General features: G+C 40.4%; 3 protein-coding genes and 1 non-coding gene across 11 annotated transcripts; 2 read left to right on the plus strand and 2 right to left on the minus strand.

Moving 5' to 3' along the window:
* Positions 1 to 1,168: 1,168 nt before the first annotated feature.
* Positions 1,169 to 57,423, minus strand: KNL1 (kinetochore scaffold 1). Of its 4 annotated transcripts, XM_044765141.2 has the most exons (27): positions 57,029 to 57,209; positions 52,803 to 52,928; positions 51,480 to 51,533; positions 50,509 to 50,548; positions 49,486 to 49,545; positions 46,678 to 46,739; positions 34,882 to 34,934; positions 34,594 to 34,627; positions 32,937 to 32,974; positions 30,821 to 30,873; positions 24,892 to 29,997; positions 22,741 to 22,879; positions 22,262 to 22,329; positions 21,765 to 21,863; positions 16,406 to 16,521; positions 14,773 to 14,863; positions 14,061 to 14,177; positions 12,908 to 12,995; positions 9,671 to 9,748; positions 9,463 to 9,502; positions 8,568 to 8,669; positions 8,019 to 8,119; positions 5,692 to 5,760; positions 5,034 to 5,143; positions 4,713 to 4,831; positions 3,882 to 4,004; positions 1,169 to 2,807 (listed from the first exon to the last, which is right to left on the minus strand). In XM_044765141.2, the coding sequence occupies exons 3-27, from the start codon at positions 51,512 to 51,514 to the stop codon at positions 2,693 to 2,695; spliced, it is 7,056 nt and encodes a 2,351-aa protein (XP_044621076.2). In that variant the 5' UTR covers positions 51,515 to 51,533; positions 52,803 to 52,928; positions 57,029 to 57,209; the 3' UTR covers positions 1,169 to 2,692. The 4 variants fall into 4 exon arrangements, with proteins under 4 accessions (XP_044621076.2, XP_044621075.2, XP_014696229.3 ...); XM_044765140.2 differs by lacking the exon at positions 52,803 to 52,928 and having other exon boundaries at positions 57,029 to 57,423; XM_014840743.3 differs by lacking the exon at positions 52,803 to 52,928 and having other exon boundaries at positions 57,074 to 57,209.
* A 121-nt stretch (positions 57,424 to 57,544) lies between these two features.
* Positions 57,545 to 57,626, plus strand: TRNAS-GCU (transfer RNA serine (anticodon GCU)). Its single transcript has one exon. It is a non-coding gene; the product is annotated as a tRNA-Ser (tRNA).
* Positions 57,627 to 69,040: 11,414 nt separating this feature from the next.
* RPUSD2 (RNA pseudouridine synthase domain containing 2) lies at positions 69,041 to 73,189 on the minus strand. Its single transcript, XM_014840745.3, has 3 exons — positions 72,526 to 73,189; positions 71,025 to 71,321; positions 69,041 to 70,348 (listed from the first exon to the last, which is right to left on the minus strand). Exons 1-3 carry the CDS (start codon positions 73,171 to 73,173, stop codon positions 69,614 to 69,616), a joined length of 1,680 nt encoding a protein of 559 aa, XP_014696231.3. The 5' UTR covers positions 73,174 to 73,189; the 3' UTR covers positions 69,041 to 69,613.
* A 3,147-nt stretch (positions 73,190 to 76,336) lies between these two features.
* On the plus strand, positions 76,337 to 84,582 carry CCDC32 (coiled-coil domain containing 32). 5 transcript variants are annotated; one of them, XM_014840746.3, is made up of 4 exons: positions 76,337 to 76,476; positions 77,972 to 78,224; positions 81,039 to 81,195; positions 83,925 to 84,582. In XM_014840746.3, the coding sequence occupies exons 2-4, from the start codon at positions 77,984 to 77,986 to the stop codon at positions 84,061 to 84,063; spliced, it is 537 nt and encodes a 178-aa protein (XP_014696232.1). In that variant the 5' UTR covers positions 76,337 to 76,476; positions 77,972 to 77,983; the 3' UTR covers positions 84,064 to 84,582. The 5 variants fall into 5 exon arrangements, with proteins under 5 accessions (XP_014696232.1, XP_014696234.1, XP_014696233.1 ...); XM_014840748.3 differs by having other exon boundaries at positions 76,368 to 76,480; XM_014840747.3 differs by having other exon boundaries at positions 76,406 to 76,476; positions 77,977 to 78,224.
* Positions 84,583 to 144,179: the final 59,597 nt, after the last annotated feature.

Here is a 144,179-nt window from a genome sequence, read left to right on the forward strand (position 1 = left end):
ACGACCTAGATGCAGCTGTTATTGACTTCCTGCTAGTAATCACAATTTTGGCACTTGTAGAGTGCGATTTTCCTTGTCCTCCTTGGGGCAAAGCATGTTGTTACATATCTGGTAGAACTGAATACCCATGAAGCCAGGCTTATAGGTCCTGTCTGATTCCATAGCAACACCTATGGGTTTTAAAAAGGTTTTGGTAAAATACACATAAAATTTGATATCTTAACCATTTTTAAGTATACTGTTCAGCAGTGTTAAGGACATCCACACTGCTGTGCAAACAATCTCTAGCACTTCTTTTCATCTTGCAGAAGTGAAACTCTATGCCTTTTAAACAAGTCATTTCCCTCCTCCCCTCCCCTCTACTTTCTGTCTCTGTGAATTTGACTGCTCTAGGTATCTCATATAAGTGGAATCACACAGTATTTATCTTTTTGTAACTGGCTTATCTCACTTTGCATGTCTTCAGGGTTCATCTATGTTGTAGCAAGTGTCAGCAGTTCTTTTTTCTTTTTTTAAAGATTTTAGTTTTCCTTCTTCTCCCCAAAGCCCCCCGGTACATAGTTGTATATTTTTAGTTGTGGATCCTTCTAATTGTGGCATGTGGGATCTTGCTTCAGCATGGCTTAATGAGTGATGCCATGCTCGCACCCAGGATCTGAACCAGCGAAACCCTGGCACACCAAAGCAGAGCGTGCCAACTTAACCACTTGGCCATGGGGCCGGCCCCTAGAATTTCTTTCCTCCTTAAGGCTGAGTGATATTCTATTGTATGTAGGGGGTCCCCATTCCTAGCATTTCTGATTTAGCAGGTTTGGGGTGAGGCTGATGCTGCTAGTCTAGGGACTATACTTTGAGAATCACTCCATTAACTCATAGAAACAATAGTTTCCTGAGGAACTTCAAAGTAGTTTTCTTTCACCGTCCTTCAGAGACACAGGGATAACTGTGGTTTGTACATGGTTCTTACATCCAGGTCCTGACATATTTTAATCTTATCTCAGTTTTCAAATAGGTGGGTGTTTCCAGAGGAAGCTTTCTTTGGTATGTCTTCAAAGGTCTATTGGATACATGGTAAAAACACTCTTCACTTCATAAAGAGACACTGCTTAAAAAAGATTGCATATAATAAACTTATTTTAATAGTGCAAAAAATAATCTGCTTCCAATAAGCGAAAGAAAAACTTCCAAAAATGTTTAATAAAAACAGCCAATACTTTGAACAAATACAAATAACTAGGTAAATAATACAATTATGTACTCCAAACCCAAGAAAGCAGAGACCATCTTTACAAGCCAAATCATTCTTGGAGCTGGTCATTCTAGGTTACCAAAATGCAGAAAACAAAACTTCTACTTTTTAGGCTTACAGAAAAGAAAGAAAACAACTCTAGCAAGAAAAGTAAATTTCACCAGAAACAGCCCATATTGATAACTTTAAAAGTTTTTCAAGGCGTTCATAGAAACAGGGAGCATTTACATCTTTATTTTTATGGCAAATGACTTCTGTGTTCATTTTTGAAGTTTAAAAGACCATGTGATCTTTTGACTAATAGCTCAGAAGTAAAAGCCAATCAAGAGGGAAGATAACATTCATGGGACCCAGAGGACTTTAACCTGATCTTAAAATATAAAGCAAAATTTTAAGATGAATTAGTTTAAAAATCCAAATACATTGTAGTTTAGAATTAAACACAAAAGAAACAAAAATTACCATGATTAGGATTTGAATGAAGTTTGGGTAAAAGTTTTTTCATATTTATCTATCTCACAGATAATACTGATCATTCAATATCAATGAATATGTTCATTTTTGTGTATGCAAAAGGTATGGCTTCAGAAACCAATACTCATATTAAGTTCATTACTGCTGCAGGAACTTGACAGAACTGGCATTTTGAATGTGGCATATAATTATTTAAGAAAAGGAGCTTGAGAATTTTGCTGTAAGGCATACTTCAGAAAGACAGAAACTTCCCAGGCAGAAGGGTATCTCTCTATACATCTCTGTGCATTTCTATATATCTCCTTACTACATCACAAATACAAAAACAATATTAATATATTTACATGTATGAGTTGGACTAAAATGAATTAAATTTCCTACAAAATTATACTTATTAAGAAAACACTAATAGACACTATATAATAAAAGGAGGCAAGGCCCTCAAGAATAGATCACTCCAAAGGTTGAGTGCTATTGCTTTCTCTTAATATTTCTTGAATGGAGAAAAAAGAGGATGAGTAGTTTGTAGACAGACCTGTGTCTACTCTAGAAATATCTGCTAGACAGAAGCCAGGCAACCTAAAAATCATAGCTCTACATATGGGGAAATGGCTAATATTTTTGTCAGTGGTGACACCTTCTCTTATATTTAAAAGTTACTCCTTCAGGTTTGTACTAAAGCAGAAAGCACCACTTTGGTTAGGAGAAACTTTCCCTAAGTGTTCTATTACTTAGACTTTTGGTAGAAAGATGATCAAGTTGATTAGCAGGTTATTTGAGGCCTTTCATCATTCCTGACTGTAGAGATTTAAAAACTAACCATACAAATTAACTATAACATCATCAGAAGGAATTTTACTAGGCTTCTCTCCATGACATAAAGACAAAGATTAAACAGCAGTGGAGATTCTGACATAACGTCATTATTAAGTATACTGTGCTTGGTTGTTACAGCTGTGGTCCATCGTTCTAGTGGGAGAAATGGCAGTCCTGAAGAAGATCTCGGTAAACTTGCTTGACTACATTCTTTAGGTAGTTGTCCTCCAGTGGCACTTTAGATAGAATGGTAGTGATTTCATTTTGGCTGGAAAGAACAAAATGTTAATTAATTTTTCTGGAAACTTACACTTATCTCCATTTCAGTGGAATTCATGTTTTTGGGTACCTTCTCTGAGTCTCCTAGGAAGCACAAATAGGATTTCCAGAAATAATTAGACTGTCCAGTTTGAACTTAGATTCCAAAGCAAGGCCTAAGAACCAATTCTTATGTAAGTGTGAGGTATCTTGACCTAATTGTTTTCCCTGGCTATAAAAATCTAAACTGTTGGTGTTTCCTGATGGATTTGAGGTGAGCATATTTTAAGCTCTGCCATCTTACAATCTGTCAGCAATGTGTCTAAAGGGTCACAAAATATATACTAGATATGAAATATTTTTAGTTCTGGTTCCACAGACTAATTGAGAAAAGCATTATGACTGCACAGATTTTTAAGTGATTATTCTGTTGTTAAGGCCATAAAAGTTATTCACATATGATCTGGGCTAAGCTTATGCAAGACTTTTTTCCCTTCTTGATTCCTGTTTTATGTAGGAGTGTTCAAAAAGTAGAACAAGTATAGAGCCAGGCCATGTGCTCACTTCGGCAGCACATATACTAAAATAGAGCCAGCCCTGATGGCTTAGCAGTTAAAGTTCGGCGTGTTCTCCTTCAGTGGCCCAGGTCCCGTTCCTGGGCACAGAACAACACCAACTTGTCTGTCAGTAGCCATGCTGTGGTGGCAGCTGACACAGAAGAACCAGAAGAACTTATAAGTATAACCAACTATGTACTGGGGCTTTAGGGGGGAAAAAGAAAGAAAAAAGGAGGAAGATTGGCAACAGATGTTAGCTTAGGGCAAATCTTCCCTTGCAAAAAACCCACAAAAAACAAAAAGTGGAGCAAGTTTAAAAAAAAAGACCAATGGTCTCCAGCAGCCACTGGAGATAGCAAAGTTCACTGACTTTAAAAGAACAAATTCTTCAGAATGAAGTCAGAGAGAAGCGACATTTGGCTCTCAGTATGGTCTATCCATTTGCGGACCACTTTGAGGGATCTTTCAAATTATAATGTAAAGTAAAAAAGTAGTTGGGAGCCCCACCCTGCTGGCCTTTTACTCACCCAATGTTTCCAATGTGATTTTGAATGGAAAAAGTTAACGGGACAGATGGATAATGGGCTGAGAGAGACAAAGTTATCTCAAACTTTGAAAATGCTGCAGAGCTGGAGAATAAAAGCCTCAATCTGTAAAAGACAAGATCCTCAATTAAAAATACAAAACAAAAACAGAATGAAACACAAATACATTTTTTTTTACACTGGCGTGTGCAACTTAGGTGTACATTATTTCTTGTCCTTATCAAATGGACAAAAGGTAAAAACATCTAGGACAAAGTAGTATTATGGTTGTTTTTTTCATTGTTAGTCATAAAACTCATTAACAAATTATTTTAACAAGTTTTTGACTAATTACTTATTGTTATGGGTTGAAATGTGTATCCCCTCAAAATTTATATGTTGAAGTCCTAATCCCCAGTACCTCAGAATGTGACCTTATTTGGAAATACAGTCATTGAAGATTTTAATTAGTTAAGATGAGGTCCTACAGGTGTAGGGTGGGCCCCTAATCCAAAATGACTGGTGTCCTTATGAAAAGGGGACATTTGGACACAGACATGCACACAGGAAGAATGTCACATGAAGATGAACGCAGATATTGGGGTTATGTATTTATAAGCCAAGGAACATCAAAGATTGCTAGTAAATTACTGCAAGTTAGGACAAAGGCATGAAACAGATTCTCTTTCACAGCCCTCAGAAGGAACCAATCCTGCTGACACCTTGATCTCAGATTTCTAGCCTCCAGACCTGTGAGACAATAAATTTCTGTTGTTTAAGCCTCCCAGTTTGTAGTACTTTGTTATGGCAGCCCTAGGGAACTAATACACTTACTCAGTATTATTTACATCTATGTTCATTAAGTTATAATTTGGTCCCCATCTCTTTAAAAACTCAATCTCTTCTCCAAGGAGTCTGCAGTGGCTCACTACCAGTGAGATTTCTTGAAGCATCTGGGAAAACGAGGCAAAAAAAAAAAAGATGAAATTATGAAAACATTTCAGTGTTTATGGGTTTTTTAGAAAGAATGCCCCAAAGTTAAATAATTTAATATATTTATGATTTCAGGATCCACTATTACATATGTAAAATTTCAAGTCTGCTTTTTGGAACAGATAACATAAATTTCCTTTAAATACTTCAATCAGAATTTACCTTGGGTACCTGATGCTGTGTTGTACATTTCTTTTTCCAGGATTCTTGTTCCTCAATGTACTGGAAAATAAGCTTATGAACTAAAAGGGAGGAAGGAGGAGCTTTGTCCTCTGAGGAGGAAAAAAAGGAAATGAAAAGCAGTGTATTACTTATTCATATAGTATATATACAAAAGCTATAAATATTATATAAACTAGAAATACCTTCAAATTACTAGTATCTAAATACCTTCTCTGTTTTATTTTCAAACACCATAAATCAACATATATGGTGAATATAAGACATTCTTATAAAAACTCAGCCTTTATCACATACAAAATAGAACTTGGTTAAGAGCATGGGATTAAATGTTAACATAAACCTGAGTTTAAATCTTAGCTCTCCTTAATAGCAGAGTGATCCTAAGCACAACACTTCTTTTGAGCTGTAGTTCCCTAATTTGTAAAACATAGAATAATACCTACTTCACAGTGTAGAGGTAACACACATGTCTGATACAGAATAAGTACTCATAATGGTAATTTTTATATTATGGAAATAGCTATTATTAATCATTGCTCAAGATCTAGTAATAATTAAAAAGAAAAAAACATTTCTTTTAAAACCCACCTAATATTTGGAACATTACCTAGCAGTTTTTTAAATGTGTTGAACTTACCATCTAATAAAAATTGAAAATTCAGGTCAACAATCTTCCTATGAGCATTGCCCAGGAAAGAGAGACCAACTAGGAACAAACAAAATAAGGACAGTATTTCTTTTTATTATGTGATTTTAAGCCACATAAAATTCAGTACTTTAGAATCCTATTCTTTCTGGGTAGCAGGGTTTTTTCATAGGCATTTGAAGGTTTATCCTTGAATCATATTATTCTCTGTCCATGGCAAAGGCTCCCCTGAGACGGCTGGACTACACTGATTGGCAGCCCTTTGAAGGAAATTGAAGGTGTAGTATATTTGCAGTAAATTTATCAAGCCTCCACCTTTGACCCCTAGCTTCTGTGCAAAGATATTATTTTCATGAACCATATAAGGAAAATGGCTATGACCTCTTACACCTGCTGTCTTTGCACAAATACAATAAAAATAATTTGTGCTTTTAGTATTATAGTAATGAGTTTTAGGTAGCCAGGATAGTTGCTTGTTCCTCCACACTCTAGAGTTATCTCCTGTCTCTCAAATTCTAATTTTTTTCACCTTGTTGAATATTTTCTATATGTTAGGCATTGTGGATACAATAGTGAGACAAACAGACATGATCAACCTATGCTCTCAAGAAGCTTACAGCTCAGGAGGACTCACAGATAATTGCACTAATAAACACACCAAGAACTACAAACTCTGATAAGTGCTATTAAGGAAAACTGCAGGAAGCAATGAGAGCAAATAACAGGAGGGCAAGCAACAGAGGGAGTAGGTAAAAGGAGAGTCACGGAAAACTTTCCTGAGAAAGTGATAGCTGAGCTGAGCTCTTAAGGATTATTAGTAGAAATTTATTTAGTGAAGAGGGGGTGCTATGGTCTGAATGTTTGTGTCCCCCTCAAATTCATATGTTGAAATCCTAATGCCCAATGTCTTGGTTTTAGGAAGTGGGATCTTTGGAAGGTGCTAAGGTCATGAGGGTGGAGCCATTTTAAGTGGGATTAGTGCTCTTATGAAAGAGACCCTGGAGAGCTAGCTCAGCCTTCCATCATGTGAAGATACAATGAGAAGTCTGCAACCTGGAAGAGGGCCTCACCTGACCATGTCAGCATCCTAATCTCAGATTTCCAGCCTGTGGAACTGTGAGAAATAAATTTCTGTTGTTTATAAGCTATCCAACTTATGGTAATTTTGTTATAGCAGCTTACACGGACTAAGACAGGGGAAAGAGCTTCCAGGCATAAGAAACATCAGTATGAAGGTTCCTGAGGTAGGATGGAATATGACTGAGCATGAAAGGCTATGACCTTTTAAGGAAATGAAAGAAATTCATTGTGGCCAACGTGCAGAGAACAGTATAAGATGAGGCAGGAAAAATTCAATTCATGCAGGACTTTACAGGCTATATTAAATCTTTTGATAATTAGTCTAAGAGTAGTAGGTACATGATCAGATTTTCAACAACGACTGTAGTTTCAGGAAGGAGAATGAATTGGAGAGGAAAAGGAGAAGATCCAGAAAGACCAGCTGGAATGTTACTGTAGTCATCTAGGTTAGAGACGACTACTGACAGAAGAGATGAAGAAAAGTGGTTGAATATTAGGAAATTAAAATCTATGTCTTATTGATGATTTAGATATGCCTAGTGATGGAGAAAGAGTATAGAATGATTCCTAAGTTTTAATTTTGGACCCAATGGAAGTTGATGGTATTCTTTGAGAAAAGGAACTTTTAAGGAGAATCAGGTTTGGGGGCTGGAAGATTGTGAAGATTCTCAGTTCCAATTTGGCCATGTTTAATCATGGTTGGCCATGCTGAAGCTAAGTGTTTCAAGAGAAAAGACCTAAACATACTGACAGGAAACTCCAACAAAACAGCTAGGACTCTGTCTAGTCACCATATGGTGATGTCTACCTACTGTGATAAGCCCACCAATAAACAGAGAACTTCCAATTAACCTTTTAGGTTAATTTAAGTAAAAAAACCAGTCAAGAGTCACCAGCCATTAGAGTAAATCCTCTATCACAAAAGACAGATGGAAAAAAGGAACTCAGAGTAAATAATGTGAAGAGCATGTTGATCCATTGTTTGGATAGGCAAAATTTCTACAGTCTAATGTAATTCAACAAAGGGCAACATTCACTAGCTGAATTTTCATTTTACTTTTTATCTAACAAAATAAAATACTATAATCACTAATTAAAGTGATTGCCTCTTCTAAGAATTTCAGCAGTGCTTTCATTATGTCAATAGTTATTATTGCATTAAAACAAAGATTTGAATCTTTAGTGAGTTTAAGCCATACATTTTTCTACAGAAGAATTATCTTACTTTTGCTACTCACCTACTGGCTCTCCAAATGTGATGGTGAGTTCTATTGTGTCATAAAGAAAGGTGAATACAGCTTGATCATCACTCCACTCAATGACATCCCACTCAGACAAGCTGGAAAGAGATAAACAAGACAACCATTTTTGGGGGATAAAAGAAGAGAGTTAACTTCTGATACCACCCAAACAGTATCAGCAGCAGCTGCTGGAGTTTTTCTACTGGCTTGGGAGACAATCAATATTTTAATTCAAATATTGTGAATGTACAAATTTATGCTTTTGAAAGAAATAAGAATTGATTCAATCTTGAGTTGTATATCAGAGAAAAACCAAGTCTAGGCAATATAAAGTGTTAAATATTTTAAAATTATAATTCCACAGCACTCCCACCTTGTATATTTTCAGCTTAGTGTTGAGTACCTTGACTCTTGTTGAGGCTGCATTGTACTGTAGGTTAGAATCAGTGATACACATTACAAACACATGCCAACTGCTCTAGTTGGTTTAGATAACCATGAAGGCACACGATAAAACACAAACTAATGACATCTGCTTTTCCTTACCTCAACTGATCCAGTAGCTCTTCAGTTCTATTTGTTTGTTTTTGCACAAAGTCTATTTGAGCTAGGGTCTGCTCTTTCTGTACCTCCAGTTCTAAGAGATTTCTGCAAACCAAATCAGGTATTCAGAGAAAGGTAAGGCCATCACTAAGAGAATTTGAACTCCATTAAAATAAAAGGTTTATGACAAGAAGCCACATGCTAGAAGGCTCCCCAGTGAGATGAATGGCATCCAAATTTTTGCACTCTTAGTTTTTTGTTTGTTTGTTTGTTTAAAGATTGGCACCTCAGTTAACAATTGTTGCTAATCTTTTTTTTTCCCCCCTTGCTTTTTCTCCCCAAAGCCCCTCAGTTGTATATTTATGTGTATACATAGTTGTATATTTTAGTTGTGGGTGCTTCTAGTTGTGGCATGTGGGACGCCACCTCAATGTGGCCTGGTGAGTGGTACCATGTCCGCACCCAGGATCCAAACCAGCAAAACCCTGGGTCACCAAAGCAGAGCGCGTGAACTTAACCACTAGGCCAAGGGGCCGGCTCCTCTTTTAGTCTTATACTTAAATAAAATCCATAAGTAGAAGAAATATATACTTCATTTTATATGTACTTATGTATAATATAAAAAACAGTTTAATGCTAGGTTTATTTTCTTTAAAAGGATCCTGATATCATTCAAGCTTGAGAAATACTGCTTTGTATTAATGCCCTGTAAACAATAAATGCTTAGAAAATATTTTTGACTAAGATGGCCTCCAGGGTTGAGTTCAAAGTGGAGCAGAAGCCCTGAGTCAGCTTTAGCCAATACTCATGTCCCCAACTATATCAGTTTCTGAAGGTAAGAAGTCATTTAGCCTTGTGAAGTTTAGCATGTTTTCTAACACTCAAATTGAAGGCTGACCTTTGAAGCACTTCTTCTTCAGTTTTCAGCTGTTCCAGTTCTTTGAAAGGAAAAACAAAAACAAATCTATCAAAATGAACACATTAAAATGTTGCAACAAAAATCATGTATTATATTGAAAATTCTATCTCATTTAATCTCACCTAAATAAACAAACTAGCGACAAAAGTGTTTTTTTTTCATTTATCTACTTAATTAATTCAGTTACCTTTCTCTGCAGCTCTCATTTCAGAATCCCATTCTTCCACAGGATTGTCTTTCTCTTCATCTTCCAAATTCTTAGTTTCTAAAGTAGACAACGAGCATTAGAATAACTCAGTCAAAAATAAACAACCAGAGATAAAAAGAATAGATGGTCACAAACACTCATTTTTCCCCACTTTTCCTTGCCAATATAGTGAGGAGCTATAGTTATAATTTCATACAATGACTTGATTCTAGTGGCAGACAAGTGAACTTTGAGCCATATGGCAATGATCTCCAATAACAGCTTCTCAGGGGTCACTTTGAGATGGAAATTGTTTATGTGTAATTTGCATATATCAAAGTTATTGTCAGGCAACATGGACTAAGCAGGAGCAGATACTCATATATAAACACATGCACACACATTTTAAAATTTTGTTTTTGAAGGCTTGGGAATCATCCTTAAAATCCCCCCTCTCTCCCCACATCCAAACCAAGCTTATTTTTACCTCAAAAATATTTTTTGAATCTACTTTTTTTCTTTACCACCAGCTTCCCTAAATATAAGGTACTGTCTTTTCTAAACCATACTAGTCCAATAACTACTTAACTTCTTACAGTTACTCTTGATCTATTCAAACCCAATCTCTACACTGCAGCCAGGGCTTGACATCCTTCAAATGGCTCTCACTATTCTTAGAAAAAGTCAAAACTCCTCAAGAGGCTGTCCTTGGCCTAGTCCCTAGTAACATCTCCAGCTTTATCTCAGACCATGTTCCCTTTTGCTCTGTTCTAGCCACATTAGCCTATTTCAGACCCTTATAATTGGTATATTCTTTCCCATAGAAGGCCTTATGCGTGTATTATTCATTTTGAATAGTCTGCTCTCCCTTCCCTTCTCACTTTAACTCCTACTCATTCTTTAGATCTTGGCTTAAATGTCACTTCCTCAGAGTGAAGCCTCTCCTGACCTGACTAGGTCAGATTTCTGTTTCAGGACCTTATAGCACCATGTAACCTCTCTTCCACAGCACTTACCTTAAAATTATTTATTTAATTCTTATATTCTCTTCTAGGCTAGAAGCTCCATAAGGGCATAAAGTTTTTGTTTTTAATCACCATAATTTTCTTAGCACTGAGCACTGTACATGGCATATAGTATGTACTCAGTATATTTGCTCAAGGAATAATGATGGACAAGAAAGAAATAGGGAGCTATTCAGTGGTACTGGAGAGGGAAGTGTGGTTGTTGGTATTTTTAAAGACGAGAGAGAGGTGAATATATCCAGTAGAGGAGGCAGAGAGGTTGAATACCCAAGAGGTAAGGGAAAATCAGTGATATACAGTTCCTGAGAAGGGGATTCAAAGTTTACATGGAAAGATTGGTCTTAGGGAAAAGAAAAGAACGATGCAAGGATAGATATAGACATATTAAAAAGTTTAGTTTGTTTGGTAGCAGAGAGTTTAGAAGTTCTGGCCTAACGGCTTCTCTTTTTTTTCCCGTTAAGTAGAAAGTAAAGGTAATAAATAAAGGAGTGGGGCAGTCTACAACAATGGAACTCATATACTTATCAATTCATGGAACTCATAAACTCATTATCAATTCAATGCAGAAAACATGTACTAGGCACTTATTCTGTGCAAAGCACAGTGCTAGGAACTTCGAAGGATATGGAGAAAAATAAAAACTTACCTTTGCCCCCACGGAGCTTACAACTTAGTTAGGAAAATAAACTATACAAAAGTAACTACAATTACAAGTAGATGTGATAGGTACTATAAAAAGTAATAACAAAATAGCCATAGAAGCTCAAGGGAGACAGAGACCACTTCCTTTGGCAGAAACCAGAAAGAGAATGCATTAGCAAAGACCAAGTGGCAGGACTGCATAGAAATGACAAGACTTGGTGGGAATTTAGGATGTGTACGAGAATAATAGTAAATCATGTAAGAAAGGAAGATCTGAAAAGGATTGTAAAGAATGTTAAATGTCAAGCTCAGGAATTTGGACTTTATTTGGTAATAAATGGAAAGACAGAAAGTTTTTCAGGGTAGTAACATAATGAAAACTGTCCTTCATAATTATTAATCTGGCAGCAATGTATAGGCTGGACTGGAAGGAGATAGAATGAAGTTAAGAGTATAGAAAGATTAGTTAGAAGACTTGAAATAGCACATTTCAGAATTAATAATAGCCTTAATGGGAATGGGAAAGAATACAAAAGATGTTGAAGAAGCAGATATGACAGGACTTGATAAGAGAGACTCTAAGACTGCAAGTTTTGAGCTGTTTACAATGTGTAAGAATGGTGATGCCATCAATAGAGATGAGAAACATTATAGGGAGAACAAATTTTCAGATTTTATTTTGGAAATGGGAGATGACAATAAATTCTATTGTATTCACACAGAGTTTAAGATGTTCAAGGACATTTAAGCAGAGAGGTGCCATAGGAAGCTAGAAATGTTAACTCTGGAATTCAAGAGAAAGAGGCTAATGATGCCCTCACCCTAAATAATTACAAGCTACTTAACGGCAAAATCTGTGTTTTATATATCTTTTTTCTGATGCTAAGCACAGTATCTGGCATGCAGTAGGTGCTCAACATATGCTTGATGAATTTAACTGAATTTGGGAATCATTCATATAAAGAGAATTGTTAAAGCAGATGAAAACATTAGGGGAGAGAATATAGAAATGAGTAGATGATAAAATCTAAATGCTTACACAAGAGGTTAGTTAGAGAGAGGCCAACAGAGGAGCTAGAAGGAATAGCCTGGCAAAAAGAATAGGGTCAGGGTAGTGCAATATCATGGAGGTTTAGGGAGATGAAAGTTTCAGGAAGAAAATAATCACCAGCGGTGTCAAATTCTGAAAGAGGTCAAGATGGCTAAGGACTGAGAGCTACCAAATTTGATTAGGTGGAATTTTGTGATCTTTGAGACAGCAGTTTCTGGACAACAGTACTAACAAGTTAGGATTACAAGAGGTCAAACTGAAAGGATAGAAAATTTTCAAAAGGAGATAAGTTCATCTAATTTAAAAAAATAACAAGATTATGGTCTAGAGACTTATCTTGGGCATCTCTTGTTGATTGTGTTATGGATGGCCACAGTAAAGGAGCTTTAATTTTCTCTAATTTAATGTCTCAAGCTACTAACACAAGGCTTCAGCAAAGTGATACCAGAAATCTGTGCTGTAGGGAAACATTTAGATAAAATTAAATTTTCTTTTGGAAAAGTATTCAAAATACTTTACCTATTTCCACCGCAGTGAGACAGTTATCAATCTTCTTAAGTATGTTGTCCATCTCATCTATCCTCATGTGAAGTTTCTCCCTCTCATTCTAAACACACAATATTATAGACTGTCAAGTTAAACCTCCAAACAAAACATTCTAACATAAATGGTTCAAATTGCTGACATAACTGCTATGTCTAAATCATGAACAGGCAAATCTCAAAATGAAGGTTAAAACTTCAAGTCTGGACTTAAAAATTTTTAAAAAGTAAAAATAACAGGTTAATATACAGTTACGCGTTGCTTATTGAGGAGGATATATTCTGAGAAATGCATCATTACACGATTTCATCATTGTGCAAACGCCAGAGTGTACTTACACAAACCTAGACAGTGTAGCCTACTACACACTTAGGCTACATGGTACTAATCTTATGGGACCACCATTGTAAATGTGGTCGGTCATTGTCCGAAACATCATTGTGTGGCTAATGACTGTAAAATCATTTTTTGTACTTTCCTTTATTCAGCATTTTCATGTAATATAAGTCGTTAATATACATTACTTTAAAAAAGAGTTCTTAAAAAAATGTTCTATGGTCAAATAAATACGGGAAACACTGGTCAAACAGAATTATAGCATTTTTTTCTTTTTAGGCTTAAAAAAAATGATTTCTGACTTTAGACTTTAATATGCTAGCTATTATTCTCCAAAGGGGGGATATTGCATGTAACATTTCTCAGACTGATTTGCCAATGGAAAGTTTTTTTATGCAGAGCCTTTCTTAAGGATGATCATTTTGGGAAATGCTACTTTAAACAAATACACACACACACACACACAGCTGAGTATGGACTATGAAGAAGATAATACTACATTATAGTCTTTAGCAATGGAAGATCAGAATCCTATATTGTTCTATTTCTATATGTATAATGGATAAGAAATTTGAGATAAGGCACAGGCCCGTATTAGTAAATATATTCTAGAATTACTCAAGATGCCAGGATTTGCCACTTTTGACAAATTGAACCCCACTTCTTATGAACAATTCTAAGTTTTTGCCCAAGTCTCATTCACTTGTCTCCTAAGGAACATTCTTCATATTCCACAACCACTATAAAGTAATTTTAATAGCTCTTTCTTTCTATGCTAACTGTCTCAAATTACCTGAGCTGACTGCACCAGCTTGCTGTACAGAGCCACTTTTCCTTGGTGAGTGAAGACTTTAGTCATCTTGGTAAAATGTGATTTCATTTTGTTTAGGTAAATTCCAAAGGCCTTCAGCTGCAAGGGAAAATCAAAAGCTACACTGCACGAAAACAAATGAGTTAGAAAAGGCAAATGGTCTGGGAAGCCTGGGTCAGCTGCTACGTGCTAAGCTTTGCCCATACTAGACTCTGATTCCTAAGGTAGGGCACTTTTCACTTGGAAATTTAATTCCATTTAATAGTTTCAGAACAGAGCCAAAGATTTCAATTTTGGTTCCTGCTTTTAATTCACTTATTCTTATTACAAATTAGGAAATGCCAAGATTTTAGTTAATAAAACTCTTTTAACACAGTAGAGCACATATAAAATGCTTATTATTTAATCAATTAAAGTAATTCTTTTCCTCATCTAAGTCTAAGAGAAAGGCAAAAAAGAAGGCGGGAACTCTAAATAAACTTCAAATATAGTTCATATTTAAAATTGATCATTTCAGGTTTGAAAAGATCATATATTAACAATTACTCATGTATAATTAAAACTTGACAACATACTATACCTGAGAAGTAAGTTAAAGAACTCATCACTAAGTAAGTAACAGTTGCTTATTTCACAATAAAACATTGTTCAAAATATCTATACTGATTCCCATTCAGAAATGAGACCAAAGTACCTCCTCATCAGAGCAGTGTCTCATTTTTTCCCACAGATTCTTATTTACACAAGTCAAAAGTTTATCTTGGTTTGATGCAGAAAGCTTTAATCTAAAATATAGAAAAGTTAATTAGCACAGAGTTCAGAAGTTAGCTTGAATGAATCAATTCAGATCTACAGGCACACTTAATTTAATTCTTCCTAGTTCTTTTCTACATAAAAAGAGCAGAATTCATTCAAGAACAGTGGCCAGCCTGATTATTTTAATACTAGTAGAACATGTGAAAAATGTTATGAACCAAAAACACTTCCCTCACAAATAGAATTCTCGTCTCAATGTATCAACTTGTTCCAACATGAAAACATATTGCTTAAGAATCCTTAAGGCCTGTCAGCGTATAACTGTTGTGAAGTTGTAGTTATTATTTTAAGTTACAGTTCCCAATTCAGTTCAAAGTCTTCTCTCACCTTTACAGAACAGCATTTATAAAAGCAGCAAAGTTATCTATTAGTCTTTTGTTGATAAGAAATAAACGTCTATTAGAGTTAGAAGATACAGGAACACAGGTACAAACTCAAACAATAGAGCACATCTAAACAGACTGTTCATTGTATGCAAGATCCTATTTCATTCAAAATAAAACATTCTCAGACAAATCCTGAGACAGCCAACTCTTTTAAACAAGATGAAGACAAGAAACTTGTCTGTCTTGTTCAGTGATGAACCCCAGTACTTAGTACAGTGCCTGGCATATAGAAGGTGCTCAATATATATTTGTTAATCTGCAGTACCATAATTTAATGGCATCTTAATTTTCTTTCTTTTTTTCTTTTCCTGCTTTTTTCTCCCCAAATCCCACCAGTACATAGTTGTATATTTTAGTTGTGGGTCCTTCTAGTTGTGGCATGCATCTTAATTTTCTAATTTTAAAACTACAAAGTTATTAAAAGATTATTTTATTTCCTTTCTTTTTGTTAGACTGGTTCAAACTTAGTTGGATAGTTCTGGATAAGTACAATATAAACATTATTTTGGGTTGCAGGTCCTGATTTACCTGGGAGAATCTAGATATATCTAATTTGTAAATTAGTCTATAGCACCTACACATGCCAAAGCACTGAGCTACAGTCTGAGTAAAACCACGTTCTTTAATATATGCAAATCAAGGGTAAACGCGATAAAATATAAACCCAAAGGCAATCTTGATTTTAGGCACTCTATATAAATCTCTAAAGGGAAAAAAAATCTTCTTTTGAAGATGTTCTTTTGCAATCAATTTATGATATCATAATCTAATAATTATTGTTTTTTGAGGACACACTTTTTGGTAAGAAAGGCAAGAAGACCTTTTATATACAGTACACTATTTCTACTGCTCATTTCTCCCTGCTGAATAGGTATTATTATCCCCAATTTATGGATGTGGAAATGAAGGTTAAATGACTTACATAAGGTTACATAGCTAGTCTTGTAGCCAGGATTGAGCTTCAATCTGTCTGACTACAAAGTCAAAAGTTTCCCACATACCATATCACATCGTCAATTAATGCTATAAACTTTTTCCTATGCCAGTGTTATTCTAATCAAAACCTTACCAGACTGATTATTCACTCATCCAACAAAACACACACAAAAATGAAAACTTTCATACTCTTCAATCTTTTGGCGAAGAACCTCACAATCTTCTCTATAAATCTGTATCTTGGGTCGGTAAACATACTGACTTAACATCAGATCTTCTGGAGTAGGTGGTGTGTTTATAGTATACTGCAAAAAAAAAAAAGTCAGTGTCTCAAAACTGGTATTTTGAGGACAAAATCATGTCCAAGAACTGTTTCAAGTTTCAGAGTGCCTATTTTAAAAAGTTCTGCAAATAAATATTTGAATACTCTATTAAATTCATACACCCAGTAAGCTACAAGTTGGAATTTGAATTCAAGTCTTTGACATCAAAGTCTATTTCCCAAAGATGTTTAGGGGAACTGTACATGTTCCACTCACATGAGACTGAAAGTGATTTGAAAATGGCTACGCATTATCTGTCAATTATACTTCCAAAAGCTGGAAAAAAAAAAGAAAATGGCTATGCATTATTTTAAGAAAATCAATTCATAAAAATTCAAACTTACCAGGAGCCCCTTCATTAAAAGAAAAAAGATGCCAGTTTCCCAGTTTATCCTTTTCTCTTTCCATTCTCTAGTCCTGATCCTTACCTTTATGCCAGGTCGAACTCAAAATGTTCTGGCATATGTAAAATAAGTCAGTGAAAATTTGTAAAATAAGGCAGTGAAAATTTGGTTATTTTAAAAATGTCTTACAGCTCTAATCCAATGACTTTCTCATGTCCTTGATGCAGTATTGGAAAAATCAAGTCAGCTCCTTGCGTCATATTACATATAAAAACCAAACCAAACAAAACCCCCAAACCGTCCATTATTCATAGGCAGTGTGGCACAGAATAAGTCATTTTACAACTCTAAGCCTTGGTCTCCTTGTCTATAAAATGGGCATAGTATTGACCAGCCTCTTCAGATTGTAGCAAAAGTTTTTTTTAAAGGTATTGAAGCCCAGGGCCTGCTAAAGTAACCTAACAAATGTTAGTGTCCTCTCACACTCCTCTTTTAGTTGATAAATTAAAAGTAACTGAATGAGGTTTTAATCTCTTTTCTCCATTCCTAACATATCTAGCAGATATGCTAAGAAAGTGCATAAACATGCTAAAAGCAATTATAAGTGAAGTTGACTTTCTAAAAAATATTTTTAAGGCTAGATTTATAAATAAAAATCAAAGCTCTAGGCACTAGCTCAAAAAGAAATGGCAACGCTGGAACCCAGATTGTGTTTTTTAAACAGTTTTCTCACTAAAAGAAATCAGGCCTCCTTGGGAAAATGGCTGATTGCTTTTCATATAGGAGCCAAATACTTGAAGGAATATTTCTGCTTATATAGAAGTATTTGGACACTAAGTGAAAAAGGAATGATAGAATTAGGATATAATTACTTTATGACTTCTAATGAATTACTAGATCTAGATAATGATCATTAATGGCTGCCTACATATCATCACCAGACATTATCTATCTCCTGATGAAAGTACAATTATAAAGTAAACTCGGAAAAAAACCCTGAATCTGTTAAAGCCTCTGCCAATTACAAAAAATACAAAGGACAGAGGAACATGTTGAACTGAAAGGTTGGGTATGCACAACTAGCAAAATTCATCCTATGGTAAATTTTATAGGAGAAACCTGGTTTCTTCACTAAAAAAAAAAAAGAGATGGAAGGGGACCTCACAATTTAAAAAGACAATTAAGAGAGAGAGATTAACGAATTATCATTGTAATGTTTGGACTTCACTTGGGTCTTAATTTAACAAAGTAGAAAATAATGCAAAAGACAATCAGGGAAATATAAATACTGACTGAATAATTAATCATCTTAAGGTGTGATTATGGTATCTGGATATGTTTTTAAAATAAGAGTCCTCATCTTTTTAGGGATACATATTGAAATACTTATAAATACAGGTAAACTGATGATGCCTGGAATTTGCTTCAAAATAACAGGGGTGGGGAGGTAGGGCAATGTAGAGACAAAACAGGAGTTGATAATTTTTTAAGTTTGATGATGGATACATGGGGAGTTCATTAAACTATTCTCTATGTATTGTATATGTTTGAAATATTCTATAATAGTAAGCTTTTTTAAAAAAAGGGTAGGTTTCCTCCTGAACATTCATAACGACAAAGTGAAACACAGGACCACATTCCCAGAGATTCACCAGGAATGCAAGTGCCAATGGATATTAGTACACATTGGATGCAGGTGCCCATGCTGTATGCACTAGGTAGGTTAATACGCTGCACCTTGAGCCAAGGACGACGTGCACAGCCACCTTCTCTCCTTGACTTACCTATTTTGATTAAGTGCCCAATTTATGCACAATCAGCACTTGGGTATTTCAGGTCTGGCAAGGTTACTTGCAATAGTTCCTCAACCTCACTGAGGGAGTGTAAATTATAGTACTTCAGGCTGAGCCACTTGCTGGACATGCAGGAGGTCATGAGGCAGTACAATATCACCTTTTGCTGGTGCTGCAAGCTGAGTTCCTACAACGGCACACATATGGGTGCTGTACATGTGCCTATGGAGGCTGGCACACATCTCCCTACTTGCCTCAAGAACACTCTCTTCACTTCTACCCTAAAGGAAGATCATGGTCATTTGAGTGCCAAACAGATGCCCACAGCTGTGAAACTCATTTCCTATGGTCAATATACATTCCATCCCTTTGGCCTTTCCCTACTATGGGATTTTTAGATTTCTTTCCTGAGATAGCAAAAAATCTCTTTCTATCTTGATGGGTTTGTTCCCAGATCTATTTCCCCAACACTGGTCCTCCTGACCTCTGTAAGGACTGAAATGAAAGGAGAAAGAGTCACACCCTCAAGAGTTAGCTCCTGAGGTATCCTCTCCCTTTTCCACCCTGCCAGCATCCTCTCTGCCTCCTATCCTTCCCCTCTGCTCTCCTCTGTTTCTCTTGGTCCCTTAGTACTTTCTGCTTTTCCTAAGAAAGGTATAGACTCTGGATACACACCTAGGCACTTTTCTACCCCCCATCTACAGCTGAGGCAAGAGGATTCTAGTGGGAAGGAGCAGCTATGGTGATAGGAATAATGAAGTCGGTGACCTGAAAGATGTGTGCCCATCTTTCCAGTTTCGGTCTTTGATTTACTTTTCACATTTAGACATATAATACTCCTGGAATTGATTTCCTTCTAAACAGCTTTATTGAGATTTAATTCACACACTATATAATTCACGCATTTAAGTATACAATTAAATGATTTTTTTTTTAAGATTGGCACCTGAGCTAACATTTGTTGCCAATCTTTTTTTTTCCTTCTTCTCCCCAAAGCCCCCTAGGACATAGTTGTATATTCTAGTTGTAGGTCCTTCTGGTTGTGCTATGTGGGACGCTGCCTTAGCATGGCTTGATAAGCGGTAGCATGTCCGCGCCCAGGATCCGAACCAGTGAAGCCTGAGCTGCCGAAGTGGAACGTGTGTACTTAACCAATGCGCCACAGGGCCGACTCCAAGTCCTGTCTACCTTTTAAAGAACAGACTCACACATACATAGACATTTGGTTTATGGCAAAGATGCCCCTGAAGAATAGTAGTCTTTTCTATAAATGGTGTTGTATCAGTTAGATAGCCATAGGAAAAAAATGAACCTTGACCCATACTTCACACTATATACAAAATTCAATTCTATACAACACCAAAAGCACAAGTGACAAAATTAAAAATTGGGCTTCGTCAAAATTAAACCTTTGTGCTACAAATGATACCATCAAGAAAGTGAAAAGACAACCCACAGAATGGTAGAAAACATTTGCAAGTCATACATTTTATAAGACTTGTATCCAGAATATATAAAGAACTCTTGCAACTCAATAATAAAAGGACAGCCCAATTTAAAAATAAAGGATCTGAACAGACATTTCTCCAATGAAGATAAGCAAATGGTCAATAAGCACAGAAAACATGTTCAGCATCATTAGTCATTAAGGAAATGCAAATCAAAACCATAATAAGTTACTACTTCACACCTGCTAGGACAGCTGTAATCAAAAAGACAAGTGTAATAAAAATAAGTGTTGGCAAGGATGTGGAGAAATTGGAAGATGGGCATGGATGTTAGCTCAGGGCCAGTATTCCTCAGCAAAAAGAGGAAGATTGGTAGCAGATGTTAGCTCAGGGCTAATCTTCCTCAAAAAATAAATAAATAAAATAAAATAAAAAAGGTAGACAGGACTCATCTGGTCCTAATGACAATTTTAACGGTAAATTTTAAAATAATATTTTTAATGGTAATTAATGAAAGTTTTCCACTTCTTGGGTTAACTTTGGTAATTTCCGTTTTGCTAAAAAATCATCTAGGTCTTAAAATTTGTTGTCAGAGCTGATGGATTTTTAAAAAATTCTTTTAATTTCTCTCAATCTGTAGACATGTCTTCTCTCTCAATCTTCTATATTTTAGTTCCTCTTTTTACTTAATCAGGCCTTTAAGAGTTTTCTTAGTTATTGTCTTTTCAAAGTACCAGTTTTGGATTTGTTAACCTCCCTACCATTTTTTGTCTTCTATTTCATTAGCTTTACCATTTACCCACATTAATTCTGTCTTCTTGCCTTGTTATGGATGTTATTTTGTTGCTCATTTTCCAATTTCTTAAAGTGAGTATTAAAATTTTCTTTATTTTTAGACTCTCTTCTATAATAACATTGATATCTAAGGCTTTTAATTTCCTGCTAATTTTTGCTGTATGTCCCATAGATTTGGTATTAAATGTTCTCCTATACTTTGCTTTCTAAATAGTTTTGATTTCCTCTTTGATCAAAGAGTTACCCAGAAGTGCATCTTAATTTCCAAGAAGCTAAGAATGTTTCAGTCCTTTTATTAGTTCTAATTTTACTGGATTAAGATCAGATGATGTGGCCCATAAAATCTCCATTTTTTTCAATTTGTTAATGTCTTCTTTGCAGACAAGGGCATAACTAATTTTTATAAATGTTTGACTGAAAAGAAAAAACATTCTTACATAAATGATACGTTTTTCTATTGATCTTTTACATTAGTCTGTTGATTATATTATTCAACTATTCTATGATCTTACATATGCTGATTTTGAAAAATGTTTATTACAAACTTCTGCTATATTTGGATTTTTATAACAGTGGGGAAAAGTATATGTTCAGGAAATCACAAACAAAAATGGAAAGGAATGAGAGAAAAAAATAAAATTTTACCCTATCGAAATTCATGATGTAAAAAAAGTCAATTTTTATGCTAACCATAAATGTACCTACTACAGGAAAATTTTTTGTAGGAAAATTTGCTTCCTTAGACTTCTATCATTTTTGAATAAATGCTTGCTTTGATGCAGTTTAGTAAACCAGTACAATAAATTTTAACTGAGATAACTATTTTGCCAAGAAATTGCACTTACTTTGGCTGGGAGATTGCTCTGTCGGGGTTTCTGTATCAAAATGTGAACCTGAAGAAGTATAAAGAACTCCTTTATTGTTATTCTCCCATCTTTGAGTTTCTGAGGGAAGAAAAAAAGTATGCATGACCATTCAAGGTGAGCTCATTTTGACTATAATCACCTCATTTTTTCTAAATAACATAAAGTACTTTGCATATATTTGTGGAAATATTATTCAGATATTTGTAGGATACATATGAGCCTACAAATCTTTAAAATATTTTATCTAATATAATTTCTTAAGGTTATTCAGTAACAGTGGAATTGGGAAAAAACAACAAAACAAAGGTCTTCTAATTGTGCTTTCGACTCCACATAATTAATTGCCATGTTGAGTCCTTAACAAAAAAACTAGGCTCCTGTATATTTGAAATATTTCATAATTCCTTAAAAATTTTAAAAAGATAAAAAGACCAAGGAAATTAGTTGCATTAGAAATGAGAAATATTTTAACATACCTCCTTCAAGCTCTCTTCACAAATAGTGTCTCTGAGAAACTGTGATTCCATTTGACTATTGCGGTGTGCTAGGAGTAAAGCAAATTCAGGTGATAAGTCAAAATTAAATTGTAAACTTTATTTTAGTTATCCTTTAGGTTTACATGTGGTTCATGCTCCTGAAGCTATCCACTAGGATCTTTCTGGGAAGATAGTCATTTGTAGAGCAAAGTATATTACAGTTTTAAGGCTCCATTCAATGTTTCTCTACTAATTATAAGCCTGTTAAAGGAAATCACTCTACCACTTGTAGTATTAACACTTCTCAATTTATTAAGTAACTAAGAATTAAAAATAAACTGAATATTATTTTACTTATGAACTATTTATAACTCCCCAAAAGCTTATACAAATTTCAAATATCTCCTGCATTTAAATACATTTATTATTAGTCAAGTAAGCAGATGACTTCTATTATTTAGCCTTCCTAAAGATCTTACTGCTGAAGTCCAAAGAAGTCCCATCAGCTTTGATTGAATCCAGAGAACTGCTGCAACTAGATGGGGTCCTGCTCAGGCTTTTTATCAATACACTGGTAGCATTTTTATCTATTTCCCCTTCAGCATGGTGATCCAAAACCTGAAATTATTAATTAAGGAACATCATCAGGATAAAGTTATGACACTGTATACTTATAATAACTAAATATTTGTTGAACACTAACAGCAATACTACTTCTAACATAAAATTTATCTGTAATTCACATGAAATACCTTAGTAAAAAATTAGAATAAGTAAGAAGCAACTTAGGCCTTTAGAGTTAAAATAATTTTATTTAAAAATATATAGAAATAATTTTGTGCATTATATTGTATAAGGAAATTGTTTCTCAGATCTATCTAAGTTACAGCCAGATCCTACGAGCTACCAAATGTTGACCTATCCAATTATTCAAATACCAGCCACCAGAGTCAGGGCTACTACACTGCAGAAAACCAGAATAGAATATTGGCTATATATGGTAGACTCAGCCAGAGTACAGAGAAGAAACTTATTTCCAGGCTTTAGTACTTCTTTCACCAGACCGAGACTCCTTTGGCTGAAGTCAAATAAGTGATGTGGTCCTGCTTTTACCATTTGAACCATTTGACTTTACAGCCTTAAATGCCATTTTTATACACCTACTCACATATGTTTTTGAGGACAATCTATTCTTTATCTAAATACTAGAATGTAAGCTCCACGAGAGCAGATTTTTGTCTGTGAATTCCCATTGACACATTCCCAGCACCTAAACAATACCCAGGACATAGCAGATACTCAATAGGTGTTTATTGAACAAAATAATACTAATTTTCATAGAACCTATTCAGTTACAAATTTTACATTACTGTTACTACTTTCTCAAAGCTTCATAGACGAACCATTTCCTCAGGACCTCATCTTATAGAACCACTGAGTCATCTTCTAAACTTACTTACATATTTCTTTTTTTATTTTTTTGAGGAAGATTAGCCCTGAGCTAACATCTGCGGCCAATTCTCCTCTTTTTGCTGAGGTAGACTAACCCTGAGCTGAGGTCCGTGCCCATCTTCCTCTACTTTATATGTGGGACGACTGCCACAGTATGGCTTCACAAGCCATGTGTAGGTCCGAACCTGGGATCTGAACCGGTCAACCCAGGGTCACTGAAGCAGAATGTGCGAACTTAACTGCTGCGCCACCAGGAGAGCCCCACTTATGTATTTCTTAATGGAGTTTATACTTTGTTTTCTGTGAACCTCTGATACTTTTAAAATTTTATTTCTCCACTTACAAAACTCGGTTTAAGTGACAGGTTTTATTCTCCTCAAGTTATCCAAATCAGTGTTCTCTCAACTTCTTACAAAATCTATGACCTCTTTCATAACTACAAAAATCTTCCTTACTTTACTTTTCTTTTTGAGGAAGATTAGCCCTGAGCTAACATCTGCTGCCAATCCTCCTCTTTTTGCTGAGGAACACTGGCCCTGAGCTAACATCCGTGCCCATCTTCCTCCACTTTATATGTGGGACACCTACCACCGCGTGGCTTGCCAAGCAGTGCCATGTCTGCACCTGGGATCTGGGCCAGCAAACCCCAGGCCGCCAAAGTGGAACTTGCAAACTTAACTGCTGCGCCACCAGGCCTGCCTCTTTACTTCACTTTTGAGATACTGGGCTTGACCTAGGCATTCTCCCATCCACTAACGAAACGGACTCTCAGCTTCTACATATCCTCATTAGCCAAGAAAAAAAAAATTTTTTAATGAAGTGTGCATAATAAAAAGGCTTTTTATCCTCCAAACATTTATAACACTGAAGATGACTTTTCAAACTAAATATACCCTTCCTAGAGATTCTCATATGCAAAGCCACAATGCCAAATCACTAGAGATGACAAAATATTTAGAATTACCTATTAATTTTCATACTACTTTCCATTTCATTTTTGTGACCATTTTTCACTTCAAATTGTTTTCATATCTAGCTTGATTCTATATAAAAATATTTCACCAGACTTATAACTGGAAATAATCAATTCTTGCTTACCCAAGACTAAAATTCAAATTCAAAAATACTCATAATTTTTAAAAAATCAAGAACATTCCTAAGTTCAAGACAGAACTCACCTCCTGATCTTGTGCAGTATCACTAACCCTAATCTCACTTTTTCTGATTTTTTTCTCATTCGGAATATCATCTTCTTCTTCTTGTACCCAGGTTCTTTTTTGGCTATTGCAGGTTTCTTCCATTTTATTTTCAGATGGTGAAATCTCTTTTTGGTATGTCTCAATCAAAGCCTTCTCCTCAGTTTCTATACTAATAGAGTCTGAGGAATTAATCTCACCAGGATATATAGGAAGATTTTCCTCATTTATATATTGAGATGGACTTAAGTTCAGTTTAGCTGCAACAAATCCAATGCTTGAATCCTTAATGGAGACCGGCTGAGATTCTAAGTGATTTAAATCAGTTGTGTCTGCTGGAATCTGCTCCAGGTCATCAATACCAGTGACACTACAATTTCTCTTGTTTGGCAATCTGGGCAAAAATATTCCCAAAGAACACCTCCTCACTCTATCTTTTACACCTGTCATTAATGGTACAGAATTGGTTTCAGTTCTATTATGAGAACTTTTATTTTCTTCATCTCTATCATCTTTAACACTGCTGGACGCTATGTTATTGTTATGTATTTCTGTGGCTTGCACTATACTCATATCATTGTGTGCCTTATTTACTAATTCAAGTAATTTTTCTGGAGAAGGTGGTATATGAACAGTTTGGAAACCTAAAAATTCTTCAGTTTTTCCATTCAAATTATTCAGATTTGGTTTGACACTACTAAAACTTGCAGCAGTAGATGCAATTACAGGATCTGATGCTTCTCTAGGATTGGCATGAGTTTGAATGACTTGCTTAGTCAAGTCTGAGTTACTGTGGAAATCTATAGCTGTGTTACATTTAGCTGTTTGAATCTTCTCCTTCAGTTCTTTTTTACAGGCTATAGTAAATTGTTTCTCATTATTGAGCATTTTGGACTCATTTTCACATGTGAGTACAGAGGAATTTCCTATAACAATATTTAAATTCTTATTTCCAGCTTTAGACAATATTGTTGCATCTTTATTGATAAGACCCTGTCCTTGTTGAGGTAACGGAGGTAGCTGGGTTGAGAGATGAGGCTGAGAAGCAACACAAACATCATTAACAAAGGTCTTCTTTAAACTGTATTCTGCATTGTCAACAAAGGCCTCCATTTGATCCTTTGGAAGCTTAAAAGATACTCGCTTTGAATTAAGTTTAGTCATCTCTCCCAGATCTTGACCATATACTAAAGTCTGATTAACTAACAGATTTTGGGGCTCCTTAATCAGATCTTGGTCTTTCAGCACTTTTATGACACAGTCTAACTGTCCTTTGGTATTGGCTTGAATAACTTTTTCTTTCTCTAGCAAAGAACAAGGAGCAGAGACAGCCAGTCCCTCAGATTTCAAGTGATATTCACCGGCTAAATCGTTTGCATAAGTAAGATCATTTTGTACTGGGCAATTATTGGCTTTCTCATCTTTATCACATAGGGACATGACATTCCCCTCTACATTATCAAAACAGGAAATGACATTTGGTAAACAGGAATAATTATCACTGGGTCCACAAATAGCAGATGCATGACTGTTTGTAAAATCCACGTTTCTTCTATCTGTACTATTTAAGTGACAGCTTTCAATTTTGGCTTTTTCCAACGCATAGGCCTGGTGTACAACTTTCCCCATGACCTCTTCATCGACAGCAGTACTATGGAATTTCATTTCTATCTCACCTTGACACCCAGACAATGTATTAGTAGGAACAAAGGGAATCATATGATGTTTTTGCTCAGTGTGAAGAACATTTTTGTCTTCTACAGCCAGTGTTTGTTTTTTAGTGATTTCTTGAAAAGTGCTACCATCCTTAGGAAAAGAAACACCCAAGACTTTTCCTTTTGTTATTCCAAATTTAGGGCACTCCTGAAGTATTTTCTCCGTGGCTTGACAATCAATGAAAACAGTATGGGACTTGGTGACTTCCAGACCATTGTGATTACCTACAAACATTACAGTTTTGTCTACAGGCCTAGTGGTTATTTGATCTGCTGAGACAATTTTACATTCTAAGGCACTTGTGTGACTTCTGGTGATCTCCATGTCATCCTGCCCACAGGTATACAAAACAGTTTTAGAAGTTCCTGCGAAAGGCACCAAACGGGAGTCTTCTCTGTCTTCCAGGGCACTTTGGTTATTTATTTCCACTGTACAACTCTGGGTGATATCCATATCATTTGTATCATTCTTTGAAAAAACAACGGTCTTGTCATTTTTGAGTCTAAGGCTTTTCCTTCTCTGACTTTTGCCTGATAGAGGTTCATTCAGAAATCCAGGCTTTTGTACATCTTTGTCATTTTTCCCAATGGTTGATTTAGACACTTCCATGTTATCATCAGCTATAAATGCTACAGCTTTCTCTGTGGGACCACTATTAGACCATTCTCCCAGTAGTGTTAGCTGGCTGACTTTTGCTGCTGAATGGTCACTTTCACCATTCTTTGGAAGGAAAACATTCTCCTCAGCAGGAATAGATGTCACTTTTGGTTCTTCAAGGCTTTTCCTTTTGGATAGTTCAAAGTTAGGTCTGTCTGGAAGTACAGTTTTCTCCTTTGCACGGTAGTCAATGAGAGCAGTATGGGACTTTGTCATTTCTAGTTCACCATGATTATCTACAAACATTACAGTTTTGTCCATAGTCTTAGTAGCTATTTCACCTGGTGAGACTGTTTTATATTCTATGGCAGTTGTGTGACTTCTAGTGACCTCCACATCATCCTGCCCACATGTATACAAAACAGTTTTAGAAGTTCCTGCCAAAGGCACCAAATGGGGATCATGGCCATCTAATAAAGGTCTATGATTTATTTCCTCTGTATGACTTTTGGTGATATCCATATCGTTCTCATCACCCTCTGAAAATACAATAGCCTTATCAATTTTTAGTCTGCCAATACTTTTCCTTTCACAAATTTTAACATCTTGCTTTTCATTCAAAAATCCAGGTTTCTGGACACTTTTGTCCTCTAACACATCCATGATATTATTAGAGATAAATACTCCTTCAGTTTTCTCTATAGGACTTTTATTACATTTTTCAACTTTTACAGCTATCTGTCTGTTTACTGTTGCTATCTGGCTGTTAGTGTTTTCTAAATTGGTCTTACCAAGTTCTTGTACTTCAGAAGGACCAAATCCAATGGCAATAGTGTGACTTTTGATTAGATCCATATTTTGCTCCTCCTCTGAACAAATAATTATCTTGTCATGGGAACATTCAGTGGTAGGATTGCCTAAACTTTTCCTCAGCGGCTCAGGCAGTTTAGAATTCTGGCCTGGTATAGATTTCACTGTATGACTGTTAACAGCAGTATTATGATTTTTCATGGCAGATTGTCCTTCTGATAAAAATAATGGCTTTGTGGCAGGAAACAAAGATTGCTCACATGAAACTGTATTTCTATCATTTGCTAGCATTACTTGTTTCTTAAGGTCTCCACTAGAGTATACTATGTTATGTCTCGTTGCTATGTCCTGGTTAATATCAGCTGACTGAGGAGAATCTTTATCAAGATAGGGTGAAACCTTCAAAACTTGATCTTTTTCTTTGCCCCAGGTGTCAGTTAGGATGTTTTTAGATATTACGTTTGGTTGTTGGGATGGTTCAATATGACTTTTGGTCATTTCTTCCCATTCATCTAAAGGGCTTTTGCTCTGAGAGTGAGATTTACTGGTATTCTCAGATGCTAGATTATAAGATGCAAGACAGACTTGACTTTCTAAATTAGTTGTGTGACTTTTAGTCAAATCCATATCTTCACCTGTGAAGATTTCAGTCTTTTTGTCAGTCAATGAAATAGATAAAGGATTTGTCAGGCTTTGCTGTAATCTTTCCTTAGATACATGAGGAACTGAGCTACAATTTACATTCATTTCCTGAACTTCTGACACAGTTATGTGATTTTGGAACATCATTTCTTTTTCAGGTATTGGTGCAGCTGCTATCTGTACATTTGTCTGATCTTGCTTAAAAATTTGATTAACTATTGCAACCGTGTGACTCTTGGTAATGTCCATGCTATCCTCTCCTGAATAAGTAGTTTTCTCTATGAGAGGAGTGATGGCATCTGGATTGGGATACATTTTAGAATAATTACTGTCATGCTTTAGCAAATTTTTCTCCTCTCTCATACTTGAGAGACACTTGGTGAGGTCCATAGCATTATTACAACTAGAATAGAAAAATGTCTTATTATCTTGAATAGCTGGACTGGAACATACAGACTCTTCGATCATGGTCAATGTTCTGGCATCTTGGTTAGAAGGCTGTGTGACTGTGTGAGTTTCTGTCCCTGTAATATGACTTCTGGTAACATGTACTTCACCTTTAGGGTTTAAGGAAGGGTATTGAAAAGGAACATTCAGTTTATTCTCAAAGACTGTCGTCTTTCCTGCAGCTATAGTTCCATATCCTGTTGTAACATCTGTCACGACATTCTGAGTTTGATTTTCTATTTCAGATAAATTATCTGAGGGTAAAATCTGTATAGTGTGGTTAACTGTCAAGTCCATAAAATCACTGCCATAAACTGTAATATCATCACCTTTAAATTCCCTTAAGCTGACCTCACTGGATGTAGGAACCAGAGTCTGAATATTGGCTGTATGACACTGGGTGAAATTCATCCCATCATCTTGTTCTCTAAAGATTCTAGTCATATTACTGCTATTTTCATCTGTATTAACAGATACATGCATTTGATGTATAGAAGAGGCCCTATTTGATTCTTTGGCATGAACAGATATCTCAGAATTTTCTTTATCAGGTCCTGTAGAAGAAGCCTTACATTTTCCTTCTTTCAATCTTTTTATAAAGTCATTGAAATTTATTTTCTTTTCTGAAGAAGTGTTTTGATCCATGGAAAAATTTAATTCTTTCTTCATACTTGAATCCTCAGTGTGGAGCTTCAGGTTAGCCAGAAATGATGTCGTATCTATTTTGGTGGACGTTTCACTTTTGGTACAATCTAAAAGGCCTTTGGTAATCATCACGGTGTGACTTGCTGTCAGATCCATCTGGTTTTCATCTGAAAAGATGACTGTCTGGTCATTTGCGTGTTTCTTTTCATCGTTGTGTTCTGTTATTGAAATCTATAATGGAAACAAAATATAAGAGATCAGATTAAACGCAAACTTTTAAAAAGGCATTTTACAACATGTATTATATAGAGAGTACTATATAAAGAATCCTCAATGATGGTTTCACGATACATTGATTTGTTTGAATCAGTGGTGTGGTGTGCAGCCCGTAATTTGTTATTAAAACGTTTTCTAAAATCTGTGAACACTTTTAGTGTTTCCGGACAAATTAAAAATTCAAGGTTAATTATACACCCAATAGAATGACTAAAAAATGAAAAAGACTGACAATACCAAATGTAACTGTAATGAAAATTCTAGTTACTGTATTAGATAGATATTCTCATTCTAAATAAAAAAGACTTGGAAAGGGATAAGTGTATGATGGCTAATTTATGTACACTCTGTACTCTTGGGAGCCGAGTTCTTTTTGAATCTTAATGCAGTGGTTTTATCTGTAACGACATGGTCTAACTCCTTGCTACTCAAAGTATGGTCTGTGGACCAGTGTACTAGTATCACCCAGGAGATTGTTAAACGTATAGAATCTCAGGGCCTACCCCAGATCTACTGGATAAGAATCTATATTTTAACAAAATCTTGAAATTAAAGTTTGAGAAGTCCTGATATAAATAATATATTTCTCTCTCATTTAAACTGGCAGTGATTTAACTGTTCTTGGTTAACTGGAAAGGTAGGAAGGTTTTCCAGTCTATACTGGTCCATTTTCATAAGTAATCCCTAAATCATACCATTACCATTAAATTTTTTGTGTTTTTAAAGTTTTAACTTTCAAGGGAGATTAAAATATGAAGGCACTTGCATGAACTCATACCTCTCTCTGTTGTCTCTGGATCTGAATGGGAGCACAAAGCAATGTGTCCATCCCTATTGAGGAAAAACAGAAAACTATAGTCAATGAAAAGATATGTAACACCAAGAGCCTGATTTTCCTTTTCTTAGGTTCTTCATCAGTTACAAGTATTTACTGAAGTTTAATCAGTTACTAAGCCCTTCGTAAGGACTTAGGTATTAAATTTCAATAAGACTTTTAATTGTCTCATCTCAGGGACAGAGAGATCAGTGATTATTGTATTCTCTGTATGACTGAAATATTTTTAGAATGTGGTGGAGATTTTAAAGGTAGAATTTTAAGGGTGGAAAGTTTGGACATGCTTTTTCCCCCTTCATTCCTCCATTTTTATTTCCTGGATAATAGAGGTTACATGGTAAAGAGTACCAACTGATGAGACTGAAACGTTAGGGTAAGATTTTGAAGCATTTTTTATTCTATGTTAAGGAATCTAGACAGTCCCATGATAAGATGTGTATTTTATAAAAATAATTCCAGAGATGGAGAAGAAAGTAGATTCAAAAGAAGATGAACCAATGAGGAAGCTACTGTAATAGTTCAGATACAAAATGATGAGAGTTTATGTTAGGGCAAGAGACAATGAGAATGGAAGTAAGGGATTAGATTCAAAACATTTTAGAATTGAAATATAAAGGTTTAGGTAAGCAACAAACTAGACTTTGGAAATAAGGCAGATATTGAAGATACTATAAAACAGAAAACATTTAAAAATACTTAAGTTTAAAAGCAAATCCTTAGAATATTTTAAAGAATTTATGGCAACCTCGGCTGAGTATGATGAAGTAATTATAGGCTTTTTATTAAAAGCCTTATTTATATATCAAGCTTCCATTCATTTGTTCAACAAATATTGATTCAGAACCTATTATGTGCCCCAAAAGTCAACTATCTACTAAAGCAGAAAGAACAAGACAAAATTTCTGGATTCAGAGTTCCTAGTCTAACAAGAGAGGCAGAAGTAAATACCTAAAATACAATGTGATAAATCCTACAATAGACTGAGAAATAAAAGGGGTGTTATGAAAACACAGGACAGAATGACTGACTCCTTGGTTTTGTCAGAGAAGGCTCCATTTAAACCACTACAGTACTACTTAATATATGGTACCAGTCTGTGAACTGCTTGTTATCAATTCATGATGAAATAAGGAGCTTGCAGCCAATGTAAATCAACTAATATTTCCTTCATCAAGAAAGCTTTGCTAAGAAAAAAAAAATGTCAGCTAAACTAAACAGTAGCTTACTGCCATAGTTGATTCACATTCTAGTGCAAGTTCCTTTTTTTGTCATGGACTATAACAGTTTATGGACTGGCTAATCTGAAGAGCTCTTAAGTTAAGCTAAATGAAAAGCCAAATTAAGTGAAAAATGAGAAGACTGCTAGGCAAATTGGAGTAGGAAGAGCACTTTAGTAGAGGAAATAGCATTTACAAATGGATACAGGTAGAAAAAAGTTCACATGGGGAACTGCAAATAGTTCTTCATGGACTAGAGCATAGGCTGCCTATAAAGGGCAAGAGATAAAGTTGAAGACAAGCCAAACTATAAAGCCCTTTCTAAGTCTATCCTAAGGAGTGTGGGTTTTATCCTGTAAGCAAAAAAGTGTCAGTGAACAATTTTAAGCTGGGAGGTAACATGATCAGATTTATAAATATGTAGAATGGATTAGAAGGAAAAGAAATTAAATACAGTAGCCAAGAAAGAATAATGAGGAATTCAAACAGTGGCAGGAAGAATAGAGAATAAGTAACAGCTTTGTAAGATATTTAGGAGACAGAAGAGGAAGACAGTAGGGCCAAATGGATATGGGGAATGAAAGAAAAGTTGAAAAAATGATTCAATTCCTGAGTTGAATGAATGACAGAGTGAGTGGGAGTACAAGATAGAGAAAATAAGAGGAACAGTAGGTTTGAGAGAAATAATAGTAAAGTTTGTGAAATTTTAAATTGCAGATTTTGTGTAAAGAACAGAGCACTCTTCACATTTTTTTTTTCATGGTTCTTTTACATATTCCTTTCAGGGAGTCCAGATGAAGAGAAAAGGAGTATGATAAGAAAAGTATTCTGGTCATACTTACCAGTAATCTCACAGCAGTTATCTTCCGGATTCTTATTCCTAAAAATTAAAAAGTATTTTCAAAATCTATAAGACAAACAATTACCAAGAATCATTAACAGTTGAAAGAGTAGGGAAGGCAAAAGGTTTTCATAGGGTGACTGGCAGAAAAACACAAAGACAACTTTAAAAAAAGACTTATCTAATACCGGTCGAAGAAATTACAAGGCAATTAACAGGACCCTTTTCAGATTGGTCTTAATGGTTTGTTCATTTCAAGAATACTAAAAAAATATGTTTAATACATGCCACTTGCTTATTATTATTTTTGGTTTTTAAAAAGAATGACTGAGTCAGCCCTGATGGCCTAGTGGTTAAAGTTCAGTGTGCTCTGCTTTGGCAGCCTGGGCTGTTCCTGGGTGCAGAACCACCCACTTGTCTGTCAGTAGCCATGCTGTTGTGGTGGCCTGCACAGAAGAACTAGAATATACAACTATGTACAGGAGCTTTGGGGAGAAAAAAGAGAGAGAGGAAGATTGGCAACAGATGTTAGCTCAGGGCAAATCTTCCCCACCTGCTCCCCCCCCCCAAAAGAATGACCTATAAAGTAATTCATTTTCTAGCAATTTAGCCTAAAAAGTAAATAAAAGGAAACAACTCAAATGTCCATCAATAGGGAGCTAACTAAATGTTGGTGCAGACATATAATTTATTATAATAGACTGAGGTAGATCTACATGTAACAACATGGAAAGTGCTACAAGACATTATTAAGTGATTCCATTTTTGTCTTGTCAAAAAAAAAGATAAGGATAAACATGTACTTGGATATACATATAAAATTTCTGTAAAGACATCCAAAATTATCCACAGTGGTTATCTGTGAGGAGCCTATGTAATATGGCTTAGAGATTTTTCTCTATCAGTAAGCATAAAGAGAATCTTTTTTTCCCCAGCTCAACAGTAGTCAATTACATGAAAAAATTGCAATTTATTTAACTAGTCCTTTACTGATGAACCTTTAGTATCTTTCACATCTTTTACTATTACAAAAAATGCTGTAGTGAACAACCTTATATATTCATTATTTCAAACATTTACAAGCATATTGATAAGATAAATTCCCAGACACAAAATTGCTGAGTCAAAGGGCATGTGCATTTAAAATTTTGAATGATATTGCTAATTGCCTTCTACAATTTATACAAAATAGCAATGAGTGACTCTTTACCTATATTCTTAATTGATTACATGAAAAATCATATCTCAGTATAGTCTGAGTTTGTATTTCTTTTATAACGAATGAAGATAAGCATCTTTTCCTTTGTCTAAGAGCTATTGGTATTTACTTTTCTATGTACTAATATTAAAACAAAACTAATTTAATGAAAAAATCTGAAGACTTGATATTTGTTGTTTTGTACTAGTTGATGTATTTAAGGATTTATATATGACAGGAGAGTGTTTCATCACTTTATTAAAAGGATAAGCTACACAATGCACATATTTATCAGATATAGCAGTATATTAAATTCTGCAAAGAATTTGTTTTCTGAATTAATCCTAAGTATTCCACAAAGGGACACAAAAAATAAAAAAAGAAGACATTTAAAAAATACTTCATTAATAGGAATAAACAGCTTTTAAAATATAATTTGAATCACATTTTCCTTACTTACCGTATAAACAGAGCATTTTCTCCTGCTTCTGTTTCTAAAAATAAAATAAAAATTAAATTTGTTCAAGGATACACTGAGAAAGCATTAGAAAAATTGCATAAGGACATTAACAATAACGACAACAAAAAGAAATCACTAACTGTCCACCTTACTTTCTGCATCCCATGCCTCAAGCTATACTTTTTAAGCAATAAGATAGACAATAAGTTATATCAACTACCTGGTTAGATAGCTGCAGTAAAATTTTATGGCAAACAGATTTAGCAGGGATTGCAATAACATATTTACCTTCAATTTCTGACTTTCTTACTATTTTCTTATATGACTCTGTCTGGAATACTCTAGAAGAGAAAGCAAACATTACTGAAAATCTGCAACTTTTAATTAGAATCCCATGGTGTTAATTTATAGTCTGTTTTGAGATGGGTACAGATAACACTTTGATTTCAGCTTCTTTTTGCTACACAGCACATACTATTAATATTTCAAAGGCCAAAATTAGTTTACTACATTAAAATCTGTTATGGTTTGTTTGTGTGTGTGTGTGTGTGTGCGAGGAAGATTAGCCCTGAGCTAACATCTGTGCCAATTTTCCTCTACTTTATACGTGGGACGCCTCCACAGCATGGCTAATGAGTGAAGTAGGTCTGCACCTGGGATCCAAACCTGCGAATCCAGGCTTTCAAAGCAGAGCAAGGGTAACTTTAACCCCCTCGGCCATGGGGCTGGCCCCTGTTATGGGTTTTTAATGAGCTTTCATAGAATCATTATTTTATCCCTCTCAATAACCTAAAATTTTCATTTAAGCATTATCTACCTGGTGCTATATGTTAGAGTCTGACACATGATCCTTGACCTCAGGGAGCTTTCGCTCTAAGTAGAGAGCTGGATTATAAACATTACTTCACTGACTTTTGTTATTAACAGTTCAGATAAGGTGGCATGGACTCCAGAGGAGGGAATCTCTTTTCACTGGGATGATTAAGAATAAGCTTCTTGGGGCCAGCCCCGTGGCGAAGTGGTTAAGTTCACGCACTCGGCTTCAGCGGCCCAGGGTTTCGTCGGTTTGGATCCTGGGTGCGGACATGGCAACGCTCATTAGGCCACATTGAGGTGGCATCCCACATACCACAACTAGAAGGACCCACAACTAAAATATACAACTATGTACTTGGGGGATTTGGGGAGAAAAAGCAGAAAAAAAAAAAAGAAAAAGAAGATTGGCAACAGTTGTTAGCTCAGGTGCCAATCTTTAAAAAAAAAAAAAGAATAAGCTTCATGGAGAAGTAGCACTTCATATCTGCCTTGGACAATCAGACCAGTTCATTTTCATTCTGGTAATATTAAGTATCATTCATTATATAGAATCTCTTAATTAGAAGGAGAATTTTATTTCAATTACAAAAAAGCAGCAAACATTTGTATGCATTCTGTGTGCCAAGCACTTTGTTACGTTCTTTACATGCATTTTTAACGATTATAACAATTACCATGTTATTTTACAGATGTAGATATTGAGGGTCATAAAGGTTAAGTAACTCTCAAGGTCATATAATTGATAAATGGCACAGCCCAAATGCAAACCCAAATTTGTCCAACTTCAAAATCTGAATTTATAACTACAAAGTTATACTTGAAACAACTTTTCTTCAAATAATTTATAATAGAAAAATAGAAGCCTTTTTATTCAATATGAGCAGGATCAGTTAATCAAAAAATATCTTTTAAAATAAGGAATCATAAGCAATCCTTACACACCTTAAACATTTTAAAAAAATTAAAACACATAAATGAATTTTAATTTGCAAATCTCCTAATGTCAATCTGAGGTCTTTACTCTGAGTGTGGATCTATTGGTACAATTTTAATGTATTTATAAAGTGGAATAAACACTTAAAGAAACTTTGAAGCAATATAAACACAGAATCTTTCTAAATTTTTATGAATGATTTCCCTATCTTTTATGTTGTCTCACCCATACCAAACCTGAAAGCATTTTTAAAAATAAATTCACCTTTATCAAGTTCTTCCTAGCCATTCAGTATAATTTTCATAGAAATAACTATCTTTGTCTTTTGAGCTCATTTTCATTGGTTTATGTAATATTAAATTAAATTATGTAATTACAACAACTTCAACTAGATAAACAAGATAAACACTTCTTGGTAAGCCTACCAATCAACTCTCAGGATTTGAAGTTTACGGACATGACAGAGTGTTTAGTGTGCTGTGGGTATCAGTATGTTTTACAAGGGGAATGAAAAATATAGGTTAAGTCTAACAATTCAGTTAGGTGGGAGTTGTTAAGAGAGCTTTTACTGTACTTGTTTCTATATCTAGAATCCTGTAAGTTTTTCAATTATCTATTTTAACAAAGGATATATTTTTGAAACATTACTTATACATTGTTTATGACATTTTCTGTCATAACATACACTATCTCATTTTGGCCATGCAATAACACTATGAGATATGTAAGGACAATTACTTCCATGTTAAAAAGGAGGAAACTGATGCTCTGATAAGTTAAATGACTTAAACTAAGGGCTATTTAGTAATAAGCCAGAACTTGTTCTGGGTTTTTTTGGGTTTTGAATCTGAAATTCCTTTTAATATCCCAGAGCCATTTTAGGAAAGTAAGTATAGTGAATAGATTATTTCCAAAGAATGGAAAGGGTAGAAGAGGTATAACAGCATTTGGGAAAAGTATTCAAAAGCAGTGCAAATAGCAGAAGACTAGGAATTAGGAGACCTATATTATAATTGAGGTTTTGTCACTACCTATATTACCTTGGGAAAGTCATGTCACCTCCCCGGCTTTAATCTTCTCATCTAAAGGATGAAGAGTTTGGACTCGATTCTCTAAGGTTCCTTTTAATTTTAACATTCTATCATCTAAAACACAAATTTGAGTAGAAAACGCTTAATTTTCTCATATATCTATCCCAGGCACTCCTTCTTGTCTCAGAACTTCCCTGTTGACTTCTGGGAACATGTTTTTTATTAGCCAAACTCATTATAAAACAAACAAAAGAAACAGAATAAGCCAAGTGATCATTAATAACACAGCAAATGGGAAAAACAAAGAAAACAGCAGAATTTAAAACTTATATTTATACAGGAAAACACCCAATAAGCAAAATTAATATGGGTAAAAAAATTTGCAATACAGATGAAAAAGGGCTGTTGATATCCTTAATAGTTAAAGAACTTTAACAAGTCAAAAGCAAAAGAGAACTATTCACATCAAGAAGAAGAAAGACCTAGAAACAATGACTAATTAAACAACAAGGAGAACCTAATAAGCATCCAGATTGTGGTCTCTAAATGCCATTTCCTACTAAAAAGAACTGGGCTCACTCCTTGGAGAAAGGGCTGATTCCACGTCTGGGACCGATAATACACAAGATGAACATAAATATCTTGTTATACTATAAAGCAAAGAAGCTATCAAAGATTACGGGGTTATGTCAAAAGGTTAGAAACCAAAATGAAGAAATTCCACTGGTCAAAGATAGAGTAATTTGAGTATCAATAAAAATAATAATTACAATGTACTGAAGTACATGAAATATAATTAAGATGATGGTCTTGATACTTAGATTTAGATATTTAGATAAAGATAACAGGGGAAAAAAAGCTCATTAGTCAACTTTGAAGGATGCTAGGAAACCAACTCATTACACTGAAAACTAGTAAATAATGGGGGGAAAAAACCCCGGAATTTAACCTGACTTTCGTTTTATAAACCATAATTCAGAGTAAACAAACAGCTATTATGGGAAAGTCCTCTCAATAGAAGTGCTGTTAATAAATGAGGAAGGAATAACAGAATGAGAATAATATCAATTAACAAAATCTAAAGAAATAATGGATTTAGGCAATGATCATCAATGGCTGTTAACATCAGAAAAAGAAAGATAACTGAACATTAGGTGGCATCTGATGGAAGCACAGGATGCTACCTATGAAGTATTCTTGTCTAAAACAGGAAATTTAAGTCAAATCAAGCCTTCCAGATCTAACAACCAATTGACTGGAAATCTAGAGTAAAAGAACATATTAAACAGTATTATCCCATGGGGATACAACCAGCAAAACCCAGAATGTGGGACACTCTATAGAACAAACAACCCAGTTTCTTAAAAAAATAAATTATAAGGAAAAAAAAGGGAGGAAGAGCCTACAGATTAAGAGACTGAAAAGACATATCAACCAAATGGAATGTGTTAACCTTGTTTGGATACTGAGTTACACGGATCATTTAGGGAAAAAAATTGAGACAATCAGGGAAACGTGAACACTGACTAGATGTTTGATGACATCATGGAATTACTGTCAGCTTTTCAAAGATGTGATAATAGCATTATGAATATGTTTTTTAAAAATATTCTGTCTTTTAAAGATATGGAAAAATATTCTGTATCTTTTAACGATATAACTAATGCACTATATCTGGGATTCACATAAAAAGAATCCAGTGGGAGAGGTACGGAAACTAAGTGGGGGTGTAGTGAAACAAGAGTGGCCTTGTACAACCAGAGAGACTACAACTACAATATACAACTATGTCCTGGGGGTTTGGGGAAGGAGAAGAAGGAAAAAGAAAAAAAGGAAGATTGGCAACAGATATTAGCTCAGGTGCCAATCTTTAAAAAAGAAAAAGAAAAAAAAGACTGGCCATAGCTGACAATTGTTGTAGGTAGAAAATGAGTACCTGAGTTTTCGTGATACTATTTTCTGTACTTTTGTGTATGTTATAAATTTTCTATCATAAAATGGGGAGGGGAAAGGAAAAGGAAACTGTAAGTTTTCTTTTTTTTTTTCACTTCCCAATGACCTCTTTTTTTTTTATACCTCCACCTTCCTTATACAAGTTTGTAACCCAGACCTTTGCACTGTTTCTCAAGAGTTTTTGCAAATTTAAACTCTTGCTTCTAATTATGGAACAAAAGGCTTTATTTAACATTTAAGAAAAAGATAAGGATGAAAATAAGCAACACTAGGAATAAGAAAGTGGACTATAAATACAGAGACTATTTTGATTGTCTAGGAAAATAAAAATGATCAAAATGAGTTAAAGAAGCAGCAGAAAACCAGAATAGATAGTAAACAATAAACAACATTAGGAATAAGAAAGTAGACTATAGGTACAGAGATTATTTTTAAAAAATTGTAAGAGACTATCACGTAGAACTTTAAGTCTATATTTGGAAAAAAACCACAATGATTTTCTAGAAATAGATGATCAGAATCAGCAGAAGAACTACAAAACCAGAATAGATAGTAAACAGAGTAGGAACTGAAAAGGTAGTCAAAGATGTACATGTTATAAAAGTACCCGGCCCATTAAAAAGAAAAAACGGGCTGAGTGGTTAAGTTCACGTGCTCAGCTTTGGTGGCCCAGGGTTTCTCCGGTTCAATCCTGAGCATGGAAATGGCACCCGTCATCAGGCCATGCTAAGGTGGCATCCCACATGCCACAACTAGAAGGACCCACAACTAGAAATATACAACTATGTACTGGGGGGCTTTGGGGAGAAAAAGGAAAAACAAAATCTTTAAAAAGAAAAAAAGATCTATCATAATGTTAAAAAAAAAAAAAGTGGGGGAAACTGTTTATGTATTGATACGCAAAGATCTCCAAGATACATGTAAAGTTAAGGGAAAAAAAAGCAAATACAGACGAACATGGATAACATGTTACCATTTACGTACAGAAGTAAGAAACAAGAATGCATACCTGTGTTGGCCTGTGTATGTATGAAAATTATCTAAAGGAACAATAAGACCTATTTACGGGATAGAAGCTGAATAGATGAGGCACAGGAGTGGAAAGGAGACTAAACAGTTTTGAAGGTCACTTTGAATAAGCTTACATAAGGGGTTAAGAGCATAGAAAATAAAAAGCTTTCTGATTGATTTTTATAAGACGTACAGAACACCAACAGTAAAACCAAGTAAGAATAGCACACAAAAAATCAAGAGGCCAATCTCACATGTGAACCTTACTGCGAAAATCCCAAAATATTAGCAAACTGAATCTGGTAATGTTTTAAAAGAATATTTTATGACTAAGTTGGATTTATCCTAGGAATGCAGAAATAATTCAATATCCAAATAGTTATTTTACCACATAAAAGATTAAAGTAGGAAAAATGCTACAGTTCTTTTAATAGATGCTCTAAAAGCATTTAATAAAAGCCAATACCCATTCTTTTTTTTTTTAAAGATTGGCCCTGAGCTAATATCTGTTCCCAGTCTTTTTCTCTTTGTTCTTCCTCTCCTTAAAGCCCCCCAGTACATAGTCGTATATTCAAGTTGTAGGTCCTTCTAGTTCTGCTACGTGGAATGCTGCCTCAGCATGGCTTGATGAGTGGTGCTAGGTCTGCGCGCATGATCCGAACCTGCCAAACCCTGTGCCACCGAGGCAGAGCATGCGAATTTAACCATTTGGCCGCAGGGTCGGCCCCCCCAATACTCATTCTTGATTAAAAACAAAACAGAAATCTGCAACAAGAGAGTTAAATTTACCCAACAATAAAGGGAGAATAGGTATATAATTTTGACAAATGTAAATAGGCTGAACTATTCTATTAAAAAATGGCTATTGACAATTAAAATTTTTTAAAACTCAATCTACAACCTATAAGGTACAAACTGAAAATTTTCAAAGTTAGGAAATTATCTATCGACAAACATAGAAAAGGTAAAGATAATTACGAAGTTATACAACACATTTTTTCACAGCAAAAAAGTATTAGCACTAAACAAGGTTGCTATCATACAATAGAAGGAAAATAACAATGAAAACTAATAATAATGAATGATCCAAATTACAAATTAAGAAAAAGATGCCAGAGGAGAAAAATTAAAGAAATATAAAGAGGAAAATGCATAAATATATTTCCTAAAAATCGAAATATTAGAATGCCACATATTAGGCAGGCAAAGAGTAAGTGGCAAACCAATATAATATAAATAACAAAGCATATTTAGTAAATATATGGAGAGACCTAACCAAAAGGGCAAAATAATTCTTTCCTCCATTTTTCTGTAAATTTATCTTAATTATGTTTGTTCCTTGCTTTCTCTTTCTCTTTTTTTATCTACATAGTATCTATGATATAAGGAAAGCTTTCAAAGGTGTAATCTTGCAAAAATTATTTATGAACCAAGAAAGACACATGCTTTAGCAAATATAAAATTTAAAGGGCTCAATCACACAAAAACTTTAAGATATTTTCTTCAATATTGCCTAGGTAGATGAGAAAATAAAAAATGAAACATTTCAAAATGAGAAAAAAGCATAAATGAACAAAATATAGAAAAATGGTAATGGCAAATAAAGTACAAATTAAAACAAGTAAGAGATAACATTACAATCAATCAAATCAGCTAAAAGTAAGTGCTAAAATCTAATGTTTACAGTATATTGGGAAAAAATGTACATTACTATATAGTTTAGTGGTACTAAAACCAATAACAAAAATGTAATAATGGCTAAACAAATGCTTCTTCCTTTAACCCTGGCAATTCTACTTTGGGGAATATAATCCCAAGAAAGTAAAGCAAAAGAAAAAATGTAATGTGTACAGAAATATATAACACAGCACAAGAAAGAATCAAATAGCCAACAGAAAGTTAAAAATTATTATTTTTACATTAACATGAATATACCTAAAGAAAACATGTGAAAGAAAGGTCAGTTTGAAACAAACAGGAGAAAATGAGTTATTAAATCAAACTTGGCCAAACCATTCAAGGAGTATACAAGTAGAAGCATTCAAGGCTTTGCAATAGATGTGTACATGTGTGCTACTGTGGAGATGGATTAATTAGGTTGAATTGATTAGGATTAATTAGCTTGGTGCCATTAAACATTATGAAACATTCAAATAACTAGTGGTTCAGATTCTGTGATCAGCAAGTCATATTTATATTATAATTTACTTTCTTAGATAAAACGCCTATAAACAATGTACTGATCTACTCAAACAAGTGTTTTGATTCATTTGATTTATTTCTCATGATATATTTAGCAGTATATAGAATATATGTCATGAAATATTCTATTTATACACAAATCTCTAGTGAGTCTATTTAGTAAAAGCCAGATCAACTCATTTTGGGTATAGACAAAAACAATATAGAGTCTGCAAACCCAAAGGCAAGATCCAGGAAGACAATCGCAACTTCCCCAAGGAATATACCGCCTAGGGAAGTGTACTGGCAGGCAACAGCTAGTCTTCCCTGATTATACCAAATCTTATTATGCATCATTCGTTTTTTTCCCCCCAAACTCAACACGTCAAATATTGACAACTCATGTTTATCCAGGAAGACTTTAATTGATTTACGGATAAAAGATGAATAGAAAAAAGTTATAAAGCAATTAAATTACTATCAGTCTACAACAAAAAACATATTTCAGAAGGTACTTTACCATTTGGAACTACTCAGTCACAAAAATGTCACTCATTGTCTACTGCTAAGTGGGAACTCCTTTCTTGACACCTTACCCAATATTTACTTATTACTCCTCTAAGGAAAAGAAGAAAATAAGTTCCTAATAGCCCCACAACTGGAATCCTGGGCAACTATAAATTTATCCTAATGCAAAATCATGTTTTATATGGCCATTGTAGAACTGGAGTTACTTAATTTGTCTGATCCTAAAGGCTGGTTAAGGTAAAGAGTTCGGGGGACAGAGAGGAACAAATGAGAAATGGAAACCAATGCAGATCAAAACCCATGACTTTGCCAGGAAGATTTCTGGACATGAAACAATCAGGCCTCATCTGAAAACGTTTAAATTCAAGGTTAAATTGATCTAGGAACTCACCTCACAAAAGGTCAAACTGAAGCAGTCTGAGGTATACAGAGAATAAAATTTGAAGAAGCTGATATTAAATAGTCTGTTTTTATGATAGCTAAAAAGAGAGTCTCTGTTTACAAAAAAACAGCTACCCTGGAATACCAGCACATCCCTTCCCCCTCCACAACAATGTCTTGAAAATAGTTGGTTCAGGAAAACCCAACCCATTCAATTATGAGTAAAAAGCATAGAATCTACAAAGACACCATAAGATTAAAGGGAAGAAAAGTGCAACATAATTTATTAACATAAGAAAAACACTCATCAGAAAAATGTTGTCCCAGAGCAGACAAAAATTGTATATGGATTTAAAAAGCATAATAAAGCAATCATCTCTATGAAAGAACAGAAATGAAAGCAAAAATACAAGAACTCAAGGAACAGACAGTAAGACAGCAGGAAATGAAAAACAAATAGATGAAACTCATGAAAGCAGCAGAAACAAAAATATAATCACCACAGGAAGGAGGCAAAACTAGAAGGGGCACAAGGGTGAATAAGCAGTTTGGAAAATATATTTAAGGACATAAAGAAAATTTTAAAAATGAACAAAGTTAAAGAAAATAAAAAGAATTAAGAGAGAGGGGCTGGCCCCGTGGCCGAGTGGTTAAGTTCGTGCGCTCCGCTGCAGGCGGCCCAGTGTTTCGACGGTTGGAATCCTGGGCGCGGACATGGCACTGCTCGTCAGACCACGCTGAGGCAGCGTCCCACATGCCACAACTAGAGGAACCCACAACGAAGAATACACAACTATGTACCGGGGGGCTTTGGGGAGAAAAAGGAAAAAATAAAATCTTTAAAAAAAAAAAAAAAAAAAAGAATTAAGAGAGAAAACAATACACACAGAAGAAAAGCAAAGAATATTTATGTTCATAAATTATTGAGTCCCTAAAGAAATCTAAAATAATGGAATAGAAAAAGATACTTAAACGTTAATTCAAGATTCAAGACCCAAAACAGTCAAAATAGAGATATATCCTCGTAATGTCAATAAACTTCAAAGACAAAGAAAAAAAATCTGTTAGGCAGCCTGTGAAAAAGATACAGTCACTTATGAAGGGGAAAAATCATTCACTCCTCAGATTTGTTCATAGAAATATTCAATGCCATGGGGCCGGCCAGGTGGTGCAGCGGTTAAGTTCGCACGTTCCGCTTCTCGGCGGCCCGGGATTCGCCGGTTCGGATCCTAGGTGCAGACATGGCACTGCTTGGCAAAAGCCGTGCTGTGGTAGGCGTCCCACATATAAAGTAGAGGAAGATGGGCATGGATGTTAGCTCAGGGCCAGTCTTCCTCAGCAAAAAGAGGAGGATTGGCAGTAGTTAGCTCAGGGCTAATCTTCCTCAAAAACAAAAAAAAAGAAAAATATTCAATGCCAGAAGACAACAGAATCACATTACGTTTCTTTCCTTAAGGAAAGGAAACGTGAACTGAAGATTTTATATCCAGGTAAACCTTCCTCTTCAAGTATAAAGGCTATAACTAACAGTTTTGAGCACCCAAAAACTCAGGGAATATTATTTCAATAAGCCCTTCTTGGGGAAACAATAAGAAAACACACTTCAATCAACCAAGAGATAATTACGGCAACTATAGCAAAGGGAATGATATGAACATTTAAATAAATATAATACAACTAAAACAAACAAATGTGACAAATGCCCTAATGTCAAACACTAAGAAAGAAAGAGAGAGAAAGAGAAAGAGAGGTGATACAACTAAAAAAAGTTGGGAAGGGAATGAGGATGGGCAGAAGTATGCTAATTATCTCATCTATTATAACTGCCAAAGGGTATCATATAAAACAATGAAGTTTTACTTGAAGTTTAAGCATATTTAATACTACAAAGATATATTATTGACTAAAATTGGGTTGGGGGAGAGGAAATAGACTAATTTTACCATTGTTAATACATGGTGAAACAATACACAAAGGCATACCAGGTAAATGAAAACAAAAATATAGCAGAGACAGAAGTCTTAATATCAGTCTAGGTAGAATTTGGGTCAAAAAGCAATAAACAAAACAAAGATGAGTATCTCATAATGCTAGAAAGTACAATTCTGAAGATATAACAATGATGACTATGCACCAAAGAACACAGAAATCAGAATTCATGAAGGACTATCGGAAATAAAAAGAGAGAGTGAGATGCACTACCAATAAGAGACTAATTTACCTCTCTCTTATAATTCATGACAGATTAAAGTGACTAAAACTATATAACAGAAGACCCAAATAACATAAGGTATAAAGTAGATATAATTGATATATATCAAACCCTGCCCCCTAAAATACAAAATATATCTTCTTTTCAAGTATGTACGGATCATTCACAAAAACTGATCATATACAAGATCACAAAGAAAATTTCAATAGAAATCAAAATAATGATTACAATTGTAATCATGATTACAATATAACTAAAAATTAATGACAACAAGATGCCCTTACCACCTAGATATTTTTAAATTCTTTAATAAACAACTCTGGAATCAATGAGGAAATACATATATACTGTTTAACATCAAGAAAATAATCATAAAGACACTACATCTAAGAATTACGTTAAATTAATAAATTAACAGGGGGAAGCGATGATGTTGAATCTTTTTATTCAGAAACTTGCTATATCTTCATTTCTACAATTCTTCTTTAGTATCCTTCAGGAATATTGGTTCTTTACACACATTTATTATTAAATTTACAGCAACAAAATATAACATAATAAAAAAAGACATTTATCTTCTATGTGTTTATTATTTATACATAGGAAATATACTGATTTCCATATATTAATTTTGTTTCCTGCTACTTATTGTCTGCAGAGGTATTTCAATCGATATTCTTGGATTTTCCTAACATACAATCATTTAACCTGCAAAAGGTAATTGATTTACCCCCATCTTTCCAATGTTTCTAACTCCTCTCTCTCTAGTTTATTTTTGTTGGTTAGCACCTCCGATACAACACGAATACAATACAAATAACAGTGGTAAGACTTAGTTATTTTGTTCCTGACCCTAAAGGGAATGCTTTCAATGTTTCTCTTTTAAGCATAATGATGAGTAACAAGCTTTTAAGTAACATTTCTCTAATACTTATCTAATTGAAACACAGATTATCAGAGTTAGTACTAACATATTTGGTTTAACACACAAAAAAGCATTACCTGTAACATTTTAATTATTTCTCCTTTTAACTTACTTTATAGTATCTGCAAAGCTGACTCGACGAGAGCTTTTCTTATTTCTCAAAGCATTGGATTCCTAGGGGCAGAGTATATATGGTATGATTCTTAATGAAACCACTGTGATTAGGTCTCCAGAGTACTACAGACAGAGACTAAGTCTTACTCTCAATTAATTTGATATTATTATTAATTTTCATAATAAAGTATGAATTTGACTCTCCAAAATATCCGAAGCCAGAAGCACTTAAAAATGAATATGATTTTCAGTGTGAATGATAATAAGCATACTGACACAAACAACATACATTTAAGGAAGGTGATTGCTGTCCCTTATCTTTTCTCTCTTTTTAAATGAATGGGTTATTTTACTATCAAGAAGAGGAAAGACTGGGGACAAACCAAGTGATACGCTGCCTGTTATGGGAACCTTACTATACTATTTTTAAGATTTTAAAAAAATTAATTGTAGTAAAATACACATAACATAAAATTTACTGTCAACCATTTAAATTTTTTTAATTTTTATTTTATTGTGGTAAGAACACTTGATAAGCGATCTACCTTCTTAAAAGATTTTTAAGCGTACAATATTGTGAACTATAGGCACAATGTTATAAAGCAGATCTCTAGAACTTACTCATCTTGCATAAGTGAAACTTTATACTCATTGATTAGCAACTCCCTGTTTCCCCCTCCTCTCTGCCCCTGGCAACCACTATTCTGCTCTCTGCGTCTATGAGTTTGACTATTTTAGATACCTCATACAAGTGGAATCATGCAGTATTTTTCCTTCTGGGTTGCTTCCACTTTTTGGCTACTGTGAATAATGCTGCTATGAACAGGGGTGTACATTTCTTCAAGACCTTGCTCTCAATTCCTTTGGGTATATTATACCCAGAAGTGGAATGCTGGATCATATGGTAATTTTATTTTAATTTTTTGAGGAACCACCGCACTGTTTTCCATAGTGGCTGGACCATTTTACATTCCCACCAACAGTGCACAAGGGTTCCAATTATTACACATCCTAGCTAACACTTGTTATTTTCTGTTTTTTTTGATATAGCCATCCTAATGGGTATGAGGTAATATCTCATTGTGGTTTTTATTTGCATTTCCCTAATGTTTAGTGATGTTGAGCATCTTTTCATTATAATAATCTATTTTTATTTTCCCTCATCTTCTTTAACAAGAGCAAACATTTTTACTCACATTGATATCAAACACAAAAAGCAAAAGAGAGAGAAACAAAAAAATCCACAGAGAATTTTACTGTGTTAATTCTGAATACCTAAGCATAAGTCTTATTACAACAAAGAATTAGGAATGTTCATCCTCTCTGTTAAGACCCTAGCAGACACTACAGGGGGCCTTGAGTTTAATATGACAATAATACTGACATAGTAAATACTGGGACTAATAGAGATTAATATATTTCTTACTAAAAAAAAAACACCCCAAACTGAAATTCATGTGGTATAATGGAAAGAGCACTGAGCTAGAAATTAGGAGATTAGAGCTCCAATTTGAAGTATGCCCCGAACTAGCTGCATGAGTTTAGACAAAACATTTAACCTCTTTGGACTTCATATTTCTCATCTATAAAAAGAAGGACCTAGAGTCAAGATTACTGATGAGCTCCTGTTGGTTTTAAAGCTCTCTGAGTCTATGAATAGGTCATTTACTCATTCAACATTCATTAAATTTTTAAAAAATACACACACACACCCCAGATCCTGTGCTGAGTGATAGAAAAATGGTGGTAAAGGAAACAAATACAGTCTCTACTGGGGATTAATAATGAGACAGATATTAAAACAAAAAATCCACACAAACATAAAATTCAAAGTGTGATGAGTGGTATGAAGGAGAACTATATAAAAAAAAGTAATTTAGCCTGAGAATCAGGGAATACTTCCTTGAGGAAGTACATCTAAGTTGAGACCTGAAGGATTAGTTAGAAGTTAGTCAGATGAACAGCTGGGTAGAGGGAAAGCATTCTAGGCAGAATGTGTGCAGAGGCTCTAATGTATTTGACAAATAGCAAGATCAAAGATGCCAAAGTAGAGTGAGCACTCAGAATTATATGTCTCCAAAACTATATGCATTTCATCAATCAACAAAATGTACTGAAAGTCAACTATGTATGGGGCACAATAAATTAAAAAAACACATGATAAAGTTCCCACCGTCAGGGAGTTCTCAATTTAGACTAGACATTAGTAAACAAATACAATAGAAGGTGCTAAGGGATGATTTTCTGAGAAAAGTGACATGAAAGCTGAGTGTTGAAGGACAAACAGGGATTATCAAAGAAGGCTACAGATTTATGGTAAAACAAGTATGATAAAACATTAATTGTAGAAGCTAGGTGATGCTATATGAGCACTGTAAAATTCTTTCTACTTCTCAGTATGTTCGAAAAAAAATTTTAATAAAATGTTGGGAGAAAAAAGAATAAGGGACTAGCAATCTAAACGGAGGGTACATCACATGTAAATATTTGCAGGCTTGACAGTTCAGGCCTTGTTTGGGGAATAGTAAGCAATTCCAAATGGTGAGACATATGTGTGAGAGTGGCAAGAAAGAAGGCTGGAAAAGTAAATAGAGGTTAAAATTCATGAGTGCCAGCTTACTCAAGCATTTGGATTTTAACCTGAGGGCCATGGGATGTTTACTTGTACACAATCAATTGAGAATTATTTATGATAATCTCTCTTCATATAGCTAATAAAGCTCCTGACTATTAGAAATATCACTGAAAATAATCATCTATAAAGCATTTATATAAAGCTTATATATATAAAGCACTAGAGACTTACCTGAACTATTTCATTCCCATTTCTGAGGTCCTGAAGAGGACTCCTTGGGGGTTTCAAAATCTAGAAGTAAGAGTTAGAATTATTCAAGAAAATCTGGCATACCTATATTTTAATAATCAGTTCATTTCAAGTTATACCATGAGTAGAAAGGTAGAGATGCTAAATATCCTGTAAAAATCTCTAAACTCCTCAAATTCAAACTGTTCAGGGCTATATTTTGTGGCTGGTTTAAATATTTGGCATCTATTACCTTCTCCCTGCCCACCTTCCCCAATTATTTTGCCTATTCTCATTCCATGTAGTCTGGGTAAAGCTCCACCCCAACGGTAGGGTACAACACGTGGCCTAGTATAGAAGAATCTGCACATGATATTCTGTCATCAACAGTGATTGGTTCAGGAATGAGGACTTGACCCATATCAAGATAATCAAGCCAACATGATTCAATTCTGAGTCTTTTGTTTTTTTATCTTGAGGAAATAGACACTATTTTTCATGTAGGACTTGAACCTGGAAGTTGGAGAGCTAGATGATATACTGTAGTAACTACAGAGAGAGAGCCTGTCTGATCATGCCCAGAAGAAGCAGTCAGAGTAGGAAAAGTGAAAGGAAATCCTAGTACTAGTGATATTGTTGGATATTGTGGTCACCAAGTAGTGCCTAAAGTCATCTCTATCTTTGGATTTTTCAATTTTATAACCCAATAAATTTTGTGCTTAATTCAGTTTGAGTTGGATTTTTTGTGTCTTGCTACAGCTTTGTACATCAGTTTAAATATATTTTGAAACAGCTCTACTGAAGCATAATTTACAAGGCATACGATTCATAAAATTACCATGAAATTCATAAAATACAAATTCTAGTATATTTACAGAATTGTGTAACCAGGTTAAATATTTGAGTGTTTATCCAGAGAGCAATAGGAGCCAGTGGGGGTGGATGGTGATGCCACAGCCAAAATTACTGTGGTATATGATTATTACTCAATAAAAGGTAACAATTATTGACTTAAGTGTTTCTTACTGAGGAATGTCGTCTTCTAACAGGTCTTTCTGTATTGTCACTGAAAGAGGAAAAAAAAATTTACACACACATTGGTAAAAGACTGAATTTTCAAAAGCCATCATCACAGCATCCCTTACATGCTTTTAAATTGGCCATCACTTTAACTTAACACTTGGCACCATTTTCACTTAGAAAAATTTATATTATAAGACTTTAAATTCAGTAGTTAGGAAGTCAATATTTTAAATTACATATTGTATAATACAAGACTCTCTCTTGAAAAACAACCAGTACAACATAATTTACCATAATTACAAAGGTACAATTATAAGATATATCGGCTATAAATCAAGAGACTCTAGCTCTGGTTTTAGTACTGCGTGATTTTTAGACCAGGTGAAAATTCAAACGCCTGGGGAGGTCAAACAGATAATTTAGTAAGTGCAAGAAAAAGAAGTGGTTTCAAGACTATAATGGAGAGTTCCTGCTTGGTCGAAAGGTCACAGCTATTACACTGCTCAGGTTAGTTGATGCCAAGCAAAAATATGACCCCTGTTTTGCCACACTTGATTTCTCAAGAGAAAGTGAAAATCTAATTGTTGTATGGAATTTTGAAATTTTGGCAACTAATTCAAAAATTTAAAAACATTGTTTAGGCAAAAAAAAAAATTAGGTCTATAGGCTGTAAACAGGCCGCCAATTTGTGAGGCCAATTCTAGACAAATCATTTCATTTTCTTAGGCCTCAATTTTCTCATCCTTAAAATTGAAGAGATGGGAGGTGGTCTCTAAAGTCCCTCTTAGTTTTAACTCTAGATGAGTTTATACAAAGACACGGCAAGGAGGTTGATGACTTTGTAACATTTACCTCTTTTCCCTGGAACAGAATGGAAAAAGATTTCAGAAGCTACCAAATAGGTATTACTAGTAGGAAAAGTACCTTTCTCTGATAAAGAGTTTAACATTTTCAGCTGCCTTGCATGAACTTACTTTTCTTCATTAGCCTCTGAAGACGTCCCATCCATTTTTGAAGAAAAACTTTTTCTGTAACAAATACACAATATTAGAAAAGAAGAGAAAGAAGGAAGAGAAACTACAGTCTATGAAGAGATATGAGCAGAGTTGAGACTTCAGGATTACTTTCTGGGGAAGACCAAAAAAAGGAAGGAAAAACTACACTAATGAGACTATAAAACATGAGAAATTTTGAGGAGTTTAAACTATTCTGTTATAATTAATGTTCCTGGTAAATTCTCATATTCAAAATAAAATCAGTGACCAACTCTGATTGGGATGATCTGAACTTTTAATGATTCAAATAAAAATTCGCTGTAGTTTATAAGAGTTTATGGATTACATAATAATTCAGTCTCAAAATGAAGTCAAAATTGGGTATCAAAATACCGTGGATTTGCATAACATGCATATTTATCTTATGAAAATTCAACTATAAATACTCAGCAAAAAATTTTAAGACAGAAAAATAAAGTTTTAAATAGAGCAGCTGATTATGCTTACAATGCCACTCAATGAGTATTTGTCTTGGAAAGACTGAAATAAAAGGCATACCTGAAGTTTCCTCAGTTGGTCTTAGTTCCTACCTATCCATAACTATTTTAGACTTTCACTTTATGCATTAACTTTACAACCTCACACCTAGGTAAGAAAAAAATCCATTGCAGATTTCAGAAAAGAGAACAGCTAGAGATTTTAACTCAACAATAATTAGTATTTCTACCAGAACATTAAATTAACACTATATACATAAACTGTTAGAATCAATGTTCTTACTTTTAGCAGTAAGTAAAAAAAAAACAGGTACTTTAAAAGATATCTTATTTTACACGCTTTCATCATACATAACAAAAGTCAAATTAGGAAACAATTCTTCAGAATAAACCTGAACTTCAAACTGAAATAAAAGTCTGCTTATTTTTAGTATCAGTTTATTCAGTTAGCTATCAATACAGACAAGATGAAGGGCATCTTCTAGGATTTGATCTCTGATCCTCTTCTTTTGTCCTTCATCGCTTAATCAGTCTGCTTATCCATTCTTGTGGCTTCACTTACCTCCTAGTCACAGATAACACTCATATGTACTTAATATTTTTAATTCTTAAATTTTAGCTTTTATGTACACAGTATAAGAAGTTCATTTTACAAGACTGTTTTTTTTAAAACAGCAGCCCCCTGCACTTCAATATCCTCCTTCCCCAAAGCAACCACTTTCACTACTTTAACCTAATTATTCTGTATTTAAAGAAATCTCTCCAGCCAGCCCTGATGGCCTAGTGGTTAAAGTTTAGTGCTCACCACTTATGTGGCCCGGGTTCACTTCCTGGTAGCGGCACCCTACCACTCGTCTGTCATGCTGTGGCAGCGGCTCACACAGATAAACAGGAACAACTTACAACAATGACGTATAACTATGCGCTGGGGCTTTGGGGAGGGAAAAAAAAAAGAAAGTTCTCTTTTCTGCAACCACCTGTCACTCACATACACACATTTAGACACCCCCCACACCCAGATAAATACAGTACAAGAAAAGAAAGATTACATGCCAATTTCACAATCATAAATATAAAAATCCCAAATAAACAGCAAAAAGGAGTCAGCAATTTGTAAAAAAGGATAATATATCATGGTTATGTTGGTTTTATTCCAAAAATGCAAAATTAGTTTAACATTAGAAAATCAATTTTACAATTTACCATACTAACAGATTAAAAGGGAAAAATCATCTCAACAGATAAAAAACAAGTTTGATGAACTTTAACATCCTTTCTTTTTTTTTTTTAAGATTTTATTCTTCCTTTTTCTCCCCAAAGCCCCCCAGTACATAGTTGTGTATTTTTAGTTGTGGGTCCTTCTAGTTGTGGCATGTGGGATGCCACCTCACCATGCATGGCCTGATGAGCGGTGCCATGTCCACGCCCAGGATTCAAACCCGCGAAACCCTGGGCCGCCAAAGCGGAGGGCGCAAACTTAACCACTCGGCCACAAGGCCGGCCCCTAACATCCTTTCATGTTGGGGAAAAAATTTGGCAAACTAAGAATAGAAGGTAAATCCCTTAATCTAACAAACAGCATCTATTTAAAAAACTGACAGCAAACATCAACTTAGTGGTGAAACTCTGAAAAATTTCCCTCTGAGACCAAACAAGTATGATAGCTACTTCCATTTCTATTCAATCCATCATCAAGTCTTAGTAGTTCTGTTCCCAGTATATATTCCAAATCCTTTCACTTCTATCTTCAGTGCCACTACCATAGTTGAAGCAACCACCATCTCTCACATAGAATACCGCAATATCCACCTCACTGGTCTCCTTGCTTTCACTCTTATCTCCTTACAGTCCCTTCTCCAAATAGTAGGCAGTTACCTTCTTAAACATAAATCACATTTAAGACATTCTCCTACTTAAAACCCTTCAATGGCTTCCCATCATACTGAGAACCAACCCTTCACCAGGACTTACAAAGCTCTACAAGATCTGGTCCCTGCTAGCCTCTCAGACTTTATACTTTATTTCATACCACTGTCTTCCTCACTCACTATGCTAGTCACACCAGCATTACTAATTCCTGCACACACAAAGTGCTTTCCCAAGTCACTGAATTTATATTTGCTATTCTCTCTTGGTAAGAAAGCCAAGAAAAGCACTCTCTGTAGCACTGTGTATGTCTCCTTTGCAGCATCACCACCACTGTAAGTTAAAGATCTGTTATGTAAATTAATCATTCCTGTTATCTCCCCAAACTACCCTTATTCCAACGTAAAGTCTATGAGAACAGGACTGGTGTCTCTTATGTTCACTGTTATACACTGAGAACCTAGGACAGTGCTTTGTAAATAACAGGAGCTCAATAAATATTTGCTGAATGAGTAATTAAGAAACAATTCTTTAAAGTTAACTTTATGATCACTGACTTGCATATTCTCCTTTTGGGAATATTTTCAAATTTAGTGACATATTAAAAATTCACAGATAAAAATATTAAATACTATCAAATCAGGATCACCTAAACATCTTTGCTGTTTGAAATAGTCATTGAAGCTGAAATATAATGATGTACACCTGAAATTTACACAATGTCATAAACCAATGTGACTTCTATAAAATAATAAAAAAACCCAACTACCTCCCCCAAAAGAAATAGTGAACATCGTTCCTGTCTAACCTGCAGACTAACTGGCACGTAATTCAGCGATAAGATTCAAAGCTTATTGAAGCCCTCTTTTTAAAATATCCTATTTATTACATAACTATAAGTTCCACCTTCAAGAGAAATGAGACCCTAGATCTTCACATTATTTATAAAATTTGTAAGCCTTATTTGTAAAATGCAGTAATAGTTGAATGCTTGATCACTGACATATTAATTGACTATTGTTTGGTTCCAAAACTGTGCACCTGGCACAACTCAGGGCTGCTACAGCATACTCACAGAGGTATCCTGGGATATTTTAAATTTTTGAGAGAAACAGCACTTCTTGATATCTGTCAGGCACTGTGTGAACTACTCTCTCAAAACAGTACCTATTCACATTACATTAGTTTTGATAAAACATTATTGCAAAGCTGGATTTTTGGCAGATGTTGTGATATAAAGCAAGTATTTTTTATCCACGTGGTACAGGAAATGAGAGTGGCAGTGTCCAACCTGATTCTAAGACTTGAGAAGTTGTGCAGTGTTCAATAGGCACACATATCCAATTAGTAGATAATTGTGATTACTTAAGAATAAAATTGAAACATTATCTTTTCCTTCAATTTATGCATATTTTTTCAAATGGCTACTAAGTGGTTAGGACATAAATTTATTTCAACTTAATAACAACTTATTAAGTTGTTTGGACCTAACTACTTAATAAATGGAACTGTTAGGTATTTCTTTTGGCCTAAGGGCACCATGAGCCAAGAAAGTTTGGGCACTACTAGCAAACCACCGCTACTGGGCCAAAAGGGCCCTTAAAAGTGCTTTTTTTTTTTTTTTACATTCGAATGGGTTGTAGAAAACAAAACAGAATATGTGACAGAGACGATGTCAATGACCACATAGCCTGCAAAGCCTGAAATATTTACTATCTAGCTCTTTGTCCACTCCTGCATTTACACTACCAATATCTGGAGTTAACATATTCCATAGTGTCCAATGATACAGGCTCTAGACCTATGCTGTCCAATACAGCAGCTATCTAAATTTAATTAAAATAAAACTTAAAACTCAGTTCTTCACTCACAAGAGGCACATTTCAGGTGCTCGACAGTCACATGACTAATGGGTACCATGTTGATAGCACAGATATAAAACATCACCATGATCACTGAAAGCTTTATTGGACAGCACTGTTCTATTATCAATATCTAGAGTATCTTCTACAGTCTCTTCTTTAGCACCAAACCCATTATTAATACCATTGCAAACATTTTTACTCGGTTTCCATCTACCTATTGGTCATCTTGTAAACATTTCCAGCCGTTCACAGAGTCAAGAAGAATTATACTGCTTGGACCGAACCTTTAATTAGCAAAATCTTCCCAGACATTAACTCCTTATCTCCGTAAATCATTCTTCCCTTCGAGTTCCACCTCAAATGCCACTTTCTCCGTGAAGCCTCCACTGCCAAGAGCATCAAACAAGCTCTCCCTTCGCTGCGCGCCCACAGTACTCTAGAACGTCCTATAACCCTCTACATTCTCTTGTATTGCAGTTATTTGTGTATATTAATTATTTCCCTTGCTGGACTGTAAACTCCTCTAGATTAGGGACTCTGACCCATCCGCTCCCAGCCCTAGCACAAGACAACCAGGAACCCAGTAAATAAACAAGGAATTCGATTGATCCAACTCAAGTGGATGAAAACTGCAATCTTCATATCTGCAGGAAGCCCTGCTTTGGTCTTCCCTGTCATCTCTTTATAAACTTATTTTTAAAATTCCAATCAGCAATTAAAAAAAATTTTTTTTCTTAAACTCTAGTACTGAAAAAACAACAAGGAAAGGGTCTTTAACTCTGAGCTAATAACGGGCAGAGGAAGCTTCTGCAAACCTCATTCGCGGCATACCAATACTGGCTTTATTTGTTAATGTTCAGATGGCTGCGGGGTCTGTTCAGGCTGCTAGCGCTCCGATCAGACCCCGTGCACAAACCACGACAGGCCGAGACTTTGGAACCACTGACTGATGTCGCTCCATTTACAGTTGAGGAAAGACGGGGTCACAAACACACACAGTGGGGAGTTCCCCGGGGAGGAGCGGCAGGGCTGCGCGGAGGGGCCCGGGCCCTGACAGACAGCGGCGCGGCGGACCCGGACGCCCCGAGAGCCGCGGACAAGCAAGCCGGGCCGGCCGACGGGCCCCGGGGCGGTGCTAGGGAGGAGGGCGGCGGCACAACGTGCAGGCCCAGGTGAGGAGAGGAAGAGGCCTGCACCAGGAACAAGCGTCTCCTCTGGGCCCGGCGCCTCCGCAGGCCGCCTGGCCGAGGGAGCGTCCCCCACCTCCCGCCGCGGCGCCTTCAGAGCGCTCAGACAATACCTAAAGCCTCCTCGAAGCCCAGAACGAAAGGGTCATTCTCTTTACCCGCCGCGGCCCAACTGCTTGACAAATTCTCTTCAGACTTGTTTGGGGTCCGCACGCTCCTCAGATCAGCAGCTCCCCGCCGTCGCTCCGCTTCACCTCACAACGCCCGGACAGCTTCAGCGAAGTATTCAAATCTAACCGCCTCGCTGGCACGCATGCGCAAAGCCGCTCATCGCGTCGGCTCCGCCCCCTTGGACTCCACCCCATCCCTAAGACGACTCTAACCAAACTTCCTTTCCAGCCTGTATGCCAATTTTATTTCCTTCAAGGTTATCTCATTTTCTACGGAGTTTTCCTTTGTCCCTCACCATCGCAGATCGCCTGTATCATGGGAGCAGCCATCTTGTTTTGATAGCTTGCTATTAAAATGATCGGATCTTTGTTTCCGTACAAAATGGCGGCCTCCATAACATTGCGTCACATCCCCCTCGTATTACTCCCTATAGCTAGCAGGAAAAGGTAGGCTTCTGGGACGAGGTGGCCGAGTGGTTAAGGCGATGGACTGCTAATCCATTGTGCTCTGCACGCGTGGGTTCGAATCCCATCCTCGTCGGGAAAGCTGGCTTTTTGTTTTTTTCCTTGCCTCAGATTTGAAATTTATTCGCGGAGTAAATTCATTTGTGGAGTGGAAATAGTTGAATATTCCAGTTATGATTTGCTAGTCAATTTAGCACCATCACTCTCAGGTTTGAGATATGTGAAACCTTTTGGAGCGTTCCGACCTCACAGATAAAGAAAAGCGAGGGAAATAAACAAATGTCTATGCTGTATATAATTCCTTTTTATATGAAGTAAACAACAGGGCATAGAATTCCACGATTATTACCATTCTCATATGTTCCAGTGCTGGTCTGCTCCATATTAATTAACCTAGCTCCTGACTGAGGGGTTTCAGTTATTGTGGACTCTCAACCCAGGGTTTAAATACGTACCTGGGCTTACTATGAAATATCAGGTTCCACTTCAAAAGCTACTGCGAGACAGTGTTCAGGATTCTCCTACAGTCCCTGGCAGGCTGCAGGCGCTCAAGAAAAGTATAACATTAAAAAACATTAAAAAGATGTTGACGTGTAGAACCTTAGGAGTACTATCTAGAAGCCAGACACTGGAGACCTGATAGATGGCTACCTTCCCAGAAGTGTTAAATCCTCTCTTGGATTTAAGCAGAGAGGGACGAACAGGGAGCAGAAAAAGAATAGATTTCCCTCTTGAAATGTCATCAGGCAGATTCACTCAACTCAGATTAACAGCCTTTATTTATCCAGTATTTATTATCCGCAGGCACCACATGAATTACGTCACTTTAATTCACCATTGCCCTATGGTCATGATAGACATTTTTATTAGCCCATTTTACAGATGAGGACACTGAAATATAAGCTTGCCCAAGGTTTTACAGCGTTTCTATAATTGCAGAAAGGGCAGTGTTACCCAATCTGTCGAACTCCGGTGGCTTTCACCACCATCCCATACCGCGCTAGAGATGAGTACACAGCGCGCATCAATCCCTTGTTCTGTCACACCGCACGGCACCCCAGAACCGGCACCTGGCAGGTGCTTCAGCAAGGCAGCAGCCCCTGCTCAGCCAGCTCCTCCCTCTTAAATCCAGACCCCTTGGGAATGTTGATACCTCCCTGGGCTGAAGACTGAAAGTCACCCCTGCACGTGTCTTCAGCCTTACCTCCGATCTGTTTGCCGCTCGGCTGCTAGGAAGCGTTTCTATCCGGGTTCCACTCACTCGCAAGGGGTCCATGGATAGAATTCAATTGGTTATTTGGTTGGGGAAAAAAACTGCATCTTTGTTTTCACTAATCTGTAATTGAAAGCACTTCCTTCAATAAAGACAAGCAACAAGCTACAGTAATATTAACCTTACCTGTGACTTCATCACCAATAGAAATCATGGATATTTTTATATTACATTACCGTTATCGCTTTGTGCTCATCACTACTTCAAAATAATGGTAGTTATTAGACCTGCCATTAGATCTTGTAATGTTATGCATTCATAAAGAAGTACTTACATTATTATAGTATTATATCACAGATTTTAAAAATATTTTGATAACTGTATTCTAATGTAATTGGTTGCCTTTGTATTCCAACAAACTTAATTTTATGCGTTTTAAGACAATATTCTGAGAAAGGACCCATAGGCTTCAGCAGACTGCCATAGGGGTGTATGCCACAGAAATGGTTAAGAGCCCCTGAAGGACTTTTGTTAAATTCCCTCAAGACACTGATCTTAAGGTGTTCCTGAACCAGGCCTTGCTTGCTCTCCCTGAGACCTTTGCAGATACTGTCCCTATTCTCCCTGGAGGATGCTCCCACTCCCCCACATCTTCCCATCCACCTCTGCCTGGCTGGGTCCTGTTCCTCCTTCGGATCTCAGCTTAACTGTCATCCCCATCAAAAGCCTCCCCCAACCCTGCAACCTGCAGCCCCTCTTTGGATTTCCCTCAACTAGACCCTGTGCTTTCTTCTGCTTCTGGGGCTTTGCACCCCTCCTAGATGCTCCTGTAGCTCCCTGGGTTTTCTCCAACACTTGCCAGATAGTATTTAAATTGTCCATTAGTGCTGCACCCTCTCTAAAGACTGGCAAGGCTGCATCATTTTTCTGAGTTTTGCCTCCTTCTTGCTGTGATGACTTCCTATAGAAAATTGATAAGGCCTATCAACGTGTCCAGGCCACAAATGAAAAATGCGTGGATTATTTTCTCAAAGGAAAATCTTCAGCTGTAGAAATTCTGGAAATACAAAGCACTGGAAGTGTCTAGAGAAAAATAAAATAAGAAATTGTGAGTAGACGCTAACTTTACTGTTCTTCAGTTCTTTACCTGTTTTCATCCTTAGTTCATTTGTAGTTTCTTTCACATGGAATTGCAGTAAGACTTGTTATGGCAGACCCAGTTTTTTTGCATTGCTATGATCTCTTGACCTACGAGAATCATGTTTATTTTACCTTTTCTAATTTTTCTAAGAGAATCAAAAGAATCAACAGCATGCTAGATTATTTAAAAGCCCAGAAAAAAAATACTTGGATTAGTAGTAATGGAAAAAGAAATTTAAAAGCTAAGGAAGTAAAAGAGCCAGAGGCGCCATCTACCGGAGCAGCCGCAACTGTAAGACTTGGACAAGATAGTTCCAGAGGCGTGGCTTCTATGTTTTGAAAGATCCCCGTTACTCCCTCAAATTTGTCAACAAATCAAAGCTCAGGGAAGCCATTCTCCATCAGCACCAGGGGTCTTCTTCACAAGTCCTATCCTGAACTGTTGCAGGACCCTTCAACCTCTGGAAAGAACCATTGCACAGTCAAATGTATTACCAAGCTACTCCAGCTCTCTTACTACTTCAGTGCCAGAGAATGTGTCCTTATTCTTCGAGTCCAGCTTCAGGAAGACCCATCACATCTGGAGAACGAGGTGCTCTGGGAAGAACTGTCCATTGTTTAGTTGGTAATGGTCTGCACCCCAGGCAGGCCCATATATGTCAGCAGTCCTTATATGATGTAGCTCTGAGGAAGAATTGAAATCCAATGAATTTTTTTGGTCTGCCTACAGTTTGTTTCTTAACTCTTGTAAGAAAAACCCAGACCCTGGGCTGCAAGACTTGCAAAGATTAGTTTTGAGAGGCAGGCAATGGCAGAAGTGAGTTCAGTCTGTTCCTTATCGTTAGACAGTGTGGTCCCACTGGAGAACCATCTGTGGGAAGAGAGTCGTGACAAAGCCTGGAGAGGGTCAAGAATGAATCTAGGCGTTCTCACAGAGTCTGCAACATCAACCTAAAGCATTTTTCTTTGCTCAAATCATTCTCTGAGCTGCATGCTATTGTGTGAAAACTTTGACCTTGCTATAACAGCTTATAGGAATGTCTACTGAGCTGAAAATGAAGTAATTTTTTATATTGAAGATAAATAGAGTAAAAACTGAAATCTAGTTTATAATTACCTTGCTTAGGAAAGACAAAGTGAATGAACACCAATAGACTAGGGAAAATGGGGAATAACACCTGTGATATCCCATGCTTTGTATCTTCTGCTGAGATAGCTATGGGTAGGTAGCAAGCAACACCAGTTATGCCTTTCCTTCTCATCACATTGGGGAGGAGCAATGTCTCAGATTTCAAATTTCAGAATTTTCATGTGAAATCTCCAGAATGAAGTAAAACTGGGTCAAACTCAACTCCAATAGAGTGAAGTTAATGGATGAAGGCAAGACCTGAGGACATGACCCATGATTTCACGGAGTTAGAAACAGAAGCAGTAGGGGCCAGCCCCATGGCTGAGTGGTTGAGTTCGTGCACTCTGCTTGGGTGGCCCAGGGTTTCACCAGTTGGATCCTGAGTGCAGACCCAGTACCACTCATCAAGCCATGCTGAGGTGGCGGCCCACATGCCACAACTAGAAGGACCCACAACTAAAATATATAACTATGTACTGGAGGGTTTTGGAGAGAAGGAAAAAAAAAAAAGAAACAGAAACAATAACTCCTTTTTTGATTGTGATACTATGGAATAGTAAATTTTTCATATTTCTCTTGGGCCTAAATAAAAGGTCATTGACTCTGGGCACTTTTTTCTCCTCTGGCTTTCTCAAAGATTCTGACTTTCTTGAATATTCTTTTCTGAACGTTTTGATTTATATTTATCAATTGTAGATCAAATTCCTTCAGTAAATGCTTACAAGTGTTACAGAAGGCTACATTTGTTCTGGACTGTGACAGCATATGGAGTGATAAAAACAGACCATTACAAAAGCCCAAATCATCTCAATGATCAACTTTCTGTTGATAGCTAATACATATAACTATGGATTTAATATTCTGATTTTTAACATCTTGAGTGACACAGAAACTTGACAACTGAAAAAATTTTTTTTCTTTCAGCTTTTAAAAAATTGAATGATTCCTTGACGATGGTTTCTGTGTAGTCACTGAAAAGATCACTTCCAATCAACTCTCCTTTCAATGACTGTCACTAATCACTTCTTGTTATAACCTAGCAAGTAACAAAGGCAGCCTTTATTTTAGCTCATGATGCAGGACTTTAAAAAAAAATTGTTTTTGGCTTAAACAGCAGAAATTGTCTCACAGTTCTGGAGACTAGAAGTCTGAGATCAAAGTGTTAATAGGGTTGGTTCCAGCTGAGGGCTGTGAGGGTGAATCTGTTCCACACCTCTTTCCTAGCTTCTGGTGGTTTTCTGGCTGTCTTTGACTTTCCTTGGCTTGTAAAATTCTTAATCCTTACAATTTTGCCTCAATTCTGACTCTGGAAGATGTAGCTTTTTGGGTGATATATAGAGCTATTCTTTTAAAATTCTTAACCTACCTTAACTTCGACATTTAGAATGTTGGAAAGTTTACAAGAAAAGAGAACCAGGAGCAACCTTAGTAGCCTAGTGGTTAAGTTCAGCACACTCTGCTTCGGCAACCCAGGGTTCAGTGCCCGTGTGGACTTACACTACTCTGTTAGTGGCCATGCTGTGCTGGCAGCCCACATACTAAAAACAGAGGAAGACTGGCACAGATGTTAGCTTAGGGTGAATCTTCCTCGCAAAAAAGCCCCAAAACAACAACAAAAAACCCCCCCAGAAAAACTGCATCGTTTATTACTTGAGCTACTGAAGTATTTTTAAGAATCTTGTATCTAGATACCATGGTAATGAAGTGTTAGAAAACGTAAGGCACAGGGCTTTCTTTGTGTCTGAGAGTATGCCAGATCTAGAATACTAAAGCCATAGACTGCTTTTAGATCCCTCAGTTCTTTTATGATAAAGAAGCAGTAATTGAATCTGCTAAGATGTATTAAAGTGGTCAGTCACTTTTGCAAGTTATTATATACTGCTTGTCATTATAGTCTCCCAAATACCGAACGTATGGTGTTCTCTTTCCATCCCTGATAAAAGTGACCATGGCCTAGGCAGTTGGGAGCGGTACCCACCAGCTGCATGGAGGTCAAACAGACCTTAGGGTTGTGAGGTGGGTGACTAAAAGAGGAGAGTCACTATTTCAAAGATAACCAAAGATAAAAAAGACAGAGATCTTTTAACATTTTTTATTTAAAAAATTTCATCTTGAAAGATATCATCTAATGATACAATACATACATATGTAATATATAGTACATGTACAGTTGAAAAGGACAATAAAACCAATGCTATGCATACGTGACCCAGTTTTAAGAACAGAGCATTACCAGCACCTTTGAAGCTTCATGTGCGCCGCTCCCGCTGCATCCTCCCACCAAGGAGATAACTACTTACTGAATTTTGTGTTAATCATCCTCTTGCTTTTATTACCAAATATGCATGTAGAGATCCCTAAAAAAATGTTTTATCTTGTCTGTTTTGAATTTTATGTAAATGGAATCATATTGTATTTATTCATCTGTGACTGCTTTCACTTAACACTGTTTTATCCATATAACTCGCTCATTTTCACTGCTGCTTAGTATACAATCTTCTGAATATACAACTAGATATCCATTCTCTTATGGATGGATATTTGGGTTGTCTCTGGTTTTTTGCTATTATAAGAATGCTGTTGTGAATGTTCCTATACATATCTCCTGAGCTAGGTGTACGTGTTTCTCTAGGTATATCACTAGAAGTACAATCATTGGTTATGTGCATCTTCAACTTTACCAGGCAATTTTAAACTGTTTTGATGTGGTTAATGGCTGATAAAAATGTTGCAGTTTTGAAAACATGGACAAGCTTCAAATGAAAGGAAGAGAGCACACATAGGGCTTGAGGGGAAGAAAACAACGGTCATAATCATAGACAATGTTGTTTACCATGGCAAAGCAAGTGTTCGAAGCAGAATGAGTGCCTTGGTGATGATACCTCCGATTGCAGTAAACTTATCCATCCAAAACCTGGTCACATTCCTTAGGCTGCTCTGCTTCCATCTTTGCTGTCCAATAATCCTATGTTCTAGAAAATCCTCAGTCCTGAGGACCAGTGTTCCAAAGCTTGAAGAGGCTCTGAAATGAGCCCATTTTCTCTAACGCCCTTGGGAACAAAATTCACCCAAACGAATCTAGGTCGTCCACTGAGAAATGCAGACATTCCAGGAAACTCATGGTTCCCACCCACAGCTGGAACGAAAGCCAACCTTGAAAATGCAGCTGTCTGACCAGATGTCTCAGTTACAACATTCAGCAGTCTCTGCCTCTCACACTGCTTACTGGAGGAAATGTAAATTGGTATAATCTTTTTGGAGGGCAGTTTAGCATTACCTATGAATCAGTATTTAAAACTATTGACACCATAATTACACTAAAAATTTGTTCTACAGAAACACTGGTACAAGTGCGAAAGGATATAAGGATGTTCACTACAGTCTGTAATCATGAAAAATTGCAAATACCTAAAATTCCACCAATAGGGGATGGATTAAATTATAGTGTTGTGACACAATGGAACACAATGCAGCTATTTAAAAAGATGTTTTAGAAAAAAGCAAGTTGTGGAACAATTTGTCTGGCATGATCCCATTTTTATTTAAAAAATACATATAGATTTATGTGTCTATTAACAGAAAACAGTCAGGAGGAGACCATTTAATTATTAATAGTGGTTACCTCCAGAATAGGGGTAAGGAGAGGGGGGGCTATAATAAGAATTAAATTTTTAAAAAGGATATCATTTGAGGGCCGGCCCCGTGGTTGAGTGGTTAAGTTCCCACACTCCACTTTGGTGGCTGGGGTTTCACTGGTTCGGATCCTGGGCGCGGACATCGCACCACTTGTTAGGCCATACTGAGGCGGCGTCCCACATGCCACAACTAGGACGCACAACTAAAAATATACAGCTATGTACTGGGGCGCTTTGGGGAGAAAAAGGAAAAACAAAATCTTTAAAAAAAAAAAAAGGATATCCTTTTAGAAGGGGGAAAAAACACATTCAAGCACAGCCAACTGTTAACTGCAGGAAAGATCAGCAGGACTCAACCTGAACTCCCTTATGGGCAATACCTTTTTCACAGGTTTTGTATAATATCTTGGCACGTAGCACAGCATTTGACTGGCACAGAGACCGATTACTAGACTAGTATGCGCAAGGTGGAAGAACACATGCATATGAATACACACACACACAACACCTCTTTTTTGAGTGTGTGCAGACTAGTAGAGTCATTGCAAGTCAGGGACTCTTGTTTTTAATAGAGACTCTTTGAATCAATGTTGCTGCATAGAACTTTGTGTGATGATGGCAGTGTTCTGAATCTGTGCTGTCCAACATGGTAGCCACTAGACCAAGTGGCTTTAAAAGATTAGAAACGTGGCTGTTCCACATGTAAAAGAATGAAAATTGACCATTCTTTCTCACCATTAACCAAAATAAACTCAAAATGGATCAAAGACCTCACGGTGAGACCTGAAACCATAAGGCTTCTAGAAGAAAATGTAGGCAGTACACTCTTTGACATCAGTAGTAAAAGGATCTTTTCGGACACCATGTCTTCTCAGAGAAGGGAAACAATAGAAAGAATGAACAAATGGGACTTCATCAGACTAAAGAGCTTCCTCAAGGCAAATGAAAACAGGATTGAAACAAAAAAACAACCCACTAACTGGGAAAAAATATTTGCAAGTCATACATCTGACAAAGGCTTAATATCCATAATATATAAAGAACTCTCACAACTCAACAACAAAAAATCAAACAACCCAATCAAAAAATGGGCTGGAGACATGAACAGACATTTCTCCAAAGAAGATATACGGATGGCCAATAGGCACATGAAAAGATGTTCATCATCGCTGATCATCAGGGAAATGCAAATCAAAACTACACTAAGATATCACCTTACACCCATTAGAATGACAAAAATATCTAAAACTAATAGTAACAATTGTTGGAGAGGTTGTGGAGAAAAAGGAACCCTCATACACTGCTGGTAGGAATGCAAACTGGTGCAGCCACTACGGAAAACAGTACGGAGATTCCTCAAAAAATTAAAAATAGAACTACCATACGATCCAGCCATCCCACTACTGGGTATCTATCCAGAGAGCTTGAAGTCAGCAATTCCAAAAGTCCCATGCACCCCAATGTTTATTGCAGCATTATTTACAATAGCCAAGACATGGAAGCAACCTAAGTGCCCATCAACAAATGACTGGATAAAGAAGATATGGTGTATATATATATATATATATATATATATATATACAATGGAATACTACTACTCAGCCGTAAAAAAGGATAAAATCGCCCCATTCACAACAACATGGATGGACCTTGAGGGAATTATGTTAAGTGAAATAAGCCAGATAGAGAAGGACAACCTCTGTATGACTCCACACATATGAGGAATTTAAAAATATAGACAAAGAGAACAGATTAATGGCTACCAGGGGAAAGATGGGGTGGGGGGTGAGCACAAAGGGTGAAGGGGCGCACCTACAATACGACTGACAAACAATAATGTACAACTGAAATTCCATGAGATTGTAACCTATCATTAACTCAATAAAAATTAAAAAAAAAAGAAATGTGGCTGTTAAAACTGAATAAGTGTATATTAAATTTTATTTAATTTTAATTAATTTAAATTTAAATAGCCACATGTGGCTAGTATTGGACAGTGCAGATTCGAAGGATCTGTTGAAATATATAGACTTTCCTCAGAAAAATGCAAACATACACAAACTTTTGCATACAATTTCAAGAGATCCAAGACCCTTCCAAGTCCATCCACGTGTCCTTACATTAGGAACCTCTGAAGCTGACTAAAAGAACAATAAGATAAACAGGACTAGAGAGGGAAAGAAAATGGGCAAAGGCTAATGCTTCCATTCAGAACCCTAGAAGGCCACAGACCAGGTATGGAGGTCTGTTGCCTCCCAACTCCTCCCATCACACAGGTTTACCTCACCGTATGTCAACTGTTTACTGGTCTTCCCCACATTGTGCTGTACACTGCAAACCGTATACTCTCTAAGAGCGGAGACCACATCTATCTTATTGACCATTACATACTCAAAGCCTATGTAAACCTAGCACACAGTTGGAACTAAATGGCTGCTGAAGGAATGAGTTTTACCAGGCATCTGATTCTTGCCAGTCCTAGGAAACCAGAACTCCTGAGTTAAGAAGGGTCTTAGTGATAAGGAGAATTGTCTGGCTCACGAGAGATAGAGCTAGAGTTTTCACAAAGCTGAGCAGATAGATATTCAGATCCATGAGAATCTTGTCTCACCTAGGCTGTTCCTATGCCTTGTAGTTCAGAGTCCCTTGTTGATATACAAACCATGCAGAGTTCAGCAGTCAGTGACAGTGAGCCATATACTGAGACCAGAAGGCCAAATATCTCCAAAGCCTTTCTCCTTGGGTGTCTCCTGTCTTCTCTGGCTCTGCAATATGCCTATCTTCTCCAGCTCTGGACCGTGGCCCCCTCTACCTGGAATTCCTCTCATGTCTCTATTGGGCAAATTCTAACTGATTGTTAAATGCCTCTTCCTCTGGGAAACCTGTGCTGGCACTTTCAGACAGAATTATGCCATATTTTCACTTTTTCTCTTTTTATTTGGCACATTCCATCATGTGTGCTCTACCAGAGCAGGGTCTAGTCATTCATTTTTGTATCCCAGCATTAAATAATGTTTGGCGTGTAATAGGTGGTTAACAACCACGACAGTACACTGAAAGAATATAAACTCAATTGCTTTTCCTCACCCAGACTACTACTGTTCAGTATGTGTTGGTCAAAGGCTACAGACTAGTTGGGTTTTTTTTTTCTGCTTTTTCTCCCCAAATCCCACCCCCTCGCCCCCTGCCACCGTATATAGTTCTATGTTATTAGTTGTGGGCCCTTCTAGTTGTGGCATGTGGGATGCAGCCTCAACATGGCCTGAAGAGCGGTGCCGTGTCTGCGCCCAGGATCTAAACCAGCGAAACCCTGGGCCACCGAAATGGAGCCCCCAGATTAGTTGTTAATGAGCCTGTTTCATTCACCCTGAGGGAGCCTGAAAACAAAAATCCAGGGGTCTCTTTATGGGTATGCCAAAGAAATAGGAAGTACATGACAGATGTATAACAGAAGGAACAGAAAGGAGAAAGCTTCTGCCTGAACAGAAGTCAAACAAGGCAAGAAACAAGGCAGTAAGAACGTCCGCAGGGCAAGAAACAAGCAGTAAGAACGTCCTCAATATGGTAAAGGGGATTTACAAAAAGACAACAGCTAACATCATACAATGGTGAAAGACTGAAAACTTTCCCCCTAAAGATGCCCACTTAAGTTATGCTACTTCTATTCAACATTGTACTGGAATCACAATGAGGTATCCCGAGCAATTAGACAAAAAAAGAAATAAAAGGCATCCAAGTATGAAAGGAAGAAGTAAAATCATCTCTCTTCACAGATGACATGAAAAAGAGATACACACATACACATACACTTTAAGAATCCACAAAAAAGAACTATTAAGCTAATAAAGTCAGTGAAGTTGTAGGATACAAAATCAACACAAAAAACTCAATTGTAATTCTAACCACTAGCAATGAATAATCCAAACATGAAATTAAGAAAACAATTCCATTTAAAATAGCACCAAAAAGAATAAAATACTTAGGATTAAATTTAACCAAGGAGGTACAAGACTTATACACTGGAAATAACAAAACATTGCTAGAAGAAATAAAAGAAGACCTAAAAAAGTAAAAAGATATCCCATTTTCATGGATTGGAAAACCTAATACTATTAAGATGGTAATACTACCTAAAAACAACCTACAGATTCAATGCAATCCCTATCAAAATCCTATCAGCCTCACAAGCAACAAAAGCAAAAACAGACAAATGGGACTAGATCAAACTAAAACTTTTGGGGATCAAAGGACATAATCAACAGAACAAAAAAGCAAACTACAGAATAGGAGAAAATATTTGCAAATCATATATCTGATAAGGGGTTAAAATATGTGAGGTGATATCTTACTGTAGTTTTGATTTTTTTATTTCTCTGATGATTAGTGACATTGAACATCTTTTCATATCCTTCTTGGCCATTTGTATATCACTTAAAGAAGTGTCTATTCAAGTTTCTGTGCATTTTTTAAATTGGATTTGATTTTTTGTTGTTGAATTGTAGGAGTTCTTTACATATTCTGCATGTTAACCCCTTATCAGATATATGATTCCATTTATATAAAATGTCCAGAATAGGCAAATTTACAGAGACAGAAAGTAGACAAATGGTTGCCAGGGGCTGGGAGGAAGGGGAAATGGGGAGTGACTATTGAATGAGTGTGGGTTTCCTCTTGAATTTCACCTCAATAAAAAACAAAAAGAAAAAGAAGCAGTAAGAAAATCAGACACACAAGCTCTTAGAAAAAGGGATGTATTTACAAACCAAAAAGTTCCCACACTCTAGCTGGAGAGAAAGGAAGGAAGGAGGGAGCACGTATGAGCAGGTCCTTTTAAAACCCAACCTCACTCCTGTAGAAACCCTGAGTACCAGCCCATGAGGTCAGCTCCTACCCATGGCCCATCCCTCTTCCAACCCAAGAAGCAGGCCCTCCACTGGCCACAGCCCTCAGTCCTCTTGCCAGTCATCCTGTGCCCAGGCAGGCATGGGTGAAAAGTACTCAAAGCCTGGCCCTTTATAGCGCAGGGCATGCAGGAACATCACAAGATCCTGGGGCAAGGGGTCCTGTCGCACCAGCCGGCATTCTGCACAGAGAGGGTCCATCTCTTTATTCACAGCATCTGTTTCAGTTGCGTTCCCTGGTGCCAAGGCCATTTTATCCAGATCCTGAGGGGCTGCCTCAACTGCTCCATCCATCTTCTGGGCAGATGCAGTCAACTCTTCTAGGCAGTCCTTGCCCAGCTCTGAGGAGGGAGCTATAGTGTCTGAGAGTCCTGGGGACAGGTCGCCCTCACAGAGATCTAACACATCCAGGCTCTGTTTGGCTTGGTGCTCTGCCACAAGGTCCCGAAGCAGTTCTTCATCTGTCTTGGGAATGTGGCCACCCCGGCCCCGGGAGGGGCCCCAGGCAACTGAGTTGTAGATGGGGTCATTGAGGATGGGGTGGCCCAGGAACTGTAGGTGAACTCGGATCTGGTGGGTGCGGCCTGTAAGTGGCCGGCAGCGCACCACACTGGAGTGGCCATTGTAGCTCAGTCTCTGGAACACTGTCTCACAGGGCTTGCCCCGAGTATCTACACGGCACACCCCCACCTTGTAAGACACTACCAAGATGGGTTCCTTGCAGGTCACTTCCTCAGTAGGAAACTCCCCCTCCACTCGGCACACGTACTCCTTCTCCAGCTGCACAGGAGGGAAGAGCGAAAAAGTCAGCACAAAGCCTAAACTCCTGAAGCCCAGACCCTCTGCAGTGATGAGAAATGTGCCAGTGTCAGACAGGAGAGGATTCAAACCCCAGCTCCACCATTTCCCAGTTTCATGATACTCAGCCTCTTAAATTCCATTAAGTTGTCTAGAAAACACGAGACTAGAAAAGCATTTAACTCACCGGGCTGTTATAAGGATTCAGTAAGTTTGGCTCTAATGTACTTGGCATTGAGCCTGGTATACAATAAGCACTCAATAAACGTATCACAATCAGATCCAGAACTACAAGTCTCAAGACCACAATCATTACCATTTAACCCTTCTACCCACGCCTCTTCCAACTTCATCCAAAATCTTTCCACCAAGCAGGCTCTCCCCACAATCTCAAAAATCTTGCTTGGCCTGTCAGTACTTTAAAACTCCAAAACAGCCAACTCCTAAGAGAAGCAGTGTACGCCATCTCCAAAAGTCTTTTGAAACATAAGAGATAATAACCTGTCTTTGGCACTTTAGGTGTTGACCTTTCTGAAGGTAGGAAGCTTGGCCAGATAAACGTGAAGGCCCACTTCAGTTAGAACTCAGAGATGCCCTTTTGACACAGACCACTTGTGTGCCCAGGAAGTGGCCTGCAGGAGACAACAGCCTGGCTCACCTGCCGGTCCCGAACCTGCTCATGAATTCTCTCTGAGACGGCTGCTGTCTTGGCAAACATAAGGACTCCTGAGGTAAGGCGGTCAAGCCGATGCAATGGGTGTAGCTCCTTGAGTTGGTGCTCTTTGCCCAGGATGAAGATGACCGTGTTGTGCCTGAAGCGGCCACAGGGATGGACAGGAATGGAAGAAGGCTTGTCTACAACCACCATGTCTTCATTCTCAGCTAGCAGGCGGACAGGCTCTGCTGTGACTGGTGGCTCATGCCTATGCACTGTGTTCCGCAAGAAGTCATTGTCCTGCCAATGACATAGGCAATCAGTCAGCCCAGGGGCCAGCAACCTGTATTCTGCACACACAGCTTTCCTTTTTATTGACAAGAAGAATGGTGACAGTCCATCCTTATGCAGAAAAAGCAGTGTGCATAGTGTATTCTCATTTGGTAAAAATACAGACACACAGGCAGATAGCAGGCATTGAAAAAGTATTAGAAGGGTATACACAAAAATGTTAACCGTGATATCCCTGGGTGGTGGAATTATGGATGTTTTCTGGTTTTGCTTATTTTCTGTTTTCTCTACAATAAAGTTACATTTAAAAGCCAACTTTTTCTAAAGTAGAGGGAAAAAATCATCACATCGTGAACTTGAACAAATACCAAGCTGCCAGTCCAGAGATCTGGGCTCTAGAGCTGGGTTTCCCACAGGTTCCCTGCATGATCTTGGGCAAGTCACTTAACTTCTCTGGGCCTCAGTTTTCTTATCCATAAAGTATAAGGGTTAGACCAGATCTGTGCTTCTCAAAATTGGGATGAGAGAGGGGATTCAAATCACCCCTTCCCCAAATGCTGAAACTGCCTTGTCTCCACAACCGTGGCGAGCCAGTGTTACTGACAGGGGTGTCTGGGACCTCTTAGCTGTGATGGAATTTTAAAGAATGGTCAAACTACTGGGCTAGACAGTTCTAGTCTCTATCCCTGACATTTCACAATTCTATCATATCAGCCTCTATGATAAATAATTTAAGTAGTGGTTAAAAGAACACAGGCTGTGAAGGTGACACTGCTGCCTTACCTTTGTGAGTTTTGCCTTAGTTTGGTTTCCTCACAGGTAAAATCAAGTAGTAATACCTATCCCACAAGGCTGTCGATAGAATTAAATGTTGAAGTACTTAACTGTGTCCCCAGCACACAGTAAGATGTAAGTAATAGCCTCTATTATTACTATTTGTACAGTGCCTAACAGGAGCTATGAGAATTCCAACTTCTGTCCCTTGGAAACAAGGAAACCGCAGTGATGGAGGGGATAAACGGGCTGAGTTTTGAAGCACAGAGGATACTTGCGGAGATAAGGTGGCAGGAGGGCGCTAAAAGAGTGTTCCAAGTGAAAGCGAGAACGCTTCAGAATTACCCCGGTTTTACTCTTGTACCTATGCCCAGTAACTCTTGAAAAACCCCTGCTCCCTTTCCTCGCCCGCTTCCGGCCGGCCCCATCATGACTCCACCTTGAGCACAATGCTGAGGTCCTGTACCGGCTCCTCGTTGAGGTGCAGGCGCCCGGCCCGGACCGCGGCCTCGTAGTAAGCCAGGGGCTGGGCTCGGAACTCGGTGCTGAAGACGTGCAGCAAGCTGTGGCCCACCCAGCGGCCCTTGCAGTAGGTCTGGAAGTCAAAGTAATAGGGCCGCACTTTGCGCAGGCCGCCCTCGAAGTAGTAGCTGGTCTCTGCAAAGTGCTCATCGCCGAAGCTCACTCCAGCCCGCCGCTTCTTCGGGGGCGGCACGATGCGCTCCCCGGTTGCGCCCCGCCGCTTCTTCCGCTTGCCTGGGCCCGGGGCAGCAGCCGGAGCCTGCTCCCCGCTCCCTGTGGCTGGCTTCCCGTCCCCCGGGGCTGGCTCCACTCCCGCGCCCGCTGGTTCCGGGCGCCCTGGGGTCCGCTCATCCGTCGCGTGGCCACCCGTGTCTCCATTTTGCTGAGTCGGAGCCCTCAGCTCGCTAGCTGCCTCGGCCTCGATCGAGGGTGTTTCCGCCATCCGGCCCTTATGGCCACCACTAGTCCCGGCAAAGCTGAGGCGCCGGAGGTTCAAGCACTCCTGCACCAGAACCGAGAGCCAGCGGCGGCCGGTCAGCCACATAACCGCGCGGCCGCAGTTCATGGGTCGCGATCTGAGGACGTCACTCAGCACCAGCCAATCAGTGAGGCCCAGTGCGAAGCCGGGACTGCGAAGAGAAGCTAGGGAGAGAGTTGAAGGAGTTGAGTGAGTGGCGAGTTGAGAAGCTGCGAGGATGTCTCACCGAAAGTGTGGATTCCCTGTAGATATGCTCAGAGCCCTTGGGTCTGGAAAACTCTTGAAAGGAGTTGTTTAAAACAAAACAAAACAAAACAAAACAAAACAGAATGAGGATTGCTAGACTCCAAATATACTAAGAAGCCCTGCGTTGTATACTTTAAAAGGGTGAGTGAATATTATAGTATGTGACTTATATCTCAATAAAGCTGTTAAATATGTATTTAAAAATACACACACCCCAGAAGCGATGTTTTCACACCACTCCCCCCAACAGCATGAGAAGGATTAGAGATCTCCCGTTTGCTCCTGTCCTGAGATTAAAACAGCAAATGGATCAGAGGATATGTTTATCAGAGTTCTTAAATGCAAAACACTGAAACCAACTCTGATTCACTTCATCAGAGAGGGAATTATTGAAAGGATATTAGTACCTCACAGAATTCACAAGAGAGCTGGAGAGGAGGCTCAGAAAAAGAGCCAAATCAAGAGAAATCAAGGCTTCTGAGAATCAGCCACATGGCAAAAGGGTGAATTGTATTTCAAGAAAGTCATTATTTTTTTTAAAAAAGAATGCTTTTCAGAATGCGTGCGAAGCATGGACAAGAAGAGAGATGTGAGAGAGGTCTAGAGAGGGAGTCCTTGTGGGATTATCCAAAGCCTTGCCACTCAAAATGTGGTCTGTGGATTAGTAACCTGGACTACACCTGGCAACTTGTTGGAACTGCAGGGTCTCTTTTCACTGACAGTGCGGTGTTCCCTGAGCAGTCCCTCAGTGAGATTTAGATACTGTTCCCCGTTTTATAGACCCCAAGCCTGACTCTGGCCCATCTTGAGATTCTGTGAACTAATTAACATCCTTTAATCCTGTGCTGTACAATATAGTAACCATTAGCCACATGCGGCTATTTAAATTTAATTAATTAAAATGAAATAAAATTTAAAATTCAGTTCTTCAGTTGCGCAAGTTGCATTTCAAGTGCTCAATGGCCACATGAAACTAGTGGCTACCTTAGTGGACAGCTCAAATACAGAACATTTCTGTCATCACAGAAAGTTCTATTGGAGAGAGCAGTTTTAATCAACTCCTTTTACTGCTTAAACTGGCTAGAATGAGTTCTACTGTTTGAACAAAGAACTCCAACTAACTACTATGATAAGGATTTAAGTCTATTTTAAGAGCAACGGGGAATCATCAAAGAATTTTTGGGGTGTGTGTGTGTGATATGATCTGATCTCCATTCCAAAGGATCACCCTGGTTGAAACATAAAGAAGTGACTGAAGAGGGAATCACAAGGTCTAGCTCCAGTTCAGTGTGGTCCTTGATCGTGAGGGTTCTAATTCAAACATTCACACACCAAACAAACTTTGAACATTGCCAGGCTGATTGGCTCTGGAGATACAGAGGTAAGAAAAACCTGGTTCCTGATCTTAGTGAAAGCGTAGGCTCGTTGAGGATACAAATAAGAAACCTATTTGTGCTAATCACACTGCTGCAAAAGCAGAGAGTCTGAGATAAAGGGATGCTGACCGCCCTCATGTGGCTTCCTGGTGTGAGCAGTTCTTGAGGAAGGGGAGATTACCATGGCTTATAGTTTCAATTTTACAAGTCCAGGATCTGGTTTGGATTTATTTAGTGAACACACCAACTAAACTCAGAAGACATGGGTGAATCGGTAAGGGTGCCAATTTGTTAATTTACAGCTGTAACTTTAAGTCACAAAATATATTCCATTTCATGCCAGCAACTATTTATGCCTACTGTTAAACACACCCTCATCCTTCTACCAAGATATTTAAGAAGCCAAATCTGAAATTAAGAGTATGTTTGGTGAGCAGGAAATCAGAGAAAAGGGCATAAGCAAGTTGAGAGGCCATGAAGTAGCTTGATGAAGCACCCATAACCCTATGATGCTGCCCCTTTCTGTGAATCAGATGCTGCCAGATAAATATTGCCAGGTTGGGTGGTAGTCTGAGGATCCCTCACTGGGAGACTCCGCCCCCCTCCCTATTTATTCCCCAAGAATAAGCACTGCCAAAATCTTGCTCCTTTGTTTTCTAACTTCCTTGCTTTCCACTTCCTTCTGTTTGCATATTCTAAGAATGGTTATAAATGGGAGCAACGGAGTACCTTGTAGTTCCCTTTCACAGGGTGGTAGTTACTACCACCACAGCCACATAGACTGACTTTGCACACATCTAGAGACTATATCATCAGCCAAGTTACTTCTACTGATGATTGGTTGATGTCTTTCAGCACATGTTTCTTTGAGAGAGAGTAACCGGCCATGGAAATTAGGGGTGGATGGGGGAAGAAGGGTTGCATCTCAGCGCACTGATAACCCCTTTAGGATATCAAAGGTCATCTCCTTTAAAAAAGCGTTTCTGACCCGTCCTTCCCCCTCCCCCCCCACCCCTGCCCATGCCGTAACCACTGTCGCCTTTATGTATTCCTGCCAGACTTCCGTCGTATCCTCTATAACTCTTTGCTGTTATTTGTAAACTTGTCTGAAGACCTCTGGAACCCATACCAAGTCTTATCTGTCTTGAATTCCCGCTTAACACAATGCCTAGAACACAGCAGGAGCTTGGCGTCTATTGACTAAAGGAATGAGAGAAAGCTTCATAACTTGGTGAGTGGGACACGGGTGTCCTGTGACAGTTAAAGAAAGAAGTCGCCTTCTTCTCCATTTGAACCATCGATGTGCTATAACTTGGTTAGAGAAGGGCTGAAATTTTCAGAAACAAACACTGGCTCAGAGAATTGTCCAGAAGATGAACTTGCTCAGGGAACCAAAAAAAGTCAAAGGCCTTGGAAACTAGGCTTCTCCCTCCGAGGAGAGTAGGGTCGGAGGTCGCCGCCCGCGCGGCTGGAACCCGCAGGAGTAAACGGAATCAACCCGGCCCCAGGGAAGGCAGGAGCCAGTGCACGCGATTCCACCGTTCCCCGGCGACAACAATCCCGCCCACCGCTTCCTCGCACCCAGCTCCCCACTTCCTCACCCTGTTGAGCTCCACTCGACCAATCGACGCACAGAACATCGCCAGCTCGGGCGGTGGTTGGAGGGCTCCCGGGATCCGTCACTTGGAGACTCCGCCCTCCCGCTTCTTCCGGTTGCCAGCGACGCAGCTGAGCTGAGTGTTTGCAAGCTGCCGGGCAGGTGATTGCGGTAGGTGAGGAGGGACAGGGTGCCCAGCGTTTTGTATCCCCGGCTCCCGCCCCATCCTGGGATCCGCAAAGGGGCCTCGGGGCCTGACTCACCCCGCTCAGCTAGTGCTTGAGGACAGAGTGACTGAGGCCCGGGGTCTGGACCCCAGGGTTTCCAGCGCTGTTCCGGACTTCCTAAGGGGAAGAGCGGGGACCGGGGCGCAGGTGCGAGCAAAGTTCTGATTTGGGTGGGTTCAAACGACTTCGGGATGGGGGTGGAGGGTTCGTTGTGGCCTCTGGCATCAGTTTATCCAGGGCTGCCGTGACGTATCTGTCCCTTTTACTTCCGGGCCCTTGCACTGGCTGGGCTCCCTGTCTTGGAATTATTCAGACCTTTCTCCAGGCAGCCTTCCTAATCTCAAAGATCCCTCCTGAAAGAAGGTGTCAAGCCATCCTGTGAGATTAGATAGTTCTGAAAGCCCCCAGGCTCTGTGCGTAGCCCTTCCCACCTAGCTCTGCTTGGGCTACTTTCAGTAAATTCCCAAACAAGCAGAGTGGTGTTGGGTAAAAACATGGATTTTGGAGCAGCACAGGTCCAGTTTCCAATCAAGGATTCACCATCTATCAGTAGTGTGCCCTTGACAAGTTACCCACCTGATCCTCAGTTTTTTCATCTGTTAAAATGATGAAAATGTCTCTCTCTCAGTGTTTCTGAGTATTAAAATAAGAACATGAGGCGTATAGCCCAGCTTCTACATGTAGTGCGTACGTGGGCCTTTGCATATGACAGTATTCTCTGACAGAGTTTTCATCACGAAGCACCTTTATTATCCTTGTGTATATGGAATGTGTGCAAGATTGTTAGTCTGTGCCCTAATGAAAACAGAATTTAATAGCCTGATGACAGACTGGTTGCATTTTGGAGAACCTTTGGAGAGAAGTGCAGGGTGGTTGTCCTTGCTGGAAATATCCTAGAAATTCCTTTGTGTATGTGTTAACACATATATAATGTAAAGTTTACCAGTTTAACCATTTTAGATGTCCAGTTCAGTGGCATTTGCATGGTTGTGCAACCATCTCCACCGTTCATCTCTAGAACTTCCCACACTGAAACTCTGTACCCATTAGACAATAACTCCCATTCTTCCCTCCACAAACCCCTGGCAACCCCCATTCTATTTTCTGTCTCTAAATTTGAATCCTGTAGGTACCTCATGTAAGTGGAATCATTCAATATTTGTCCTTTTGTGTCTGACTTGTAGAAATTCCATTTTGAAAGACAAACTTCATTATGAAAGCAACTTGAGGGCAGAGCCAGAAGAGGAACCCAATTACCCTCTTGCCATCTTTTTATCTGTAACTTAGGAATTGAATAGAAGACACTTTAAGTTTGGTTAAGGGAAACTTCTTAAAAGGCTATTACCTTCCTTCAATGGGTAAACAAATAATCTGAGTACCTCATAGTTATACTGTGTCCTTAAAGCCAGTCTTTACTCACTCGAGCTTCTGTTTTTCAGCTCAGATTCCAAATGAAAATGTTTGAGAGCATTGACTCTACAACCACAAGATCTGGCCCGGATCTTTGGGCCGAAATCTGTCCCTGTCTACCAAATCCTGACCAAGAGGATGGTGCCAACACTGCCTTCTCAGACTCCTTCGTAGATTCTTACCCTGCTGCTGCAGGCCAGAGGGCCTCAGACTTTGCTGTTCAGCCAGCTGTAAAGCCATGGACTCCCTTGCAGGATTCAGAAGTGTATTTAGCATCTTTAGGTAAGTTCAATGGCTTTTTTCTTCTTTAAATCAGAAGCTGGTGGTTTTAAGGAAGTATGCTGAAGTTTTGTTACATCAAACCTGGATTTTTATTCTTAGGTGTTTTTTTTTTGTCCTCACCACATGTATCTGTCAGATGTAATTCTAGTGGATGTTTCAGGTTGATTGTTGGAAAGGAGCCCCCTTTTCCTTGTACATCTCTTAAAACAGTCTTTGTTGCCTCCTGCCTCGGACTGTTTCATCTGAATTCTACTCTATTTCTTGGCATTCTCTAGAACCCTCTTGCCTACTATTAGTGGCCTATATATTCAAATAACTCAGAAGTATCAAGTCTTATGCAATCCTGAAAGAAAAGATCATGGCCCCAGAGCTACATGTGGATTTCTGATGCTACACTTTGAAAAACTTACATTAAATAGATTGATTGTTGTAATGGGTGCATGTTGACATAAAATTCATTCTGCCTCTGTTAGTCATTTTATTTTTTTAACATTTCCTGAACACATCTTCACTGTCCTGTCCTGTGGCCTTAAGTGTAAGTATTTAGAGAGACTCCAAACACAGGAAAGAGATTCACATTGTCCCATGCAAGGGAAAAGAAAAATATCATTCTAGGGAAGTGATGGCCAGTCTTTAGAATTGTGGTATCTTTTTATTATTAAATATCCATGAGACCCATCTGTGTGTCACAAAACCAAACCTGGGAGGAAAGACAATTTAGGAAGAAGCAGCTTTTGAGGAAGAAGAAAAAGAAGAGTCAGAATGATAGTTTATGTGATTGCTGAGAAATATCTTGAAAAAATAAAAGGAATTTTGTTAATGATGTACTGGAGGAAAAAGATGTGAGAAAAACACGGGTGGAATGATGCATAATGAGAAAGATGAGGGTGTAATGTGAAATTTGTCAGGAAGCCGCCGAAGATAGGATAGTAATGCTTGCAGCCGTGGCTGAGGAGGTTGACAGTTCTGTTTTGTGGTACTCAGAATGTCTGTTTAATGATGATCCGGAGAAGGAGCAACAGTCTGAGAAATCTGAAGTACCAGATCCTTTGCTTGTTGGTGCTCTGTGCCCAGGGGTTATAAGAAACTTTCATGGATTCGGTGATGATTTTGATTGGTGAAGACTGGTTCAGAAAGTTAAAACTCCACCGATCATTTTTCCGAAGTCAGTTAAGAGGATGATTAAAATTTCCTTCTCTGAGGAAAATAAGAGCCACTTCTGTTGCCTTTGGCGGAGTCTGGGAGAGAATGGGAGGCAGGTTTGGAGTATGCAGTGGTGCATGTTTCTGCCCGCCCCACTTAAGTCACACCTGATCAGAGACTCAGCACACTCGGAGAGAGGAAGACCCTTTCCAGCCCAAAAGAGTACCTTGCAGTTTGACAACCAAGGTCAGACAATATAAAGATTGTTTCTATTGCCAAATAAACCTGTATCAAAGAGAATCCGCTAAGAGCAACAATTAAAAACATAGCCAGTTCAATGTGAGATGTGCATAATCCTTTTCAGGTCCTCAAGGTGGAAAAAGCTCCTCAAATATTTAACATTTGTCAACTGCGGGCTTTTTCCATGCGTAAGTTCTTGGTGGTAACTTGCAGCAACAAAAAGTGCTTCTTGTTTTGATCTGTGGGTGCTAGCTGATATGGCTTGTTTAGAAATGAAAACTGTATTGCAAATCATAAAGTTTCTTTTGGTTCCGGGCTTGATGTTCCCCCCTGCCCCCTCCAAAAAGCCATCATTTATTCATGTATTATAGTTGAAGGCAAGACTAAATGAAGGCAAAGGGCAAATGGCGATACCCCTTCTTGCTTTCTTCAAAGGGGGATATCTGTTCAACAATTATACTTAAAATGCAAAGAAGAGTAATTAAACATCCATCATGAGGAGGCCGTATGGACCACTCTCAAAGGGATTACAAGACGTTTGTTTTTGTTAGGCTCTTACATTCAGGCTGCAAGTTGAGCAACTTTAAAAAATGTTGGGAGATTCTTTTTCTTTAATCAAAAATTTAATCACATATAGAGATCTTAAATGTCTTTTGTTATTGAGTTCTCATCTAGTCCATGTTAGTGTCTAATGAACCATTGGATCTCTCATCATTTTCTCTAATTATTTCTCATGAGGTTTGGAAACCGCTTCATGTCACTATAGCAAAAAGAAAAAACTATTTACTCTTCAGAGAGACTGTTTTCAAGGAGTTGAAAAAAGATGGTAGTACACACATGTCAAGCCAGGGAAAACAAGCATTCCTTGGAGAGATACCTGCTGGCCTCTGTGATTTCAAAGAAAACATGCCATCGATTTATTTATGAGAATCTGTGGCTGTTCCCTTTTCGGGGTTTAGACATTTATTTAATACAATGCAGAGTGAAGACATTGTGAAGGAAAAAGAAAAATGTGCATTTACCTGTCCTCCTTAGAAAATGAGCTCTTGGCCATAACCCGGTGGCATAGTGGTTAAGCTCGCACACTCAGCTTCAGTGGCCCAGTGTTTGTAGGTTTGGATCCTGGGTGTAAACTTATACACTGCTCATCAAGCCATGCTGTGGTGGTAGCCCACATACAGAAAAAAATGGAGGAAGATTAGCACAGATGTTGGCTCAGGGCTAATCTTCCTCGAGCAAAAAGAGGAAGATTGGCACAGACGTTAGCTCAGGACCAATCTTCCTCACCAAAAAAATTTAAAAAAAAAAGCTCTTTGGCAGGGAGTATGGACGTACTCCTCAGTGAGAAAATTTTCAAGTTGTCATTTTGCATTTTAGATTTAGTTTTATTTCATACTCACTTTCCTTGTTATGCTCTACTTCTCTCTTTAGAGAAGAAACTGAGACGAATCAAAGGTTTAAATCAGGAAGTGACTTCCAAGGACATGCTTCGAACCCTGGCCCAAGCCAAGAAGGAATGCTGGGATCGGTTCCTGCAGGAGAAGTTAGCGTCAGAGTTCTTCGTGGATGGACTTGATTCTGATGAGAGGTAATTGATTCCCAGTCCAGTTCCAGGTGACAGTCTGTTTCACTGAGGGAATTTCTCATTCTCTAAAGAATTCAGGGAGAGTGACATCTGAGTCCAGATATGAGTTGATACCAACATCAGCTTTTCTGAGCTAAAATCATCCTGTGTAGGGTTGCTCTATTTGCTCTTAGTCCAGCAGCAGATTTCTGAGAATGGGTATTTTTGCCAAAATATAAATACCCCACCTACATTTTGATTACAGGTTAAAACAGAGTTGAGGACAAACCATTGTCTTCATTTCTAAGTACACAGTTTACTTGAGAAAGTAGTAATCACTGAACAACTGAAACTGCGTCTTCTTAACCTGTGAATCTCCAGTGCCTCCGGAGTTTCTGTCATGTTATAGGCACTCATCTTCGTGTAGACTAAATGAATGAATTTCTTAAGCATCAACTGTGAGAAGGCATGTGCTTGATGCCATGGGGCTGGGGCAGTAGGGTGGAGGGGAAATGTAAGGAAGTTTTAGACCCCTTTTTTTGGTGCTCAGAACTAGGGGGAGAGATGACAAATATATATATATAAACACACACTTAACAAAACGAGGCCACGTAAGCGCCAGATGCGTGGAAGTGACAGAACATGCTTTGGGAGTTGAGAGACCACTGAGCTCCCTCTGGGCTCTGGTGTTTGTGCTGGAGAAGGAGGCAGGACTTGCACAGTACCTGCAGGTGAGCCGAATGCAGACAGGGGGAGAGGACATTCTGCCACAAACAGCAGCATGGTGCTTGATACTCGGGAAGGTGGCTCTGCCACTTATTGCTTGTGTATTCTTGGGTAAGTAATCTGTGTGTGCCTCAGTTTCCTCCTACCTCATAGGGTTGTTATGAGGGTTAAATGGGTTACTATGTACAAAGTACTTAGAACAGTGCCTGGCACATGGTAAGTACTATGTAAGTGTTAGCTACTCTTAGTATTATTCTTCCTAACAGAATTTCCGAGTTCAGTAAGAAATTATTCAAAATGAAAATTGGTGAGGGGAGTCAAAACCTGAATTTTAACAAAAGGTCTTAGGGGAATATAATTTAACCCAAGTTTGCAACATATTACTAACATTGATTTTGAGAGTCCCGTGGTGTCAGATGAAGATACTGCTGCTGAAATCATGGATGGTATGTGAATAAAACTTCATAGTTACATTTTACTTTTTAACTTGCAAAATACTTTCACTTCCATTATCTCAAAGACTGCATTGGCATGCCCCCAGATCCAATAGAAATCATTGTGGCATCTCAGGTCAGGCCAGCTATCCTCTGAGGGTTCAGAAAATAATATACATTTTGCTCTTTTCTGTCTCTAAAAGCTCAACCCAGTTGAGCCTTAAACACAAAAGACTTGCAGACGCACAGATTCCTGAGCCACTAATAATTTGGTGTTATGTTCTCTCTCCCCTTGAATGTTTCCCTCTTCTCCAGTTCTGAGAAGAAAAGACAAAACTTTTTCCTGCATAGTTCTCAAGTAGGAATTCATTATCTCTGAAATCAGATCAGCACCAAAGCTCAAGAGAATGTGTCTGTGTGTTTATCAACACACCTAAAATAATGTGGTTTTCCCTTCTCTGTAGAAATAATTGAAACAATCCTGTGAAGAGTGTGGTAGATGAAGATTAGATGCCGGTGTAGCCCCCGAGTCCTCTGTGCTGTGGGCCCTTGTTCCCCTGAACCTACATCTGTGGGAATGTATCTTTCTATAGGGTTCAGGACAAGCACCAGGAAGCAGTAGATATGCATTTTTTTTTTTAAACTTCAAAGTTTGTGTTTTAAACAGAGGCCATTCTGTAATGGAATTGTGTGGTTCTTCATGTATGTGAAGGCCAGGTAGGTGACCCTCCTCATGGCGTGCTTTTGGCAAGGGAGGCATAGGCTGAGAATCTGACTGTCCACAACATGATTCCCCCATCTTAGGTGTCTAAAATCTGATAGTTATGGCTTTATTTCTTGGCTTCAGACTTTGTGCTATTGAAGAGCGTAGAATGAGGTTTACGTTATTTCTAGTCATTTGTACTTTACCGTGAATGTCTAATAGCTTTAGAGTGGAGGATCCTGGGTATTTGAGGAGGGTGGAATGGGGACACTTTCCCCCTCCCCATAGATCCAAACCAAACAAGAGCCCTCTGGCATAGTGGCCATTCCTTTGTGGGGGACATTGCTGCTCCGATATTTCCATCTTGGGGACTTACTACAGGATGGACTAAACAAACAAAAACCCCACAATTAAACCCCCAAATCATGCTTCAGGCAACTAAGTGCTGTAAGTATAACTGAGTCTCAGACTGCAGCAGATATAAGATTTCAAGATGCTCAGGTTTCTGCCTCACTAATAATTTGATATTTATTTGAATGTTTCCTCCCCTGGACAATTTCTCTCCTTTCCAATCTTGAGCAAAAAAAAGACAGGACGGAGGCATAAGCTCTTAGCTGTTCTCATCAAGCCTTCAGGGGCTCTGCATTTGAAGGGGGCTCGGTGCTGCGTATAGCCAAAGTGCCCACTAGGGGGTAAATTATGCCACGGAGCTGCCAGGATGCACAGCTGTCAGAGGAGTATCATCGTTCTCCCCATGTTAGCAGTGAAAAACAATTGTAGGAAGAAATTGGTGGTGGGTGGGAAGGCAGTGTTTGAGTAACTGAGATAATCATCAAGTAATTAATCAGTGAGGTCTGATGCAGCCGCCTTTTTCTCCTGCTCTTTCCTAGCACCTTGGAACATTTCAAGAGGTGGCTCCAGCCAGATAAAGTAGCCATCAGTACAGAGGAGGTCCAGTATCTGATTCCTCCAGAGTCACAGGTTGAGAAGCCAGCAGCCGGGGACGAGCCAGCAGGAGCGGAACAATAAATTACACACACGCACGCCGAGCAGCTGTCTCGGGTCCAGAGGGAACATTGGAGAGCTCGGCAGCAACAGCGAAGGAGAAATCTAGGGAGGGAAAAAGCCCAGCCTTCCACCGCACAAAGCAAACAGCTGCCGGCCCCTGAGGACTTGCTTGGAGCTGGCATGTGTGACTGTCTTGGATAAAGTGACTGACCCAGTGCTGGATCAAAATACTGCTTTCCTCTGTGTCTTGCAGCTTGCCTGAGCACTGTTGGTGCAGGTGAGAAGTCTGCTAAGAATCTAGTGCAGGACCAAGTGTGAAAGCATTTGGAGAAACTGATGCGCTTGTGTATAATGTATAAGTTAAGTGAGCCATATTTTTTCTTGCCTCTTCTGGATGTTCCTGCCTGTGTCCCAAGCATTCCCTTGGGAAATTGTCAGGGGTGCGTGGGTCCAAGGAGAGTGACATCTGCCTCCTTGAATCCAAGCCCCATATGGGGCTTCTCTAGCAAATCCATAATAAATGTAGGGACTTCAGAAAAAGAGGCTGGGCTTTTCCTTCGTCTGATTTGTTCCTTGTGGGGAAAAATGGACGAAAAGAAGTGTGAAAATATGAGTGTTTCTGTGTGTATGTTTTGTTATTTCATGCATGGTTTCTCCCCTAACTTCCTTCTGCACTTAAAAAGGGCCAGGTTCCAAATTAGACTTGTAAGTGTGGTGTTGGTGTTTGACACCACTCCTGAAGAGTTCCAAGCTTGCTGCTCGCAGCAGCTTTCCTGGCTGAGCCTGTGCTTCCTCCTTATTCGTGGTTCTTCTTGTTCAGTCTGGGTTGTCCATATAACTTTTCTCATCATAAGAGCTGTGTGTGTGGTGCTATTGACCTGATTCCTTCCAGAGAGATACTCTGAGGCAGTGGGGAGGTAAGGAGAAAGGCATGCGGCCAGAGGGGAGCCGGTAACCTTTGCTAGCCTCTTGTTTTTAACATGTGCCTTCTGAGAAGCCAAATCTCGGTGTTCTGAGGGCTGAAGTCTGAGGCCACGGCTCCATGGAGCTTCTTCCTGGGTAGTAGCTTCCAAATCCCTAATGATGAGCGGGATGGCCGTAAAAATTTTCAGAGAACATTTGCTCATTTATAAATCAAGTATTTGTCCAAAAGGATGGGAACCAACCAGGTGACTCCATATACTTGCTTAATTATATGAATATTTTTGTTGTAGTTTCCAGATATATTTTCCTTTTTTTTTCATTGTCTAATGGTGTTAGCTTTATTCCTACTGCTTTTTATTAGGAGGCTACCTTTGATGTAGAGAGTGGCCTTCTGTGTTCCCCAGACACTTGGAGGAAGCCAGACACTGACAATCACCTGGCTCGGACCAAGCTTGCAAGCTGCCATCTCCGCCTGGGGTTCAGATGCCAGCCCTCACTCTTCCTACAGGGTCATCTGATGGCTTTCCTCTGGATGCATAGGTTTTAAAAAAAAACTAAGATTTTCTTTTCCCTGCATGATAAACAAAAATTATTCTTCCTCGGTAGCAATTTAAGAAAAAAAGAAATAAGGCCCCCGAACACTCTCCCAAGGAGAAGCTGGTCACAGGATGGTTAGAGAATGTGTCTGTACCAGAAAATAGTGTTTCTGTAATTCAGGCAAGAGTTTAGCTTTGCCTTTCCCCTACCTCCCATTTTCTACCTAAGAAACAGAAATTTGAGTATGAGAAGGTGGGGAGTTGATTTAGAGGAACCGAAAAGCAATTGTAGAACTGAAAGGCTTTGCCCCATGTGAAAGAAAACCTGATGAGGTATCGGAGGAAGGCCTCAGATCTCTGACTGCCTTCTCCCTTAACTCTTCAACAGAGACAAGTTTCCACAGAGGGAGTCCAATGAGTCGTAACTATGGTTTCTTAATTGGTTTAGAGGTGACAACTTAAGTGATGGCTCTAGTAAAAGATGAAACTCCATTTACCAAAACAAATTTGATATTAGTTCTCAAAGCTAACTTAGAAGTAGATTTAACTTAGGGTATTGAAGTGGCACTAAATTTGAAACCAAGAGTCTTGGGTGCTATCTTTATCTGTCTTGTGGCTTACTGTGTGATCATAAATAAGTCAAATGACCTCTTTGTGTTCCAGTTCCCTTTCAGGAATTGGACTAACCATAGGAAGGATAGTATTGGCCAAAAATGCTGATCTGTTTCCTTTGACCCTGGAAACTTCCAAAGAACTCCAGTTAGGATTTCCTCAAATTGGTAAAATTTGAGCTGAGAGAACCTTTCTTAATACCCGTAACTTTTTGCCTTCCTCATGTCCTTAGTGAAACAGACAGAGCAAATGGAGAATAATTAGTGCTAAACCTTAGAGCCATGTAAGGGCAATTACCAACAGGGGCAAAGCAGTAATGACTGGGTATACCCAGAGAAGGTTGGGGTGGAGCCAAGGAGATAAGCTAAGTGACTGCCACTGTTCTCTCCTGGCACACACACTCATCACCCGAGGCTTGGCAAGATCAGTGCTGGAATGGTGCAGGCTTGTGTCCAGTACCTGCTCTAGAAATAGGCTCTGGATGTAGGACAGCAAATAAACAAACATCCTTTCAGCAGTTGTGAGGTGTGTCCCTCTCGGGCAGACCTGCCCACCAGGACTATTGCTGGAAGAGGGGAGACGCCCTGGAGCCACTCCCTGGCCCTGCCTTGACAGGAGTCCCCCAAGGCTGAGAACAGCTCCAGCCATGAGAAGCAGCCTATATTTTCCTGAAATTCCAAACTATCCCAACTAGCTTTGGCCCTACTTCAGTTATAAGATTCAAGACAAGACACTGCCATAGAAACCTTAGGTCTGTGGGAGGTCTGTTTGCTTGAACCCAGAAGTGGGTTGGTTATTTAAGGCACAGATTTCACTCATCTAACCAAATTTGTTGAGCCCCTACCCTGCATCAGGCATTGTGCATGGTGGTGAATAAAATAAAACCACAGCTTCCCGCGTGGACTGATGGAGGTGGAGATATGGCCTAGCTAATTAGTGCTGTAATCACTAGTGCTGTAGAGCCTGGGCAAAGCACAGGGAGCTTTGAGAGCGTATGGGAATGATATTGAGAGCCCCAGACCAGTCGGGTGGGAGGTAGGAGAGGTTGGGTTACGGAAGCCGAGTCCAGAAAAATGAGTAGCAGAACAGAGGGATAAGAGCGTGGAGGCAGAGAAAAGTCCTAGAAGAGGAAAACTGCATGCACCAAGGCCTAAAGGCAGAAGAAAGTTTGGAGGCTGAAAAGGAGGTCAGTGTAGCTGAAGCATAAAGGACAAAGGAGGAAGCATCAAAAGGTGAGGTTGGAAATCAATAAACAAGGCCAGGTGTAAAGGGCCTTATTAGCCATGTTAAGGAGTCTGGAATGTATTGTGGGGGCAACAGGGAACTAAAGGATCATTTTAAGAGAGGCATTGACAGGACCAGATTTGCATCTAGAAAGGTGGTCATGGCTGCCATGAACTTGACATGATTAAATTGATTAGGGGAGCACAAATTCACACTTGGCAATGATATGTCTACATGAAATCACGCAATTAGAGGGCTCATGGTTTTCCTTTGTTTTTATTTTCCAGCTTGATTTCTTTGAAGTTATTTTTCACTGTTACGGAACCAATAGACTCATGTATGGCAGATTGTATTTTCTAAAGATGGCCATCTCAATATATCACATCCCACACTTTCATCTTACAGTGTGATGTGGACACTTCTCCAGTGAGATGTTGGGTCAATGTTCCCTCCTCTTAAACCTATGTGGCTGCCTTGCTAATGGAGTACAGCACAAACTGTGACTTCTGAAGTGAGGTCATAAAAACATTCCACCTGGGTGAAGATGTGTGTGTGTCTCTCTCTTTCCCTGCTCCTTACTAGCTGTGAACCAACGTGTAGGAAGTCAGCCTACTTTGAAGCCACCATGCTAGAGAGGCCATGGAGAGAGGTGCTCCCAGCAGTTCAGTCCTCAGCTGTTTGAGTCTTCCACCCCAGGCACCAGGGATATAAATGATTTCAGGCCCCAGCCTTCAAGCCGCCCCAGCTGACAGCAAGTGGAACAGAGACAAGCTATCCCCACAAAGCCCTGCAGGTTCATGAACAAAATAATTGTCACAGTTTAAGCCACTAAGTTTTGGGTTGGTTTGTTACTCAGCTATAGAAGACTGGTACACCGTAACCTAGGTTTCATATTTTATGTAGCTAATTTCAAGTTTTTTATTTTGCAGTCCCTTCTAGTTTCTGATAGAGAATTTTAGTACTTATGCTGAATGCATAAGTATGTATGGAGAGGAGCGAAATTGGATGCAGGGGAGCAGCTGTGAGGTGGTTGCTGTTTAAGAAAGAGATGACGGTGACTTGAGGACTTCTGTTTCTACTTAGGATGTAGGATGCTGCAAGAAAATGTTACTCCCTAACAATGAGAAATAGCCGGATAATCTACAAAATGATAGCTTTTCTGGAGCTCTCAGAAAGCTGAGGTCATAAGGCAACCAGGTAAAGCCTCTTCAAGGAGAGGGACTCGTGAACCGTTTCAGCTTTAGCAGAGCACAGGAGAAAGGGCTGGCTCTCATACAAGCAGGTAAGAGACCAACAAAAATTTTAACAAAACTTTACAGGCTACCCGTGGGCTAGCGTGTCAGTTTAGCTGGAGACCAGCCCAGACACAGGGGAGTTTGTACTCACAGGCGAGGTTTTTCATGAGAAAAAGTGGGAGCAGGGCAGGAAATGGGAGAGAGCTCTCCTCTTTGTGGTGCCGGCAGGTAGGGGTTGATTAAGGCAGCTGCTAGGGGAAGGCAAAAAGCCTCAGCTGCTGCCACGGGCCTTCTCTCCTGTAAGCAAAAGCCTGGGGGAGGGGCAACAAACTCTTGCTTCACGGGGAGGAATAAAAGCAAACCTCATCTGTTTCTGGGTGAGGGCTAAAAACCTCCTGCCCTTCTTGAGCAAGGCAGAACCCACTGCTTCTGGGGAAATAAGAAAAGCAAAAAACCTCTCCCTCAAGGGGAGAAGCAGGAAACTGTTTTGGGTTGAAAATTCAAGCGAAGGTTTGCTCTGTTGGGGGAGAAGGCAAGAAACTCTGGTCACCCAAAACCAACCACAGATATAAGGCAGGGTTTGGCTGTCATAGGGAGAGGGGCAGACATACTGAGAAAACCCCACTCCTAAAGCTCAGGAGCATTGGACCTGTCTAAGACTGAAGTTGAACCAGGATATCAGAGACCTTGCCCTGTCCCCTCACACTAGCACCAAACAGCAAGTAACAGCAGTCTGCTGGTGGAGGGCAGGCCTGCAGGGATGGGGAAAGCTGAAGGTGGAGCAAGAACACAGAAAAACCCTCTGACACTCCAGTCTTTTTGCACCATCCTCTCACCTTCCAGTGCTATATGAGACAACGCTCCACTGCCATTCATAGGGTTTTCATGGCCAACTTTTTCGGAAGTGGGTGGCCAGGTCCTTCTTCCTAGTCTGTCTTAGTCTAGAAGCTCTGCTGAAACCTGTCCACCATGGGTGACCCTGCTGGTATTTGAAATACTTGTGGCACAGCTTTCAGCATCACAGCAACATGCAGCTGCCATAGTATGACAACCCACACATGGGTGGTGTGGTTCCCTGACGTGGAAACGAACCAGGGCCACTGTGGTGTGATCGCCAAATCTTAATCACTAGACCACCAGGGCTGGCCTGAGATAATGATAACAACAACAAAACCTGAACCCTGCCTGACTCCTAACTAGATTGATTCAACTCCCAAGGCCAACAGGCTGGCAGAGGAGGCTTGCCCACTTCCAGGCGTAAATACTATTCACCTCAGTCTCTGCTGTTCTACACATGATAGGCATTCAATAAAAATTTACAAAACAACAACTCAACAACAAAAAAATCTAACAACCCCATCAAAAAATGGGCAGGGGACACGAACAGACATTTCTCCAAAGAAGATATACGGGTGGCCAATAGGCACATGAAAAGATGTTCATCATTACTGATTATCAGGGAAATGCAAATCAAAACTACACTAAGATATCACCTTATACCCATTCAAATGGCAAAAAAGAACCAAAACAAAAAGTAACAAATGTTGGACTGGTTGTGGAGAAAAAGGAACCCTCATACACTGCTGGTAGGAATGCAAACTGATGCAACCACCATGGAAAACGGTATGGAGATTTCTCAAAAAATTAAAAATAGAAATACCATATGTTCCAGCCATCCCACTACTGGGTATTTATCCAGAGAACTTGAAATCAGCAATTCCAAAAGTCCCATGCACTCCTATGTTCATTGCAGTATTATTTATAATAGCCAAGACATGGAAGCAATCTAAGTGCCCATCAACTGATGATTGGATAAAGAAGATATGGTATATATATATACAATGGAATACTACTCAGCCATAAAAAAGGATAAAATCGTACCATTCACAACAACATGGATGGACCTTATGTTAAGTGAAATAAGCCAAATAGAGAAAGACAATCTCTGTATGACTCCACTCATATGTGGAAGTTAAACATGTAGACAAAGAGAACAGATTAGTAGTTACCAGGGGAAAAGGGGGGTGAGGGTGGGCACAAAAAGTGAAGTGGTGCACCTACAACACGACTGACAAACAATAATGTACAACTGAAATTTTACAAGTTGTAAACTATCATAATCTCAATAAAAAGTTAAAAAAAATTTACAAAACATACAAAAAGGCAAGAAAGAAAAAAAAAACAATGCATTGTCAAAAGATAAAAAATCAACAGAACCAGATTCAAATAACATAGAGGTTAGAACTACCAGGGGGGACTTTAAAGTAACAATGACTAATATGTTAAAGGGTCTAGTGGGAGAAGGTGGGCATCCTGCATGAATAGAAGGGGAGTTTTGGCAGAGGCTTGGAAACTATAAGAAAGTCAAATGGAAATGCTAGAGATAAAAACATGATATCAGAGATTAATTCCTTCAACAGGTTTTTCAACAGCTAGGCGCAGCTGAGGAAACAACCAATGAACTTAAGAAAGATCAGTAGAAATCATCCAAGCTGAAACGTAAAGAGAAAAAGGCATGGGGAGGGGGGTGGCGGGGGAAGAAAGGAAAACAGAACAAAACCAAGTTTTCAAGAGCTATGGGACAGAGCAAACACTCTAACATACATATAATTTGAATCCAGAAGGTGAAGAGAGAGAGAATGGGGCAGAAGAAATATTTGAGGAGATGATGGTTACATGAACGAGGATGTGGCAATGAGGCTGGAGAGAAGTGGATATGAGAAGCATTTAGGGGGAAGAACCATTGGAACTTGGTAACTGTGTGGAATGAAGTATGAGAGAGTGGGAAGAGTGACGCATGGCACCCGAGTTTGGCTCACGGTAGTGGGGAGTGGTTAGCAAGTGGTGGTGCCAGGGTTGAGAGCCAGGCCTAGCTCTCTCCAGAGTCTGTGCCCTCTATTGCTGCACCATACTGCCTCCTCCAGGCCAGACTGGAGTGACAGTGGGCCTCTTGCTCCTTGATCCCCCGCCCTCCAGCGCCAGGCTTTACTAAGCCTTCAGTGGGCTGCCCCCATGAGTCAATGTGTGGCTAAGAGAGATTCACCTCCTTCCACTCCCCCCACCTCCCTTTCCAAAGAGCTCCGTGTCACAGATTGTTCTGAAGTAAAGGATTTCTCTTCCTGAACAGACTCTCTTCTTCCTTCATGCTGACCTAATCCACTTTAAAAAATCGGTTCTTTTCCAGATGAGATAAGTGGGGAGGGAGGAGGCAGAGGCGGGAGTGGGTGAGAGGGAATGTGTCTATGTGTGTGCATGCATGCATGGGAAGGGAGATGGGTTACTGAGAATTTATGGCTATTTTCAAGAATAGGACCAGTTTGGGCTTTTTAATCTTGTGTCCTTTTTGGATGAGATGATCAACCGCTAGCTCAGCAGAGAGCCAATATGCAACTTGGTCTTCAGCATGGGGCTTGATCAAATCACAAGATCTGGAAGACAGGATGGAGGGTGTAGGCTGGATAAGAGTACAATTGAGTAGATTCACAGTTATTTGAACAACCATCTAAAGAGTACACTCATTGATTGATAAGCTGACATGATGCTGTTTTTTTCTTTTCTTTACTCTATGCAGCTCAACATTTTTATCAATGATTTGTATAAGTGCATAGAAGGCATCCTCATGAAAAGTGAGAGAGATAGGTAATTGATTGAATAACAGAATCAGAACTCTAAAATTTTTCTATACACTGGAATGATGGGACAAAATATGAAACCTAGTAGGGATAAATGTGAAGAACTTTTCTCCTAATTTATCATTTAGAATAAAGAAATTAACTACACAATTAGGGGACAAAGAAAAACTATGTATTAGTTAGTATGTTCTGGTGACAGAAGCCAGACTCAGTCTAGATTAAGCTGTAAAGGGACATTGATTGGGAAAGACAGAAGTAGAGCTGGCCTCAAGTTCAGCTGGATCCAAGGACTCAGACAGTATCTTCAATCTCCTTTCTTTCACTCTTAGCTTCTCTGCATGTTTCTCTGTGTGTTGGTCTAGCACAGAGAGTTCTGGAGCTCTGTACGTTGTCACGGTTTAGCAATTCTAGAGCTAGAGATCTTCCTTCCAATTCCATATAATAAATCCCTGGGGAGGACTCTGATTGGCCTGGCCTGGGTTACATGCACATAGTTGAACCACTTCCTATGACCAGGGAAAGGATACTTTTATTTGCTGGGCTTAGGTCATGGGCCCGCAACTATGGCTAGGGGTACTGTGGTTCGCAATCCCACCAGACCTGTTTGAGAATGGGAAGTGGGGGAGAGTTGCTATTACCTGAAAAAAAGCAAAAGGGATGCTGAGAAGCCAAAACAACAGATGTTCAGTGTCTTCACAGTTCAATTGAGTCAGTAGTGTTGCGTACCTGCCAAAAAAGTGACAATGCTAGGGATCAATAGTAGAAATGTACTTAGGGACATAGTAGTGTAAAAATACATTCCACACTGGCCATACTATTCTGAAGCATCATCTGTGCACCACATTGAAACAGGAACATTGACAAACGCACAATGCTCCCTGGAGGAGGGGGTCCAGGATGAGGAGGCTCAGGACATCGAGTCATTTGAAGAAAGTTCAAGAAAATAAGATGTTTTGGCCTGGAAAAGAGAAGATATAATAGACACAGTTGGCCTTAAAATATTTGGAGGAGTCTTCAGTAGAAAAATGAGACATTCAAGTACAAAGGACAAACTAGGACCAGTGTGGGTAAGTTTTGGGGAGATAATTACCATTCAGTATAAGGAGAACTTTCTAATAGCTGTCCAAGAATAGATAGGGCTGCCATGTAAAAGGTAGTGAGTTCCCTGTCATTGGAGGTGTTTAAGCAGGTGTCAGGTTGTAAAGAGGATTCCTGTATTGCATAGAAAGTTGGATCAGGTGACCCCTAAGGTCCTTTCCGGTCATGAAAGTATGTGGTTGTCCAATGGACACCTATGGGAGCTTGCTACTAATAAGTCGGCCCTGGCCTCCCCAACATCTGGGAGGGAGAGCTGGTTAGCTCTTTTCCCTCCCTAGATGATAGTGACCCCTTCTAACAACCACCTGATCACCTACCAACAAGCAGCTAGAGGCAGAGCCCTCCAGCACTCCTTATCTTAGCCCAGCCCTGTCAGACAGACTCTTTGGCAGGGAAGATTGCAGAAAGATAGCCCTTGTGTTATTTTATGTCCTCTGAACACATACCATAAGACAAGGACTTGGATGTAGGCAGTTTATTTTAGGGGGTGAGCTGGAGTGAGGGAGCAAGGAGAATGAGATAAGAAGGTGCAGTGAGTGGTCCACTGTGGATAGTTAGTGCTCAATCGCCCTAGGATCTCTCTGAGGAGCCATAATAATCACAGCTGAGAATTTCCCCATTGAGTGATGGGCAATCTGGGGTATAATTCCAGCAGTGCCCATTCCTCATTGGCTCAGGTTTGCCCTTTGGGAATGTTAAGCTCCTGCTACTTCCAGGCTGCTGTGTAGGGGCTGAGAAAAGCCTCAGCAGAGAAGGGAGAGAGGTGGGAAGCTGTGAGCATGCACCAGAACTGTCCACTGCAGCTGCAGTTGGCCACAAAGGTGGGTGAAGGTATGTGGGGCAGGGCATCCACAACGTCTGCCCCAGTCCCTTTCCCGCCCCTTCCAGGACCCATCTTCTAGGGGCAGTGTGAGAACTTTGATGTTCACATTCCAGCCTCTGTGGCCCAGGGTGTTCTCCAGGTTGGCTAACTCAGCATAACCTCATCTGAATGTCCACCCACAGCTCTCTTGGGCTCAAGTCTCCCTTCTGGGTCTAACTCCCTCACTGGGCTGTCAGGGCTGAGGGCGCTAGGGCAGTGGGCTCTCCAGGCTACCACCTGTTCTATTCTACACCCACATGTGTGCTTAGAACATGGTGACAACAGGGACACTGGCTCCATTGTCCTCTCTACACTGTGGTCAAGGTCAGGACAGGTTGCAGGTTGGATGGGCTCCAAGATTCCCTTGCTGATGGACTCGTTATTTCTTAAGAAAGAAAGGCTAATAAGGACCAACAACTCAAAGACCGTGAGAGACTTCACTCAAAGCCTCAGAGACACTTCAAAGACGGGAAATCATGGCACTAATGTTGGAGGCGGGGTTCCTGGCCAGACCCCGAGGACCAATCCAAGCCGGCCTACCACTCCTGTTACTTCTCCTCTGGCCTGCCTTGGTCAGAGCTCTGGACCCATCGCTCTCTTCTTCCCTCTGTTCCTCTCATCCTCTTGCCCTCATACTCCCATCTGGTACTCACTGTGCAGCCTGTTTCTTCTCTCCTCTTTCAGGTCAATTTCCTGCCAGGGCTTCATCATCTCTGATGAATGATGAATGAGCGCTCATTGCTCCCTAATTTTGCCTCATTTCTTACCATCCCTGCTTTGATGCCCATTTCACCAACTGGGAGAGGTGAGGCTGAGAGCAGGTATTTATCATGAGTCTGGGGTGGAATGGAACCAATGGCTTCCCTAAGGCAAGGAGAGTGGTGTATGTGTGTATGCGTGTGTGTGTGTGTGTGTGTTGGAGTGGGGTGGGGTTCAATTTTACCATTGTTATCTTATGGCCAGGTCCCTCCTAATGTGGTAAATGATATTCAGCCGGAGGAAGAGCCTGGGGAACAAATCAACTCAAACCCCACCTGAGACCTCAGAGAGGATGAGATAAAGAGAAATATGGGATCCACACCCTGCTCAGAACATGGTAATTTATGGGGATGGGAGCGAGGGCAGCGTGAGAGCTGATCCTCTCACACCTCTCCCCACTCCTCTTTTCTTCCTCCCTCGGGGCCTCTCCATTATCCTTTTAGCCTGGGGTTCTCTTTCCCTCTGTTGTCATGGGTCCTCTGTATCTCTTTGTCTCTTTTTCTTGGTTCCATCTCAGAGTCTGTTTCACTTTATTTGTCCCTTGTTCCTGCATCACTGAGGCTCTGTCACCATCTCACTTTCTTGCGTCTTCATATTCTCTGGGTCCCTAAGTATGCTTGATTCTCTTTGCCTCGGTCAGTGTGTGTGCCTCTGACTTGGTCTGTTTTTCTGTGTCTGTCTGTCTGTCCCTATTTCCAGAAACCCCATAACTCCGGAATGCCTGGCAGGAGTGACTTTTCTGAGAATGGAGCCTGGGACAGCCACCCAACGTGCTGAGTGGAGGTGGCTAAGGACATTTCCAGCCCAGCAGTCGTCATGGTAACAGCCAGGGAGGGCCAGGCAGGGGACGTGCGGAACCACGTGGGCTTGACCTTTCTGTGGGTGTCAGGTTTGAGCGGGAGCTGGAGAAAAACAGCAACAACTGCTTCCCTCTGGCCCAGCCCTCGGGCTTCCAGGCTGGGCTGACTGGAGAGATGGAGAGAACGAGAACCGGGACAGCTGGCAACAGAGTGAGAGGAGACAAAGGGGTTAGCCATAGCCATCTAGAGAAACCACAGGAGAAAGGGACAGGAGCACAGGCACACACACATGCATGCGCATACACCCTGCCAGGTTTGTCATGAAGACTCTGGTTGTGAACTGACCTGTGGAGGGCACCAGACATCATTCCTGGAGGCTCAGCTCGCACTTCGCCAGCCGGTGGCTCTGGGTGGTGGTTACTAAAGGTCAGTTCCCCACACTCAGAGCTCCCCTCCAGACTCCTTCAGATCAAATGTCACTTCTTGCATATTGCAAAAGCCTTTAATGCTCTAAGGAGGATACATTAAAATAAAAAGAGCCAAATGATTCTTTCAAAAATAGATATACTATAAATGCAAAAGTCCAAAGGAAGACTCTCAGAATAAAAGCAATTCTAACCCTGCCTGCACTTCCCTCAGCTCTGAAGGTCCCTCCACAGTTGCTTCCTACGCCTGCTAGGTCAGTTGGGAGAGACATGGCTGGGCCCCAGTGTCCACTTCTCTGACAAGGGCACAAGGAGGGAGCCAGGTCAGCTGTTGCCTGTGTGTGAAGGGGGCTTGGACTCCCAGCCTCTACACAACCTCTCCACTCCTTCTCTTTCTCCTTTTGGGGCAGACATACAGGCAACAGGAAGAGGTGCCCACAAGTGCCCTGTTAACCCCGTGACCCCTTAAGGGAGAGACAAAGGGTACAGGGCAGACTCAGGTTAGCTCCATAGAGAACACAGCTCAGCTGTGGATCTCATTTCCAGACCTTCAAGTCATGGCCATGCAAGAGATCTCAAGCCTTCTGAGACACACTGTGATGGAATCAAGACCACAAACTCAGAATGAAAAATAAGGTCTTGTTGTGTACTGAAAATCAGCAGGCAGGAAAGACAGGGAGGGGGCACACACCAGCCAAGAGGGGGATGACTTACACCAGCATTCCAGGCTTTCTTTTTATACAGCAGCACAACCCAAAATCCCCTTAGAGAACTGCCATTGTGTCACTCAGACAGGGGAAGAGGATTCTTGTGATTCTTGGCAGCAGAGGGGATGGCAGACCCTGTGGTCATAAGTTAGTGCGCTTCCAAAGGCATTTGAAATGAGTTCTGATTATACGTATTTGAAGGTGGTCACAGTGTTACCAAAGCTCTGGCATTTTTGAAACTAATCTTTCTTTCTCTGACTCGCAGGTTCATGCGTTGTGGACCTCCGCTTTGGAGTCGATTGACGTCACCTCCTAGTTCTGCCCCTAGGTTCTGTAAGACCATCACTGAACCTTCCGGCCCCTTCCCTGGAGACAGAGTAGGTTCTGGAAACCTTCGGGTACCTATGATTCCAGGGCAGCAGGCAGAGTACTGGAGGGCGATTGGGGCTGTGTTGCCCACACCTGAGGCCCAGACTCCACACACACTGCACCATTTCTCTCCCATAGTCAACCATTCTTGAGGTTGCTTCCCTGTGGGGGACTCAGCCCAGTGCTAAGTCCCTCCTTTTTCATTCTGCCTAAGCCCCTTCCTTCCAGCTCTGCCTTTTCTCCATCAGCCCCTCAACTCATCCTTGATCCCCTCCTCCCGCTCAGCACCTGGGGCTGGGACAGCTCCCCAGGGACGCCCATAGTCTCAGAGCATCTGCCCAGCTCCTCAACTGGTATGAACTGGAGAGTGTGGGTCAGCCTGACAGTTGCTCCTGCCAGGCCTGTGACCTCTAGAATCCATCCCTTCTCTCTCCACTCATGCTCTGGGCCAGGACTGCCACATCTCCTGGATGCTCACTGGGCTAGGACAAGCCACCCAGTATTTCATGCCCCATGTCTTTGCTCACTCTATTCCCTTTGCCAAAAACATCTTTTCTGGTGAATCCCTTTTCTGCTTCAAGGCTCAACTCGAATGCCACTGTGCAAGTAAAGCCCTCTCAATCTACCTTAGGCTACTCTGTTGCCCATAGAACTTTTTCTTATCATTATCATAGCAGTTGTGTCTCTGTTTTCATGTCTGCCTCCCTACTGGAGGGTGTCTTTTCTGGAATGGACCGGGTCATATTGATCTGTGGATCTCCAGAACTTGGTTCCGTGTAGCTCATTGAGTATTTGTTGTTGCTGTTGGCCCTCACCTAGAGTAGATCCTTGGTCTGGGAAGTGAGTTGGAGAAGGTGTCAGACTCCCCAGAGACAATGGTCTACCTGCATGGCAATGAGTACGGGTGGTGTGTGTCATGCCTCCTCTTCCTTGCCAGGCCACGACCCCATCCTACTGCAGGTCCTGTAGTGCCAGGCTGGTTGCAAGACACGGTACTCCTCACCTCTGACAAAACCACAGCTTGGCCCATTGGTACCCCGTGGGATGGAGCAGCCACATCTGGCTAACATCTGGATGCTTTCTCCCCAGCTCTGGGCAGCTGTCTCCTGTAGTTGTTCCCTCATCCTATGGCTTCACCGACTCCTCCTGCTGCTCTAAGAGAGCCCTAGAGAGTGGGCTCAGAGTGGAAAGAGAGGGCTGGGGGCATCTCCCTGTCTTCCTCCCTCTCCTTCCTCCTGGCTGGCTGCAGCTGTGCTGCGTGATGTGGAACTGAACACAATCTTAATTAGTGCTCAGCCCTGCTCATTATTGCCTCTGGAAACCAGAGAAGCTCCAAGTTAGGAAGTCTTGATCTCAGTGGAGGCCAGGGCCCCAGATGTCCTCGTCCTGCTTCTTGTGGATTGGGTCTGTACGACTTGGGATCCCTTTTTGGGCCTTTAAAGGGAGATGCCCCTCCCTGGAATGGGGAAGGGGCTGGAGCTGGAGGGAGGAGAGGGAAGCCTAGGCCCCCTCATGGACTCTCACTCTGTTCAGAGCATCTCCAGGACAGCATGTCGTGGAACATGTGAAACTCCACTGCAATCAGAGAAAGATGAACGAATGATTAAATAAAGCAAATGTGCTCAAATCCAGCACACTGGTGACTTGCCTGCCTTTAGAGGGACTAAAGCAAGAGGACTGATGCATTGTTCAGCATTCTTTTTTTTTTCTTTCGGTGAAATGGAATAAAGAACTGTGAAGTGCCTGAATACTAAACAAAAGGAAGTTGAGCGAAGGAGGAGAAGAGGGGCGGGCCTGGAAATTATAACCCATAGGCCTGGTTCCAATATCTGGGAAAACTCCTTCACAAATATCAACTTGTAAACATCCTAGAAGATCAAATGAGACAATACACATGAAAGCACTTGAACTGTGAAGGGCTTTATAAATTTAAGGTGTTATTATGTAATGTTTCTGCTCAGTGCAGACTATCAAACAGATGCTATTGGGAGGCTGTAGATTTGTGATAGTGGCTCGTCACCCACAAGGTACTCACAGAATTTAGGCTGTTTCATTTAATTAGTCATTGCCTGTCACAGAAGCTACTGCAGAAGCCTTCTAAGTGGACTCCTCACCTCCACCTTTCTGTTTGTTCCGTTTATCTTCTGTGCCACCGCCCGCTTAATTTCCCTGATGCAGAGCTCTGATCAAATACTTCAGTGTTCCTCTGGCTGACTGCACAGAGCCTGGAGACTTCGGGTTAGCAGTCAAGATCCTCCATAATCTGGTCCCACACGACTTTCCCAGTCTGCTTTCCCTCCTTCCATTCTGGGAGACATAGGCTCACGAAGACCAAGTCACTTATCCAAGTGCACACAGATACCAAGCGGCAGATCCCCAAATCAAGCCTTCAAACCCCAGACACCAGACTCCAAAACCAACTCTCTTTCTAGCCCGCCACTTCTTCACTTCGACGCAGCCACCTGCAGTGAAGATTTTCCCACATAGAGCTTTTTCTCTTCTTTGGAAAAATTTTCTCAGGACAGATTCCCAGGAGTGGGATTGCCAGATCAAAAGATATTAATATTTTTATGGCTGCATGCACTGACACATGCTTTGCAAAAAGGGGCTGAGTTGATTTATATTTTAGCCAGTGATATAAATATATAGCAGGCCCTCCTTTCCACTGGGGGTAACCTTTGAATGAATGGCTTATTAAATAAGGCATATCTTTGTTTTATTTTGCGTTTCTTTGACTATTGATGTAGAATGTTTTCCATGCTTTGGTTTACTATTTGTATTTAATCTTGTGTGAATTACGTGTTCATATCTGCAGCTCATATAATTATAAAAGCCTTCACATTTCAGAAGGTGCAATTTAAAAAAAAAACAGAAAAGGCAATCTTGAAGAGCAGATATGGTAGACTCTGTGAAATCAGAGCAGAGGCCCCTATCTGATAAAGGCATGTAAATAAGATGCATCTCAAGTGAATCTTTAAAAGAAAATTGAGGGGCCAGCCCTGTGGCCGAGTGCTTAAGTTCACGTGCTCCGTTTTGGGGGCCCAGGGTTTCGCTGGTTTGGATCCTGGGCGCGGACATGGCACCGATCATCAAGCCATGCTGAGGTGGAGTCCCACATGCCACAACTAGAAGGACCTACAACTAAAATATACAACTGTGTACTGGGGGCCTTTGGGGAGAAGAAGAAAAAAAAGAACATTGACAACAGTTGTTAGCTCAGGTGCCAATCTGTAAAAAAAAACAAAAAAAAACCAAAATTGAGATCAACTAATTTAAAATACAAGTCTACATTTAAAAGGAGAACTTAGGAGAAGGCATTTCTTGGACTCAGACAAAACTTTTCCTGACTCTGTCAATGTGTCATAACACTAGCATTCATTATTTAATTTCTGAGTCATTTTGGTGACTATATAATTGTGCTGAAACAGCCATGTTTTATTTTTTTATTTTGTGTTAAAATTTATTTTTTGACTAAGTCATGCATACACATGGTACAAAGGTCTAAAGATATAAAAGGATATAGAAAGAAAACAACATCTCTCACTTTCCCATCTTCTAATCACCCTGTTTCCCTCCCCAGAGACAGATGCTATTCCTAATTTCTTGTGTATCCTTCTAGAAATGTTCTATCCCTATATGAACCTGTTCGTGTATATTTTTAATAGATATAATAGGATACAGTACATGCCAATCTGTACTTTACTGTTTTGAGAACATTCCGTAACAGTACATAGAAAGTTTAAATACATTTTTAAAACCATAATGTCAAAAAGGCGTGCTCTACCCTAAGAAAACTCAATAAACAAAAATATACATATATAAAGCAAATTTTCAGGAGGTATTTACTTCACACACTGAGCCTCTATTTGTATAGAAATCTTCTAAATATCAAACCAAATTTGCCCATTTCAGTTATGATTCATTTCGTCGAAATTATGTTTGTATATTTACACAGAAACATTCTATGAAAAGCAAAGGCTATTTAACTTGGAAATTATTCATTAAGCAAATTGATTGTTAAATATTATCCTCAGTCATAATGACATATCCTGACCTGGTCAGAAAGTGTGATTATATATTCGAAAAGTTGATCTTATGTAATTCTTGTATTTTTTAAGAAGCCACAAATGTAATAATTCCACCTGTCCAATTTGCAAGTTGTTTAACAAACATCAATGGCATAAAGTGTAAAGAAAAGGACTTTCAATATTAGCTGACATGAGATACGCAGTCCCGGGTCATCTGGACTTCTTGGTAGGGCCCAGCCTACCGAGGTCCTGTGTCCTAACATGGCGCAAGACTAGATTTTTACCCCGGATCACATCAAAGGGTTGGGGCATGCTCTACAAATATCCCCAATTTCTTTTCATCACTGGCCCCTGAGCCTAGGTCTATGAGTTTATTGAAAACTGTCCTGCTTTCAGCCTATGGCATCTTTAGGGGCATAAGTGTCCTGTGTTTACTACCTGCTGTGTAAATCAGCTTTCTTTGTCTGCTCCGAAATTACTTTGGAGCAGCAAATTGGCACTATTTATGGAACAAGTCATTGTTCACCCTATCTCTGCTTGGTATGACCTTCTAAATTTTAATCTTATCTCTCCTTGGAATTTATCTTTCCAAATTTGGGAGTTTAGCCCTACCAATGCCTGCTCTCTAACTGCATAGTTAGAATGTATCATAAAAGTCATTTTATTCATTCATTTGTTGGTTCATGTGGTATTCACAAGTCGTTCTCATCTCCTCCAAGGCTTTTCTCAAATGTTATCTCCTCCATGTGGCCTACCCCATCACTCTCTTTAAAATTGAAATACCCCTCCTCCTGTACCTCCTATTCTCCTTACCCCGCTCCATTTTTCCAATTGCTGGGCACCTTATAGCATAACATATACTTTCCTTATTTATTATGTATGTTCTTTATTGTACATCTCCCTGCCACGCAATGTTAGCTCCACTTTGGCTATGGAATTGGTGACGTGTCCTGAGAATCTAGAACAGTGCCTGGGGTGTAGCAGTCCCTCGATAAATACAGTATTTGTTGAAAGAATAAATGATGTGTGCTCCTGCTATGTGTAAGACACTGGGCTAAGCACACTGAGGCCTCCAAAGATGAATCTGCTGGGAGTCCTATCCTCAAAGAGCCCAAAGTCTAGTCTTAGAGTTGAGACATGGAATTAATGACTACAATACAAGCTAGAAACTGCAGTACAGAAAAGGAGCTGTGAAGCGAGACAAGGAGAAAGAGAAAGCTCTCAGTCATGAAAAAGCCGAGGGAAGGCATGAGCAGAGGCACAGGGTGAGCTGAGGAGTCAGAGAGACTGGAATTGGATCCCGAACCTGCCCTGGTTCAATGAGCTTGGCTTGTTAGAAGCTCCTCATCCACAGGGGTAAAAACATTCATCTTAGTAGGATCACGAGGGTCAAATAAGCTAACACCTGCCTGTGGTGGATGGTGCCTGGCACCAACTTCGTGGTGAACTAAGATCAGTCCCCTCCTTCCTCTTCAGAGTCCATCAACAGGAGAGCATAAATGACGGTATATAATAAAATATTGTAAGTTGTTAAAATGATAGTTACAAGGAATGTGTAGCAGCATGGAAACCAGTTTATGACTGATGTTAAGGGAAAAACAACAGACTACCAAATGGTCTATGATTACCACTGGGAAAAAATGATTCAAAATCTACACAAAACTTAAATCCATTCTTGGGCTAGTTAGGTGGGAATGAGAATAGGCTTAAATATGCGCCTTTGATTTTTGTAATTCGACTTTTTCGGCACCAATTTTGATACCATTTCAAACTTACAGAAAAGTTGCACAGCACAAAGAATTTCCAAATTTCTTTTACCCAGATTCACCAGTTATTTTCACGTTTGCTCTCTCTCTCTCTGCTTATATCTATATATATATGCATTTCCTAAAAATAAAGACATTCTCTTACATAACCACTGAGTAGATTTCCTACTATTTTTACAAATAAAAAGGCCGAGAGACTGTATCTTCCTGAGATCGTAGGCCTCATTCTCACTAGGTTCAGGACGCAAGGTTCTTGTCTGCAGTCTTCAGTCTCTCACATTTGAAAACACCACCAAACTACCAGGCCAGTAACACTGCTTGTTGGAGAGCCCCCTTAACACACCTGGCAGAGGGAGTGGTATATTGTGCCCCCCAGGTTGCAGGGGGGAGGGGCTGAGATGGCACCCCCTCTCCCCATCGAGGGAGGCTCCCATTTCGGGACTGAAATCCTGCAGGTGTAGGACCGCAGAAGTTTCTGTGATCCTGGAAGCTTGTTGCCTGGAGCTGAGTTTCCCTGGGGAATGAATGGACTCTCAAGGGAAAGATACTTAGCTGCCTGCTGGCTCCCCACCCAGAGTCTGCTGAGAATGATTCTTCAAACTGCTGAGTTCTGAGGACCAATCTACAAGTGCTGGAGCCAGAAATGGTTAAACAAGAGTCTGTCCTTGGAATTCCTAGGCTTAGAGCCACTGTTGTACAAGGAGCATTCTTTAAGGGGGTGCTTCTATTTGGAGGAATGAGGTCTGTGCTGAGGGCCCTGGGCAGTGACTGGAGCAGCAGCCAGTTGGGAGGATAGAAGAGGTTTCCCGTCAGCTTGTGGATGAGGCCTGCACACATACAATCAATTCCTACACACCCCCGCCATCACCAGGGAAACAGTCCTCCCGACTCTTCCCTCCATCCTTCTGAGTTACCAGACCCAGGGCGTTCCTCTCTCCATATCTGCAGCGTCCACCTCATGCCCAAGCGGGACAAGTACAGGCAGAACAGATCCCACACACTGCAGCCCAGGGGAAGGCGTTTGGCATCATTCCTGGCCCCCACCCCCACGCCACGGCTGTGGCTCTGGCTTTGAGGCCCAGGCCTGGTTGCACCCAAGCCCCAGAGTTAATAATGGTTTTGCCCTTTTTACTCTTCCCTTCACCCTCAGACGCCACATCTTCCCTGGCTCTGTTACTTGTTAACTTTGTAATTTGGAGGAGTCAGCTTCTCCAGACCTGTTTCCTCATCTATAAAGGAGATAATGACATTTACCTTAGAGGGTGGTGGTGAGGGAGAAAAAAGACCTTGTGTGTGAAAGTACACAACTAACCCAAGCAAGTGTTCGTCAGATCTGAAGCTCTCCCATGGGAGCGGCTGGAGCTTGACCTCTCTTACTTTATACTCCAGAAGTGCCCTTTGCTGAGGGTCATAAACCGCTCAGTCAAGAGCAACGGCTGAGGCTGATTAAAAGGTGACTACCCATTTTCACCTATCAGATTGACAAAATTACTTATAGACCACAGCAGGCAGGGTCCTCTCATACAGCAGTAGGAGGAGAACAAATGGGCACAATCTTGATACCTGGGAACAATGATCAGGAATATTTAGAACATTCCCTTTAATCAAGCAATTCCCCTCATGGGAGTCTGTTAGAAATATTCACAAATGTCCACAAGGTCATATGACAAAGGCACTCATTGCAGCATTACTTGTAATAGAAAAGTATATGGAGAAAATCTGAATGTCTAAAGTTAGGGAACTAGTTAAGGAAATGGGGAGTTGTGATGCTGCCATGCTAGGGGGTACCATGCAGCTGTCAAAAGTAATGACAGGTCCCAAAGCCATCTACAGATGCAATTCAATCTCTATCAAAATTCCAATAGAATTTTTCACAGAAATAGAAAAAACAATCCTAAAATTTGTATGGAATCACAAAAGACCCCAAATAGCCAAAGCAATCTTGAGAAAGAAGAAGAAAGCTGGAGGCACCACACTTCTTGATTTCAAACTATATTACAAAGCTATAGTAATCAAAACAGTATGGTATTGGCATAAAAACAGACACAGAGATCAATGGAACAGAATAGAGAGCCCAGAAATAAACCCACACATATACAGTCAATTAATTTACAAAAAAGGAGCCAAGAATATACAATGGGGAAAGGACAGTCTCTTCAACAAATGATGTTGGGAAAACTGGACAGCCCCATGCGAAACAATGAAACTGGACCACCATCTTACACCATACATAAAAATCAACTTAAAATGGACTGAAGACGTGAATGTAAGACCTGAAACCATAAAACTCCTAGAAGAAGACGTAGGTTGAAAGCTCCTGGACTTTGGTCTTGGGGATGATTTTTTGGATTTGACACCCAAAAGTTAAGGCAACAAAAGTAAAAATAAACAAGTAAGACTACATCAAACTAAAAGGCTTCTGCACAGCAAAGGAAACCATCCACGAGATGAAAAGGCAACCCACACAATGGGAGAAAACATTTGTAATTCATATATCTGATAAGGAGTTAATATCCAAAATACATAAAGAACTCATACAACTCAATAGCAAAAAAACCAAACAATTCAATTAAAAAATGGGCAGAAGATCTGAATGGATATTTTTCCAAAGAAGACATACAGATACCCAAGAGGTACATGAAAAAATGCTCAACTTCACTAACCATTAGGCAAATGCAAATCAAAACTACAAGGAGAGTGGGTCAGTCCCTGTGGCCTAGTGGTTATGTTCAGTGTGCTCCGCTTCAAAGGCCTGGGTTTTGTTCCCAGGTGTAGACCTACGTCAGTCACCTCTCTGTCAGTGACCGTGCTGTCGCAGCAGCTCACATGCAAAAAGAGGAAGATTGGCAACAGATGTTAGCTCAGGGCGAATCTTCCTCAGCAAAAAGAGGAAGATTGGCAATAGATGTTAGCGCTCAGGGCAAATTTTCCTCAGGGAAAAAAAAAAACAAACCACAAGGCGATATCACCTCACACCTGTTAGAATTGCTGTCATTAAATAGACAAGAGACAACAAATGTTGGCAAAGATGTGGAGAAACAGAAACCTTTGTGCACTGCTGGTGGGAATGTAGATTGGTGCAGCTACCATGGAAAAAAGTATGTAAGTTCCTCAAAAAATTAAAAAAAGAACTGCCATGTGATCCAGGAATCCCATTTCTGGGTATTTATCTGAAGGAACTGAAAACACTAACTCGAAAAGATATCTACACCCCCATGTTCATTGTAGCATTATTTACAATAGCCAAGATATGGAAACAACCTAAGTGTCCGTTGATGGATGAATGGATAAAGAAAACATGGTGTATATATATATATATATATATATATAATGGAATATTATTCAGCCACAAAAAGAAGGAAATCTTGCCATTTGCAACAACATGGATGGAACTTGAGGGCATTGTGCTAAGTGAAGTAAGTCAGGCAGAGAAAGACAAACACTGTATCATCTCACTTATATGTGGAATCTAAAAAAACCCAAACTCAGTAGAAGTAGAGAACAGATTGGTGGTTGCCAGAGGCAGGGGGTGGGGTTGGGGGGTGGAGAAAATGGGTAAAGGAGGTCAAAAGGTACAAACTTCCAGTTATAAGACAAATAAGTTCTGGGGATATGATGCAGAACACGGTGACTGTAGTTAACAATAGTGTATTGTATATTTGAAAGCCGCCAGGAGAGTAAATCTTAAAAGTACTCATCACAAGAAAAAAATTATAACTAAGTAAGGTGATGGATTTTAACTAAACTTATTGTGGTGATCATTTCACAACATATACCAATATCAAATCATTATATTGTGTAGCTTAAACTAATACCATATGTCAATTATGTCTCAATAAAACTGGAAAAAATAAAATAAAATAAAATTCCCATCTTGCCACTGCTTAAAACTATGCAATTCCTCTCACGGCTCTTTACATGGCCTCCAACATCCCACGTGCTCAGGGTCCATCTTACTTCTCTGGCCCTACCTATGCTTCCACGTGATGTCCTCCAGCCCCAACAAACTCTCTTCAGTATCAGCTATCACAAAGATGTAGATCGTAAGTAGTTGTACCGATCTACCAATTTTTTTACAGATCCACACTAGAAAGCAAAACTGAAAAATGTTTTAATCCCTTAAGCCTATGACTTAAGTCCTATGCTATTGCCTAAACCTGGTTACCTCCCAAAGGCCCCATCTTAGAGAGTCTGTTCATTGCATCCTATCCAGTGATGGTGACAGAAATAGCTAGAGGTACTTTGATCAATGCTGTATTTATCAGAGCATAAAATACATCGAAGTGGTAAGTGCACTAACGTTTTACAATGATAAAAAGAATAATGACAGATCATTGTGTATTGACATGGAAAGATTGTAGGCTCTTAAGCAAAAACTGCAAGTTGCAGAATTATTTTCAATGATCTAAAAGTGCCTAGCATAAAGTAGGTAATCAACAAATACTTGTTGAATTGAAAGAATATGATCCCAGCCCATTTTTAGAAAACAAATTACCACCCCAACACACACTTGTAAACAAGCCCATATATTTTCATGTACCCAAAAAAAGTTCTGGAAGGACAGTGACCACTGTCAACTGTGTTTATCCTTGGGGTGGGAGCAGCTTTTGCTTTCCCTGGCTCTGGTCTGCAGAGCCCACACTGTGTGAGGTGAGGCTGCAGGGGGCAGCCCACGCATATACCAGGCAGCTCACAGGCGTCAACGTTGTTGGAGGAGTCTTCAGTCCTGCTCTCTCAGTGGGGAAGAACAGGGAACCACTCCCAACCACTATACAAGGTAACTTCCAGGTCAGGGAGAAAAAAGCCAAGGACAAGATGTGCAATTATTCAGGACATTGTTTTATTTATACCTAAGGAGAGACACCAGAGTATGAACCCCCAGAAGCCTAGGCCTTGGGTGGCCCAGACATTGTGGGTGGGTGGCTTTTAAGGCTTGGAGAACCCAGGCCAGAGCCAGCCAATATTCCCTGAGCTGGGGTCATGCTCCGGCAACTGAATCCTGAAAGTCCCAGGTCTCTGTGCTCAAAGCTTAAGGGAGAAACAAGGGGTGTCAGACAGGATCAGCTCTGGGGACAATGTGAGGCCCTACTGGCACCAAGGCAAGGTCAGAGTGATGAGGATTTTAGGCTGGTTAATTTAAAAAAACTGCAGATGAGAAGCAGGCTCTGAGGACTGGAATTTGCTTGCTCTTTGAGAGATATTTGCATTTGTGAAGGAATTGGGGATGACCTTGTAGGGACCTGAAATTGGCCACCCCAGGATATGTCTCTTTGGCATCCGGATTGTTTTGGGCTGATTGCTTTCGATAAACTGGGACAGGGAAGGAGGCTCTGGGGAATGGAACTTGCCCTTGTTGGGACACATTTACATTTGTAAGGTAAATCTCTATCTGTAAAAGGTGCCTCCCTCTCTGTACCAGGAAGAAGAAAAAGAGATGACCTTGTCCCTAGAAACCCTTAATAGGGAAGGCAAGAACTTGGGTTGTTTGCTGTCTGGCAATCTCATGTAACTGATTTAGGGTGGTGGCTTCTGACCTTTACTTAATCCGATTTGATTCTTGTCTAAAAGCCATGGGATCACCCAATGAGCAGACCCCACCTGCACTGATACCATTATAACTTTTTTTATGTTCTTTCCTTTGTCTTGTAAAGAGATGACTCACATACCCACGCCTTATAAAATTAGCCCTAACCCTCAACTCGGGGCAGCAGCAGTGGCTCCTCCTGCCCGTGGGCCCTGTCCCCACACAGCAGGCTGACTGCCCATGGGTCCTGTCCCCATGCCAGCAGCTACAGCAACTCTGACTGCCCATGGGCCCTGTCCCCATGCTATTCCACACTATTCTCTAAATAAAAGAGCACTACTGCCAGATCTTGAGAGTCCAAGAAATCTTTCTTTCGACTCCTCGGCTCACCGACCCCGCATCTAGAGGAACACTTGAGTATGGATAAGAGGTCACTTAAGAGGAGCAGGATTGGTTACAAGGGCCTGAAGAGGACAGGCAGGCCTCTCTGAGATTTTGGAAATGGGTTCAAAACAGTATGACTTTGGAATATTCAGAAGGAATTTTTCAAAATTTGAGAGACATAACATAGTTTGGGGAACTCTTAGAGGAAGGCATCATAATTCGTCTCCAGTTTGCCACGATGAGGTCTGTCTTAGTGTGTCCTGGCTGCTATAACAAATTACAGTGGTCTGGGTGACTGAAACAACAGACACTTCTCACGCTTCTGGAGGTTGGGAAGTGTGAGATCAGGATGCCAACATGGTTGAGTTCCCTCGAGGGTCTTCCTCCCGGTTTGCAGACAGTCACCTTCCTGCTGTATCCTCACATGGCAAAGACAGAGAGAGCCAGCTAGCTCCGGTTTCTTCCTCTTTTTATAAAGACACTAGTCCCATCATGAAGGCAGTCCCACCCTCATGACCTCATCTAAACCTGGTTACCTCCCAAAGGCCCCATCTCTGAATACCCTCTCATTAGCGGTTAGAGCTTCAACATATGAATTTGGGTGGCACACATTCAGTCCCTAACAAGGGCTATATGACTGTGGTGCAGTCAAGACAGCTTACAAACTTCCAGGCCAGTCAGAGCAAAATGCATCCTGGGCCCCGGGGGGTAGCGGGGAAGAGGGAAAGTCAACCCCACTGCCCTGCAGGCTCTCAGAGGCCAGGCAGACCCCAGCAGTTCCCCTACCCTGCTCCAAGGAACCGGGGCCCTTCGGAAGGCGAGGCTTGGAGGTGACTGTAAACAAGCCAAGACCCTGGTAGGGGACAACCAGCGGGACCTCTCAGGCGTTTAGGTCAGGATTGTGGGGAGGCTGCAACAGCTGGAAGCCTGGGGGATCTCTGACTTACAAGCCAAGACTTTCTTGAACAGCCCGTCAAAGCTGTACTTGCATATCTGTTATCATGTTTGATTCTCACAACAATGCTGAGAGAGGCATTTATTAATTTATTGATCAATAAGTCTTTATTTCCATCAAGGAAGACCCATTTCTAACATTTATTATGATAAATAGTGACGCACTTGATACAGGTAAGAGCTAAAGATAGCTGAAGCACTTGTAATAGCCAACACTGGAGTGTAGACATTATTTAATCAGCTTTATTGAGGTATGATTTACATATAAAAAAGCACTCATTTTAAGTATACTAATTTTTATTACGAATGTATCCGTTTTAAGTATATTAATTTTTATTACAAATGTATCCATTTTAAGTATATTAATTTTAATGTACATCAAATACATTAAAGCAGCTCGATGATGCCTTTTCCAAAGGTATATGGCCATATGACCACTGCTCCAATGAAGACAGAGCATTTCCATCATCTCAGAAATTTCCCTCAATCTTCTTTGTGGTCAGTCCTCCCACGCCCACTGTCCCCAGGAAACCCCTGATCCACTCTTACTTTAGCTTAGTTTCGCCTGCTGTAGAATTTCATATAAGTGAAATCATCCAGTAGGTACTCTTTTGTGTCTGGCTTCTTTCACTCAGCATAATATTTTTAAGATTCATGCATGTCGTATCAGTAATTTGTTCTTTTATATTATTGACTTGTCTTTAATTGCATTTGACATACCACAATTTATTTATCCATTCCCCTGTCAATGGATATTGGATTGTTTCTGATTTTTGGTTATTGTGAATAAAACCGCTATGAAAATTCATGTACAAACCTTTCTGTGGATATATATTTCATTTTTCTTGGGTAAATACCACAGAGTGGAAATACTGTTATTTATGTTAACTTTATAAAAAACTGCCAATCTGTTTCCAGAAGTGGTTACACCATTTAATACTCCCACCAGCAGTGAATGAGAGTTCTAATTGCTCCATATCCTCACCAGTACTTGGTATTGTCAGTCTTTTAAATTTTAGCCATGCTGGTGGGTGTGTCTCATCCTGGTCTTAATTTGCATGTTGGCTAATAATATTGAGCATATTTTCATTTGTTTACTGGCTATTTGTATATCTTCTTTTTTTATATATATAATTTTTTTTCTGCTTTTTTCTCCTCAAATCCCCCCAGTACATAGTTGCATATTTTAGTTGTAGGTCCTTCCAGTTGTTGCATGTGGGACGCTGCCTCAGCATGGCTTGATGAGCAGTGCCATGTCTGCGCCCAGGATCCCAACCAGTGAAACCCTGGGCTGCAAAGCTGAGTGTGTGAACTTAACCACTCAGCCACGGGGCCAGCCCCTGTATGTCTTCTTTAATGAAGTGTCAGTTCAAATCTTTTGTCTTTTAATTTTTTATGAAGAATTTTTTTAAGAAATTGATTTAAAAAATACTTACTGCAGTGATTGAGGTAATCATGGTTGTTTCCTTTTTTACAGATAAGGAAAGTAAGTCCAGAGGAGAAGGTTTACCCCCAAGCTTTCTTACAGCAGAAAACCAGCAGTCTGTGGCAGCAGCTCCAAGTTATTCTGAACAACCGTCCGTATTGTTATCCTCAAGCTGTACTGAATGACACCCATCTGCTTAGTAGGCTTTATTCAAGGTACCCCAGATGTTTGAGAGTGACCCAGAGCCATCTGATATTTTAGCTTCCTGCTTAGTAAAAATAAAATTAAAAAATCAGACGTGCACCTAATTAATAGTAAGACATCCTATGTTCATGGATCAGAAGACTTAATATGGTTAAGATGCCAATGCTCCTCAAATTGATCTACAGATTCAACATAGTCCACGTCAAAATCCCAGTTGGGTTTTATGTAGAAGTTGACAAACTGATTCTAAGATTCATATGGAAATTCCAGGGACCCAGAGTTGCCAAAAGAATCTTGAAAAAGAAGAACAAAGTTGGAAGGCTCACACTTCCTGATTTCAAAACTTACTACAAATTCATAGTAATCAAGACAGCATGGTGCCAGCATAAGGATAGACAATAGAACAATAGAATAGAATTGAGAGTCCAGAAATAAACCTTTACATTTATGATCAACTGATTTTCCACAAGGGTACCAAGACAATTCAGTCAAAGAAAGCATAGTCTTTCAACAAATGGTGCTGGGACAATTGGGTATTTCATTGTAAAAGAATCAAGTTGGACTCCTACCTCTCATCATAAACACCACACATTTCTTAGAGGAAATATAGGAAGAAAATATAGGTATAAATCTTTGTGACCTTGGGGTGAGCAAAAGTGGCAGAAGAAAAAATAGGTAAATTGAACTTCATCAAAATCCAAATCTTTGATGCCTCGAAGAACAACATCAGGAAAGTTAAAGGGACAACCCACAGGGGCCCACCCTGTGGCCGAGTGGTTAAGTTCACCTGCCCCGCTTTGGTGGCCCGGGGTTCACGGGTTCGGATCTTGGGTGCAGGCCTACGCACTGCTCATCAAGCCATGCTGTGGTGGCATCCCACAAAGAAGAACCAGAATGGCTTACAACCAGGATATACAACTATGTACTGGGGCTTTGGAGGGGTAGGAGGAAAAAGGAAGATTGGCAACAGATGTTAGCTCAGGGCCAATCTTCCTCACCAAAAGAAAAGCATACCTTAAAAAAAAGAGAGAGACGACCCACAGAATGAGATTAAATATTTGCAAGTCAGATGCCTGATAAAGGGCTTGTATCTAGCATGTATAAAGAACACTTACAGCAGAATAATAAAATGACAATCCAACTAAATAATGAGCAAAGGATCTGAACAGACATTTCTCCAAAGAAGTCGTGGCTGCTAGCCATCAGGGAAATGCAAATCAAAAGCATAGTGAGATACCACTTCACAACTACTAGGATGACAATGATCAGAGACAGTTAACAACAAGCGTTTTCTAGGATGTGGAGAAACTGGAATCCATATACATTGCAACAGGAAAACAGCCTGGTAGTTCTTCAAAAAGTTAAACATAGAGTTACCTAGGTATACACCCAAGATGAAAGAAAACATGTATCCATACTCAAACTGGTACACGAATGTTCATAGCTGCACTATTCATAATAACCAAAAAGTGGAAACAACCCAAATAACCATCAATTGATGAATGGATAAGTAAAATTCCATACAATGGAATATCATTTAGCAATAAAAAGGACTTAATTATAGATATATAATATATAGATGACAGCGTGGATGAACCTTGAAAACATTATGCCAAGTCAGGTACAAAAGGCCATTTGATCCACTTATATGAAATGTCCAGAACAGGTAAATGTATAGAGACAGCAGACTAGTGCTTGCTTAGATCTGGGGAGGCAATATGGGGGGAAATGAGGAATGACTACGAATGGATAGAGTTTCCTTTGCGGGTGATGAAAATATTCTAAAATTGAGTATGGTGATGGTTGCAGAACTCTGTGAATATACTAAAAGACATTAAATTTTACACTTTAAACAATTAGGTGAATTGTAAAAAATACATTGTGCAAATGTCCACTTTCATAAATTATTAAACATTTTCTTAATTCGGAAATGATTTTATAAACATAGTTACACTATTGTTTCGTAAATAAAGTACTTATAAGTCCACAGAACATAATGCAAAATGATACCACTATTCATACACTTCATATTAGTTATTTGCTGAAATTATATCAGTATTATGTACATTGATCTTGCTTCCTAGGCAGGTATAGAAAAGATTTCCAATATGATGAACAACGTGTGGACTGAAAAGCAGAGGCAAAGATGGCATAGGATTGGGTACAAAGTAAATGTATTTCCTTCAACATTCTGTCCATGTCATTGTTCTGAAGTGAAAGAACAGGTTCCGAACACTAAAACAAGCACACGGACACCAACAAGGAAAATGACACAATCAGTAAAACATACAGCATACACTCTTAAAAACACATTTTCTCACAAACACACACACACACACACACACACACACTCAATCTGGCAGCCACTGCCACATCTAGAGACAACTAGACCACTGTTGGTGGGGCAGGCTTCCCGGTTTCCCTGAGGAAAGGAACGTTTCCTGATTTTCCACCTCCACTCCCCCACACCATTTGCGCCCCTCACCTAGGTGCAGAGTGGGGAGGGGGTACCCTGCACACCAGGTTGTCTTTCTTCTTTCAGTGGGTGTCCCTGTGTTTCCAGGGTAAGAGAGGAGCAGGGAGTGGAGGACATTCTCAGGAGGGCGGCAGAGAGTGCTCAGCCCAAGGAGGCGACCTCAGCAAGCAGCACTGCCACCTTGTGGTTTGGGTTGGTCCTACTTTTGGATAAGGCCCCAGGGACCCTCCGTGGGGCTCCTTCATACTCCACAGAAGAAAACATCTGGGCACTCAGTAATATTCCTTCAAACATCATTTTTATTGTCCTCTCAATATAAAAGTAATTCAAGTTCACTTTATAAATTTCAGAAAGAAGAAATAAGCAAAAATAAAATAAAAATTTATTGTAAATCCAACACCCAGAGATAACCAAGCTTAGGCACTTGGGTGTGTATTTTTCCAGACTTTTTCTAAGTTTTTTTTTAAATGGGATTATATGGTACATAACAGTTTTTCATAAAATGAATATATTGTAGAAATAATCTTCCTCTCGTTAAACACTGTTCTGCAACATCTTTTTTTTTTAAGGAAGGAAAATTTCAAAAATGCATGAAAGTAGAGAGCCTAGTAGAATGGATTCCTATGTACAAATCACCCAGCCTCAGCTATTATCAACACATGGCTGATCTCACAATATTTTTGACGGCTGAATTGTATTCCCTTCTTTGGGTGGCTGGGCCATAATTTATTTAACCAACTCTTTATTGTTCAGCAATTAAATTACACTCAGTTTTTCACTGATTTATTGTTATACTGGGTTGAACATCTTTGTTGCTGAATCCTCACAGAAATCCATGGTTATTTGCTCAAATTCACAAGTCAGAGCTGATATGAAGTTTGTAAGATGTTTCAAATATTATCCAGATACTTTCCAGGAAGGCTGAATTAGGAGCTCTTTAAAATATAAAAAAATTGAGGACCTTTTCTCCATATGATGGTGAAGAGAAACTGGTAGGGAAAATTTACAATGATTAAAAAAATACTATAAATTCAGCAACATTTTAAGGGAGTTTTATTTTTATTAATCACAATTATGCCTATAGATTTTTCCTTCAAATTTTTTATTTTCAAAAATCCAAAACCACAGAAAAATTGAAAGAATAGTATTATGAACACCCCTATACTTGCCACCAAGCTTCAACAATTTTTAGCATTTTACCACTTTGCTCTCCCCATATATATATATATATGAAAACATTTTTTGCTGAAACTTTTGAAAGTAAATTGCAAATATGTCACTTCACTCCTAAATACATTAGGATGCATCTCCTAAAATAAGGGCATTCCCTTACCTAACTACAAAACCATTACCACACCTAAGAAAATGAACAATAATTCCATAATATCATCTAATATTAATCTATATGAAAATTGACCCCAATCATGGCTTTTAAAAAAAATCAGATTCAATCAAAGCTCACGAATTATTATATCATTTAATCTGCATTAGTCATTCCTTTCTTTTGTCCTGACGTTGTCCTTTTGAAGATGGCAGGCCAGCTTTCTTGCCGAATGTTCCACATTCTGGATTTACTGTTTGTTTCCTCACAGTGATGTTCAACTTGTTCCTCTGCCCCCTGTGTTTTCTGCAAATTGGAAGTTAGGTCCAGAGGCCCTCTGTGAAAGAGGTGTACCATATTGGACTATATTATTTATTGGTCCTGATTGTATTCCATTCTTTCCTCTGAGGTGCCTGGCATATATAGTACTCAAGTATTTGCTAGACGAATTATCTTCTTACATCCTTGTGCTGTGATTTTCAAGAGCCAGTGTGTGGATCCCTCATGATCTTGAAGATATTTTCACCACACAAGAGGAAAATAAGGACTGTGGAGTGAGTTTTCCAAAAAGCCAATTTTATTTCACTTCAAAGATCCGTTAATTCACCTGACAATTACTGACCAATTCCAAATGGAAAAATAGTAATTCAACAGTGGAGAAACATAGTCGTCACCATTCTAACCAAGAGATCAAAGTTAGCATCTCTCAAAATAGGACAAACCAATGTCATGTGGCTCTTGATGTGATATACTGAGAAGGGACACATCATTTCTATGGTATTCTTGGCAAAAATGCGTTACCTGAATATAGTCATGAGGAAACATCAGACAAACTCCAACTGAGGGACATTCTACATAATAACTGGCATGTACTTTAAAAAGTCAATGTCGTGAAAGAGTAAAAGGTTGTGGAACAGTTCCAGAGTGAAGGAGACTAAAGAGACTTGACAACTAAATGTAATATGTGATCCTGGACTGGATCCTGGACTCGAGAAAACAATAGCTATTAGAAGACGAAGAAGAGGGAGGAGGAGGAGAGGGAAGAGGACGAGGGGAGGAGGACGAGGGGAGGAGGGAGCTGCGGCAGCAGGGGGGAGGGGAGATTATTGGGACAATTGGCAAAATTTGAATAAGGTATGTAGATTAGCTAATAGTCTTGTATCAAAGATATTACATTTCCTGATTTTGACAATAGTACTGTAGTATTTCAGAGTTAAGTGGTGCCATGTCTATAATTTACTCTCAGATGGTTTAAATAAGACATTTATGTCTATACAGACTATTTCACTCTCTGTCTCTCTCTCTGTGAATGTGTGTGTATGGAGAGAACGAGAGAATGATAAACCAAATATGACAAAATGTTAGTAATTGGCAACTCTGAGTGAAGAGTGTACAGTTCATCATACTATTCTTGCAACTTTTCTGTAAGTTTGAATTCATTTCAAAACATAAAGTAAAAAAACCACAAAATCAGTTAGCAATCCTTCAGTGATGTCATTCTCATATTTTTGGAATTAAAAAGTTTGCTTATAAATGAAATCATCATGATAGTAGACGGTAGTTATTATCAATGAACTTCTCGACAAAGGAAAAAGTTAGCCATTCCCTCTCAGCCCCTCCTCCAATGTTTTTCTTGGTGCAAAAAGTCCAAAAACATGAGAAGCACTATTTTCGTGTGCATCCCTGAAAGGATGGACTCCTGTCTTCATCCAGAGGGAGGACGCAGTTTGTCCTCAGTAACGGGCCAAGAACAGCTCTGTGGAGGCCTCATGGCGCACGAGGGACCTGCCTGCACATATCTTCTTGGGCACCCATCCATAGCACACATCCTGAGTGCTTCTGGAAGGAGGAGTCCAGCCTACCTTGGTAGGTGACTGGCTGTCCGGCCTAGGTGTGGTGGAGTGCTCCAGAGTTGACTATAGGGACAGGACTGACATCACTGTCTCTTCTGGAGATAGCAACCACAGAGTGAGAAAACCACAGCAAGTGATAAAGGCAGGCTCCTAATTAAGCCCTCAGCTGCATGCGGCTGGGGGCTTGATGGGAGGGGTAGGATTTAGCTAAACCAGGAGAGAGGGTGGTGATCTTCTCTTCTGGGAGTCCCTTAGTACACTAGGTAGGTGCTCAGAAAATGGCCATGCTGCCATCATCAACTTCAGGAAATAGGGGCAGCCAAGACTCTGAGGATCAAACCAGCCTTTGCTTCTTTTACCAATTCTTGTTGGGAATGTTTAGCTGACCAGACAGTAAGCTCCCCTCCTCCTCCATCATCCCAGGAGGTCCTTGGAGGATGCAGGACCATCAACGGCAGGTGAGATTAAGAAACAGGACTCTAACTCTTTGGGCAGAAAGAGCAAGAGCCAGAATCTGCCTTGTAGACCCCAGCAGCCCTGCCGGAGAGGAAGAGAGGATCCTGCCAGGCCTCTGGATTCCACTGATAGGTCTGTGAGCACAAGCAAGGGTACAGGCTGGGGTCAGGATCCAGAGCAGGGTAAGAGCTGCAGTCTCACGTAGGGACACAAGCAGGTCACACAAACTCCATCAGCCCAGGTCAGGAAAAAAAAAAACTGCGCTGGACTGGGGCAGTGATCCCAGATTCAAGGGAGATGGGATAAAGGCCTGAATCAGGGACCATGGTGACTGCTGGGGGAGGGCATTGATTGGAGTTCATGTTAAGGATAGAGACTAGAGATGGTAGGGGAATAGGGAACCAGAAATAGCCACTGAATTGTGAAGACTGGGAAACGAGAATGAGAATGGGGACAGGAGCTGAGTACTAGGGTATTGCTGAAGGAGCTAAGTAAGCCTCAGCTGTGAGGAGGGTCAAGTGCCAGGGGTGGGGCTGAGGAAAGGTCTGGGGGAGATTGGGTTACTGGGGAAGACAGGGTGATGGTGAGGAGGAGGAGGGGGAAGAGGAGAAAGGAGGACAAACACCGAGAGGGCAACCGGAGGTCCCTACAGAAGGACATTCAGCAAGCGAGGGTGTCGGAGCCAGGAGAGGTCACACCTATCCCCCAAACAGAGGTTGGGGAGGAGAGGCCGATAGGGTGCGGTCATGGGGAGAGGTCAGAAACTCCGGACCTCCTCAGTGGGTTGGAGGCTGCCTGCCCCGGCCTATCCTGCAGGAGGGCTTGGCTCTCGTGCACAGCTGCATCACCAGCTGAGCGCACTGGGGCTGTGCCCCTGTTTTACACACGCCTGTCCCAGATCAAGCAACATCAGGAGCATGGTCTCTGAGCTCCGCTCTAAAACATTCTGCTCCGACCAGGCAGCGCGCAGGCCCCAGGGGCGGCCCCCGGCGAGATGGCGCGGCGCGGTCCCGGGCGGTCACCCAGCCGGCGGCGCCCGCCCTCCCGGCCGCCGGGTCCACGCGGGCGCCCAGTCTCCGCCCCGTCGGCGGCGCGGGAACCGGCTGCGCGAGATCCGCGCTGGAGCTGCAGGCACGTTCCCGCCGGCTCAGCGCCAGAGGGCGGCGCTGCGAGCGGACGGAGCCGAGACCTTGACCCTGGTCCGGCCCCTGGGGAGAGAGCGCTGGGCCGGGAACGTGTCCCTCTGCTCTCTGCGGCTCGCACGGCGGAGTCCGGGCGGCCGGCGGGCGGGAGGCCAGAGTCACGAGTCAGAGGGCGGCAGTGAGGGAAGCTCGCGGGGAGCACAGGGTCCTGTCACCGGCCCGGGTTAGCGGCGCCTGTGGTCAGATCCCGGGAGGGGCCCTGGACCAGCGCGGCGCGGGCGAGAGCGCACGCGGGAGATTCCCAGCAGGCCGCGGCCGGGCGCGGCGGCTGAGAGGCTGCTCGCCGCTCCCTGCCCGGCGCCTACGACCGGCATGAAGCTAAGTGGAGAGTGGGAGGGAATAATCTGCGCCCCAAACAGGGAGGTTTTGCTGGTCCACAGGCGAGGCAGAACTGGAGCCTTCTCGCTGCATCCCACCCCAAGCGCACCCGCCTGAAGGCGCAAAGACGCATAAACACAGTCTGGGGCACTGCCCTGAGCTCACAGCGTGGAATGAGGCAGGTTCTTCCGCCAGACGTGTATACACGTGTAACACACACAACATAAAATTTCTGTCATTTATTAAGCACGTACCCTGAACCCAGAACTGTGCCAGGCACCAGGGTAACCCAGGTTTGGGTGTCTGCAGCCTACCTCTCCTTCCTATGCCACGCCTGAAGCAGGACTTTAGCAATTCCCCTCACTCTCAAAAAAATTCACTTACACAAGAGCCTTCGTAAGTTTTGCAGGGTTTTTTTGAAGGCTTATCGAGGAGACCAAGGAGAGGGGATTTTATACATACAGCACAGGGCGCAGAGTTTCATTCCTTTAGACATCTCTTCCCTTATTCGCCTGTTGGGCTGTTCTTCATCCACCCTTTCTCTGAGAGCCTCTGAATCTTGCCCAGCCCCAGGCACTCCCTCCAAAATCTTCCTCTGGGATTCTCCGTCTCTCCCCCTTCCTCGTGCAGAGAAGAGCAGCTGGGTCCTGCCTTCCCAAAACCGTTGATGGGAACACATGCTCTCACCCACACCATACAGCCTGCTCAACAAAGACCCTCTCATCACCAACATTCACCCTCTGCGGAGATCAGCAACAGTTTTTACTTCTGAAGCACGTACCTTCTCTCACCCAACTGTCCCTAAAATCCACACGGGGTGGGTAATTATTCCCATTTTACAGATGAGGAAACTGAGGCTTAGAGAGGTTAAGTAACTTCCCCAATATCGCATGTCATTCAGGCTGAACCAGTTTTCAGACTAGGCAGTTAAGCTCTTTCTCCCGCCCCAGGCAGCCTCCCAGAGAGGCAGTTTAAATAGCCACATCTGATGTGATGTCTTCTGGTGCATCCATGAGCATTCGGCACAGAATTTAGCATGTGTGGTGTCCAGGTCATAAGTGTCTGTGATGTCCCTTGCATCCTTCTGTGCTTCTTTGGTATTTGGACTTGAAGCACATTTCTCAGATATAGAAATTACATCAGACAGTTAAATTGGATGACTTAACTATCCATATTTATATTATTATTTGTCGAAAACAAAAGTAGCTGAGGTAAATGGCCCCATTTAATTCTCCCAACTCCCTTTGAGGTTGAGACAGCAGTAAACTGGTTCCTCTTCCCTCAGTGGGAATTCCTTTATGGAAAATTCTGACAGAGAGTACTTTAAAATGTAAGTCTTTCCCACAATGTTGCAGATTTCAGATTAATTATAAATACTATATATAAATGCTACATAAATACTACATGTATACTATAAATGCTATATAAATACTTGTATGGTAATATCTATGTGCCAGGCACTGTTCTAAATACTTTAGATATTCACTCATTTAATAATTACAACATCCCCATAAGGTGGGTACTATTATTTTTTCAAAGATATTTTTAAACTGAAGTTTAATTTCCATAAAATAAAACACGCAAAATTTGAAATATAATTCTCTGAGTTTTGACAAATGTATATGCTTATGTAACCTTCACCTCAATGGAGATATAGCATATTTCTATCACTTCAGAAAGTTTCCTCTGCCCTTCTCAGTCCATACCATCCAGAGAAACCAATGTTCTGATTTCTTTTTTTTTTTTTTGAGGAAGATTAGCCCTGAGCTAACTACTGCCAATCCTTCTCTTTTTGCTGAGGAAGACTGGCCCTGAGCTGACATCTGTGCCCATCTTCCTCTACTTTATATGTGGGACGCCTGCCACAGCATGGCTTGCCAAGCGGTGCCATGTCTGCACCCGGGATCTGAACCGGCGAACCCGGTCTGCCGAGAAGCAGAATGTGCAAACTTAATCGCTGCGCCACCGGACCGGCCGGGTTCTGATTTCTTATACCATAGATTAGCTTTGCTTTTTCTAGAACGTTGTATAAATGGAATCACAGCGTCTGGCTTACTTGGTATAATCCTTTTGAGATTCGCTCGTGCTGAAGCCCGTAGCAGTAGCTCATCCCTCTTGTTGCTGAGGAGTATGCTATTGTACGAATACGTCTCCGTGTCTTCAGTTTACTTGTCGATAGACATTTGCATTGTTTCTAGTCTTTGGCAGTTATGAATGAAGCTGCTATGAACGTTTGTAGGCAAGCGTTTCAGTGGACATAGATTTTCATTTCTCTTGGGTACTTAGGAATTGAATACAGTGAGTGTATATTTAACTTTATGGGAATCTACCAAATAATTTTCTAAAGGTTATAAAGTTATCTGTTATTATACAAAAGAGGAAACTGAGGCCCGTCCAGATTCACTAAATGCCCCCAAATAACTTGTCCAAGCATATGTGTTCTACAGTCTCTCTAGTTGAGAAGGAATTAGAAAAAGAGCCAGCTGGCGGGGCTGGCCCCGTGGCCGAGTGGTTAAGTTCGCGCGCTCCGCTGCAGGCGGCCCAGTGTTTCGTTGGTTCGAATCCTGGGCGCGGACATGGCACTGCTCATCAGACCACGCTGAGGCAGCGTCCCACATGCCACAACTAGAAGAACCCACAACGAAGAATGTACAACTATGTACCGGGGGGCTTTGGGGAGAAAAAGGAAATAATAAAATCTTTAAAAAAAAAAAAAAAGAGCCAGCTGGCGCTGGGAAAAGAAAAGGCTGTGAGGCCAGGGAGGAGGTGCTAAAACTAGGGGAGCCAGCCTGGACCTTGGGCGACCCTCTCTGTGTCCTGGGGAGGGGCCCTGTGCCGTCAGGGGGCAGCGCTGTCCAGGCTGGGCTCTGGGGGTGCAGCCTGGCTTTGGCAGACAACACCCCTCCTCGCCACTCTTCTCCGGACCCCGGGCCCACCACTGCTCGCCCAGACTCCCCCGCTAGGAAGCCGCGGGCCGGCAGAGTGGTAAGCTCCCCTTTCCGGGGAAACACGCGGCTAGACCGCTTTGCCCAGGACGATTCTCCGCGGATCCTGCAGGTGGGACCCACTCCCACCTCCAGAGGCTGGTGGAGGGCAGGTTTCCACCTCTAGGAGGGGATCTGGGATCCACCTCTGGCCTTGGCGTGAGTCTTTCAGACTCGGCTGCCCCTGCCTCCACCAACCCCAGGGTCGGCGCAGCCTGTGCTGGACTCTTACCTATTTTTGTCTCTTCCCAACTAAGTGATTTCTCAGTAAGCAGCTCACAAGAAGGGAGATCACATTTGCATCGTAAAATCAGACGTCTCGGCTGAATTATCCTTTGGCTCGAAAGACACCAACTTGCAGATTCTAACAATAGAGTTGTCGACATTGAAACAGGAGTGGGGGAAATAGATTTTTTTATAGCAAGGAAATAGATTTTTAAATGTTGGCATTTGATACAGACAGCCATTTGAACCAGAAAATACCATCCGACATACAATAGGTAATTGATTGACTAGAAAGCGAACGCATTTTCATCAATGAGATGGAAACTGCCTTTTTTTTTTTAACCTGAAGATATCCTCTCAGGAGGCCCAGTTTACCTGGCAATTTTCGACCTTACTTGTCCTTTCACTCTAATATTTTGATTTGCTTGAAAGGAAGAAGCGGAAATACATAAGAAGAGCTCATGATGAAAAGAGATGAGAGTCTGAGAGGCCTAATCAATCAAGAGGTTGTCCTCAGCCCCCAACCGGGTGCCCAGGTTAGGCACTGCAGACTCTCCGGAAGCGGTGAGGGCTGCTGGTTTCTTTGGGGAGACAGGACTTGGGCACAAGAAGCAATTAGTGAGCCACACAAACGGTCTGTACCATCCAGTTATGTCACTGGTCATGAAAATTTACATTTTCCCAAGACCATCATCATCCTGCCCAAGCTGAATTAAAATCAATGAGATCTTGTTACTTTTTAAAATTTAACGTATTGAATGCAACGCATTAATAAGGTTCAAACATCAGGAAATATTTGAAACATTTTCACAAACGTCTCCCTCCTATGGCATCTCTGAGCCAACAGTTCTCATCTGCTCTTCTCCACTGTTGTTAGTCTGATCCCAGAGTTTCTTTATGTACCAACAAGCACATAGGAATAATCTCCTCTCTTTTACACAAAATGTAGCATACTGTTCACACTGTGCTGCATCGTGCTTTTTCCCCTTAATATAACTTGAAGCTCTTTCCATATCAGCTCACAGAGAGCTTCCTCATTAAAAACACTCTTTTTCATAATATGATACTGTTCCACTGTATGAATGAGCCGCAAATTAATTATCTAGTTCTCTTATCTATGGACATTTAGGTTGTTTCCGGTATTTTTACTATTACAAACAATAATGCAATGAGTAACCTAGTACACATGTCACTTTGCACGTAAGCTATATCTTTGAGGTAAGTTCTTGGACGTGGAATGGCTGGTGGAAAGGTAAGTGTATTTTTGGTTTGAGAGAGATTGTCAAGTTGCTCTCTGCAGACCTTGCGCCACCATATGTTTCTATTTTTCCCCACACCCTCACCCACAGAGTGTGATATCAAAGGTTTAGATTTTTGCCAAACTCTTATTAAAAAATGTTTTCAGTGTAGTTTTAATTTACAGTTACCTTATGGATGAGGTTGAACATCTTTTCGTATATTTAAGGCCCATTGTATTTCTTTCTTATGTCTGGTCTTTTACATCCTTTGCTCATTTTTCTATTGACTTATTAGTGGTTTTTGTTTTATTTCTAAGAGTTCTTTTTATAATAGGGAAATTAACTTGTTGTTATGCAAATTGCAAGTATTTCCCCAAATTTTACATTGTCTTTTGACTTTGCGTATAATATTTTTGCCATGCAGGAGTGTTTTCTTTTTAATGTGGTTAAATATATTAATATTTGATTAAAGCAGCAGAACATGCTAGATTTTTACAAGACTACTTAAAACAAGGCATTTATTGCATAATGTTGATCCCCTCTCCTGCCCCACATTAGTATATAAGATAAATAAGCATGATATCATCAAAAGTGACTGCTCTTTTAAACAGAAAAATGTCCGTTTTCAGATATTTTCTAGACATTTTTATTTATTATGGTCTAATCACATAAAGAACAGAAATTTAGTTCCTTTTCCAGTTGCCAGATTCAGACCTGGATAGTGGATTCAGGACTGAAGACATGGGAAGCTCTCGATTTAGGGTACATTTTTATAGAATATACCTCTTTCACATCAAAGAAAGAAGTAGCCGTAAAGAGGATTGATGCCTATAATATTTATAAAGCTATTAAAATGAATATTTTAGAACAGAATGCTCAGGTAAGGCACAATCATAACAAACTCTGGATCCACCTTAATCCATGAAAATCAGTACACGTGCAGCAGGTGCCTGCTGTGGCAAGGCACTGTGGGGACTATGAAGAAACGGAAGGCTCATTGTTCATGTTTACCCTTTAACATAATTTTGCACGTGTTTATATGACAATTTAAGTATTAAGCCGTCTTCCTAAGGTATTTAGCTGAGAAGCCATGCAGAAACTTTGGCCAGGAGAGAGCAAATATGAATACCCATGTGATTTTTGTTACTGAAATTAAAAAAGGAAAACAGTTGATGCTTCATTTCTTCTTTACCACCCTGAAGGGTGATAAGAAGGAGGCCAGACTACAGCCCTCCCTCACATCGATTCATCTTGCGCTTTCTCTGCATCTGCCCCCAAATGGAGCAAAGAGATGTGGATGTTGGTCATCTCCCCGCTCCCTCCTTCATCCCCCATGCCTAACTCATTCCATCTTAGGAGTACACTTTTATCACCATTGCCTTTGGTGCAAGTGTCCCCATAAAACATAAATGGCTACACAGTCTTTTATTATTCATATTATTTTATGCAATGCATTTTAAATGTTATTTAATGTGTTTGGGGACAGTGATAGTGGGTAATTGTGGAGAGTGGAGTCTGCAAATACATCTAGACATTTTTGCATTCATCCTTGTGGAAATAATTTCTACTTATAAGGTAGTAGAGATGAAGAGTTGTCTACAGGACTTCATGCTCCTCTTTCATAATATAGTGTATTTCTAGAAAGGGACTTTCCATCCAGGAACTGTATTTCCAGTTCCCCTTATGTCTAGGTGGGACCATGTGCTAAATTTGCATTGATGGAATATGAACAGAAGTCATTGTGTACCACTTTCAGGCCAGGTTTAAGAAATGTCGCTGCCTTCTCCAAGTTGTCTCTTTGCTGATTGCCTGCAGAGCATGACAAAGCCCGAGGAGATGGCAGAGCCATGTGATGGAAGGAATCCCCTGGGCCTGAATTACCAGAGGGAGGCAGGATACTCACTGAGCACAAACATTAGCACTAGACTGTTACGTGAGAGAGAAATAAGCTTCTGTTGTGTTAAACGTCTGAAATGTTGGGGTTTATGCGTTACATCCGCTGGCGATACCCTAACTAAAACAAAAATCCTTTCATTGTAAGTTGCATCTTCTTGGAGTATAACTTCAATATGGAATGTAGATCAGTCCTCTATCTCAGCTATATAAGCCTGGTTCCTCTGTCCTTATGGAGGTTATAATTAAGTTGACTGTTCTGTCTTTAGCCATGTTCTCATTTAGTGACCTGAATGAACAATAGAAGGTCCAAAATGAGACTTGCAGACAAACACAAAGCTGAAAGGGAGAGCATGATGCTCAGTGAGAGAATCAGAATCCTAAGTTATCTAGATGGGATGATGGGTCAAAAGCAACAAGAGGAAATTTAGGCATGTGTTAAAATGATGCACTTTCCTAGACAGTGGTTTGAAACAATTGTAATGATTTGGACATTATTATGAATTGGTATATGCTACATTTGATAAGCAATGGAAGAAAAAAAGGGATCATTTCTGCCACGTGTAAGGGAAAAGTGATTTTTGTGCTCCACGAGATGCAGCTCACTCTCCAGTTACCTGAATAAAGAATCTGGGTCAGAGTATTTTAAATTGTCATCTATTGGGGCTGGCCCAGTGATGCAGCAGTTAAGTTCGCACGTTCTGCTCTGGCAGCCTGGGGTTCACTGGTTCAGATCCCGGGTGTGGACTTATGCACTGCTTGTCAAGCCATGCTGTGGCAGGCGCCCCACATATAAAGTAGAGGAAGAGGGGCATGGATGTTAGGTCAGGGCCTGTCTTCCTCAGCGAAAAAGAGGAGGATTGGTGGTAGATGTTAGCTCAGGGCTAATCTTCCTCAAAAAAAAAAAAAGAAATGTCATCTATCTACTTTGAGTGAGTTCATTTCTCCAGACATAGAGACTTCCTTCCACTTGGAAGACTTCGTTTACTTGAAAAACAACAATAAAACAGACACCAGAAAGACTAGATTTAAAAGATTAAAACCTACAGTTTTTAAAATCATTAAAACTCACATTTATATCCAAAAGTCCTATGCACCCCAATGTTCACTGCAGCCTTATTTACAATAGCCAAGACATGGAAGCAACCCAAGTGCCCATCAACAGATGAATGGATAAAGATGTGGTACATATATACAATGCAATACTACTCAGCTGTAAAACAGAACAAAATCATTCCATTTGCAATTACATGGACGGACCTTGAGGGAATTATCTTAAGTGAAATAAGCCAGTTAGAGAAGGATAATCTCTGTATGACTCCACTCATATGAGGAATTTAAAAACTTGGACAAAGAGAACAGATTAGTGGCTACCAGGGGAAAGGTGGGGTGGGGGGTGGGCACAAAGGGTGAAGTGGTGCACCTGCAACACGACTGACAAACATTAACGTACAACTGAAATTTCACAAGATTGTAACCTATCATTAACTCAATAAAAAAAACCTCACATTTATAGGAAAATAGAGACTCATTCTATGTCAGACTCTGTCTAGGTGCTGACCTTGGCAGTGAAATAGAATATAGGTCTGTGTGAAATACCATAACAATAATTACACATCTTTATAGCACCAGAGCAGTGCTATCCAAGAGAAATATGAGAGTCACATATGTCATTTTAATTTTCTAGTAGCCACTTAAAAACAAAATGAAATAGGAAATCAATTTTAGTAATATATCTTAATAAACCTATCTTATTTCGACATGTAGTTCATATGAAAAATTATGAATATTTTGCATTCTTTTTTTCATATAAGTCTTCAAAATCCGGTGTATATTTTACACGTCAGGACATCTCCATTCAGACTAGCCACATTTCAAGTGTTCTGTAACCACATGCTAGTGGCTGCTCTGTTAGCACAGTTCTAAAGATTTCATCCACGCTATCTCATCTCATCCTCACACAAACCCTCTGCCATACGTATTTTTATTCACATTTTACACATAATAAAACTTTTACAGAAGTGAAGTCATTGCTCCAAGACACAGAGCCATATGGAAGAATGAGGACTCGAGCCCAACTTTCCTGATGGGCAATGTATCCCAAGGTTAAGTAGGTTAATGTGGAGTCAAACAGAACTGACTTCGAATCCTGACTCTGACATTTGCTCAGCTGTGTTACCTCAGGCACATATTTTTTCTCTGACATTTGATTTCATTATCTGAAAAAATGGTGATAATAAGAGTCCTCCTAGTAGGCTATTATGGGATTAAATGAGATAACGCATGCAAAGCGCTCAGCACAGCGCCCATCCGTGGAAGTTAATGGTTATTACCTTGACAACAAGCCCAGCGCTCTTTCCATCTTCCTACACCGCTTCCCAGGAGCTTCTCCTTCCATTCGTGGAGGGTTCGTTCTTGATGTGTGGCTTTTACTGCGAACCAGTGAACTGGATGATGGTTCTGACTCTGAGGCCAGCCTCATCCCGCTACATCACAGCTGCTTTGTTGTCATTTTTCGTCAAACATTGTTGTCATCTTCCAACAGCGCAGGGTGCGATGATTGACAAACCACAAAGCAAACCTGGAAGTGTCTGAAGCCAACCACACAGTCCCATCCTGAGACTCCTCCAAATAGCCCCACCTGACTGCGTGGATTGTAGGAGTACCTGTCACTTGGTTCTGGGACTGTCCGCCCCTTCTGCAAGCCCTCTGCAATGTGCACGGCTGAAGGGAGGACATAGGATGTCCCCCGCAGGAGCCCGGGCATTCTCGCAGCCTCCTCCCTGCCTGGCGCGGGTATCCTCACTTGTCTGCAGTGAGGTAACATGACCCCTTCCCCCAGGGCCAGGTTAACTGCCCGCAAGCCAGTAACAGAGTGTTTTTTACCACCTTGAATGAAATACTTTAAGAAAATATGGGGTTGGAGTATCGAACCCACAAGTAGAAATATTGTGGTGCTCACATATGCAGTGCGTACTGGTTAGTGACTGTCCCCAAAAGTGTTTTACTTGCCATCATAGAGAAATGAGCCTACAAAGACAGGTTCTCAAAAGCTTGACACGCACTGAAGTGAATCATAGTTCTTTCACTCATTCAACAAATATTTACTGAGCTCCTCCTGGGGACCAGGTGTTGTGCAGGATGCTGGGGACACAACGGTGGGTGAAAAAGACAGAGTTGTTGCCTTCAATGACCTTATCTTCTAGAGGAGGATGTAGATATAAATCAGATATAGAATTACAAACTGGAGTCAGAGCTACAAAGGAGAGTGAGCAAACCACAGAGAGATCCGATCTGTGGGTCAGAGGAGGCTGCGCTGAGAAGGAAACTTCTGAGCTGGAGGGGGCAGAGACTAACTACGACGCCGTGAGAGGGGGTGAGGATGCGGGAGATGTCCTGGCAGAGGGCAAGTGCAGCAAAGAATATGCTGGGGTCAGTTCTGGGTCTAGGATAATGGCTGGCTATTAAGAACCTCTTTTATAGGAAGGCCCACTGTCCTGAGAATATTGCAGAGGGATTTTGAGATTCAACGTTGGGCTCTGGGGGCTCCAAAATCAATTCTCCCAGATAAGAAAGGTAGAAAAATGTCGCCCCAAACTTCTGAGAGAAGCAAGCTGGGTGGGCAGGTAGAAGAGGGTGCTACGCGGACAGCATCCAGGAGAACTGGCTGGTGTCCCGCTCACAAGCCAGACTGTTCAGGATTTGGCCCCGACTAGAGAAGCCTGGGCTTGATGACAGTGGAGAAACCACCCCCTCCCCCCCACCACCGAATTGATGGGGGATGGCAGCTGCAGTTGAATGTCACGAGGGGCAGGGTAGTGGCCCTGGTCTCTTTTTGGCAGCCAGTGGCTGGAGCAGTAAGAAAATGGGAGCTACAGAGAGTGGTGGAGGTGGGAGAGGCAGGAGCAGTGAGGGTAGCTGCAGCTGAGAATGAGTGAGGGGAGTCAACCCAGTGGAGAGGGCGGACCTGGGGTGCCGGGGCCTCACACGCTGCCTTCAATGTGTTGCGGGCCTGACATTAGAGATCATTGGATTTTTTATGCCCTTGACTGACCTCTAGGTTGTGAACATATGATGATAAAGCTCAACAAATACCCAGAATTGGGAGGTATGTGTGGGCAGCATGGCTCATGGTCCCTTGAAACAAGTGGCAGTCTCTTAGGGGACATTTTCAGCAGAAAATGGGGGACCGATGAGCAGCAAGCACAATGACCTCTTGGTAGAGTGAGAATTTCAGTAAGATCTGGGACATCAGAAACATCACTTGCTGTAGGCTCTGACTCTTCAGGTGCCCACCATTCCCTCGTTTTTGTAGATCCACCGATGACTGAAACACATATCAAAAGAAAAGAGGGGAGAATAGGGAAACTTTACATTTATGGTCATTTAAGGAAATGTAAATACAAGTTTCTTTAAAGCAAAATTGAAAAGCTCCTTTTATTGTTAAAAGAGTTGAACATTTTCAGTATTGGAAATGCTAAGACTCCAACTCTAAGCTGGGTACGAAGGTAAGCAGAATTAGACACAGTCCCTATCCTCATGAAACACACTGGCTAAGGGGGCAGACAGCTATTAATTAAATAATGCACTAATAGACACATAATCACACACAGACAGGACTGCAGTAAAGATGAGGGACATCTCGTGGTGAGAGCTTACGACAGGGCGAGTGATCTACCACAGGGAGTTAAGTAGGTTGCTCCTCTGAGTGACAATTAAGACAATCTGAAGGATGAGAAGGAGTTAAACAGGCAAAGAGGAGTGGAGGCAGGAGAGGGAGAGCATTTCAGACAGAGGGAACAGCATGTGTAGAGGCCCTGTGGTAGGTAGGAAAGCACAGGAACTGAAAGGCCTATGTGGTGGGAGAATGTTCTAGGAAATGGAGGTCAGAGAGGAGGGCGATACAGGGCCTATGGCTGTGTTGGGGATGTGGGTCTTTATCCTAAGAGCAGAGGGAAGCTACTGAAGGATATAAGCAGAGTTGGGTTGGGATGGGTCCAATGGTAGTTTGGGGAGACAGAAAGGAGCCTATTGCAATAGTTCAGGCACCAGATAATGTTAGTTATCACCTGACTTCTGGCACTAGGGAGATGGAGTAGAGATAGAGAGAAGTGGAGGCATTTGGTGGTAAAAGGGACAGGACTGGTGACTGACTAGAATCTGGACTTGGGGAGAAAAAGGTGTCAAGCAAGATTCCCAGGTATGTGGCCTATGGACCTGGATGAATGGTGGTCATGTTCATTGTGACAGAGATGGAACACAACCAGCAAGGCTTCCTTGTTTGTTCCTTCCATCCTCTCCCCTCCCCTCCCTTCCTCTTCTTTTTCTTTCCCTTCCCTTCTCTTTTCTCCCTCCTCATAGTTTGTCTTGGGGATAAACCATGAGTTTTAGACATCTTGAGTTGGAAGCACCATTGAGACATCCAGGTGGTGATGTTAATTAGCAGTTGGATACCGGAGTCTGTAACTTAGAAGGGGGGGCCTGGGCTGGAGAGCTGTGTGTGAGATCATTGACATATATGGTACTTGAAATATTGGGCATGAATGGACGGTTGGGGGAGAAAGCATACAGTAGGGGAGAGGGGGCCCAGGAAAGATCTTGATGGACCTCAGATTTTAACGACTGAATGGAGATGAGCCCACGAAGCAGCCAGAGCAGTAGGGTCAGAGAACGAGGAGGAAAACCAGTAGAGGGGGTTGTCCGGAAATCTAAGGGAGGAGGGTGTTTCAGGAAAGAGAGGGTGGCACACAGGGTTGAATGCTGCTGAGAGGTCAGGAATGAAGCCTGAGGATGCCCACTGGACCTGGTGAGTCAGAAGTCGCTAGATCTTGACCTTGGGGAAAGATGTCTCTGTAGAGCGATGGAGGCCAGAGTAGAAGAAGAAATACGAAGTTAGGAAATGGAGACAATGAGCATAAACAACTCTTTCTAGAAGCTTGATTATTCTATTAAAGCACGCAAAGGTGACGTTGAAACCTGTGCATTAGGATTCACTGAAGCCAGGACTATATTTCAGTGGAAGGAGAGCCATCATTTGTCAACGGGAAATTCACAAACTAACAAAACCGGTGCCCTCCTTAATGAATCTGTGGGACGTTGATTCTGGTGGGATTGCTACATATATCATGGCAGCAACAAGACAAATGTTCTTCATTTTGGGTGTGCACCTGTAAACCTAAACGACATGATCTGTAGGCGCAGAGGGTTTGGTAAACAATTACTGATACGGGGCCTTTTTAGCCTGTTCTCTGGGGAACAGGAAGTGACAGGAGGGGAGACTAACCACAGCAATGGATGTGTGCATCTGAACTCTTGACTCATAGTGTGGGTCCACAAGCAGGTCTCACCACCGTTGCCCGTGGTGCTTCAAACTGCACAGAGGCCACCTTAAAACCAAGAGGAGGGGTCTGCTAGGCACCAGGCGTTCAACCATGACAAACGAGAACTATGAAAAAACGGGCCTTTGAGGTGGAAACATACACTAAAACCCACAGCTGTGATACCCAAAGCCAAAGGCAGAGGATTATTTAAGTCATTTTGGACCTAATGCTTCAGACATTTTGACCCATTTGAAGATATTGGCAAAGATCACCTGGTACTGAATAGGAAGCAGCATACGTTTTGATCTGTATGCATACGCCCCAAATCTCCTAGCTCTAATTTGTGATACCCAAAGACTTCATTTTAGAGGCGGGTACCTCTCCTATTTTATCCTTTTTACTGGGAAAAAAGCGGATCCTGAAAAGTGGAAATATATGTCAGGAGAAAAGAGAGTGTTTGAAACTTTCAAATTGGTGTCCACGAAGGCAGGCACCTCGACGACACATCATCATGACAGCTGAGATGCCATACACGGAGAGGGTTGGTACTTAAAAACGGCTTCGGGCACACTTGAAACGTATTTATTCATAGACCTTGCATATATTACAGGGAAGGGTTTTCGGAGACGGTTATTTGACAGTGACAGTTATCTATGTTCAGACATCTGGTGCTTGTTTCTCCTCATGCCTGAGCTCTCCTTGGGTTTAAGGAGGACGACAGAGCTGCCAAAATATCTCGTTCGCGCCACAATTCACTTTAATAAATGCTGCTATCATCACGTCTTCAGAGGAGGAGGAAGAGGTGGGCCAGGCGAGGCAGGAAGCCAATGTGGGCAGGGCCGGAGGACCCCCGAGTCTCCCGGCAGAGCCACTCATTCTAGGGCTAAGAAGGCAAGCCCCTGCCCGGGGTGAATTTCGAGCCCTGGAGAAAGGACCCTCTGCGAGGAGGGCGCGAAGGCAAGGCTTACGATCACAAAACTCCCCCACCGTGCCATCCAGAATCCCTCTAATAGGAGTTAGAGATAAAATGTAAATGCTTATGGCCCTGCAGGAAGTAATTCAGAGATTTAAACTCCCCCTCAGGTGTAAATGATGCTTCCAGAAAACTGCCTGGGCCTGAAAGAGAGTGGCAGAAAGACCCACGCAGGAGGGGGAGCTGCAGTGGGGGCGTGTCCATGCAAGGCAGACACAACCCACATTTTGGCTTCCACTCAGGGCTGGGTCTGAAGGCATGGAGGCTGGGGGGCGTTGGAGAGAAACTGTGTGAGGTGGGAGTGGGCTCTTTCTACTCTTGGGAGCCTGAGCAGGGTGGCTGGGTGGTCGATAGTGGGCATGTCAAAAAGGAGCCACCATTTGGCTGCCCTCTCTGCGGGCCTCAGGCACTTGCTTTCGCAATGCTGCCCCCAATGTCTTTCCATCCGTCTTGACAACTACTGTGTCAACACAGGACCTTAAAGTTTGTTCCAAGATGCCTTTTTGGGAGCCTATGCTCTGAAATCCTGTCCACTGCCTTCACTTTCTGAAAGAAATCAAGGTGATATTTGGTGGGGACCAAACCAGGCCTAGGGGAAGGGCTCCACTGGACTCTTCTACCCTAGTTCGATATCATGGATTTAGCATTTGCACATAGCTTCTTAAATAACATTTAGGATCTTAAGAGTTTGTACGTGTCTGTGTATGCACGGACTTGCCATTATTATCTCATAACTTTTATTTCTTTTAAAAAAGAACTTTTGGGGGCTGGCCACATGGCCAAGTGGTTAAGCTTGCCTGCTCCGCTCCAGCGGCCCAGGGTTTTGCTGGTTCGGATCCTGGGCGCAGACATGGCACTGCTCATCAAGCCATGCTGAGGCGGTGTCCCACATGCCACAACTAGAAGGACTCACAACTAAAAATATACAACTATGTACCCGGGGCTTTGGGGAGAAAAAAAAATCTTAAAAAAAAAAAGTCAATGCCTTTAAAAAAAAAAAAAGAGCTTTTTTATGAGTGTCAATATAACCTAGTATTTAAGGGAGTAGGTCCTGGAACCACATGGCCAGATTTAAATTACAGCTCATGTACTTGCCAGCTGTGTGACCCTGAGCAAGTTACTCAACCTCTCTGTGCCTCACTTTCCTTATCTGTAAAATAGGCATGATAACTGTACCTGCTTCGTGGGGTTGTTATGAAGATTAAGTGAGATCCTACATGGAAAGCCAGGACAATGTCTAGCATATAGTATCACCTAATAAATGTCAACCGCTTTTGCTGGTGGTTTAGGGTTATATATACATATATCCTCCCAGCTCCCAAAGCCACAGTTCAAGATGCTCCTCTGTCCCCTGGATTTCCTCCAAACTGGCAGCTGGTTATCTTACGTTTTGTGATGTTAGCAGCTGTTGATGCTCGGGGCCTAGATCCATTAATTCACTGGGGATTGCAAAATGGTGATATTTTATCACTTATTTTTTATTTATTAATTGGGGTACTGTATTTTAAAAATGCTTCTCTTCATCTACTATTTGGTTACCCAATAGTAAAATTCAATAGAAAGGCAAGATAAATGCTAGATTCTTTCCTTTTATTTACCAATTTTGAAGATAATGACTCATTTTATGAAGATGACTATAGTATAAATAGTGGTATGAACTCATAAATAAATTTGAATGCAGCTAATGGTTTCAATCAGTTACAATTATTACCCTTTTTGAAGTTAAGATTGTCCCACCTTTGCCTGGTGGGAGCCTTTTTAAGTGGGCTCTTGCATCTTTTGACATGACTGCAGTAGTCTTTGATCACTTCCTTGCTATCCAGGCTGATCCTGTACGTTTCCTACCCCAGACCTGGAATCAGCCATTTCTCCAAGAAGCTCTAGTTTCTTTTAGTAGAAAATGGTATTTCAAGACTAAAATCTGGATACTATATTTACTCATTGCTACTATGTTGGTCATTGTTTCTAGGCCTCTTCAGTTGACAAAACTAGGATGGACAGACCAGTTGATAAATCAATCAATATGAAAGAGCTCATGAGTTCCTACTGATACTTTCAATTCAAATTCAGGACTAAAGTGTTTTATTTTTAATTCTTAGGGAGTTTTACTAGTCATGTATACTTTAGTAAGAATTAGCTAGACCCTTTCAAAATTGGCAGGTGAGAACATGTTCTCAAACAAGTTTCTGCAGCAAAGGGAAATTCAGTATAACGATACACAGGGTCCATGGACAGAAATGCAGCCAGGCCTCAGGAAGGGAGTGGAACCAGGGAAAAGAAAGTTGTCAGGGTTCAGGGCAGCCCTTCTCTACAGGGCAACTTCTTGCTTTTCTTTCTCCAGATCTACTTTCTCCACTCCATCATATATGTGGTTAATAAAAGGCAAACACTTCCAGCCAGTAGGCATTTTCATGTGTTACAAACATGGCCATTGGGGGTGGAGACAGGGATGGGAGAAGGAAGGGCAATGCCCAGGCAAGAGAGAACCTCAATAAGCCAGAGTCCATGTCATGCTGGATGTGAGGACCTTTGTAAGCTGTGGGCACAGGGAAGGCAGCTGTGGCTTGTGAAGAGAATGCAGGACCACAGGGTCTTCACCTAAGCTTTCTGTATTACATGTGTAGCTCTTTTGTTCCATTCTAAGAAGGCTGGTTCTCAAGGACAAAGGGCAGGATAAAATTAGAATATCACATTATTAATAACCTACTTTATCCCACATCACATACACAATAGTCTCAGAACAACATTAGGGGCTGGCCCTGTGGCCGAGTGGTTAAGTTCACGTGCTTCGCTGCAGGCGACCCAGTGTTTCGTTGGTTCAAATCCTGGGTGTGGACATGGCACTGCTCATCAAGCCACGCTGAGGCAGCATCCCACATGCCACAACTAGGACCCACAACAAAGAATATACAACTATGTACCGGGGGCTTTGGGGAGAAAAAGGAAAAAAATAAAATCTTTAAAAAAAAAAAAAGTAATAAAGTATTTCTTCTTTATTTAAAAAAACAAAGAACAACATTAATACTATCACCATTGATACAATTACTGAGAACAGTCAAAACTGATTATTTGCATTTGCTCTCCCCATTCTCCCCCATTTTTACAGTTGTGCTATAGCTACATTACATGAGCATATGGCCTTTACATGCTGTATTTTCTCTTTCTTAACCCTCACTCAGTCTTAATTCTATGAGTACCTGTGTATTTAATGCTTACACCAGTCCTTAGATTGATGTTTTTTAGTCATTTGGATAATCTTACTTGTGAAATTTTAAGAATATCTATGAGGGGCTGGCCTGGTGGCAGAGTGGTTAAGTTCACGCACTCTGCTTCGGTGGCCCATGGTTCACATGTTTGGATGCCGGGGGCAGACATAGCACCACTCATCAGGCATGCTGTGGTGGTGTCCCACATACAAAATAGAGGAAGATTGGCACAGATGTTAGCTCTGGGCCAATCTTCCTCACCAAAAAACAAAACAAAACAACAAACAAACAAAGAATATCTATGAAAGTTGTATTAGTCAGAGTTCTCCAGAGAAACAGAACTAATAGGATGTGTGTGTGTATGTGTATTTATTAAAAGGAATTGGCTCAGGCAATTCTGGAAGCTGAGAAATCCCAAGATCTGCAGTTGGCAAGCTAGAGACCCAGGAGAGCTCATGGCATAGGTCCAGTTCAAGGCTAGCAGGCTTGAGACTCAAGGAAGAGCCGATGTTTCAGTTTAAGTCTGAAGGCAGGAAAAGACCAATGTCCCAGCTCAAGGCCGTCAGGCAGGAGGAGCTCCCCGTGTGTCTGGGTGTGTGTGGGGAGATGTCAGCCTTTTTGTTCTATTCAGGCCTTCAGTTGATTTGATGAGGCCCTCCCACATTAGGGAGGGCAATTTGCTTTACTCAATCTACTGATTCAGTTGTTAATCTCATCCCAAAACACCCGGAATAATGTTTGACCGAATATCTGTCAAGTTGACACATAAAATTAACCATCACAAAAGTAGAGGGCAGCAAGAATTTTTGCTGCCCCTACACTCAACACACAGTCGTTCATTCTGTCTGTTAGTTCACAAGGCCAGAATCAGCAATGGTGCCAATAAATACTTCATATGAATGGCTGCAATTTATAGAGGATTACATGCATTATCCCATCTAACTCTGCAAATAGACCCCATTCTACAGATCCAGAAATGGAGGCTTCGAGAAGTGAATCCATTTACCCAGTGTCATACAGTTCGGCCTGGAAGTGGAGATTTGAACAGAGCTCCTCCATTTCCCACCCTGTGCTCTTAACCACCATGCCAGATCCTGGAAAGAACCAGGCTTACAAGGATAGAAGGCGAAGTTTTCTACTCTGTGGCTCACGGTTCCGTGGAGGGATATTTACAGGCGTTCCAAGCCTCACACTCTCTTTATGTAGATGTTGAAAGAAACAGATTTAAAATAGCAGATACGTGAGAAAAGAACCAATCTGTTTGGACCAATTTTTAGATTTGCTTACTATAATTTAAAATTTCAGGAAACTCATTTCTCCATTTCTAGAGTCAACAAATAATGGTATATGGATTATAAAAGCTATGGTACTTACCAGGAAAACAGGAGAACAATAATTTTTGACAAAATATACACACAAAAGAGTGTACATAAAATATATGTGCAGTTCGAAGAATAATAAAATAAACATTCACGTATCCACCACCCATCTCTCTACCTGAATCATACCTACTAATTTCGACTACTTCTAGAAATTAGACATTTAGTACATGTGTCTGTCTACAGGAGAGAGTCAAAATAGCAAAGCTGATTTCGGAGTGGGTTTGAGCCTCCTAGAGACTGTCTTTCCCAAAGTGGATACAGACTTGTGAAAAAAGGGATGATGTAGTCAAATAAGTTTGGAAGGACAGTGGGAGTTCTACTGTGCCCACCTTCCACTCAGATCTGCCAGACACATTAACATATCAGGAAAAAACGTCCTGCAGTGATCTTTGGATTCTGTGTAACCCTGGATTTCTCCAACATGTGTGACCACCAAACCTTTTCACAAGGCCTGTTACCACCTGGCTGCGACTTGTATTCCTCTGGGGAGATGCCAGTCCGGGCAGGAATGGAAGCGTTCCTGACCCATGATGCCAGTGACAGCGCACTTTGAATGGTACAAAACCGCTAGACTCCTGAGCCAAGTAGGAGTTCAGGAGGGAGGAGGGAATGGAGCCAAAGTTACAGCCACTGGAGTCACAGGGAGGGGCAGAGGAGGGAGCTGACACAAGATAGGCAAATTTGCTCTGCTGGTTTAAGGAAACGTTACCTTCAAGTTTGCAATTCGGGTGGTGTTTTCCAGGAGGGAGAGGTTGCCTTGAATTATGAAAAATAAAGCTTAAGATCCTGTCATTTGACTTGTGGTTTAATCAGGAAGAGCCTCTGTCTTAGTCAGTTCGGGTTTCCATAGACTGGCAGCTTAAACAACAAACTTTCATTTCTCGCAGTTCTGGAGGCTGGGGAGTCCACGATCAAGGTGCCGGCGGATTCAGCGTCTGCTGAGGGCCCTTTACCAGGTTCGTAGATGGTCACCTTCTCACTGTGTGCTCACGCGGCAGAGAGAGAGAGTTCTGGTCTCTTCCTCTTCCTCTAAGGACACTAATGCCACCACCCTCATGACCTCATCTAAACCTAATAACCTCCCGAAGGCTCCACTTCCTAACACTATTACACTGGAGGATTAAGTTCCTCTTCTCGGCGGGCTGGGGTTCGCCGCTTCAGATCCCGGGTGCGGACATGGCACTGCTTGGCAAAAGCCATGCTGTGGTAGGCATCCCACATATAAAGTAGAGGAAGATGGGCATGGATGTTAGCTCAGGGCCAGTCTTCCTCAGCAAAAAGAGGAGGATTGGCAGTAGTTAGCTCAGGGCTAATCTTCCTCAAAAAAAAAAAAAAAAAAACACCAATGATGACATTAACAATTGTTGTAAAAACATCTGTTGTGCCATTATGCTTAAGAACACAAGATATTGTGGGCTGGCCCCGTGGCCGAGTGGTTAAGTTCTCACGCTGCACTTCAGCGGCCCAGGGTTTCACATGGTTCAGATCCTGGTCGTGGACATAGCACCGCTCATCAGCGTCCCACACAGCAGAACTAGAAGGACCTACAACTAGAATATACAACCATGTACTGGGAGACTTTGGGGAGAAGAGGAAAAAAAAGAAGATTGAACAAAATGTGTCAATGCTTTGTAAGCGGCTCCCCAACCTGCTTGGAACACTCACAGTAAAACTTCATCACCAGACTCCCACACCTGACGTGATGAGGCAGGGACAATTAAAAATGACACTTGTCCTGCCCCTGTGGGGTTTACAGTCTGAGATAGGCCACTGGGGACCCAAACAGATAAAGAGGACAAGTTTTGAGAAAAGCAGACATCCATTTTAGGCAAAACTCCCCTACAGCTATAATCAGTTAGTGGAATGTCACTCTTTGTAATAAAGCCTTCAAGGGTCCAGAGAAGGAGAGCAATTATTTCTGCCAAAGTGTCAATAGCAGTAGCTGAAAAGTCCAACAGCAACAATGTTAAGTAACAATAAGGCCAGCTTTGTATTCCTGGAGTTCCTTTGGCTTTTATGCCTGTGTGTGAATTCCCTTTGCATCATGACAAATTGACTGCTCACGGCCATCACTCTTGAACTTTCTGGAACATGTGATCAGGAGCCCAATCTGCAGGTACCCAGGACCCCTCAGATGTCAGAGCCGCAACCAGATAAAAATGCTTGGAGGCAGACACTCACAGTTCCAGAGGCCTCTCAGCACCTCAAATGCCATCCTGGGATTCTGTGACCATAGGTCAAGAACTCCTGGTCTACCAATGGCATTTTTTGCAGAAATAGAAAAAAATCCTAAAATTCATACGGAATCTTAAAGGACCCTGAAGAGTCAAAACAATTTTGAGAAAGAAGAACAAAGCTGGAGGACTCACATTTCTTGATTTCAAAACATGTTACAAAGCTATAGTAATCAAAACAGTATGGTACCGAGGCTGGCCCAGTAGCGTAGCAGTTAAGTTCATGTGCTTCGCTTTGGCAGCCCCTGGGGTTCACCAGTTTGGATCCTGGGCATGGACCTAGCACCACTTATCAAGCCATGCTGTGGTAGGTGTCCCACATATAAAATAGAGGAAGATTGGCACAGATGTTAGCTCAGGGCCAGTCTTCCTCAGCAAAAAGAGGGGGATTGGCAGCAGATTTTAGCTCAGGGCTAATCTTCCTCAAAAAAAAAGAAAAAAAACACAGTATGGTACTGGCCTAAAGACAGACATATAGACCAATGGAACAGAATAGAGAGCCCAGAAACAAACTGTCACAGATACACTCAAATGATTTTCAACAAGGGTGCCAAGACAACACAATGGAGAAAGGACAGTCTTTCAACAAAGGGTGTTGGGAAAGCTGGATATACACAGGCAAAAGAATCAAGATGGATCCTTACCTTATACCATCAACAAAATTAATTCAAAATAGGTTAAAAACCTAACTGTAAGACCTGAAGCTGTAAATATCCTAGAAAAAAACATAGGAGGAAACTTTCACACCACTAAATGGGCAATGCTTTCATTTTTTTTTTTATTGAGGTAACACTGGTTTATAACATTATATAAATTTCAGGTGTACATCATTATGTTTTGATTTCTGTGTAGTTTACATCGCGTTCCTCACTCAAAGACTAATTAGCATCCATCACCATAACACATGTGCCTGGTCACCCCTCTCACTCTCCTCCCTCTCCCCTTCCCCTCTGGTAATCACCAATCCAATCTCTGTCTCTGTGTGATTGTTTGTTGTTGTTTTTATCTTCTATTTATGAGAGAGATCATATGGTACTTGACTTTCTCCCTCTGATTTATTTTACTTAGCATAATACCCTTAAGATCCATACATGTTGTTGGAAATGGGACAATTTCATCTTTTTCGTGGCTGAGTAGTATTCCATTGTGTATATATACCACATCTTCTTTATCCATTCTTCCCCTGATGGGCACTTAGGTTGCTTCCAATTCTTTTTTTTTTTTTTTTGTGGTGAAGATTAACCCTCAGCCAACATCTACCACCAATCCTCCTCTTTTTGCTGAGGAAGACTGGCCCTGAGCTAACATCTGTGCCCATCTTCCTCTGCTTTTTATATGTAGGATGCCTGCCACAGCATGGCTTGAGAAGCCATGCGTAGGTCTGCACCCAGGATCTGAACCGGTGAACCCTGGGCCTCCAAAATGGAACGTGAGAACTTAACTGCTGCATCACCAGTCCAGCCCCTAGGTTGCTTCCAATTCTTCGTTATTGTGAATAAGGCTGCAATGAACACAGGGGTGCACATATGTTGATGCATTCATGTCCTCATGTTCTTTGGATAAATACCCAGCAGTGGAATAGCTGGATTGTATGGTAGTTCCATTCTTAATTTTTTGAGGAATCTCCATACTGTTTTCCCTAGTAGCTGGACCAGTTTGCACTCCCACCATCAGTGTATGAGTGTTCCCTTCTCTCCACATCCTCTCCAACACTTGTTATTTCTTGTCTTGTTAATTATAGCCATTCTGACGGCTGTGAGGTGGTATCTCATTGGGCAATGATTTCTTGGATACAAAGCCAAAAGCACAGGCAAAAAAAACTAAAGCAAAACTAGAAAAATGAGAGGATATGAAACCTAAAAAGTTCTGTGCAGCAAAGGAAACAATCAACAGAATAAAAAGGCAACCTATGGAACGGGAAAAAATATTTGCAAAGCATATATCTAAAAAGGGGTTAATATCCAGAATGTATAAAGAACTCCTACAATTCAACAACAAAACCCAAAATAACCTGATTTGAAAATGGGCAGAGGACTTGAGTAGACATTTCTCCAAAAAAGATATACAAATGACCAACAAGCATATGCAAAGATGTTCAACATCATCAATCATCAGAGAAATGCAAATGAAAACCACAGTGAGATATCACCTCACAGCCAATATGGTGGCCACTATCAAAGAACAAAACAGAAAAGAAGTGCTGGTGAGGATGTGGACATATTGGAACCTTGTGCACTGTCAGTGGGAAGGTAAAATGGTGCAGCTGCTGTGGAAAACAGCATGGAGGTTCCTTAAAATAATAAAAATAGATCTACCATATGATTCAGCAGTCCCACTCCTAGGTATATATCTGAAAGAATTTAAAACAGGATCTTAAAGAGATATTTGCACACCCATGTCCATTGCAGCATTATTCACAATAGCCCAAATGTAAAAACAACCTTAATGTCCATCAATGGATGAATGGATCAACAAAATGGGGTATATACCTACAATCGAATATTATTCAGGCTTAAAAAAAGAAGAAAATGTTGTCACATGCTACAACATGAAGAACCTTGAGGACATTATGCTAAGTAAATGAGTCAGTCACAAAAAGACAAGTCCTGCATGATCCCACTCATATGAGGAGCTAAAGTAGTCCAACTCAAAGAAACAGAATGTGGAACGGTGGCCAGGGGCTGGGGGAAGGGTAATAGGGAGTTCTTGTTGAACAGGTATAGTTTCAGTCATGCAAGATGAAAAAGTTCTAGAGATCTATTGTATAACAACGTGCACACGGTTAGCAATACTGTACTGTACACTTAAACATTGTTCAGAGGGTAAATTTATGTCGTGCGTTTTTTACCACACACACATAAAAAAGAGCCCCTTGTGTAGGAACCTCTTCTGATGCTGTTCCGCATGATGTTCCTCAAGGAGTATCCTCCAGCCAGGCCTTGAGAAAACCATCACTTTCCAAGTTCCTTCTAGAAAAGGAGCGAGAATGATGGGAGAGAAACCACCCTGACCTCAAGCAGTCAGGTGTGGCGACACGAGGAGCTATATTTGCAAGTAAGGGCACCACAGCACAGAGTACATCCCAGTGGGGTGGGGAGGAGGTAGTGCCAAGAGGAAGCTGCCCTGAGGAAGGGCACACCCGGGGGCAAGAGCACTGTCCAAGGCTGGCAGCCACTCCACAGGCTGTTGAGCGGCCTGGAAACAGAGTGAGGTCACCAGGACAACTGGAAGAGCCCCCACAGCAGCGGAGGGGCAGTGTGAGCAGCTGGGACTCTCAAACAGAGAGGGAGCCTTTAGTTCTGGGAACAATATTGCCATATTGAGTGGGACTCAGAGTCCAACGAAGGCTACATAGCATTTTACAACACCAACACCAGTAAATTGCTTGATATTTGATTCTCAAGAGGGTCAAAGTTAATCACCACTTTTGACTCTTTGAGACAGACTTTAAAGTTGAACCCTCTGATACTTTATAGGTTTTCTAATTTTCATGCCCTGCTACAGGAAAAAAAATTACATCTATCTATCTATCTATCTATCTATATATATACATATTTTTTCCTATGGCATGTACAGTTATATATTTTTTATATATTATATGAATATATTTTTTAAATGATAGAACTATAGAAAACATGACTTAAACGCTTTCCAGAGCAGATGAGGAAATGAAGAATATTTCATGGACACCATACGTTCAGCCCAGTCTGTCCCCTTGTCTTCAAGACAGTCTGGGCCCTGCACCTCATGATTAGCGCTTATATCACAAGAAAGTCGTACCTCAAGAAAGTCGAACACGCTCGTCGGAATAAAAACATTTATATGCTTCAGTCCTCACAATGTGGGAAAGTGACTGTGGACAAATCAAGGAACCATACACTTGGCATCTCCAGAAATTACTAGATAAATTGCTATTTAATTCTGTAGCTGGGAAGCCTCTGAAATTGAATCACTCTGATGCTTGAAGCTCTAACTCGGTCATTCTTCAGAAGAAAATGGGGTGAACTAGAGCAGGAAACATGAAGAGTTATCTGTGAGCACCGGAGCCCAGTGCGTCTCACGCCTGAGTACGTACCCCTGCTAAAGGAGAAGAAAAAACACCCAGATCTCTGGCATCGACTTGTTACTCAAGTAAGTACGAGACATGAAGCTAAAGATACTCATGCTAATAGTTACTCTACTACTGTGAAGACCAAAACCAAACTACAAATTCAAACAAAATCACAACTGAAAACAACTCAAATTAAAAGCACTAATTTTATGTGATAAATGATACCGTGTTGCTGCCACTGAATTCTGAGCATCTCACTCTGGCGCCCACTGCCAGCGTGCGGGTTCTATGAGTCCAGCACACTTTGTTTGACCAACCTCCCCACCATTTTTCTTTTCTTTTCATATTACCACATTTTACAGACTAGATCTGTCTCTGTTCTTCTATAATTAGAATGGAACCACTTGGGTGGAGCTGGTTGGCACCACCTCTGTCGTAAATGCAAACTTGGAAGCTGAGACGGTGTGGTGCTGCTGGGTTACGAGGCAGTCTTTCACGCCATCAGGAATTCCATACAGTAATTTGCTTAGGTTACC

This window comes from Equus asinus, chromosome 2, assembly GCF_041296235.1.
Source record: "Equus asinus isolate D_3611 breed Donkey chromosome 2, EquAss-T2T_v2, whole genome shotgun sequence".
NCBI lineage: Eukaryota > Metazoa > Chordata > Mammalia > Perissodactyla > Equidae > Equus > Equus asinus.

Excerpts from the sequence above, each read along its gene's own strand:
- KNL1 (XM_044765140.2), bottom strand. The coding sequence starts at position 51,514 with ATGGATGGGACGTCTTCAGAGGCTAATGAAGAAAA. Across the intron at positions 16,522-21,764 it reads AGAGCAATCTCCCAGCCAAA|TATACTATAAACACACCACC; the intron begins GTAAGTGCAATT and ends TTTTTTTTGCAG. Across the intron at positions 9,503-9,670 it reads AATGAGAGCTGCAGAGAAAG|AACTGGAACAGCTGAAAACT; the intron begins GTAACTGAATTA and ends TTCCTTTCAAAG.
- RPUSD2 (XM_014840745.3), bottom strand. The coding sequence starts at position 73,173 with ATGAACTGCGGCCGCGCGGTTATGTGGCTGACCGGCCGCCGCTGGCTC. Across the intron at positions 71,322-72,525 it reads ACCTCAGCATTGTGCTCAAG|GACAATGACTTCTTGCGGAA; the intron begins GTGGAGTCATGA and ends TGTCATTGGCAG. Across the intron at positions 70,349-71,024 it reads AGCAGGTTCGGGACCGGCAG|CTGGAGAAGGAGTACGTGTG; the intron begins GTGAGCCAGGCT and ends CCTCCTGTGCAG.
- CCDC32 (XM_014840746.3), top strand. The coding sequence starts at position 77,984 with ATGAAAATGTTTGAGAGCATTGACTCTACAACCACAAGATCTGGCCCG. Across the intron at positions 78,225-81,038 it reads AGTGTATTTAGCATCTTTAG|AGAAGAAACTGAGACGAATC; the intron begins GTAAGTTCAATG and ends TTCTCTCTTTAG. Across the intron at positions 81,196-83,924 it reads GGACTTGATTCTGATGAGAG|CACCTTGGAACATTTCAAGA; the intron begins GTAATTGATTCC and ends GCTCTTTCCTAG.